Source organism: Anomaloglossus baeobatrachus, chromosome 8 (assembly GCF_048569485.1).
Source record: "Anomaloglossus baeobatrachus isolate aAnoBae1 chromosome 8, aAnoBae1.hap1, whole genome shotgun sequence".
Taxonomy (NCBI): Eukaryota; Metazoa; Chordata; class Amphibia; order Anura; family Aromobatidae; genus Anomaloglossus; species Anomaloglossus baeobatrachus.
Genome location: NC_134360.1, coordinates 27,195,195 through 27,339,373, shown reverse-complemented (window position 1 = coordinate 27,339,373; position 144,179 = coordinate 27,195,195). Strand labels below are relative to the sequence as shown.

The 144,179-nt window shown below is 47.0% G+C and overlaps 1 protein-coding gene across 1 annotated transcript; it reads right to left on the bottom strand.

Moving 5' to 3' along the window:
* Positions 1-41,397: 41,397 nt before the first annotated feature.
* Positions 41,398-107,273, bottom strand: LOC142249105 (monocarboxylate transporter 2-like). The gene is made up of 4 exons (XM_075320698.1): positions 107,057-107,273; positions 61,785-61,928; positions 45,172-46,023; positions 41,398-43,228 (listed from the first exon to the last, which is right to left on the bottom strand). The coding sequence occupies exons 1-4, from the start codon at positions 107,271-107,273 to the stop codon at positions 42,942-42,944; spliced, it is 1,500 nt and encodes a 499-aa protein (XP_075176813.1). The 3' UTR covers positions 41,398-42,941.
* Positions 107,274-144,179: the final 36,906 nt, after the last annotated feature.

The window sequence follows — 144,179 nt, the reverse complement described above, 5'->3', positions numbered from 1 at the left end:
GAGTGGTCAAGAGAGAAATGCCCAAACAAACAAGTGCTCGGTTGACATCCAATGTGTATGACTTTCACACGGAGATTTTTACAAACTTCGCCAACTGTTATGGCAGTGGAGGAATCTGTTCAGACTACCGATTCTTACACTCCACCCGATAACTTCTCTGGTGATCAATGCAGGCAGTCTCTGGCATCGATCTTCAGAGTGGTAGTTCATAAGTAGACTAGCTAGCTCTGATAGCCTGCTTGTTAGTCTCCTTTGATCACATGTTTCAGGGAAGCCAATTACATCTACTCTCCTACTACATATGCTGGCTAGATCCTTCATTCTATGCCAGCTATAGTTTATCTATACTAGTCTGGTGAGGTGTTATGATACAGACTCGCTGGTGGTTCATATACTTGTTACGGAGTGCAGTTGTGGAGTTAACCCTAGTTGCCATCTTCCTGCTCTTGCTTTTTTCCCTTAGTCTCTCACTGTCTATTCCTGTGCATGTGCAGTGTGTCAGAATTTTGCTTTTCCCTTGTCTTTCTTTGTCTTTGTTTCCTTTTCTCTTTTGCCCCTTCCTTCTCTGGGGGAAATCAGATTAAATCTGGTCAGGAGTAAAGCCAGGCACAGGACCAGGCATCCCCACTATTGGGAGTAACCCTAAGGTTAGAGATAGCCTAGGGTCCCCTAGCGTGAAGGACAGCATAGGAACCTCTGTCCTACAGTCACATTGTGACAATGACTATCTTAAAGAGTAGCTGTACTTTCAATAACTTTTCAGAATAAGCTGTCTCGTGGGTGTACATGAGGAATATCACCATTTCTGACCATTACATGACAAGTATCCACATTATTTTTTACCAGTTCTCCTCTATGCAGATGTTCTCTTACTTTACAATTGACTCCAAGATGCTATGATATCTCCAACACAAAGCACACACAGAAGGCTCCTGCTCCTCATTACTTCGTGCACAGACTGGAGGCAGCAGCCGCATGGAGGTCATCATACAGTACTACTGAGCAGTGTAGATGTGAATCCAGCTCTAGGTTTAGTTAAGAGACTTGTTAGAAGGCTCGGAACAATCTTTGAGTGTCCTCCTCTGCTCCTCATTCTAGTCCCTTCGTCACATAGACTGTTAAACTATCTAACCTGACGTCGCACTTTGCCGGCAGTCCATCTTGTCTGATCAAGACAGAGTTGAGATGTTTTCTACTAAGTGAATGACAAGCTCAGAAAGTAAAAACATACAAATCAGGAGAAGAAAGGGGTCAAATCTACACTGCCATGTACAATAAAGAAGGATCCAGGAAAATCAGTATCGTGATTTTATTGTTCTACGCGTTTCGGAGTCTTGTTCCTTCTTCAGGACAAAATAACTGATGTACAAGTTCAGAAAGTAGGGAAGATATATAGTTTGTTGATAAGATATATTTTAAAGTTTGCTTTATTCACCTGTACTATTTGAAAAGTCTGTTCAGAGTCCAGCTCCCATTTACGTTTCCCCAACACCAGCTAGAGGAACATAAGATGTACTTTTTGCCCTTTACACTGCACCTTTATTTCCTATAGATAGAAGGGTATTGCACAAGCTGCCCTTCCGTGCAGCATTCCGCCTCCCTCTTGGTTCTGGGTCCCTAACTAAATGGTGTTGCCTCCAACAGCAAATCAAATCCTAGATACACCCTGCACCACACCCACCAGGCACACCAGTGGACGGCTTGAGTGGAATAGAGTTGCTCGGGTCAGGAAGGGGAGGTGAGGAGTGTAGTCAGTGAGTGTGTGAAGAGGAGAGAGTTGAAGGAGAGTTGGGAAGTAGCCCTCGAGCTGTGAGGAGCTCAGAGGAAGTCGGGAGTGGTGACTCCTGAAGGAACTGTCTAGGTTGCAGACAGTGGTCTGGGCCTAGAGGAGTCGGACACCCGGTCGCAGGGGATTGTGGCGAGGTGCTTGGATCTGTCGAGGACAGCCGGCAGCCTAGCTCTATCACCGGTCCGGGTTCCGAAGGCACAACGGGATACACGGACCCTAGGTCGGGGAGTAGCTTCAGGCAACCCGAAAATTCACCTGAGGAGAACGGAGCCTTTATGATCTGTTCCCACCCACTCCAGAATCGGGGCATTAGCGCAGCAAGGGGGATAGGACTTTCCAATCCAAAACGGTCCAGAAAATCCCAAGCGTGAGCCCTGAGAGCAAGCTCCCATACTTAGCCATAGTAGGGAGCGGGGCCCGGCTAATTCCATGCTACCGGGCCATAAAGTTGAAGTCAAACTAAGTGCCAGGAGGCAGGTTACGGATCACCAAGGCAACACTATAGGGGACGGGACCCGGACGAGCTCTCCTCAGCGGCAGCGGTACCCAGAGACTTGGTTTACCCGGTTGTCAGTGTCTGCTTATGAACCAAGTGAGTACGAGAGTGACCCCTGCACCCCACACCGAGTCCCGAGGCATCCCCCCCTACCCGTGGAGGGTTACAACACCTTGCTGCCCCACTTCATCACCCCGGGTAATCCCAGCGGCATCGGCGATACTCCCCAAATTACCGTACACCACGGGTGGCGTCACGAACTACATACCAACTCCCCTGTAAATATCCCCCTTATATTTGAGTGGCCGCATGACCCCCGGGTCCGGAGACCCTCGAGCCACAGCGAACCCGGATCCGAGCAGCTCGGCTGCTTCCACGGGGGCGGTACAGAAGCACCCGAAATTTTCTCAATAAGACAACAATAGAAAAACAGATCTAAATCATCTAAATAAAAAGTTGCTTACCAGCGGAGGAATCCTCCGTCAGGCACCGTAACTCCTCTCCGGGGAAACACTAAAATATTGTAAATTAGGTACGACGCTACCAGATTCTGCTTATTACTGGCAATTTATTTCACATTTCCGCTTTCGCATGACAATGTGGCATTATAAGACTCATTAAAACGACCCAAACAATTTCAGAAACAAAGAGCTCTAACTAGTGATAGAAAACAACTAGAAGAAGCGCAAAAGATTCCTGCCAAGTAAAGTGGCCGGTATCCAAAGAAGTTACCAACACACGCCATTACTGACGAGAAGAAATCGAAGAGACCTTCAAAGATTACAAACTCAACTCCGAAACGCTTTAATCACCAACTCCACCTTTTGGTCTTGACTTGGTCATTAGCACTTGCATTGGGGAAAATGTATAGGATATACTGCAGATTTTGCAAAGAATGGAGAGGTCTGTTATTTGTTTTTATAGGTACACTTCAACTGGGAAAGACAATCCCCCACCCCTAAAGAAAAAAAAAGTATACACTACAGTTCAAAAGTTTGGTGTCACTTAGATATTTCCTTATTTTTTAAAGAAAAGCACATTTTTTTCAATGAATCTAACAAAATTAAACAGAAATCCCCTCTATATATTGTTAATGTGGTAAATGACTATTCTAGCTGCAAACGTGTGGTGTTTAATGCAATATCTACATAGGTGTATAGAGGCCCACTTCCAACAACCACCACTCCAGTGTCTAATGGTACATTGTGTTAGAAGGCTAATGGGCGTTTAAAAAATCCCTTGAAAACCCTTGTGCAAGTATGTTAACACAGCTGAAAACAGTTTTGCTGATTAGAGAAGCTATAAAACTGACCTTCCTTTGAGCTAGTTGAGAATCTGGAGCATTACAGTTGTTGGTTCCATTAAACGCTCAAAATGGCCAGAAAAAGAGAACTTTCATGTGAAACTCGACAGTCTATTCTTGTTAGAAATGCAGGAGATTGCATGCAATAAATTGTCAAGAAACTAAAGACTTCCTACAACGGTGTGTACGACTCCCTTCAGAGGAGAGCACAAACAGGCTATAACCAGAGTAGAAAGAGAAGAGGGAGCCACACTGCACAACTGAGCAACAAGACAAGTTCATTAGAGTCTCTAGTGTGAGAAATCGATGCCTCACAGGTCCTCAACTGGCAGCTTCATTAAATAGTACCCGCAAAACGCCAGTGTCAACATCTACAGTGAAGAGGCGACTCTGGGATGCTGGCCTTCAGGGCAGAGTCGCAAAGAAAAAGCCATATCTGAGACTGGCTAATAAAAGGAAAAGATTAATATGGGCAAACGAACACAGACATTGGACAAAGGAAGATTGGAAAAAAGTGTTATGGACAGACGAATCGAAGTTTGAGGTGTTTGGATCACACAGAAGAACATTTGTGAGATGCAGAACTACTGAAAAGATGCTGGAAGAGGGCCTGACACCATCTGTCAAGCATGGTGGAGGTAATGTGATGGTCTGGGGTGGCTTTGGTGCTGGTAAAGTGGGAGATTTGTACAAGGTAAAAGGGATTTTGAATAAGGAAGGCTATCTCTCCATCTTGCAGCCCCATGCCATACCCTGCGAACAGCGCTTGATTGGAGCCAATTTCATCCTACAACAGGACAATGACCCAAAGCACACCTCCAAATTATGCATGAACTATTTAGGGAAGAAGCCGGCAGCTGGTATTCTATCTGTAATGGAGTGGCCAAGCCCAGTCACCAGATCTCAACCCTATAGAGCTGTTGTGGGAGCAGCTTAACCGTATGGTACGCAAAAAGTGCCCATCAAGCCAATCCAGCTTGTGGGAGGGGGAAGCATGGGGTGAAATATCTCCAGATTACCTCCGCAAATTAACAGCTACAATGCTAAAGCTCTCCAAAGCTGGAATTGCTGCAAAGGAGAATTCTGTGCCGAAAGCAAAGTGTGAAGGGGAAAATTATTATTTCAAGTAAAAATCATTATTTTGAGGTCCTTCACGGTCCCCTCACCATGCAGATTTTATTAGGTCTGCTTGGAGCGTTTCCCTGAACTAGGGTTCTGTACCCAGTCGGTGTTATGGTTCCAAGAGTACTCCACTGTACTCCTTCGGCAACCACACGCCTCCCGTCAGTACCGTTAAGTCTGTCTCCTTTCACCTCCACTTACTGACTGTCTGACCCTGCCTCCCTGGTTGTCGTCTAGTGGACCGGTTCGGTTCCACCCCTAAGCAGCCACCCATTGGGTCCAACCCTATTCCGTCACCAGTTTCTAGGGGAGGGGGGGACGACAGGGGTTGTTATAATTAATATTCTGGCGTTACCGGCACTGGTCTTCTGGGTCCCAGGGGGTAGGCCCTGCATCTTTGACAGGATGCAGTTCCTTGTAGCTCCTGATGGCTCAGGGGCGCTAGGGTCGTACAGGCACGTGGAGGCCACACACACAATACTGAGCCTCATTTTGACTTGTGTCCACTTTCATTTTGTGTGTCTTCAAAACCAGGCCTCCATTGGTTAAAACATTTGATCTCCATTGATGATTTTTGTGTGATTTTGTTGTCAGCACATTCAACAGTGTACAGAACAAAGCATTCAATGAGAATATTTAATTTGTTCAGATCTAGGATGTGGTATTTGAATGTAATATATTTTTATAATATAATATATATATTTTTATATATATATATATAATATATATATATATATATATATATATATATATATATATATATATATATATATATATATATATATATATATATATATTATACACACACACATATATCCCAGTTAGAATGATAGTTGTTCCTACTACTAATAAAACATACTCCATTATCAAGATAAAAGTCAAGTCTGATTGTTTTTATGGACCAGACCGAATTGTGACATACCGTGAACTGGTGTTGTAAAGCCTCATTAATCAAAGTACAAGTCCCAAGGCATGGAGATGTTCTAATTAATCTTCTTCTGCTCATACCTCGTCAGGAATGGCAGTACAAGTATTCACAAGACCTTCCCCTCCGCACTGCGCAAAAGTCGTGAAGATGTTATGAGGTCAGTAGAAGTCTTAATACTTTAGTAATACCTGAAAGCCGTTGTTTCACAAAGAGCACACAAAGAGAATATGGACATCATAGAGGAGGGTCGTCTGATGGGACCCCCTCTATACGCCAGCACACAGAGATGCCACATGACCAGCCGTTCACCTATACAATCTATGAGAGTGGCCGGTCTCCTAGGCAAGAAACGTGTGTCCCACTCTGGGGAGACCTCTGGAAAGTCTGGGACCAGAAGGTCATGACACCTTAATATGCGCAGGTTTACAACTTGTATTTAAGTGAATCTACTTTCTTATAGTCCTGTAGAGGTTTAAGACTCTTTCCTATCTGGCTGTCATTTGTAGCCTTAATCTCAGGTGCAGCACTTTTGTGACCAGTCATCTTCGCTGTAAAAAGTCACGCATCTTACAATCTGATGCCAGTTATAGATTCTCATTTCTATGCTGCCCACTTTGGAAGAAGCCAGTCTCTGGAAGAAACTGAGGAGTTGTGACTATTGCAGCTGTGGTGCTTAGCTACATTGGAGGATCTTTGAGTGTTTTCCTGTTTGTCTATTTACCTCTGTCTTCCTACCCTTGTGTTGGATTATTGTAGTGACTAGACTAGTGATCTTGCCGGCCTTCTCACTAGCCAGAGTGAGTTCAGGGCAAGCAAGGGCCTAGGCAAGTGATGGTGACGAGGGGGAAGGACCCGTATAACGACATTAGGAAGTGCAGGGTACAGACTCAGGCGAGGTATCCCCTCTCCCCATCACCAGGGCCTTCCTTCTATACCGTGTAGGGTTATTCACAGATGAGTAAAAGTCCTTTTCAGCTGGATGCCAGGCACCATCCCCCGCTAACCCTGGTTCCTATCCAGCTGGATGCCAGGTACTGTCCCTCGCAAACCCTGGTTTCTTTCCATCTGGATGCCAGATACCGTCCCCTGCAAACCCTGGTTCCTTTCCAGCTGGATGTGTCGGTACCGCCCTGGGAGGGGTACGGCCGCTCTCCGCTGCTCGGGCCGAGCCGCTCTAGGTCCGATCTCGGGTTGTCGGTGGCACGAGCGCCGTGCAGCCGGGGGCCGCGTTGTCGTCCTATGGGTAGTGACGCCACCCACGGGTCGTGGTGACAGGATGCACGACCGGTGCGGCTGGAATGAAGGTGGAGGCTCGTCCGGGATCAGTGTTGCGGCCGCAGCCTAGATGTTAGCCCCTCCGTGGGTAGGGGCGGTGTGTCCCGGGGCCCGGTGGGGACTGGGCGACGGTGTTGTTGTCGGGGTGCAGTGCTGCGGTGCAGTGTTGTGCCTGGATGGCACTGGTGTACTCACGATTAATTCACACTCAGAGTCACTGGTAAACCAAAGTTTGGGTATGGTCGGGCCCCACAGCCGACTGCTTGTGTCTCCTGTGAGGTTGATGGTGGCCCCTTTCCCTTGCACCTCTTGTTGTGGTTTTTGGCTCCCCCTGCCTGGACAGTGGTAGCCCACTCCCCGGCATTTAGCTGCCGGAGGAGCCCTCGGTTGCCCGCAGGCGTTGGCCCGTCGGATGTTTGGCCCTTGGCGGTGGCTCTCACCCGGTATTGGTGGGCTTCTGCCTTCTTTCGGGACTTTGGATGAGGATGAACCCGTGAGGTCCAGACTGAAATCAGTTAATTTGCCTAAACTCAGTGGCTTCTAAGCTAGGACGGGGTCTGAGTACCCGGTTTCTGGTGCTTCGGTAAACAGTTGACTCCCCGGTTCAGGGCCGGCAGGCTCCAACCCTGGCCCGGTCCCTACGGTTCCGCCGGTTGCTGTACCGGTACTCCTACAGGAGGCCACCACCGTCTACCTGCCTGACGTTACAGGGATCCCAGGCTCCAACCCGGGTCCCTGACAGCTCTGCTCCTCTACACCTCCTGTCAGCTCTCTGACTAAAACGTAACTGTTTGTGTTTCCTGCCTCAGGACAGTAGTCTCCTCGGTGGGCGTGTCTTTCTGCCTGACTCCACCCACCTAGTGTGCCCTACTGGCCCTGAGGAAGGCATCAGGTCTCCCCTTCGGGTGACTTATGTGTCCTCACAAGGGATGGGGGTGTGTGTGTGTAATGTGGTAGGTGTTATTACCAGTGACTCCTGGGGTCCAGGGCGTCACATTCCCCCTTGGTTTAATGCAGACCGTCCGCGGGCTGCCCGACCAACTATGGTTTATTTTTATTTTTATTTTAACTGAAAAAACTGGAAACATTTACAATTATAATAACATTTGTACAATATATGGTTACTGAAGGTCTTCCCATAAGGGGAGGCATTTTGCTTTAACGTTGCATAACTTTATTAAACGGAACGGGTTCATGTCCTTCCGCCTTTCCCACCCAAACAACCTAGCCTTGATGCTGCCCCTAAGAAATAGGCAGCACCCCTTTTCCCCAGTCCGGAAACAGGAACATGGCCAGATCACCCAGGCGGGAACGGGTACGGTGCGGCGCACCCGGCAGTTGTCAAAAAGCTCCCCGGAGGATGGTCACCAGTCCCGGTGGTGACCTGACCCCAGCCTGCTCTGCTGCGGGTCCTACCTCCAATCTACCTCTCTGGAGGCCAACGGAACGGGAAGGCATGTTAAGGGGGCAGATAGGGCAATATTTACAAGCCCAAAAGTTTTTGGGTGGCCTGCAAGTCCACCGCCTTGTCCATGAGCAGTCACTCACGCAGCAGGGTTGTCAACGGGGGTTTCAAACACAAGTCCCAACCGGATGGGTCCTTTTTATTAGCAACGGCTACCGGTTTTACTCCGCAGCGGGGAACTCTTCTTCAACCTCCACTTCGGGGCTGTACGGTGGAGGAGGGGGCTGTCTGCTGCTCCGGACATCCAGGGCAAACCAACCCCTCTCCCCTCGGTGCCGGGTATAGTGCGCCAGATCGCCGGGCAGGTGGTCACGGTCTGGGTGCCCGAACGGGAGATGGGCATTCACATCCCGTCGGGAAAAGAAAACTTCTCCATCCAATTCGAGGTCGTACAGGAACCCCCAGCCTTTGTCCTTGTTGAACCTCTTGACCTGGCCCTGGTAGGTAGGTCCCCGCACCCAATATCCAGTGCTCCTTAGGTGCTTCTTCCCCTCAAGTACCTCTTCTCTCCTCTTCTCTCTGGCCACTATCTCCTGGCTCAGTTGGCTAGGCTGCCGCTCCCAGTACGGGGCACTCGCACGCCCGGGGTCTAATACGGTGGGGGCCTGGCCCAGCCGGCGCTCCTCGGTGCCAACCACGATCGGCACTCTCCAAGGGGAGCACCGCTGTGTCGCTACCGACTCTTGCTGCCTTGCAGCTGCTTCCCCACGGAACTTCAGCCGAGGCCCGTGATCCTGGAGCGGCTTGCCTTGCGCTCTGGGCCTTCTTGGCCGGGCGGACTGCTGGGGCCTGGGTACTCGAGCGCGTTCACTTCCCGGACATCCGGCATTGCCTCGTGGTCGGGTACTGGCCGGTAACTGGTCCCCTCGGGCAACGGGCACAGCGCGGCCTGGTTCCACAGCAGGTCCGGGCCAACCTTCCCAAACAGCTTCCCATGAACGCCCGGGACGGACTCCGCCACCAGTGTCGGGGGTGGGGATACGGGTGGAGGAGCAGCGACAACCACTGCGGGCAATGGAGGAGGCGGTACGGCGGGCAGCAGCAGACCGAGCCTATCAGCCGCGATAGCAGACCCCTCAAGGGCATAGGGAGGTGGGTCACCTTCCCACCCTGCCAACACAGTCATCCTTTCACGGGCCCGCCCGGCAGCCACTATCTCCCCCATCTCCGCCGCCCAGTGCTCCACCAGGAAGCTTACCTGGTGCTGGAGGCGGCGATGTGGCGCCCTGGACTAGCCAGGTCATCACAGGTAACACATCCCCACCCCCAACAGACAGTTACATTAGCCAAACACAATACCCTTGTTGCCTCCCTCCAGGGTCTGATGTCCACACCAGGTGGGGCGGAGCCAAGCAGTTGGCCCCACCCACCGAGGAGTTCACAGTCCTGGAGGCGGGAAAAGAGACAGATTTGGAGTCACCGTCAATAGTCAAATCCGAGTGTGACAGGAACCCCAGCGGTTTCCTAACAACCAAAGACCCGTTAGAAGGCAACCGTCCGCACAGGGAGGGTATACAGCTACCGCCAAAGGCTAGAGACCCAAGGGCCAGCGCTTGCGGGCAAACGGGCTCCTCCGGCATCCATACACCGGTGAGCGGACTACCGTTTGGGACCCATCGTAGTCAAGAAGACAGTACACAAAAGGTGCAGGGAAAGACAGCCGCCATCACCTGTTCGGGGAGAGACACAGCAGCCAGCTGCGGGACCCGTCTATCCAGCTGTTTGGTATACCGAGGACTTTGTGCATCTCTTGCTGAGTGAGTACACCAGTGCCATCTGCACCGCGCCGCGCAGTCCCTGCAACCCTGCACCTCACCTGCCCTGCCTCCCTGTCACACCACCAGGCCCCGGGACCACCAACCCCTACCCATGGAGGGGGAAAACAACATCCCAGCTGCTCCCTACCATCGCTACCGGGATCCCAGTCACCAGCAGCAGTGGTGCCCATCTTCACCACAACCCGTGGGTGGCATCACGGACTAAATCCCCAAACAAACCACCCCCTTTTCACTCACGGGCAAGGAGCGCCGCTCGAGCCACCGAGCAGCAGCAGCAGTTCCGGACCCGAGCGTTGGCAAGCGCAGCGCCCCGCCGCCCGCGACAGCAACACATCTCCTCTGTCCGGGCCTTCACCCACGCCGTTGTTCCTTGCGCAGGCTCTGGGGTATCGGGACGCTGGACGGGAGTCGCCATGCTGCACTTTCTGGGTCCAGGAACGGATGCAGGGTCCTGGAGTCCCTGCCTTTTTATCTTCTCGGTTACATCAGGCAGCCTTCTCGCCCGCCTCCCCCTTGGTTTTCTCCTAGCACTCCTCCTTCGGGGGCGGGGCTTCACTTTCGCGCCTTCACTCCTCGGGGAAGACGACTCGAGCGGGAAACTTTCGCGCCAAGATGGTGGAACTTCAACTTTTTCGGCAGGGCGCCGCCGCCGCGTTGTCATCCTACGGGTTATGATGCCACCCACGGGTCGTGGTGACGGGATGCACCACCGCTGCGGCTGGAGTGAAGGTGGGGGCTCGTCCGGGATCAGTGTTACAGCCGCAGCCTAGATGTTAGCCCCTCCGTGGGTAGGGGCGGTGTGTCCCGGGGCCCGGTGGGGACTGGGCAACGGTATTGTTGTCGGGGTGCAGAGTGCAGTGCTGCGGTGCAGTGTCATGCCTGGATGGCACTGGTGTACTCACGATTAATTCACACTCAGAGTCACTGGTAAACCAAAGTTCGGGTATGGTCGGGCCCCACAGCCGACTGCTTGTGTCCCCTGTGAGGTTGATGGTGGCCCCTTTCCCTTGCACCTCTTGCTGTGGTTTTCGGCTCCCCCTGCCTGGACAGTGGTAGCCCGCTCCCCGGCGTTTAGCTGCCGGAGGAGCCCTCGGTTGACCCGCAGGCGCTGGCCCGTCGGATGTTTGGCCCTTGGCGGTGGCTCTCACCCGGTATCGGTGGGCTTTTGCCTTCTTTCGGGACTTTGGGTGAGGATGAACCCGTGAGGTCCAGACTGCAGTCAGTTAATTTGCCTAAACTCAGTGGCTTCTAAGCTAGGACGGGGTCTGAGTACCCGGTTTCTGGTGCTCCAGTAAACAGTTGACTCCCCGGTTTAGGGCCGGCGGGCTCCAACCCTGGCCCGGTCCCTACGGTTCCGCCGGTTGCTGTACCGGTACTCCTGCAGGCGGCCACCACCGTCTGCCTGCCTGACGTTACAGGGATCCCAGGCTCCAACCCGGGTCCCTGACAGCTCTGCTCCTCTACACCCCCTGTCAGCTCTCTGACTAAAACGTAACTGTTTGTGTTTCCTGCCTCAGGACAGTAGTCTCCTCGGTGGGTGTGTCTTTCCGCCTGACTCCACCCACCTAGTGTGCCCTACTGGCCCTGAGGAAGGCATCAGGTCTCCCCTTCGGGTGACTTATGTGTCCTCACAAGGGATGGGGGTGTGTGTGTATAATGTGGTAGGTGTTATTACCCGTGACCCCTGGGGTCCAGGGCATCACAGATGCCAGGTACTGTTCCCCCACAAACCCTGGTTCCTTTCCATCTGGATGCCAGGTACTATCCTCCCAAACCCTGGTTCTAGAAGCACACACAACTTTAACCCTTTATATGCAGGGCACTCATGATCTTTTTAAAGATTCTCACGCCCACAAAAGGAACACTTTATTTTTAATGATGAGATTTGGGGTGTTTTTCATGCAGATTCCATTGCGAGAAGAGGACTATTATTTATATCACTTTAATGTAATGCGATTAACAGAGATACTCTTGGCTCTACATCTGTAATCCAGAACGCGTTGACTCAAAGTGAAAGTCATTAAATTCTTTTTCTCATTTTTTGGGGGTTGTTTTTTTTTTTTTCGTTCCTCGTCCCTCTGAATGTGCTGGCAAATCTTTCACTGTTTTGGCTGCTAATCTGAGAAGGAAAGCTGCCAGCGGCGTTTGTAATTGTACACTGGCTGATGTGGATTTGCACATTTTACGCTGCCAAATTTCTGTTGTTGTTTACAGAGAAGAAAAAGTTGTTTCAGAAACAGCAGAGAAATGGATTAGAAGAGCGATCGAGACCTGGAGCACGAGACCGTCAAATACTTCAGCCGATATCTCGGCTCCGTGGCCTGTGTCCGGCCATCGGTGAATGCAGTTATGGTCAACACCTAATACTAATAAATAAATAAAATATATATATATTATATATATTATATATATAATTAATTTATTTATTATACATATATATATTGCGCCCAGAGAAGGGGGTACTCAGTCCCGGGCAATAACAATTGGGAATGTCACTCTGGTGGCCGTCGCCCGTTCCCATGCTCTGGGTCCCTTTTGTTAATGGAGGGTATTTACAGGGGAGATAACAATTTTTGTCATGTGACGCCACCTGCGGGTTGCGGTTAGGGATGGAGAACCGCCGCTGCTTAATGTAAGTACTCCCAGGGATGGTGGTAGTGGCAGCTGTGATGATAGGCCCTCCGCAGATAGGGCTGTGCCTGGGAGATGTAGAGGGGCAATAACGGAGACCACACCAGGTTGTCTTTAACAGTCTCTACTCACTGTGGACCCAGGGGTTGCTGGTTCAGGTCCCCGGAGGACCAGTGCTAATGTTGGGACCCAGGTTGCTCTTTCCCCGGCACTCTTTGTAGATCGAGTCCCCGTAGCGTGGAGCGTTTGGGAACCCAGACTGTCCCTTTTGGGGTACAGTCTCCTTTTCCGTACGACGGGCAGTGCGGATCCTGCGGGGAGGTAATTGTCCGAACCTCGATCCTAGTTTACTGCTGATGGCCCCGGATTATTGGGTTCGGTGAAGTCCGTGAAGGTGTCCTCACCGGGCAGGTATTTGCCAGTCTAAAACTTGCGCTTAACCTAGGGCCCTGTGCCCCGTGCGTGCTCCGGTCCCAGCGGTATCTCCGATACCCGTCCTGGCGACCTCTCTCCTGTGCCCTCGGGGTCATCATTTACACGGACCCAGCTCAGGCACGTCCGCACACCTCTCCTGTGTGTTCCCCTCTTCTCTCCTCACTCCAGACTCACTGACCCCTCCCACCAGGCTGGCTATACCCAGGAACTTGTTCCCATGGCGACCATCCCCTTACGTGGTTAACCCTCTATGCCCAGTGTGGAGAGGAGAACTAGGATTTTAGATGTGTGTTGGTGGAATCGGCACTGGTACTCCAGGTCCCAGGGGGTAGGTCCTGCATCCCCAAGAGGATGCAGTTCCCTGTAGTGCCCTGAGGTTCTCAGGGGCGCTACATATATATTTATTTTTTGTAAATAAACACTGAAATTTTGGAATTTTCATAGTAACCACTAGGGTCAATGAGTTACTCTCCTTTCCTGAAGAGTTTAGTATTCTATCCTCGGTAGGATTACAATGACAGATAACACATCTATACACCGATAGTAACATAAGCTCCACAAAAGGCGATGTCACCGCTCCTCCTCCCTACACAATATTTGCACACGCTCATTAGATGCTTCCAATACAAGAGAACGAGTTAGAGTTCACACGTAGCATTTTTGCAGCTTTATTTTGGGCTGTATAATATATGTGCAGCATTTTATGAGGGGTTTTTTTTTTACCCCATGCATTCTAATGGGTGAAAAATACTGGAAGGATTTATATGCTGCAGATCTGAAAAAAATGCAAGAGAAAAAAAAAAAATACAATCAGCATGTGCATGAAATTTTTGTAATCTTATTCATTTTGCTTTGGTTCCAGGAAAGCGGATGGATTTGTAAAAATCTCCGGCCCACTGTGCTTATTTTTTATACTTCGTAAAATGACCAGTGAAAAATGTTTGCAGATCCGCAGAATGTCAATTTCTTTCGAGTTTTCTATACAGATTTTCCTTATAGACTTGTATTAGATGCAGAAATTTTGCAGATTTTTTAAAAACAAAAACAAAAAAACGCATTGCCGTGGCGGAAAAGCATAAAAAGCCGCATATAAACCACACCAAAGTATAGCAACGTTTTGTCAAAGTCAAATACCAGGAAGTTTGAAAACCAAAGCAGTTTAATTTAAAAGCATGACACACCGAACAGACAAAAGAACAAGACAAAAAAAAAATGTGTAGAATCAAAAATGCATTTAAAAAAAAAAAAAAAAATCTAATATCTAATTTACATGATCAGTGCAGAAATGTTGCAACATCAAAAACACCAAGTGTTGATAGTGGGAAATGTAGCCCAAAATGAATTTTTGCCACAGAATAAAATGTGTGTGAACATAGTTTGTCTTTTTTCTTGTCTTGTGGTATTCACAGACTTTTATGCACCAAAATAGCATATACAGTTCAAATTTTTCTGCAAAGTGCTAAAAATTTAAAAAAAAATCTTTGATTAATATTTGTGATTTTTCAATACAAAAAGTCCAGGTTTGGCAAAGTGTCGCAACAAATACACAATAAAAATGTTGTTGTACGTAAAAATCACTCCAGGAGGGGGATTGGAATATTTTTTAGAAATAGGTTGCAACTTATAAATCAAGCAAAAGCAAAAAAATATATATATTTTTATATATGTATGTATGTATGTATGTCTTGTATATTTTATTGTTATAATGAAAATATAACAATATATCTTTTTTAATATATGTATATATATATATTAGCTGTAGTACCCGGGCGTTGCCCGGCATAGTAACTGTCCCTTTCCCCGTGTCTGTCCCTTTCCTTGTCTCGGTCTGTCTCTTTCCCTGTCTGCCTGTCTCTTTCCCTGTCTGCCTGTCTCTTTCCCTGTCTGTCTGTGTCTGTCTCTTTGACGGTCTCTCTCTCTCACATAGTCTCTTTCCTTGTCTGGCTCTAGCTGTCTCCCCACCAACATCATATTACCTCACACGTAAGCTTCTTAAAACTATGAATTTCTTTTGTTCCTATAGCAACCAATTACAGCTCCTATTAATAACCTGTAGTTCCAGGCTCCATTCACTTTAATGGAGGCAGGTTTTTTGGAGAGTAACTGTAAAACACAGGGTTAAATTTTCCCATCAAAACATAGTCTATGATGTTCCGAGTCACATGGGGTGTCTGTGCAAAATTTTTTGATTATAAATGCGACGATGCGGATTCCTTTAGCGGACACACACACACACACACACACACACACACACACACACACACACACACATATATACAGTACATACACTCAGCTTTATATATTAGACTATATATACACGCACACACACCTTTTTATATTATATTATACACACACAATTATATAAATAAAATATATTGTTTATGATGAAAAATTTATATATATATATTACACATACACAGTGTGTATATGCATTACACATATCGAAATTCATTTTACAATGGTGAACAGAAAAATGAAAAAAATAGGACTAAAAATTTACAAGAGTTACAGAAGAAATTAATGCAAACAAAAAAAAAAAAAAAAAAGCAAAAAACACACGGGGGGGGGGGGGGGAGTAAAAACACTCAAAAGACTAGAGAAAAAAAAATAAAATTAAGAAAAAAAAAAAATACAAAAGCAATAATGAATCAGGTTCCCAGAGGCAGATATATAAAAACTGTCCACAAGGGTGTGTGCAGACACGGTGCTGGCTCGACTGGTGAATTTTTCAAGGCGAAAATATTTCAGAAAAAAACAAAACAAAAGAAAGAACACAAACGGTCATTTTCTTGAGATGTCTTAGCAGGTGTCTATCACTTTTGCCCATGGCACCCAATCAGGGATCAGCTTTCATAATATAAAAGCAGTTTAAGGTGTGAAAGCTGAGCTCTGATTGGTTGCTATGGGCAACACACAGGCTCATTGTTGACAAGTTAGGCCCGATGCCTTCCTCACAGTTATGTGCCACTCCTGTAGTCAGCCGCTGGCAGCTGTCCGCTCACTTCAGGCAGAACTAAGTAATTTGGGCATCATAACGTAATAGCCGGGGGCCCAGAAGACTTTCTCCACCATGAGGGACACGAGCGGCAGCCAATGTGTATTAATTAAATGAACTTGGTGACGGATAGCACTCACGCGGTAGAGGGGGGGATATTTGTACAATTATTGCCATGACAGGTGGTCTTAGATTTCTCATTTTGAAGCCAAGTTGGACCGGGTCACAACTAATCAGTATGTGCCGATGCCTGGAAGCCTTACACAAAGGAACGCGCCGAGGCTGAGCGCAGCTTATTACAGGACGGCGTTACAAGTAGATTGTCAAATAGAGAGCAAAATCCTGCCTGAAATGAAGATTTGTGTGTGTGAAAATCAATGCGGTTCTTCGCTTTGATAAAGGCAATGGCGGTGAATCCCATTTTTCTGGCAGACATCGGTGATTGGCTCTTAATGAACAGGACTGTCGCCAGAGGAGCTCGTTACATCTGAGTGCCTAATTGTGGAAACCTAGAGAATTGATAAAAGCAGGATCAGACTGTTTTGGAGCGCACTTAACGGGGGCACTTACAGTGAATGTTCTCCTCTTGACGCCACGTCGTGAAGGAGTCCAAGATAATGTGCAATTTTACAATACATTGTAAGAACGGTCGGAGATCTGTTTTTCTGATGGAATTTTCCAAGCTTCCTGCATATGTGCCGCCCCGCGAAAGTTGACAGGCTGCTCGGATCCAGATTCGCAGTGGCTCGAGGGGTCTCTGGACCCGTGGCGGGATCGCGCAACCGCCCGAAATAAAAAAGGGGGGGGGGGAAGATATTTACAAAAGGGGGGGTGAAAGGATTGGATAGTGTTTGTGACGTCACCCACGGGTCGTGGTAAGGTGGAATACCACCGCTGCTGCGTTTGGGGACGATCGCCCGGGAGCGTTGTGATGGCAGCTTGGGATGTTAACCCCTCCGTGGGCAGGGAAATGATGTCCTGGGGCGCGGTGTTGGAAGGCTGGGGACCCGTTGGGAGTAAAGGGGCACAATGTACTCACACAGTCCAGAGATGCTGACACCGGGTAAACCAAAATCCTGAATGCCTTGCAACCTTTGGATGAGCATGCTGGGTCTGTGCCCTTTTGGCGTTGCTGGTTGGTCTGAAGCCTTGTCCCTTGGCACTGTGTTTACTCTGTGTGGATCCCTTTTGCCTGAAACTACTAGGGTCCCCGCTCACCTGTGTGGCTAACAAGGTGAGCTTGCTCTCAGGGTTCATGCCTGGGATTTTCTGGACGGATTTGGGAAGTCATATCACCCCCGTTGCGCTAGTACCCCGATTTTGGAGCGAGTGGAGAACGGTTCGTGAAGATTCCGTCCTCGTCGGGTGAATTACTGGGCTGCATAAAGCTCCTTCCCAGCCTAAGGTCCGCGTACTCCGCCGTGCCCTGGCCCCTGCCCGGTTGTAGCACAAGGCCAACCGTCTGCCCTTCATGGCAGTACCGTGCCCCCTTTCATTACCCCCTGCGACCGGGGATCCAGCTCCTTCCAGGCCAGGCCAACGTCTGGCACCTGGGACGGGTACAGGAGCCCAGCTCCGCAGCGTGACCTTGTCCTGTAATGGCTCACTGACACTCTCCGACACTTCTGTCCCTCCTTCTACCATCCCTACATCTGGGCAGCCCTATGGATATATGGTGCAGGAGGGGAGGGGAGAGAATCCGGATCGTGCACCCCGGGTACTGGTCGGACTCGGATCGGAACCTCGAACCGTGCGGATCCGGATTTTTCAGATCCGGTTCCGCTCAACACTAGACAGGACCTGTAACCAAGGAGAAGCGGGTACCATGCAGGAGGGCAGATTGCACGGCACCTTTGTGATCACCTGATAGGCCAGGGCGTCACACATAGACTTACAGGGGTCTTCTACAAATCTTCCTAGCTAGGATATGCTATCACTAGGGTCGGACTGGGCCACCGGGGGATCCCCAGTTAGGCCCTGGGTCCCTAGCGGCCCTCCGTGCTTCACATAGGGCCCCAGGCTGGTAACCGCGAGGTGGGTTAGGGCAGGGGGCCCAAGGCAGCTCCACCAGCGGCAGTGCCAGGGCCCAGGTGGCTCCACAGGCGGCAGTGCTGAGGCCGCGGGCGGCTCCACCGGCGGCAGTGCTGAGGCCACGGGCGGCTCCACCGGCGGCAGTGCTGAGGCCACGGGCGGCTCCACCGGCGGCAGTGCTGAGGCCACGGGCGGCTCCACCGGCGGCAGTGCTGAGGCCACGGGCGGCTCCACCGGCGGCAGTGCTGAGGCCGCGGGGCCACTTTTCTCTATGTCAGCCGGTGCAGCCGACATAGAGAAAAGCACCTTCAGTTGTTCGTGTGCTGCCCCAGCCGTGTCACAGTTAATAGATGCGGCCAACTGCCAACTGTGACATTAGGCAGCGCGCCCTGCACTGCAGTTTCCCGCTGGAGAGGATCATCAATGGAGCCTGCGGCCGGACCAGAGAGCAGCAGTGGGAAGGTCACTTTTTGATTGTGGGGGGGGGGAAATCCACTGTGATTACCACTGATCCGATAGCAGAGGTAAAGGAGAATGCATCGTTGATTCAGCCCTAATTTATAAATTATATTAGGGGAGGAAATAAGTATTTGATCCCTTGCTGATTTTGTAATTTTGCCCATTGAACAGTCTATGATTTTTAACAGTGAGAGATAGAAAAATCACAAATAAAATCCAGAAAAATCGCATTGTATAAATGTATTTGCATTTACGATTTCTGACAAATTTGTGTTTCAAAATTCAAATATTGCTTCTCCAATTCCGAACCCGGACGTTTATCCAAACAGAACCTTTTGACTACATGTGGGGTATCTTCACACTTCGAATAAAGCGGATGACCGACTGACTGGTCCAATTTTTTCATGTTATGTCATGAAAAAAAATAAAAAATTGGGGCAAAAAAAAAAAAAAAAAAAGTTAGACCACAGTCACTGGAGACACTATTGTATCATATCCTGTGTGGATGAAATAACTGGTGGTATGAGGCCTTATAACTATTACTCAAGGTGCAATGTAATCCTAAAGCTGGCCTGCCCTAGACCTATATATTGTAATTAATGATTGTTAATTAGCTCTGGAATTATGAGTAAAATCACCTGGAATCTAATAACAGGCAGGAACTTTCTAGTTGAGTTTTTCCTATGGTACAAGCCTGCCCTCTAGTGGCCAAACTGAGGCACTGCAGGCAGTAATAATGTGCTGCTGAGCAAAGCTTCTGTGGCAGAAAATCATTAGCTCATTATTTTCCAGTAATGAACACACAATTTGCTACATTCTGTCTGCGTGTTTTCACAAACATTAGTAGAAATTAATTAATAGAAAAGCCGACTGCATAATGATAAACAGCCAGAGGTTTTACAAAAGGGTTAAACCCTGGTCTGAGCTGCATTCATTACGCAGAGTAACAGGGCTTCAACAGTCAATGAGAAAATACAATTATATACTAGAAAACTGCTTATAAGAGGTAATTCCATATTGGACATTTATAATTGCCAAAATCCCATTGTCAGCAGAGTACAGACTGCCATTTACAGTAGCCAGTGTTCTGCCTCTGGTGCTGCAGCTTGCTACAGAGGACTGACCAATCAATAAGCCGAGGAACAACACTAGATCCAGCAGATCTCTAGGGTCACCGGAATCCCCTTCAGTAGTGAGAAGTGATGTGCAAACTAAAGTGAAGGAGTTTTATAAATACTGCTTTTTTCCTGAGTAAGACTTTATTATAGTGCAGAGCTGTATTCACAATTCTGCATGGTTCAATGATCTCATGTGAACTTAAGCAATTAGCGTTATTTATAATTAAGCTTACTATTTTACTCCCTATGACAACTAGCAGGAACATAAATACAGCTCTGGAGTATTATACAAGAGGTATCCGAGGATCTTTACAGGATAAGCAATGTATGTACATAATGACTCCACTAGCAGAATAAGGAGTGCAGCTCTGTTGTACAACACAGGATTTAACCAATGATTAATACAGGATAAGTAATGTATGTACACAATGACTCCTCCAGCAGAATAGTGAGTGCAGCTCTGGAGCATAATACAGAAGGTAACTTAGGATCAGTACAGAATAAGTAATGTAATTTATGTACACAGTGACTGCACCAGCAGAATAGTGAGTACAGCTCTGGAGTATAATACAGGATGTAACGTAGGATCAGTACAGGATAAGTAATGTATATACATAGTGACTGCACCAGCAGAATAGTGAGTGCAGCTCTGGAGTATAATACAGGAGGTAACTTAGGATCAGTACAGGATAAGTAATGTAATGTATGTGCATAGTGACTGCACTAGCAGAATAGTGAGCGCAGCTCTGGAGTATAATACAGGATGTAACTCAGGATCAGTACAGGGTCAGTAATGTAATGTATGTACACAGTGACTGCACCAGCAGAATAGTGAGTGCAGCTCTGGAGTATAATATAGGAGGTAACTCCGGATCAGTACAGGATAAGTAATGTAATGTATGAACAGTGACTGCACCAGCAGAATAGGGAGTGCAGCTCTGGAGTATAATATAGGATGTAACTCCGGATCAGTACAGGATACGTAATGTATATACACAGTGACTGCACCAGCAGAATAGTGAGTACAGCTCTGGAGTATAATACAGGATGTAACTCAGGATCAGTACAGGGTCAGTAATGTAATGTATGTACACAGTGACTGCACCAGCAGAATAGTGAGTGCAGCTCTGGAGTATAATACAGGAGGTAACTGACTTCGAATCAGTACAGTATAAATAATTTTAAAAAAGCAAATTTTGAAATGTTAATTCCACACAAACTATGGGATTGTGACCACACGCACTATTCCTCAATGACAGCAATGTTTGTGGTCACATTTACATTGAAGATGAATAGTCTATATACTATATACAGCTTGTTTACCTCTCATTGTGCTTCTTCATAACTGGATGGGAATTAATTTAATCTGACGACAGTAACTTCTATATCTGCCACTTCTTCATTATAAACAGACACTTTACTCATTAACCTTTTGTCTAGGAGAAATGACCAGAACAAAGCAATAAGAGCTGACACCGCCATTAATCGGGGACATTTCTCACTGTCTGACTATAGTCGAGAAGGTTGTGTCCTCAGAGACCTCATCACAGATGATGATTAGTTTTACCTTGACAAAAGGCAACAGAATGCAGATACGTCGTCTACAAAGCACTAATGGCTGATATGAGAAATAATATCAGATCCATTGCAGCTCCTCACCCAGCTTTCCCAGCCATCCGAATGGCAAATCCATCCCACCATGGCAGAAATGGTTATGGTTAGATTGACCACCCACTTCAGAAAAGGTGGGTACAATCATAACGTCAGCCGAGCTTTTCTTCACCGAGGGTAAGTGGGACTAGTGGCAGGATTTAACCATGGCTACACCGCCAGAATCAATATCATGACTATAGTGAGTGCAGAGGTTGTGTTATGGGGACATCTGAAGTGAAGCCTCTAAACTGTAGGTCTGGGTGAGCAGCATGGACCTGTTGAAACCATCAAGTGGAGCGGGTCTTGATAGATGACGACATGTGGCTCAGCAAGTTATACAGGATGGCAGACCAACAAGCGGAACGGGTAGCACAGATGAAGCAGAGCCAGGTGTGTGAATACACAGAAACAGGAGCAGTATAGGCTCTTCAGGCAGGTGTAACCAAAAAGTAAATGCACTGGAATCCTCCAGCAGGACTATGGTTAACAGCAGCAATGTCACAGAGTAGTCAATGCAATCTGGTGTCTTCTAGCAGGACAATGGTTAATCCAGGTAAAGAAGGAAAAGTGGCAGCTCACTCTGGGATTATGCAATGTTTATTCTGTAGATACAGATAACATCATCAAACGGGGAGAGGGGAGTGCTAGTGTGGCAGACGGACAACAGCCATTTCACGCTTTAACGAGTCAGTACTCGTTAAAGCGCTAGTTACAGCGCAAAACGTCTGTAACTCTCCCCATCTGATGTTATCTGTATATACAGAATAAACTTGTATTTTGACCACGCTGCAAGCAGAGCACCACCTGGAGTAGCTATGAAGTCCTGGAACAGCTGATCGCTGATACCTGTGAGTACGGCTCCACTACACAGCCCAGTACTGCAGTGCCCAACTTTCTTGATTTTTATTAGGACAATAGTCAATAGCAACAATGTACTAGAGAAGTCAATGCATCTGGTGTCTTCCAGCAGGACAATGGTGAGTAGCAGCAATATAACAGAAGTCAATACAATCTGGTATCTTCCAGCAGGACAATAGTTAATAGAAGCCATGTAACAGAGAAGTCAATGCATCTGGTGTCTTCCAGCAGGACAATGGTTAATAGCAGCAATATAACAGAAGTTAATACAATCTGGTATCTTCCAGCAGGACAATGGTTAATAGAAGCAATGTAACAGAAGTTAATACAATCTAATATCTTCCAGCAGGACAATGGTTAATAGCAGCAATGTAAAAGAGAAGTCAATGCATCTGCTGTCTTCCAGCAGGACAATGGTTAATAGCAGCAATATAACAGAAGTAAATACAATCTGGTATCTTCCAGCAGGACAATGGTTAATAGAAGCAATGTAACAGAAGTCAATGCAATCTGGTGTCTTGCAGCAAGGCAATTAACTGCAGGAATGCAATGAAATATAGGCAAACGTGAGATGCATTACCTTGAGTGCAGAGGCCATGTTTGAACAGTGGCAAGGGGTTTATAACTTGTTGAGAGGTTGGTTTGGACAACACCTAACTAAACTGACGGAGCTTGTAAAGATCTCCAGTTATAGCATGGAAGCAAAGAAGATGATAGACATAGCTGGAGCTTAGCCACATAAATTCTTGACAAATTTTAGGCAACTGAATAAAAGACCATGGGTAATAGGTCACCAGGTTACCTGAAAATCATGACATGGGCTACTACAAGTGAGATGGCCATAGGAGAAGGGAGCCAGGGCCCTCTAAGCTGGAGGGCCCAATAGATCTTCTTAGCCCATAATAGACCAATACTGTTAAAGACCTGTGATCATTGGGGGCCCCGTTGGAGACTTTACATTGGGACCGACAAGCTTCAAATATTCCACTTCTATTGGGTGGTGGCTGAACATGTTGTTGATCCATCAAATTCTATGGGAAATATGGAAACAGTGGAGCCCTCCTCCCTTAGAAATACTCGAGTAGTATGAAGGATGGTGACCCCTGAAAACTCTGGATTCTGTATCTTCAATCAATTTATATTTGGGGTTTTTTTGTTTGTTTTTTATAAAATTTTACATAAAATAATAAAGAGATTTACCAAGAAAATTATTGGTTGGCGCAATATTGTTTTCTGGTCGCGGTGCAGGCACAAGTCCGCGCTCTCCCAGATTTTATATCCAGACTGTCTGTCAGAGGCAGGGAAGTGTGTGAAATTAATTATAGATGGATGTTTAATTACCTTCATTACCAGTCACTCCTGGCATCCAGGCATGTGAGCGGAATGACTGATGAACGCCGGCTCTTGTCTTCTTGAGTCAATGGCCGACATAACGGAGCTGGTTGTCTGGGGCAGGAACAGAACATGACCCGAGACATTCACAATGTTCTAGAACATAATATTCCATCCTCCTCCACATTAAATTAAATTTCCTCTCTCCAGGGTTTACGCTGCAAACCAGGTCAGCACCAAAATCCTATAAATATCTGCACGAGGATCTTGTATGTTACCAATATAGCCGGGACACTTGAGAAAATGCAGCTCATGTAGCACAATATCCGTGCATATACAGTACAGACCAAAAGTTTGGACACACCTTCTCATTCAAAGAGTTTTCTTTATTTTCAGGACTCTGAAAATTGTAGATTCACATTGAAGGCATCAAAACTATGAATTATCACATGTGGAATGAAATACTTAACAAAAAAGTGTGAAACAACTGAAAATATGTCTTATATTCTAGGTTCTTCAAAGTAGCCACCTTTTGCTTTGATTACAGCTTTGCACACTCTTGGCATTCTCTTGATGAACGTCAAGAGGTAGTCACCGGAAATGGTTTTCTAACAGTCTTGAAGGAGTTCCCAGAGATGCTTAGCACTTGTTGAACCTTTTGCCTTCACTGTGCGGTCCAGCTCACCCCAAACCATCTCGATTGGGTTCAGGTCTGGTGACTGTGGAGGCCAGGTCATCTGGAGTAGCACCACATCACTCTCCTTCTTAGTCAAATAGCCCTTACACAGCCTGGAGGTGTGTTTGGGGTCATTGTCCTGTTGAAAAATAAATGATGGTCCAACTAAACGCAAATCGGATGGAACAGCACGCCGCTGCAAGATGCTGTGGTAGCCATGCTGGTTCTGTATACCTTCAATTTTGAATAAATCCCCAACAGTGTCACCAGCAAAGCCCCCCACACCATCACCCCTCCTCCTCCATGCTTCACGGTGGAACCAGCCATGTAGAGTCCATCCGTTCACCTTTTCTACAAAGACACGGTGGTTGCATCCAAAGATCTCAAATTTCGACTCATCAGACCAAAGCACAGATTTCCACTGGTCTAATGTCCATTCCTTGTGTTCTTTACCCAAACAAGTCTCTTCTGCTTGTTGCCTGTCCTTAGCAGTGGTTTCCTAGCAGCTATTTTACCATGAAGCTTGCTGCACAAAGCCTCCTCTTAAGGCCGGCTTCTCACTTGCAAATTTCTCGCAGTAAAGCAATGCGAGAAAATCTCGTATTGGAATCGGACACATGTTAGTGAATGATTCAGCTCGCATTTGCGATTTTTTTCTCAGTCCAAAATCTGGCTGAGAAAAAAAAAAAAAGGATGTCACGGGACGGCACTCACACCATCCTAGTGACATCCGATTTTCTAAATACATTTCTCGCTTGTTTCCTAAAACACTGGAAACGAGTGATGTGTCCCGATGTCTGTCAATCTCTATTCTCTGTCAGTCGGTCTCTCTCTCTCGGTCTCTATTCTCTCTCTGTCAATCGGTCGGTCACTATCTCTGTCCCTCACTCTCTGTCAATGTCGGTCTATCCCTCTCCCCCCCTCTCTCATACTCACCGATCCCCAGCGCGGCGCTGCGCGGCGTTCACACTGCTCCGGCAGCTTCTCCTCTTTTGAAAAAGCCGGCCGCTCATTATTCAATCTCGTATTCCCCGCTATACCCGCCCACCGGCACCTATGATTGGTTGCAGTCAGACTCGCCCCCACGCTGAGTGACAGCTGTCTCACTGCAATCAATCACAGCAGACGGTGGGCGTGTCTATGCTGTGCAGTAAAAATCCTTTATTTGAAATAATAAACAATAACAAAGACCCTCGTTCACCACTTTATTAAGTACCCATCCTTGTCCGACCTAATCCACGGAGGTCCCGCGTCGCTTCCAGCTCTGCTACATGAAGGTGACAGGAGCTGCAGAAGACACCGCCGCTCCTGTCACCTCCACGCAGCAACTGAGGTGAGAAGCGCGATCAGCTGATGTCAGTCAGGTAACTCGTGGCCACCGCTGGATCCTCCAACAGCAAGTCGCCCGAGTGACAGCAATGAAGTCACAGGTGAGTTGCGGTCATGGGGGGGAGGATCCAGCTGGCCGCGGGTAACCTGAGTGACAGCAGCGCTAATCGCGCCGCTCAATTCAGTAACTCAGGGGATTAGCGGTCACCGGTGAGTCCTTCACGGGTGACCGCTAATCAGGACGCGACACAGACAGAGCCGCGGCATGACAATGAAGTCGGGTGAAGTTCAGCCGAGTTCATTCTGATCGTGCGGCTCTGTCTGTGTCTGCTGTCAGCGGCCATGTAGCAGAGCTGAATGGCAGATGACAGCTGCTGAGAAAAAAAAAAAGGATCACACACGCATTGCAATCATGAGAAAAATCTCAGGATCGCAGTGCAGTTGCATTGCACTCTGACCTAACGTGAAGTATTTTTCAGCCAACTCGGACCGATTTTACTCGCATAGATGTGGTTCCAGCCTAACAGTTGTTCTAGAGATGAGAAGGTGTGTCCAAACTTTTGGTCTGTACTGTATAATCACAGAGACCCAGTGTAGTTTCTACAATAGTTGGATCAGTTGGATTAAGGCTTTTAAAATACTCCCTAAAAACGCCAAGTAGAGTTATTTTAGGCTGATAAAATATCTGGTGCAACCTTTGATCCTTGCCATCAATATAAAATGTGCAGTGAATGTTAAAAAAGTCACACGTTCATTACTTCTGCAGAGTTCACACAAAAAAGCTGATTATCATCATCATTAATTGAAATATATTCGGGCTAAACCACATGCAAATCAACTGACAGATCTGGAGAAAATACCAGCTTCATTTACAGATTTTTATTGCAGATACTTTTACTTAAAACTACAAGTCAAATTTGCTCTGTCCAAGTCTGATTGTGTAAACAAGTCCTTACAGAACCATGTGTAGTGCATACACAGCCCCAGAACCAAGCTCATTTTATCCATGTAGCACCAGACGCATTCTTACTGCAGACAGTAGCAAGCTTATTTAATGTACACTACAATTCAAAAACGTTTGGGGTCTGAGCTCTACCTGGGGAGAGCTGTACCATCCGAGCTGTGTCGTCATCCGCCCCGGAGAAGTGGTCCCGCAGCAGGGGTGGCTAATACTGGCCATACACCACAGGTGGCGTCACGAACAACTACTCCCATCATTCCCATTTCTATCTTTATCGCCACCGCCGGGGGTCACGGAAGCGGGCGAGGCCACCGCGGTGACCCAGGAGTAGAACCGTGGCCCGGTGACGGGTAACCTAAGACCCCATGGGCGCATCATATCATTGAAGGACTAGAACGATGTACTGCAGACACAGTGCTAAGCTTGTTGAATGTATATAGTGCCAGAATCCTGCATATTGCATAGACACAGAACCAATCTTATGATATGTATATGTGTCGCCCTGGGCAAGCCAGGGGACACAGGTCACACACCACCACACCCCACACTCCAGGTAGGCACATCACAGCTAACCACAAATCCTTGTTGCCTTCCTCCAGGAGTTTGATGATGCACACCAGGGGGTGGGCCAGGCGGTTGGCTCCGCCCACCAAGGAGCTCACAACTCTGGAGGCAGGAAGTAACCAGGCAGATAGCTCAGGGAGGAGCTTGAGTAAACAACAGAGTTCAGCTCAGGGAGGAGCAGGAGTGAAGTTGAGTCCAGGAGGAGGAAGTGGAAGGAGTAGTCTAGACAGGGCTACAGTAAACAACTAAGTGAAAGTGAAGGAAGGAAAGTAGTAAAGGAGGAGAAAGCAAGTAAAGTGACAGTGAAGAAAGAAAGCCTGAAGGGTCCAGCTTTGTGAGGGCCAGAACAGCAAGGTCAGCAACGGCGGTGACTGTCTGGAGGGGGACCGTTTGGAAGTTCCTGGAAGGACCCCGTTGGCTGTGTGCCCGGTGGTCTGGAGCAGTGTTCCGAAGGACAGTCAGCACCAGGGCAGGGGCCTCTCGGACCCCGGCAAGGCTAGGAGTCGCCAGATTTGCCAAATCCGTCAGTGACGGGGACGCAGATCCCCCAACAACCAAGTCCCGATTGAAGGCAACAGCCCAACCCGTATTGGAGAGACACCGCCACCGCCACGGCACCAGTTTCTCAGGGCCAGCGCCTGCGGGCAAAGTGTAGAGCTCCTCCGGCCCAGATTGCAGCCGGGGAGCGGGTAACCGGAGGGAATCCACCGCTACCATCAGTCAACACAGGTGCAAGGAAGAGGGACATCACCGTCACCTACCGGGAGTGCAGGTGCAGCCGTCTGTGGGACCGTCCTACCAGCCGTTGGTTTACCGTACAAACTGTGTCCGTGTGTCAGGCTGAGTGAGTACCATAGTGCCGCAAGGCACAGCGCTGCCCCCGCGTCCCTGCGCCCTCCAGGCCCTACACTTCACATCTCATCACCGGGTCCCGGGATCACCAACCCCTACCCACGGAGGGGCAACACAACACCTGGCTGCTCCGCATCACCATCCCCGGGACCCCCACACTGAGCAGCGGTGGTGCAATCACCACAACCGTGGGTGGCGTCACGAACTATAACAATCCCTTCACCCAACAAACACCCCCTTTCACTCACGGGCGAGGAGTGTCGCTCGAGACACCCCGGGATCCGGCCCACCGCTCGAGCCACCACTGAGCAGCTGCCGGACCCGAGCAGAAGGGGTGAGCGCGGTGTGCTGACACCCTCCTCCCCGCCCGCGACAACTTGGCGTCACGAACAGGATCTTACCGCTCTGCCGTCAGGTAGAGGTGCGCCTTGTTACCGCCGGAGGCATCCGGCAGAAAAATTTCAGAAGCCGCCATCTTTGGCGCGAAAAGTTCCCGCTCGAGCGTCTTCTCGAGCAGTAGAGGCACGAAGGCCAAAACCCCGCCCCGAGAGAGGAGGGGCCGAAAAGAGCTAAGGGGGACGCGATGGCGGCTGGACGCATGTAGCTGCGGCTATAAAAGCAGGGACGCCAGGACCTTGCGAAAATACCGTTCCTGGAAGCAAACAGTGAAGACACCATGTGGATGCCGTCCCGCGACACCGTACCCCCCGCGCCTGGAACCGCGGCGTGGGTGGAGATCCGGACCGCGTAGCTCTCCCAACGGCTGCAGGTGAAGATGCAGCTCCTCGTGGAGGAGTGGGAGGCCGACATGGCGGACGTTGTAGCCACCGTGCGGAGACGCGAGGAGGAGGCGGAGAAAGGGAGGGTGAGTGACCCACGTCCCGATGCCCTTGCAGGGCCGGTCATCGCGGCTGTGGGGCCCGGTCCAAGCCCTCTCCCCCCGTTGCCTCCCTCGCCACCCGTCTCGGAGGCCGTGACCCCGCCACTAGGCCCGCTACCACCGCAACCGGTAGCGATACCCAGCCCGTCCGCCCCAGCGGACCGACCTGTAGCCGGAGCCCGTAGCAAACCGGAGGCATTACCTTGGAAGGCCCCGAAGATTGTGCCAGAGACAGTCCCCGAGCAGTTTCCCGAGCCGGAGCCGACGACCCGCTCCGAGCCGAAGGCCCGGCTGCGGAAAGCCCCTGTGCCCATCCCCCACACCTCGGCTGAGGTGGCGCCGGGTTGTTGCTGCAAGGCAGCGCCCAAGGCCATGACACCGCGGGATACGCTACCCACCTTCCTGACAGTGGGTAACGTGCTGGATGTCCCGCGGGGCTCAACACGTGCGCCGGAGCAGGTAGCAGCGCCATACTGGGACAGGGAGCCGACAAAGCTGGGCCTGGAAATCGCGGAGAGGGAGAGAAGGAAAGCCGAGCTGGTGGCCCGAGCCATTCGGGAAAAAGAAAACCTGCGGCAAGCGACCTTCCGTGTCCGGGGCCCGTTCTACGAGGGGCAGGTGAGGCGATTTGATATCCGCCGGGGCTACGGATTCATATACGAACCGGGCCTGGAGGCCGAGGTGTTTGTGGCCCGGCAGGACGTGAATGCCCATCTGCCCGAGGAGCATCCTGGCCGCAATCTTATACCGGGGGACATGGTGCGTTACACCCGGCACTGCGGAGAGAGGGGGTGGTTTGCCCTGGATGTAAAGCTGAAGGGCAGCCCGGAGAGGAAAGTGAGCTCTGCATCCCCTCCCTCGGATGAAGCAGCAAAAGGACCGGAGTAGGGCAGCGGATGCCCGTTGCACCGTCCCCGTTGGGACCATCACTGAAGTTGTTGTTGTTTGAAAAAGTTGTTGAAAAATGATGATAAGTGAAATGATACCGAGTACTTCACCAGATTTGCTTTGTGATTTGTAACCGGCTGGAGCCGGCACCGTTGTCCCCGTTGGGACCGTTTAAAGTTTATATGCATGGGAACTATCCATGGACAAGCCCGTGAACTTGCAGGGCACCACAAACGTTAAGTGGCTTGTAAATATGTTGGGTACCATTACCGTTTCCGCAATGCCGCCTCCGGAGAGGCAGGTTGGAGGGAGGGCCCTGAGCAGAGCAGGCCAGGGCCCAGCCACCAAAGGAACCGGTGGCCACCCTCTGGAGGGGAAGGACAGATCCCGCTCGGGTGACTTGTGCTGGACTGTGGGTCAAGGGGTGCTGCCTGGGTTTTAGGGGCAGCATCAGGGCCAGGTTGCTTGGGTGGGAGAGAGCGGAAACCGTGACCGTATACCGTTGCAACGTTTAAGTAAATGTGCCTCCCGTCTTGGGAAGAGTTTTGATTAAAAATGGTATTTATGTTTTGCTTAACCCTGTTATCCCCTTTTTACAGAAAAATAAAACCGGTGTAGGACGGCAGCCCGCGGACGGTCTGCATTTTGCTAAGGGGGAATGTGTCGCCCTGGGCAAGCCAGGGGACACAGGTCACACACCACCACACCCCACACTCCAGGTAGGCACATCACAGCTAACCACAAATCCTTGTTGCCTTCCTCCAGGAGTTTGATGATGCACACCAGGGGGTGGGCCAGGCGGTTGGCTCCACCCACCAAGGAGCTCACAACTCTGGAGGCAGGAAGTAACCAGGCAGATAGCTCAGGGAGGAGCTTGAGTAAACAACAGAGTTCAGCTCAGGGAGGAGCAGGAGTGAAGTTGAGTCCAGGAGGAGGAAGTGGAAGGAGTAGTCTAGACAGGGCTACAGTAAACAACTAAGTGAAAGTGAAGGAAGGAAAGTAGTAAAGGAGGAGAAAGCAAGTAAAGTGACAGTGAAGAAAGAAAGCCTGAAGGGTCCAGCTTTGTGAGGGCCAGAACAGCAAGGTCAGCAACGGCGGTGACTGTCTGGAGGGGGACCGTTTGGAAGTTCCTGGAAGGACCCCATTGGCTGTGTGCCCGGTGGTCTGGAGCAGTGTTCCGAAGGACAGTCAGCACCAGGGCAGGGGCCTCTCGGACCCCGGCAAGGCTAGGAGTCGCCAGATTTGCCAAATCCGTCAGTGACGGGGACGCAGATCCCCCAACAACCAAGTCCCGATTGAAGGCAACAGCCCAACCCGTATTGGAGAGACACCGCCACCGCCACGGCACCAGTTTCTCAGGGCCAGCGCCTGCGGGCAAAGTGTAGAGCTCCTCCGGCCCAGATTGCAGCCGGGGAGCGGGTAACCGGAGGGAATCCACCGCTACCATCAGTCAACACAGGTGCAAGGAAGAGGGACATCACCGTCACCTACCGGGAGTGCAGGTGCAGCCGTCTGTGGGACCGTCCTACCAGCCGTTGGTTTACCGTACAAACTGTGTCCGTGTGTCAGGCTGAGTGAGTACCATAGTGCCGCAAGGCACAGCGCTGCCCCCGCGTCCCTGCGCCCTCCAGGCCCTACACTTCACATCTCATCACCGGGTCCCGGGATCACCAACCCCTACCCACGGAGGGGCAACACAACACCTGGCTGCTCCGCATCACCAAGCTTATTATATCCATGAAGGACTAGAATGATGTACTGCAGATACATTCAATAAGCTTGGTAGTGTATGTAGTGCCAGAATCATGCATATTGCATAGACACAGAACTAAGCTTATGTTTATAGTACTAGAGGCAATTTGTATTGTATAGACAGAACCAGAGCCAAGCCTATTACCTCTAGGAAGGACTAGAACAATGTGTACTGTAGACACAGTACCAAGCTAATTGTATACATGCAGTACCAGAGCCATGTAAACTGCATAGACACAGAACCAAGCTAATTGTATACATGCAGTACCAGAGCCATGTAAACTGCATAGACACAGAACCAAGCTAATTATATGTATGTAGTACCAGAACCATGCAAATTGCATTAGTATAATATCAGAAACAAGATTATTGTATGTAGTACAAGAGCAATCCACATTGCATAGACACAGAACCAAGATTACGTAGTACCAAAACTGTGCAAATTGTATATACATAGTACCAAAACCAAGCTTATTATATCCATGAAAAACCAATATGATGTGTACAGCATAAATACAGAACCAAGTTTAATATATACGTATGTAGTTCCAGAACCATGTGTACAGTAGGCACACAGTAGTAGAACCAGGGGCATAACGATCGCGGTCGCAGAGGTCGCCACTGCGACCGGGCCCGCAGGGTTATAGGGGCCCGGCAGCCGCTCTGCAGAGCCGGCTGCCGGGCCCCTATGTGTAGTGCCACTATGTAGTGGCCGACTGCGCGACCGTTAGGGGGCCGGCCTGTGAGTCAGCGGGGCCCAGTGTCTGCAGGGGGCAGAGGGGCCCCTGACCTGGAGAGGCCACCAGGCGTTCCTGACCTGCTGCAGAGGAGATGTGCTCCTGCACGGCAGACGGAAACCATCCCTACCAGGACCTGCGATGACGTCACGCCCATGTGACTGTGTGGGAGGAGACACAGGATGCCGGGGAGAAAGCAGCAGAAGATACTTCGAACACATGAGTGGTAATGAGAAAAGAGGGGACATGAGGGGAGGGGCTGCAGGGTGAGTGGGATATGAGGGCTGCAGACTGTGACAGAAGCATGTGAAGGGTGCAGAGTGTTTGAGAGGGGTAAGTTGGGGTACGGGCAGGGTGAGATATGTGGGTCAGGGGGTGTGTGTGATATAGGGGTGCAGGCTGTATAGGGAGCAGGGTGTGTGACATATGGGGGCAGGGGCATAACTACCGCAGTCGCAGGGGTCAGAAAGAGCTGAGAGGTACTTGTTTTTTTATTTTGCTGGCTGCATGACACATATAGGCCCGGGGAAGCTGCCTGCATGATACATGGAGGCCCTGGTGGGGCTGGCTGCATGACACATGGAGGCCCTGGGGGGGCTGGCTGCATGACACATGGAGGCCCTGGGGGGGCTGGCTGCATGACACATGGAGGCCCTGGGGGGGCTGGCTGCATGACACATGGAGGCCCTGGGGGGGCTGGCTGCATGACACATGGAGGCCCTGGGGGGGCTGGCTGCATGACACATGGAGGCCCTGGGGGGGCTGGCTGCATGACACATGGAGACCCTGGGGGGGCTGGCTGCATGACACATGGGGGCCCTGGGGGGGCTGGCTGCATGACACATGGAGGCCCTGGGGGGGGGGCTGGCTGCATGACACCTGGGGGGGGGCTGGCTGCATGACACATGGAGGCCCTGGGGGGGCTGGCTGCATGACACATGGAGGCCCTGGGGGGGGCTGGCTGCATGACACATGGAGGCCCTGGGGGGGGCTGGCTGCATGACACATGGAGGCCCTGGGGGGGGCTGGCTGCATGACACATGGGGGCCCTGGGGGGGCTGGCTGCATGACACATGGAGGCCCTGGGGGGGGGCTGGCTGCATGACACATGGAGGCCCTGGGGGGGGGCTGGCTGCATGACACCTGGGGGGGGGGGGCTGGCTGCATGACACATGGAGGCCCTGGGGAAGCTGGCTGCATGACACATGGAGGCCCTGGGGAAGCTGGCTGCATGACACATGGAGGCCCTGGGGAAGCTGGCTGCATGACACATGGAGACCCTGGGGGGGCTGGCTGCATGACACATGGAGGCCCTGGGGGGGCTGGCTGGCTGCATGACACATGGAGGCCCTGGGGGGGCTGGCTGCATGACACATGGAGGCCCTGGGGGGGCTGGCTGCATGACACATGGAGGACCTGGGGGGGGGCTGGCTGCATGACACATGGAGGACCTGGGGGGGGGCTGGCTGCATGACACCTGGGGGGGGCTGGCTGCATGACACATGGAGGCCCTGGGGGGGCTGGCTGCATGACACATGGAGGCCCTGGGGGGGGGCTTGCTGCATGACACCTGGGGGAGGCTGGCTGCATGACACATGGAGGCCCTGGGGGGGCTGGCTGCATGACACATGGAGGCCCTGGGGGGGCTGGCTGCATGACACATGGAGGCCCTGGGGGGGCTGGCTGCATGACACATGGAGGCCCTGGGGGGGCTGGCTGCATGACACATGGAGGCCCTGGGGGGGCTGGCTGCATGACACATGGAGGCCCTGGGGGGGCTGGCTGCATGACACATGGAGGTCCTGGGGGGGCTGGCTGCATGACACATGGAGGCCCTGGGGGGCTGGCTGCATGACAGATGGAGGCCCTGGGGGGGCTGGCTGCATGACACATGGAGGCCCTGGGGGCTGGCTGCATGACACATGGAGGTCCTGGGGGGGCTGGCTGCATGACACATGGAGGCCCTGGGGGGGCTGGCTGCATGACACATGGAGGCCCTGGGGGGGCTGGCTGCATGACACATGGAGGCCCTGGGGGGGCTGGCTGCATGACACATGGAGGCCCGGGGGGGCTGGCTGCATGACACCTGGGGGGGGGGGGGCTGGCTGCATGACACATGGAGGCCCTGGGGGGCTGGCTGCATGACACATGGAGGCCCTGGGGGGGCCGGCTGCATGACACATGGAGGTCCTGGGGAAGCTGGCTGCATGACACAAGGAGGCCCTGGGGGGGCTGGCTGCATGACACAAGGAGGCCCTGGGGGGGGCTGGCTGCATGACACAAGGAGGCCCTGGGGGGGGCTGGCTGCATGACACAAGGAGGCCCTGGGGGGGGCTGGCTGCATGACACATAGAGGCCCTGGGGGGGGCTGGCTGCATGACGCATAGAGGCCCTGGGGGGGCTGGCTGCATGACGCATAGAGGCCCTGGGGGGGCTGGCTGCATGACACATATAGGCCCGGGGGAAGCTGGCTGCATTACACATGGAGGCCCTGGTGGGGCTGGCTGCATGACACATGGAGGCCCTGGTGGGACTGGCTGCATAATACATGGAGGCCTGGGGGTGCTGGCTGCATGATACATGGAGGTCTATGGGACTGCATAATAAACATGAAGGACACCTTATACATAGACTATAGCAGCGCATTATACATGGAGGTCTATGGGGCTGCATTATAATACATATAGGACTATGGGGGCTACATTATAATATATGGAGGACTATGGAGGCTACCTTACACATGGTCTGTGGGGGTGCATTATAAAGCATGGGGGACTGTGGTGCAGTATAAAATATGGAGAACTATGGGAAATGCATTATAATACATGGAGGACTATGGGGGTGCATTCTAATATATAAAGGGTTATGTGGGACCCTTTATACTATATGGAAGGCTATGTGGGGGCCATTATAGTATTTGGAGAACTATATATGAGGGAGGAAAAAGATACAAGTATGGGATGGGAATGTTTTGTGCTGAGGGAAAAGGGCTCTTTCCCATGCTCTGCTATACATCTCTCAGCACCCAGCTTTCTCATGCTCTGCTATACATCTCTCAGCACCCAGCTTTCCCATGCTCTGCTATACATCTCTCAGCACCCAGCTTTCCCATGCTCTGATATGGGAAAGCTGGGTGCTGAGGGAAAGATGTATGACAGAGCATGGGAAAGCAGGGTGCTGATAGAGGGATTTTAGATTATGGGAAACCTGGGTGCTATGGGTAAGAGCCAAGTGTCAGCATCATTATCCCGTACCCTAAGTGTTGTGTACATGGAGGGGGGCCCTGGTCCAAAGTTTGCACCAGGGCCCATCAAACTCTAGTTACGCCACTGAGTAGAACCAATTTTTACGACAAAGTACAAACAATTTACTACATAAACAGAACAAGAGTAACGTTTAGGCTATATGTCCACCATGAGTATCTTGTGCGCTTTTGATGCTGCAGATTTTCTGCATCTATTCGCTATATATGGTTGCTTGTTGGGTTTTTCATGCATTTGTCTTTTTGATATGCCTTTTTTTTTTTTTTTTTTTTTTTTTTAAAAGTGCTTTATTTTTTAATTTTCTTTTTACTTAGCTTTGATAAAACTTAATAATTATATGTTTTTTTACACGAGTTTTAGCATGTTTAATCTGGTGAAACGCATGGAAAAAAAAATGCAACTTTTTTTTCCTGTGGATTCTTTTCTCATTTAAGTCTATGGGGAAAACTCTGCAAATAAAATGAGAATTTACCACACGAAAAAAAAAAAATTCGACACTGTGAATTTCAAAAGCGTGCACCAGACCAGTTTCCGCTGTTTAAAAAAGGAAATGCACAGTGCGCATAAGATTTACATAAAAATTCATCCACTTTTGCTGGCACTGTCTTTTTGTGGAGCAAAAATATGCAGTCAAAAAGCACCAAATACGCAGAGTGTGAACTTAGCCTTAAAATACAAATCCAACACCAGAGTCTGGTCGCTTCATGCTGAAGACAAAGTGTGCACAAATAAACATCTTACATGTTCAGCAGCAATTTCAAGAGATATCAGATGCACGGATGCTTTCACACACACACACACACACACATTCCCCAGACACCGTCACGTCCGCGCGCACACACACATTCACCAGACGCAGTCACACACACACACACACATTCACCAGACGCAGCCGCTTGCACACACACATTCACCAGACGCAGCCGCTTGCACACACACATTCACCAGATGCAGCCGCTTGCACACACACATTCACCAGACGCAGCCGCTTGCACACACACATTCACCAGACGCAGTCACACCCGCACACACACATTCACCAGACGCAGTCACACCCGCACACACACATTCACCAGACGCAGTCACACCCGCACACACACATTCACCAGACGCAGCCGCTTGCACACACACATTCACCAGACGCAGTCACACCCGCACACACACATTCACCAGACGCAGTCACACCCGCACACACACATTCACCAGACGCAGTCACACCCGCGCACACACATTCACCAGACGCAGTCACACCCGCGCACACACATTCACCAGACGCAGTCACACCCGCGCACACACATTCACCAGACGCAGTCACACACACATTCACCAGACGCAGTCACACCCGCGCACACACATTCACCAGACGCAGTCACACCCGCGCACACACATTCACCAGACGCAGTCACACCCGCGCACACACATTCACCAGACGCAGTCACACCCGCGCACACACATTCACCAGACGCAGTCACACCCGCGCACACACATTCACCAGACGCAGTCACACCCGCGCACACACATTCACCAGACGCAGTCACACCCGCGCACACACATTCACCAGACGCAGTCACACCCGCGCACACACATTCACCAGACGCAGTCACACCCGCGCACACACATTCACCAGACGCAGTCACACCCGCGCACACACATTCACCAGACGCAGTCACACCCGCGCACACACATTCACCAGACGCAGTCACACCCGCGCACACACATTCACCAGACGCAGTCACACCCGCGCACACACATTCACCAGACGCAGTCACACCCGCGCACACACATTCACCAGACGCAGTCACACCCGCGCACACACATTCACCAGACGCAGTCACACCCGCGCACACACATTTACCAGACGCAGTCACACCCGCGCACACACATTTACCAGACGCAGTCACACCCGCGCACACACATTCACCAGACGCAGTCACACCCGCGCACACACATTCACCAGACGCAGTCACACCCGCGCACACACATTCACCAGACGCAGTGAGGGTATGTGCGCACGTTGCTTTTTACCTGCTTTTTTGCTGCTTTTTCTTCTGCGCCGTTTAATGCCAAAATGGATGTGTTCTTCTATTCAAGCAAAGTCTATGGGAATTTGGGTTTCTTGTTCACACTATGTTCAAAATGCTGCCTTTTTGTGGCAGAACTTTGGTCAAAAACTCAGCTTTGCAGTGCAAAACCCAAATGGCAAAACAATTGACATGTTGCTTCTTTGAAAAGTTGAGTTTTTGACCAAAGTTCTGCCACAAAAAGGCAGCATTTTGAACATAGTGTGAACAAGAAACCCAAATTCCCATAGACTTTGCTTGAATAGAAGAACACATCCATTTTGGCATTAAACAGCGCAGAAGAAAAAGCAGCAAAAAAGCAGGTAAAAAGCAACATGCGCACATACCCTCACACACACACATTCACCAGACGCAGTCACACCCGCGCACACACACATTCACCAGACGCAGTCACACCCGCGCACACACACATTCACCAGACGCAGTCACACCCGCGCACACACACATTCACCAGACGCAGTCACACCCGCGCACACACATTCACCAGACGCAGTCACACCCGCACACACACATTCACTCAGACGCAGTCACACCCGCACACACACATTCACTCAGACGCAGTCACACCCGCACACACACATTCACTCAGACGCAGTCACACCCGCACACACACATTCACCAGACGCAGTCACACCCGCACACACACATTCACTCAGACGCAGTCACACCCGCGCACGCACACACTCACCAGACGCAGTCACACCCGCGCGCGCACACACATTCACCAGATTCAGTTGTGTGTGCGTACATGTTAACCAGAAGCAGGCATGTACATGCACACACATTCACCAGACACAGTCACACCTGCGTGCGCGCGCACACACACACACGTGTTCACCAGACGCAGTTGAGTGCGCGTTCACATTAACCAGAAGCATGCGCATACATGCACATACGTTCCCCAGACGCAGTTGCGCCCGCTCACACACGCGTTAACCCACACGTTTCCCAGACGCAGTTGCGTGCACGCACACATGGCTCACCAGATGCAGTCACGCACATGCACACGCTCAAACACACTTTTGCAGACGCAGTCACACGTGCACGTTCACCAGACAGTAGCGCACGCATACACGTTCACCAGTTATATACATTATCACCCCCTAGGCTCACAAAAATTACACTAGGAGCATACATGAAATCATATATTGGCGCATATACAAAAAAATTGTTTCTTACCATTCAGTGGGTGAGGCAGGGAGATTGTAGCATTTTTTGGAGCAGGTGAAATAGTGGCAAGAGCAGAAAACCAACTTTAGGGGCACAGGATCCCTGACGTAGAACTTTCACTCTCTCTCTTCCCCTTCTATTCATCAAACAGCTGAGTTACCAGCATTAAAGGGAACCTGTCACCTCAATGTTTGATGAATTTACAGGAAAATAGGATTTATATCATACTTGACAGGTTTACTAGAGCAGCAGCAAAAGGGAAAAAGTGACCTTGAGTCCTCCCTGTAGCCGCTCACTTCCAGTCATTGGAGATGTACAAACTGTGGTTACAGTCACTGATCACTACTCACTGAGCGCAGCTGTATTCACTCTCCAGCAGGTTAATTGATAGCCTGCTCTGCACACGCTCTGCACACGCTCTGCACACGCTCTGCACACGCTCTGCACACGCTCTGCACACGCTCAGAATGCATTATTGCAAATATACAGATTGTATACAATTACATGCAGTCGTGTAACCGTACATTCACGCTCCAAATACAGCATATGGTCACAATTCGTCAGAGTGCAATTCCATAAAGTGACTGAAGACTTTTTTTTTAAAAGATAAAACCCCTTTAATAACTTTAACAAAAAAAATTTAACGGAATACTACAACAAATCATAAGGAAACATCATAAAGAGATAAAACATTGTATAAAATAAATATCTTCATTTTATAGCACGTCACAATTATTGTCAAATCAGCTGCCATTGGCTATATATTAATGTAGGAGTCAATTTCTCTGGTTAAAGGGGTTGTCCAGCTTTGGAAACTTTTTTTTTTTGGGCTGTTACAGACTTTTTGTTGACCTGCATATTCAACCTTGATGTGATCTATGATCAAAAAACAGCTGAGAAGAGCTCAGAAAAAGATAAATAAAAGAGTTACAAATTCTCCTGTCATACCAAGCTCACTGACAGATTCTCAGTTAACCCATTCTGCACCCAGCAATAGATACTAAAGAAAACTATGTAACATTTTGAATTAAACCCAATTACAAAAATGATTTTAAGCCTGAAATGTTATATTATATATATATATATATATATATATATATATATATATATATATATATATATATATATATATAAGTAAGTCTGGAAAGGTGGACAACCCCTTTAAGTTTAAAGTAATCCATTATCCAAGGAAGGAGAGTCACTAATCAAAATAACCACATTTATCGAGTGTTTTAGACACTTTTTGTGACATACTTAATGATGGGGGTTGGGCAATGGCTTAGCTGGAAAGAGAGCAAGTATTTTTAATAAAATATTTGGACACAAAAAATGCAAATGCCCTATACATGATTGTGAGATTTTCGTTCTACAGTATTAAAAGGTTCACAAAAAATTAACTGCTTGAAGAATAAATATCACCGCAAATATGTGAGAATGGGGCAGATTTATGACACTGTTGCCCATAGCAACCAATCACTGTTCGTTTTTTTTCAACAGCAAAATATGAAATGAAAGCTGTGCCATGATTAGTTGCTACGGGCAACAAGGACAGTTAGTCTTTTACACAGATTCAAAAATCTTTCCCAACTGACCTAATATTTGAAAAACAAATCTAATGAAAGCAAACTGCCCTTGTTACCCACAGCAACCAATGAATGCTGCACTGTGATTGGTTGATTTTGGAGAACAGATATTTTTGAAAAATGTGAATTCCAGACACCGTTCCGTAAGGCTATGTGTCCACGAGAGAATGTTGCTGCGGATTTTTCTGCATCAAAATCCGCGGCTTTCCCGCAAAATCCGCACCTTTTCAAAGGTGCGGATTTGCCGCGGAATTGCCGCGGATTTGATGCGGATTTTGGTGCGGATTTTTTTTTTTTTCCCAATTTTAAAGCCAAAATCCGGATGAAAATCCGCAACAATAATTGACATGTTGCAGATTTTTCCGGATCAAAATCCACACCAAATCCGCCGCGGAAAAATCCGCAGCATGGGCACAGCATTTCCAAAATGCCATAGAAATGGCTGGGAAGTGCCGCTGCTGCAGATTTTCGGGAAATCCGCGGCTTTTCCGCGAGAAATCCGCGTCAAAATCTGCGCATTTTCCGCAGCGTGGACACATAGCCTTAAAGTGCGAATCATATACTGTTTCCCCAGAGAATTAAAGATCCTTGTAGACATAGTGCTTACTGCACGACATGAAAAAGGATGAAAATTGTAACTATATCATGATTTATTCTCAATAACTCCACCGCTACACTTAAAGGGAACCTTATATAAAAAATATAGAGATGGTGACAACGGACACAGGTACACGCGTCACCGCCGATGATGCTGGCCATTGAATAGCCCTGTGGGCGAGCTAGCATGCTAAGAAGGCAGACTAGTGGTGGGAAATATTGCCCTTGCAACTAGTCTCTGCACTCATTAGCATATCATAAAGGTTCTTTAGAAATACTTTTTCTAAAGATCCCTTTATCTATGCTACTAGATACAGGGACAGTTAGGCAGGAATTAGCAATATGCACTCAGAACTGCTCATGGTTCTGGGTGCATATTGGACCTAACAGGTTCCCTTTAATATGGAACTTACTTTCTGCCCCACTGGGGTTTTCGCCTTTCTCTGGAACAACATGTAAACCTTAAAAACCTTAAAAAACTTGAAACTATGAACCAATCTACCATTTATCACCTATTGCTTTGGAATGGAATACCCCTTTAAATATACTCAAAATCCAAGAATTCACTTGTTAAAGATTTCAAGGTCTGGAGACTTAACTCTTTGAATGGTGACAACTTTTGAATAATCCAAGCAGTCTTCTGTCACATGGAGTTTTGCACAAACTTTGCCAACTGTCATGGCAGCGTTGGGCTCTGTTCACATTGCAGATTCTGACACTCTGCCTGATGGTTTCACTGGTGTCTGGGATCAACACAGGCAGACTCAGGCGTCGACCTGCTGTATGCTGATTCATAGGCAGCGTAGCAAGAGTTAATCTCTGCTAGTCTGCTTGATCCTTTAATCATATGCAGTGGGGAGACCTAGCACATCTACTTTCTTCCTATTTATGCTGGTTGAAACATTTTACCCATGCCAGCTATATCTTATCTTGTGTTGGTCTGTGAGCTTTTGTATTCCAGACCTTCTGGTGAAAGTGTTGCTTTTTGCTTAGAGCAGTTGTGGAGTTTACCCCCTGTTGTCTTGTTTCTTCCTTCCTGCTCTTGTTTTCCTCCTAATCGCTTACTGTCTTATACCTCTGAGTGACAGAGTTTTGGTTGCCCCTGTCTGTCTATTTCTGTGGGCTTCATCATATTCCTGTCCTGTCCCTTCCTGGGGGAGGCTGAGAGGGAATAAGGTCAGGACTGGTGAGGAGCGGGACAAGGAAGGAGACTCAGGCCTCTCCACCATTAGGAGTATCCCTGAGGTTAGGGATAGCTAGGGCTCCCTAGCTTGAGGGTCAACGTAGGAGCCCCGCTATCCCGTAGTCATCATGACATCTTCACACACTATGTAAAAGCCTCAAGCACCAATGAGTGATCAATACTGAGTATATTAAATGTGATTGTCCCCATTAATCACCAGTAGAAACGGCAGAGGTCCCCATTTCCCCAAGATTGGCTACAGGGGTTGAGGTCTGGTATTACATGGAATCCACGTGAACGAAATGAATGAGAACGTGCTCACGAGTCCTTCAAAGCACGAGACCCTCCTTGTAGTTGCTCTACACTCTTTGTCATAGAAAGGGGTTATGTGCAAGACATGTATACACCTTTAAATTTACTTTGGCTGAAAAAGTTTAGAAAACCTCATGATCACTATTTCATCTCATACATCTCCTGTTTCGGGATCCCTCATGCATATTTTATACAGTTGGGATTTTTACTTCATGAAGACTTGTATGTCGTCCTTGTAGGGGGTTTATGTGATATTTGTAATGTACAGACGTGTGTTGCTTCCATTTGGGGGTTTTCTCTTTCCCCTTTGTTCCAGGTAAAGTCATTTTTTTCTGGTCCAATTCCCCTCGACACCCCATACTGGGGCACAGTTTATACTATACGGAGCACCAGAAAGAGCATAGTCCCACCAAATAGCTACAATTGTCCTGACGTGCTTCCATCATTAATGACCTGATCCATTCACATCTTCACATTTGGCCGGCGGGAGGTCGTTGCCATTTTTTGCCTTTTCATCACTGCTCACTTGATCGTAATCCTTATTCTTCAAACTGGCACCATCCTTCATTTCTATATCCTTCTGCTCAAGGTTCTCGGACTTTGCTTCTTCTTTCCTGAGCATACGGTAGTTGTAAAAGTTCCCAACGAAAAGGAAGAGACCAGCGAAGACCATAATGGCCCCACATTCAAAAAACATGTATTTGTAGTCTCCGAAGGTATCTACGATAGCACCTGTAAGAAATAAAATGTGCAAATATAAGAACCATATATAGCGTAGAGGTCAGCATATGTCTTACATAGATCGGAGAAGATCACATTGATGGAAGTCTCTGAAGCCTATAGAACATATAAAGACTTTTGGTACTGCACGTTCACGTTTTGTTGAGATGTCTGGCTGATGTGCCGAGAAAGCTCCCATTTACTCGGGATGTCTACAGAATGCCCTATAGTCAGCTCTTGGGCCAGTATAAATTGGTGTGCTATCCAACAAAAGGCTCAAAAATGGTATGAACAAACCCTAAAAAACATTACAGTCCTACTCATTATTATTGGCACTCATGAAGCTTAAGTACATAATGATGATGAAGACAAAGGAACTGTCTGGGGACATCAAAACTGATATTATTAGCAAACACAAGATTTGCAAAGGGTATAAGGCCATCTCCAAAGACCTTGGTATCCCAGTTTCAACAGTACGCAATGTTATTAAGAAGTTTGCCAATTATGGAACCGTCAAGAACCTCCCAGGACGTACGGGGAAAGAGGGAAATTGACAAGAGATGTCTTCAAAGGTTGGTGCAAATAGTGTAAAAACCACCACGTCAAACATCCAATGACCTGTAGCCCAACCTGGAATAGTCTGGGGTCATGGTTTCAACAAGTACAAGGAAGAAACCATTGCTAAAGAAAAGACATTAAAAGAAAAAACTGATCTTGGAAAAAAAGTACCTTGACAAACCACAATCCTTCTGGGAAAATGTTCTGTGGACAGATGAAACAAAGATAGACCTTTTTGGCAATGCAAAGCAACACTTTGTTTACAGACGATGTAATGGAGCATATAAGGAAAAGAACACCCTACCAACAGTTAAGCATGGTGGAGGATCCATAATGCTGTGGAGTTGTTTTGCTGCGCCTGTGTCATGATTTATTGCTGGTTTAACTGTGGCTGAGCCTTTGCTGGAATCCCTCTCTGATACAGGTCATGTTAGGGGTTAATTCTTCCTGCATCATTATAGAGGTCAGGCCACTCTATTTTGGTATTGCATCTCCGGAGGTACGACAGTGATATTTCTGGCTCTGCTGCGTTCTGCTCATGAGTGACCTGTTATCTGCCCTGACCCCTCCTGACCTCTATGTTGACCTGACCTATTGTTGACCTCTGTTCTCATCCCGTCAGTGTCTCTCCCGCTGTTTCCCTTCAGTTCCCTGCTCATCTGTCTCCCTGTCGATTCCCCATCAGCATACCTTAGTTTCCGTTCCTGTCCTCTTCCCTGTCCTCCCCGCTTCTGTGCTCTTGACTTCCCGGCTACCGACTCCTTGCTTCCATCTGGCTATGTCTTGCTATTCCCCTGTGTATTGATGAGACCTCAAGGGATGATCCGGCGTACTGACTATTCTACTGCCCTCTGGTGGGCTTGACTACTATTGCCTCTGTTAGGGAATCCTCTGCTCTAGACAGGTTCTCTACCCTACTGCCCTCTTGTGGTCTACCTGCTAACTACTTTCCCAGGTAGTTTCAGGAGTCTTCTGTGTACTACGTGACAGTCTGGTACCGGAGGACTTGGCTGTATCACGGGAGTCAGGAAATCAGAGAATTATCAAGAGATTTTAGAGTGAAATGTCCTACACAGGGTAAAAAAACTTGATTTGATTAGAAGATCATGGCTCTTCAAGCAACACAATGACGCAAAGCACACATTCAAAAGTACGCAGGAATGGTTGAAAAAGAAAATATGAACTATTATAAAATGGCCAGCAATGAGTCCTCCTGACCTCAATCTCATTGAAAATCTTTGGGGTGAGCCGAAATCTGCCATTTGGAAAAAGAACCCGGCAAACAGTCAAAAACGTGTGTATGTAAAAATCTGAAAAAAATTAAGGAGTGCCAATAATGGTGAGCCGCACTGTATATGATAACACAGGTCAATAAAATGAATATATAAGACAATTACCTCCAATTGGTGGTCCCAGAAGAAGAGGAACACATTCCACAATGGTGACCAGTCCAACAGCACTTGAAAATCGTTTAGCTCCAACGAGATCCATGAGAGTTTCAAAAAGGAGAGCACAAACCATGCCAAACGCTAATCCAAAGAACACGGAGTACACAACGAGACCAACGTATCCGGTAGCGAAAGGGCACATAAGGTGGCAAAAACCATTAAAAGTTATGGCAAAGCTAAAAAAGTATTGGACTCTCGGCCTGATCCATTTAGTGTTGGCAATCATTCCAGTGGCCGGTCTAGCGATCATATCAACGATGGCAAGAATGGACAACAAGAAGGCCGCTGAGTACTCATCAACGCCAAGGTGCTTTCCGTAAGGAGCCAAAAACACTATTGGGGCATAGAAGGCAAGAAACATCAAGACGTTTCCTATGAGGTAGATCAAGAAGCCTCGATGCTTAAACAAAGTCAAGTCTAGGACCTTATTGAATCTCGTCAAACAGCTTTCTTTCTCTGCAAGCTTCTGCTCTCTTGGGGGTTCTTCTAGACTCACGTTTTCTTTCTCTGGGTCCTTGTCTTGGATTGGCTTGTCTTTGTCCTTTTTGGATTTTAACGTCTTAGGGCCAATCGGACGAAAGAGAGCCCCTGCAACGCAGCAGTTAAGCAGTGTGGCCCCCAAAATAAGGAAGCTTCCTCTCCAGCCATACTCATCAAACAGAAACTGGTTCAGAGGAGCGAGTGTAGAAAGTATAACCGGACTTCCGGCCATCGCGAGGCCATTAGCTATGGGGCGTTTTTTCAGAAAATATTTCCCTATCACGATAACTGATGGTTGGAGGTTCATAGAGAAGCCGAACCCTGGAAATAAAAAAAAAAAAAGGACAAAACGGTTAATAGAAAAACAATGATCCGTACAAACACTCTATATTGTTATAATGACTCCAGCCCAGGGCTATATAAAAAGTTTATATATAAATTTCATATATATTATATATATATATATATATATATATATATATATAAAGCTGAGTAGAGGATACCGGGCACTGCTATTCCTTGTATGGCTAATAAAGCTGTGCTTCCATGCTGGTAGAGACCTGGGTGCGTGTCCCAAAGCGAAGGCGATACAGAATCCACAAAGTAGAGATGAATAGGTCGCATTCCAAAAGTCAGAATAAAGGAAGTCTGTTTATTCCACGATCACATCAGGGGTACAGGTAGTGAGGGAGGATGAGGGTGTGCCACGCCGGACGACGGCGGCCGTTTCGCAAGTGAACTTGCTTCTACGGGTCCAGTGCATGCAAAGGTGCTGCGTCCGCCCTTAAATAACAGGTGATACGGGTGCAGCGTCATTGCGTGAATAATGTGCAATTTAAAAACACATACCAGCTGTAAATGTATCGGGTAAACATAGAGACTTATTGTACATTAATATCAAAAATAGATTATATACAGTCATTACATACATGGGTATAATCAGAGTAGAAAAATGATCAAATACAATGCTTATTATAGTCTATCAAAAGACATCACAAAAAGGAAAAGCCTATATTGTATCTAGAAAGGGACCTGCCTTATAAGAACACTGACAAGTCATTTTTGTCATTCAGGCCAAGGGGACCGAGGGCATTCAAGTCCATAATTAGTCTCGATTCTTTTCTAAGTAAAGAACGATGTGTATCACCTCCTGTGGGACAGGGATTAATTTTCATTACACCCGCAAATTTCAAAAGACGTGGATTTCCACCATGACAGTCTTGCATGTGGGTAATTAAACGTGGTGAACCTATCCCAGAGGCTATGGACTTAAAATGTTCCCTAAATCTGACATATAGAGGCCGAATTGTTTTGCCTATATAATATCTTTGACAAGGGCAAAAGATAACATATACAAGATAGTTAGACTTGCAGGTAATAAGATCTTTTATTTTAAATAGCTCAGTACCGATTTTTAAAATATCTCCTGTGCAATGATATTCGCAGAAGGGGCAGCCGCCGCACCTGTAATTTCCTTTAGTTTTATTGCGGTCTAACCACGTACCTAATTTGGGAGTAGTAATGCGGTTATCAACAAGGATGTCTCCTATATTCTTGCATCTCCTATATGAAATCAAGGGGCCCTCGTTTGCCATCTCACTAAGATCTTTATCTTTATTAATTAAATGCCAATGCTTTTTGATGCTCGATTTTATTGCATCATACATAGAATTAAATTTGAAATTAAAAACGCATCTATTTGAATCTTCAGTTTTTATTTCTTTTGAGATGGCATGAATGTTTTTGTTCTTATTCTCACCTTTATTTTTATATTCTTTATTTTTATTTTTATTTTATCTAATTTTTGGTTACAGAATTTTTGTATTTTACACATACCTTCGGTAACCAAAAATTAGATTTTTTGGATGTCACATTTAGTGCTTCTGACGGTGGTGTCGATAGACAGATATATAGGAAACCTACTGCAGTGAACACACTGCTTCACTTTAGTAGTGCGCACCCCTCCCATACAAAGAAAGCCCTTCCTTATGGTCAATTCTTGCGCCTTAAAAGAGTACATAATAATCCTGAGACCTTTCTGCATCAAGCATTAGATCTGAAAAAACGTTTATTAGAACGTGGATATCCTATATCTGTTATCAATTCGGCCCTCGAAAAATCTCTAAATTATGATCTTAAAAATAAAAATAAAGAATATAAAAATAAAGGTGAGAATAAGAACAAAAACATTCATGCCATCTCAAAAGAAATAAAAACTGAAGATTCAAATAGATGTTTTTTTAATTTCAAATTTAATTCTATGTATGATGCAATAAAATCGAGCATCAAAAAGCATTGGCATTTAATTAATAAAGATAAAGATCTTAGTGAGATGGCAAACGAGGGCCCCTTGATTTCATATAGGAGATGCAAGAATATAGGAGACATCCTTGTTGATAACCGCATTACTACTCCCAAATTAGGTACGTGGTTAGACCGCAATAAAACTAAAGGAAATTACAGGTGCGGCGGCTGCCCCTTCTGCGAATATCATTGCACAGGAGATATTTTAAAAATCGGTACTGAGCTATTTAAAATAAAAGATCTTATTACCTGTAAGTCTAACTATCTTGTATATGTTATCTTTTGCCCTTGTCAAAGATATTATATAGGCAAAACAATTCGGCCTCTATATGTCAGATTTAGGGAGCATTTCAAGTCCATAGCCTCTGGGATAGGTTCACCACGTTTAATTACCCATATGCAAGACTGTCATGGTGGAAATCCACGTCTTTTGAAATTTGCGGGTGTAATGAAAATTAATCCCTGTCCCACAGGAGGTGATACACATCGTTCTTTACTTAGAAAAGAATCGAGACTAATTATGGACTTGAATGCCCTCGGTCCCCTTGGCCTGAATGACAAAAATGACTTGTCAGTGTTCTTATAAGGCAGGTCCCTTTCTAGATACAATATAGGCTTTTCCTTTTTGTGATGTCTTTTGATAGACTATAATAAGCATTGTATTTGATCATTTTTCTACTCTGATTATACCCATGTATGTAATGACTGTATATAATCTATTTTTGATATTAATGTACAATAAGTCTCTATGTTTACCCGATACATTTACAGCTGGTATGTGTTTTTAAATTGCACATTATTCACGCAATGACGCTGCACCCGCATCACCTGTTATTTAAGGGCGGACGCAGCACCTTTGCATGCACTGGACCCGTAGAAGCAAGTTCACTTGCGAAACGCCCGCCGTCGTCCGGCGTGGCACACCCTCATCCTCCCTCACTACCTGTACCCCTGATGTGATCGTGGAATAAACAGACTTCCTTTATTCTGACTTTTGGAGTGCGACCTATTCATCTCTACTTTGTGGAATATATATATATATATATATATATATATATATATATATATATATATAATATATATATATATATATATATATATATATACACACACACGCACACATATACACATATGTACCGCCCTGCGGCCTCGACTGCGAGCCACCACCCGTGCTCGCGTTCTACGTGTGGTGGCTCGAGCCTCTCACGGTCCCGGGGGTCACGTCGCTCTGCAAGGGGGTTGGCGTTACAAACGGGGGAATGCGGGCATTTGGTTTTGGGATGATTGTTTGTGACGCCACCCACGGGTTGTGGTGATGGTGGGCACCACTGCTGCGGTAAAGGTACGGGGACTCCCGGGAGTGGTGTAGTGGCGCAGCTAGGTGTTGACCCCTCCGTGGGTAGGGGATGTTGGTCCCGGTGGTGCGAGGGCCAGGGAGCAGGGCGCAGTGTTGCAGTGCAGCGCGGTGCGGTGCCTGATGGCACTGGTGTACTCATGATTAAACCACACAGAGTCACTGGTAAACCAAACGAAGGTGTGCCTGAGCACTGGTAGTCCGCTCCCCGGCGTGTAGATGTCGGAGGAGCTCCTTTGCCCGCAGGCGCTGGCCCTTGGATCTCTGGCCTTTGGCGGTGGCTACTATCCGGACGGGTTGGGCTGTTGCCTTCAAACGGGACTTTGGTGGGAATGAACCCCTGAGGTCCAGACCGCAATCAGTTAATTCGACTATGGTGGTGGCATATAGCCTAGTTCGGGATCTGAGTATCCTGCCTGGTGCTCCAGTATCCTGTTAGCTCCCCGGTTCGGTTCCGGCGGGCCACTACCCTGTCCCGGTCCATTACGGTTCCGCTGGTTGTGTACCCGGTCTCCTGCAGGCGGTCACTGCCGTATGCCTGCCTGACTGTTTTGGACTCACTCTCCACTCCACTGTCCTGCACTGACTCGACTCAACTCAACTGTTTGTGTTTTCCTGCCTCAGGCCAGCAGACTCCTCGGTGGGTGTGTCTTTCTGCCTGACTCCGCCCACCTGGTGTGCCTGTCTAACACTGAGGGAGGCAATCAGGTCTTTGTGGTTGACTGATGGTACCTTTCTAGTGTGAGGGTGTATAGTTTTTGTTTTAAAGGATGGTAACATTTATTTATTTTTTAATATAGATTATGAAATAAAGGAAAAACCATGCCAAAAACAGAGGAGATGAAAAACATTCATTTAAGACAAATATGACAATTAAAGAGTAGGTCATTTTATAATGATTCATTTTTATGTGTAATTGACATATTTGTCTTAAATTAATATTTTGAATTTTCTTTGTTTTTTTGCAGTGTTTTTTACTTTATTTCTTAATCTATATTAAAAAATATAAATACAGAAAGGTCTTGGAATTTTCACACTGGCCACTGAGGCTAATTTAGAATCATACTTTTTGCAGAAAACTTTTCAGTAGTCTCACTATCATCATCACAGTCAGGATTACAATGACTGGTAACACCTCAATACACAGCTGATAACAGAAGAACCATTAATCACAATAGGTGATGTCACAGCTCACCTCCTCCCTCCACAATCACCTTCACCTACTTTCACAGGGAGTGAGGGGATAACAGGGGACTGGGGCTCGTAGACTGGCACTCAGGTTATGTGACCGTAGCTGTCCCTACTCCCAGAGCTGTGTCTAATGATGATGATGATGACTGGACCCATCGTCCTTGCCCTGCTTCTGGCCAGCCCTGATCTAATACCCCCTCTCCCTTACTCCAGGGGGAATGGGACAGGAGTGGTTGAACCCAAAGAAATGGACAAACAGGGAAAACGAAAACTCTATCACTCAGTACGCTAACACAGGGAAAATATAAAGAGCAGGGAGGAAGTAACCAGACGACAGGAGGAATTCTACCGCACTCCAAGCAACATGCAGTAAATCATTATTTACAGAAACACAACAGCACACGGACCGATTTAGCAAAAGCTATAGTAGGCATGAGAAGACAGATTCCTCCATCTTAAAAAGGCGGGGAGAAGCTGTGATAGATCTCCTGCAACATGTGAGGTAACGTGCAGGCTAGCGGAAGTTAAGTCCTGCTAGTCCAATCATTAATGACCACACAGCTGGTTGACGCCAGAGACTGCCTGTACAATCATAAAATTTTGCACAGCCACCTCATGTGACTAAGGGAACATCATAGACTATGTTTGGAAGGGAAAATTTAACCCCACAATTTACACTTATTCGCCAAAAAACCTGCTTACATTAAAGTCAATGGAGCCAATCAGAGCTCCTATTACAGTTTATTAATAGGAGCTGTGATTGGTTGCTATAGGCAATGAAGGATATTATTAGTATAAGAAGCTTATGTGTGAGGTAATATGATATCGGTGGAGAGACAGATAGAGACAGACAGGGAAAGAGACAGACAGACAGACAGAGACACACAGAAACACAGAGAGACAAAGAGAGACAGGGAGAAAGACAGAGACACAGACAGAGAGAGAAAAACGGAGAGATAGTCAGAGACAGACAGAGAGCCAGTGAGATAGAGACACACAAAAACAGCAGATAGAGAGACAGACGGAGAGATAGAGACAGATAGACAGAAAAAGAGAGAGAGAGATAGAGAAAGAGACAGACAGGGAAAGAGACAAAGAGATGAGACAGACAGAGAGAGAAACAGACAGCGAAGGAGACAGCTAGAGAGGGAGGACGGGAGAGAGGAACAGAGACACTTAGGCTGCTTTCACACATCCGGTTTTAGCAGAGTCGGCCAATCTGGCTCTAAAACCTGTGCAACGGTTGCGGCGACAAAACCACATCCTTTGCATAAGTTTTTGACATGCGGCCTGTCCGTTTTTTGCCGCTTGTGGCACGCTACTGAGCATGCGCAGTGAAAAAAACCGCATGCAGCGTCCATAGGCATGCATTGCAAATCGTGCTGCATCGGCCAGATGCGGCGCAATGCATTTTTTTTTTTGCCGGACAAAAAAAACGTGCCAGGCAACGTTCCATCCGGCCGCCGCATCGGCTAAATCTGCTGCATGCGGCAAAAAACGGACGGAACGCAAGCCCATGCGGCACAATACGGCGCTAATGTAAGTCTATGCAAAAAAACGCAACCGGCGGCAAAAAAACCCGGTTGCGGTTTTTCTGCAGAGCGCCGTATTGTGCCGCACTTCAAAAACCGGATGTGTGAAAGCAGCCTAAGTTACTATCCCAGGCAACGCTGGGTACTACAGCTTTGATTAATAAACCTGGAGTTCAAAACAGCTGCTTTAAGTTCATGAACAAAGCAGTTAAAACAGCTCTTTCAGATGGAGATTGTGAGAAAAGGAAGATATAAGGTAATAGGAGTACAAAGGTTCTTAATTTTGGAAATCTTGGTCAGTAATTAAAACAAAAAAACAGTTTAGTTACTTTTTAAACATATAAAATGACTTTTCAAATACTTTTAGCACCTCCTATAATAATATTATTAAAAAAATCTGACATTATGAAAAATAGGAATTCAAATATTTTGGGCGACACTGAAAGAATTTATGAAATGTGTGATGCAAATTTAGGTGGAATGCCAACCACTAGGTGGAATGCCAACTATCCATTTAGGTAATAATCAATTATAGCTCCTTATTATCTCTTCATTAAATTTCCACTGACACAAATCTAATTTATTATCATCTTATTTTACCAGCATTAATTAGGATGCGGTCGCTCCAGACTCCGCATCCCTCTCGCTGACTTGTCATTAAAATGAGTTCTAGACACTAACAAAATCTTTGCAGTAAATTAGAATCCACAATGCTTTCCTCCTATTAGACGTGGCCCTTTGGGACTAAAATCATTGAACGTTTATATAGCAAAAGAGGACCCGATAATGGAAAATGTGCAAAAATATTCACATTCTAATGCTTAAAGGGGTTGTCTGGGACTTTAACAGTGATGACCACGACATCAATGTCTTATCGGTGGGGTGTGAAACCTGGAGCCCCCACCGATCAGCTGTTCCTGAAGCCGCTGGAACTACTCAGTTGTGGAGCTGCACAGCACAGCTCCGTCAACAGAATAGTGACTGCACATCCACCCCCTACTGATTTGAATAGGTGATAGATATGTAGTATCCATCCATGGCTACTATACACTCGATTGAGCTGTGCAGCTCCGCAACTGAGTAGTTCCATCCGGTAGTGGCACAAAGAACAGCTGATCGGATGTGGTGCAAGGTGTTGCACTCCCACCAATCAGATTAGATATAGGTCATCAACGCTAAAGTCCCGGACAACCCCTGTAACGTGTTTCCTTGACATATAAATTATTGAAGAACTCTTCTAAGTCAATTCTAACTTTAAAAAAAATCTATCAGTAAGATCAATGCCTGTCCCTAAAAACCACAAATTTATACCTTCTACACTGACAAGCAAAAGGGTAACAATGTTTTGCGCTTTTGACTTTCAAGCTCCATATCTCTCCATCCTCTACTGCTTTGAGCGTGAGACGAACTTCATTTTATAGACAATCATCTTGGCTATCTCATACATAAATGTGACTTGCAGCTATTTAGCATATGATTAGTTATGCAGTTTCTTGTCAGGTCACTGCATTGTTACTGTTTTGCTCCTGCAAAGCTAAATTTTATTTTTACTATTATGTCATTATTTTGTAAATCCTCTTTTGGCTTTCAGCACTGCCTGAATATTTCTGGGCTTTCGATCAGATTCAAGTATGTCTCGACTGAAATATGATGCCAGGTTTCTTCTACGCATTCCCAGTGTTGGTGTATACTGGTCAGGTCTCTTCTCCACGTTCCCAGTGTTGGTGTATACCAGTCAGGTCTCTTCTCCACGTTCCCAGTGTTGGTGTATACTGGTCAGGTCTCTTCTCCACATTCCCAGTGTTGGTGTATACCGGTCAGGTCTCTTCTCCACGTTCCCAGTGTTGGTGTATACTGGTCAGGTCTCTTCTCCATATCCCCAGTGTTGGTGTATACTGGTCAGGTCTCTTCTCCACGTTCCCAGTGTTGGTGTATACTGGTCAGGTCTCTTCTCCATGTTCCCAGTGTAGGTGTATACCGGTCTGGTCTCTTCTCCATGTTCCCAGTGTAGGTGTATACTGGTCTGGTATCTTCCCCACGTTCCCAGTGTTGGTGTATACTGGTCAGGTCTCTTCTCCACATTCCCAGTGTTGGTGTATACTGGTCAGGTCTCTTCCCCACGTTCCCAGTGTTGGTGTATACTGGTCAGGTCTCTTCTCCACGTTCCCAGTGTTGGTGTATACTGGTCAGGTCTCTTCTCCACGTTCCCAGTGTTGGTGTATACTGGTCAGGTCTCTTCTCCATGTTCCCAGTGTTGGTGTATACTGGTCAGGTCTCTTCTCCATATCCCCAGTGTTGGTGTATACCGGTCTGGTCTCTTCTCCATGTTCCCAGTGTAGGTGTATACTGGTCTGGTATCTTCCCCACGTTCCCAGTGTTGGTGTATACTGGTCAGGTCTCTTCTCCACGTTCCCAGTGTTGGTGTATACTGGTCAGGTCTCTTCTCCACGTTCCCAGTGTTGGTGTATACTGGTCAGGTCTCTTCTCCACGTTCCCAGTGTTGGTGTATACCGGTCAGGTCTCTTCTCCATGTTCCCAGTGTTGGTGTATACTGGTCAGGTCTCTTCTCCACGTTCCCAGTGTTGGTGTATACTGGTCAGGTCTCTTCTACAAATTGCCAGTGTTGGTGTATACTGGTCAGGTCTCTTCTCCATATCCCCAGTGTTGGTGTATACTGGTCAGGTCTCTTCTCCATGTTCCCAGTGTTGGTGTATACTGGTCAGGTCTCTTCTCCACGTTCCCAGTGTTGGTGTATACTGGTCAGGTCTCTTCTCCACGTTCCCAGTGTTGGTGTATACTGGTCAGGTCTCTTCTCCATGTTCCCAGTGTTGGTGTATACTGGTCAGGTCTCTTCTCCATATCCCCAGTGTTGGTGTATACTGGTCAGGTCTCTTCTCCATGTTCCCAGTGTTGGTGTATACTGGTCAGGTCTCTTCTCCACGTTCCCAGTGTTGGTGTATACTGGTCAGGTCTCTTCTCCACGTTCCCAGTGTTGGTGTATACCGGTCAGGTCCCTTCTCCATGTTCCCAGTGTTGGTGTATACTGGTCAGGTCTCTTCTCCATGTTCTCAGTGTTGGTGTATACTGGTCAGGTCTCTTCTCCACGTTCCCAGTGTTGGTGTATACTGATCAGGTCTCTTCTCCACGTTCCCAGTGTTGGTGTATACTGGTCAGGTCTCTTCTCCACGTTCCCAGTGTTGGTGTATACTGGTCAGGTCTCTTCTCCACGTTCCCAGTGTTGGTGTATACTGGTCAGGTCTCTTCTCCACGTTCCCAGTGTTGGTGTATACTGGTCAGGTCTCTTCTCCACGTTCCCAGTGTTGGTGTATACTGGTCAGGTCTCTTCTCCACGTTCCCAGTGTTGGTGTATACTGATCAGGTCTCTTCTCCACGTTCCCAGTGTTGGTGTATACTGGTCAGGTCTCTTCTACACGTTCCCAGTGTTGGTGTATACTGGTCAGCTCACTTAGGTATGTATACATCTTTTTCTTCACCTCTCCCCACAAGTGTTGGATTGGCTTGAGGTCTGGGGACTGTGGGGACAATCCAGCTCCTCTACTTCATTGTCACTGACCCATTTCTTCTCCAATCTCACCGTATTCTTCGGGTCATTGTCCTCCTGGAACACTATGTCGTCCTTTTCATACTCAGTACTCTAGTGTATGAAGTAACTCGTCTTGTAGGATCCTCACATATAGCTCAGCATTGAGACCACCATCCATCCTGGTCAAGTATCCAACGCCTTTGACTGTGAAACACCTCCATATCATCAGACTTCCTCCACCAAACTTGACAATTCCTTCCATTTCTCGATCCTTTAGCTCCTTTTTCCCTTGTTTCTTCCAGAACCATTTTCCCCATCAGACCAGTCATCGCTCCAAATCCCCCGTTTCCAATCTTCCACTTTTTGTACTGTTGTGCAAACTCGAGCCAACGCTTCTTATGACAATATTGAAGTTGAAGCTTCTTCACCATTTTTCGGGCCACCATTCCAGACTTGTGTAACGTGCGTCGCTCGGTGCTTGCATGGACGTCTGTGATCTCACTATTAAGGAGCATATGAGCCGCCTCCACTGCCGGGTGTCACCAGAACTTATAGACCTTGTGATGAGTGACTTGCGGACCCCAATATTTTGCCTGGCTGTCACCTTTGGCTTTGAATGGATGGACGGACTTCATTTCTTATTCTCCCAACACTCATGGCCTCACATGATGCCGTTTAGCAACTTTCTTGGCCGAGTGACACTATCGAGGAGCTGTATGATTCTCTATTCTTGGGAAATCTTTAGGCTATGTTCGCACGTTGCGTCGGTGTACCTGCAGTTTATTCTGCACGTTTTCCTTCCCTTGGTTTTTGACCAAATGGCTTTATTGCTGTGGAGTGATTGTCTGAATCCGTGGTGGATAATGACAGAGTGTGCTGCTGGCACTATTTTTCTATGGGAAAGCCGGTGGAAGGATCTTTTAGTACTTCCTCCATTAGGATGATTGCTCAAACTAGTGGAGCGCATGGTGCGTTCCACGGCTGAATTTCAGCAGCGCCCGTGAGTGAAGCCCGTTTACGTCACTTCCTGTGACGTGGGTGCTCACCAGCGTCACTTCCGGGGATTCCTTACGAGCGCTCCGTACCTGGACCCTCCCCGTCTACGTCATCTTCTATGACGAGCATAGGAATGCCTCACTTCCGGTTTTCCGGAGCTGTGGGTGGCGTCTGGCGCCATTTTTAAACACAGGCGCCGCCAGCACAGTATGAGATGCCGGATTACAAGTCCTACACGTGGCAAACTGCAGCCAGATTTCCTACCCTAATAGGGAGCCCCTGATGAACCCTGATGTGACTTGCGATCGGGGGGAAACGCGTTGGGCAGTGTTTCGGTGGTGTCAATTGGACCCTGATGTATTTACATCCGTCATAGGACTTCTATGATTAAGCTAAGTACTATGCTTATATCTTATGATCACTGTTATGGTTATGTGGACCTCAGTAACTGGCTCATAATCCATTGCATGTATCACCTTTTGTGAAGTTCATATTGCCCTCTATGAGAGTGTCTACAATAGCCTATTTTGCCTTCTGTGAAGTGTGTACCCTATATTGATTTAACTATACGTACTGCTGTCTCCCAAAAATTTCTTTGAGGGAGCTTTTGGTACGTTATTAATAGGGCATTAGGAGATCCTAATTATGACAATTTTGGCATTTGCCTTTGTCTGGTCATGTGAAATTGTGACTATCTCCTTTTTCTGGAATTAAGGGCGCTCCTTTGAATAGCTTATTGAGCCTGGGAGATTTTTCCAAGGGTTCTTTATATTGTAGGCACATGTGACTTACTACCTTTGTGATAGGCATATTTAGAGGTACATGAGTGGTGTATATAGGCACTACAGTGATAATTGGTGTGCCATTTTCTGAAGCTTGACAAATATTGTTGCTATGGTCCACTTGTAAACACTTTATACTATTGAATAAGACTGTTCTATTGATACGATTGTATGAGATTTCCCTTGAGTATTGTCTGTAAAGTGCAACCGTCCCTCACTTCCCCCTTCCCAGACTAGCTGCACAATAAGATCAGCGAAGGGAAAGCAGGGTGAGTCTTCGTTGAGTGGGGGCGCCACAGCGCTTAGGTTTAGGGTGCCAACCTCCGCGGTAAGGCAGGGCCTCTATAGGGTTCGTTTGGCCAATTCCTGGTTGCACTTTCAAAATCTTGTTTGATATTCATACATTATATGACTGTTTCAAACTTATTTAGACTGGATATGTATATACAATCTGACTTTTTCAATAGGCAGCATTAATTGCTATGTATTAGGGACGTGTAATTTCTCTTTCCTGGTGCTAGCCAGGGTGACCTCCTGATTTAAAGGGGTCCTCTACTTCTCTGGCGGTTATTGGAATTTTATGTCCCGTCTATGTGTGTATTGTTTTTGTTTGGGGTTTGTTTTAATAAGTAATTAATAAAATTTAAATTTTTAAGGGGTTTTTGGTCCTTTGGTCTATACAAATGGCTTTTGACCATTTTTTAGCGCTAAAAACGCATGCGTTTTTACCGCGTTTTTAGTGCGTTTTTAGCGCTTTTTACCTGCGTTTTCACCTGCGTTTCTGCAGATGCGTTTTTGAGATCAAGACACTGAGAAATAAAGTTGAATTAGTCAAAAAGAATGAAAAAAGAGAAAAAAAGTCTAAAATTAACTTTTAATAAAATTAAATGGGAAATTATCAATTTTAATGTAATAATAGCGGTTATGCACATTTTAACAGAAAAATAGCTAAAGTTTATTATTTTTTAGCATTTAAATTTTCGGTTATTGTGTGTGTGTAAAGGAACATTAGAACCCATTAATTTTATGCCAGAAAAGCATGCGTTTTTGGAGCCAAAAACGCAGTTGAAAAGCAGGTAAAAAGCATGAAAAACGCAGGAATTGTGATTTTGGTTGCTTTTTGACATTTCTCATTGACTCCAATGTTAAGGAAACGCTGCAGAAATGGCAAAAACAACTGACATGCTGCTTCTTTTTCAGCATGGTTTTTGACCACAAATATGCAAATTAAACGCTGCTGAACAAAAAGCAAAGTGCAGACAGGATTTCTGCTTTTACCATAGACTTTGCTGGAAATCAAAAACGCATGCCTTTTTGCCCAAAAACGCTGCTGCCAAAAACGCTGCAGAAACGCGGTAAAAAACGCAACGTGCGAACATAGCCTTATGGCTGCTTCTTGATTTGAACCACTGACCTTTCACTTGGGAATCAACCTAATAACACACTGAGCTATTAGGGAATGAGAGAACAGGTTGTAATTTGAAGTATACAAGAAGAAAAAGATTTTTCCACCACCAGGAGCAAAACAGTAACAATGCAGTGACATGACAAGGATGTACATAACTAATCATATGCTACATAAGTGCACGTCAAATGCATTTAAAAGATAGCCAAGATGATTGTCTATAAAATGAAGGTCATCTCACGCTCAAAGTTGTAGAGGATGGTGAGATATGAAGCCTGAAAGTTTAGAACATTGTTACCCTTTTGCTCATCAGTGTATGGTCCACTGTCTGTGTGACAAGGCAAGGAAATCTGACATGAGCTATCAATCAAGCTAAAGTGGCTGATGCTGTTGAAAGAAACAAACCCTGGAGGTAGAGGCTCAGAATATGCTCTGTCTTTTTATTATTTTAAACGCTTCCAGGGTATGAAAAAGAGTCCAGCAAAATGGTGTTTGGATTCTGGTAAATCCTAAAAATGTTTAACTTCCCAGCATCTAAAAATTTCAGGAAGTTTGTAAAAAATTGAGTTGGTTCATCTCTAATTACTATACTTAAAAAAAAAAAAAAAAAAAAATATATATCCTGAAATCTTACAGTTTTCACGCCTAAAGATAAGCTGATACTTCCTGTCCTGTAGAGATCACTTCTCACGCGGTCAGCTCAATAATATCACAGGCAGGAATACAATGAAAGGTAACACCTATATTTAACTATTACAGGTTCCCACCATGGATAAAAAGGGATAGCCACAGATCACCTCCTCCCTGCATAATGACCTCTGCGCAGGTGTCAGAGCAGGCCCATTTCCCATTATAGTCAGTCATCTCCAGAATACAAGTTCCCATACTGGTTCATAACCACAATCAGTGTAGAGGATGCAATCGCACCTTGGTCCTGGAGCCTAGGGGGGGGGGGGGGGACAAAATCCCCTTTGGCCTATAGAAATAGACTAATGTTATAAAAAAATATGCAATAATTGGGGTCCATTGAGCTTTTGCATTGGGGCCTGTTGGAGCTTTTAAATGGAGGTTCATGAGCTTCAAGTTACGCCACCCTTCCTCTTGTCTATGTAGTAAATGGAAAGCATATTGTCACGGGTCTGTCACGGGTGACAGACTGTCCTGTGGTATCTGGCAATACAAAGTTGCAGCATTTGGCTGCACAAACTGCTCCCTGACCTTTTATTATTCCTGCTTGATGTATATGGTATCTTATGTATTTCCTCTGCTTGGGGTTCATCCCTTTCCCTTTAGGACCCTGCAGAGTTCCTCACCCTTTCAGCTGTTTCCATCAGCACTTCCATTTGTATCCTTAAATTCCCTCATTACCTTCTGGTCTGTGCTGGTGATAGCTATAGCTACCTACAGATTATGAGTGCAAGCAGTCGGCTTGCAGTCATCTGGAGTAACTTAGTTGCATTTTGCAGTCCGCCTCTCTGGATCTTCTTGGAGATAAGTTGTTTTTTTTATTTTCCCTTGTTTGTTATCCCGTGTCTTCTTTAGAGCTTAGTGGGGTTGACAAAGAGCTCAATCCATCCACTTCGTTCCCAGGGCCTATTTCAGGGTCAGCCAGGGCCAGGTATCCTGCTCGGCGCATAGATGTGTGACAGGAGAACCAGGGATTGGTACAGAACACCGACCCCACAGGGTTCAAGCTGCCCGACCAGAGACTGAGAGACTACAAGAAGGGGACCCCCAGATGCTCCAAGCCTTGGGGACCCACCAACCAGAGACAGGTGCAGGGGAAAGAAGCCACAAGGTCACCAAACTGGCACTGGGACTAAGGGAACCAGTGGTGAGGACTAGCCTCCCTCCGGGTACCAGTCATCACAATGCTGTAAGTAAAGAGAACCAGTTAGGCCGGCTTCACACATCCGGCTTTTCGCCGGTTTGGCGGATCCGGCGCTCTCCCGTACAGACAATACAGTATAGTGACAGCGCTGTAACTTCCGGGTCACATGCGCCGGTCACATGACAGCATGTGACCGGCGCTTGTTGCGCTGTCACTGTACTGTAGTCACTGTATGGGAGAGCGCCGGATCCGGCAAACCGGCGAAAAGCCGGATGTGTGAAACCGGCCTTACACTGCAATCCCTTGTGTGGCCTACCTTATTTCCACGCCTAACTTCATCACTTACCCCCTGGAGCCCAGGCCCTACTTGCGGAGGGCCCAACATCCAGGCTGCCACTAACACCAGCCACAGCGGTGAGAAACTGTGCAGAGGCGGTTCCATCACCATAACCGCAACCCGTAAGTCACGTCACGATACAAACTTTATAAGTATTGCCCCTTCAAGCGACTCCCAGGGTAACAAAACTGGGCAATAGCCACTCAGTGAACTGTCCCCGTAAATATATGGCCCGGAACCGAGTACTCCATAGCCCTGGGGCAAGACAGATGCAAAACCTATCTAGGGTGGTGAAGGAAGCCAGGGCTTGGTCAGGGGTCACCATCTCCCTTCCCTTTCGCTGGGTACTTCCACAAACCTATCATGACACATACCCCCATAAAAAATGTCTATAAAGTATAGCTAGTGCCCCATCATTTTAGTGACCGGTAGGGGTCTCAGAAATCAGTCTTACAAAGATGACAGCTAAATCTATGAATTGATACATTTAGTAAATTGCCTTCATTTCTCGTTAATATTGTAACATTACATTTACAAGACAAACAGCCCCGGCCGTGGAGCTCTAATGTTAATGGCCCCCATTAACCTCGTGAACGGAGTAAATGTAATATTCTTTTTTTAAAGACTCATTTTGTCATATGTTAATGTTACATATCATTTCATCTAATGACTTTATAACCCCGGGCTGTTCTTCCTTATCATACTTCACAAATCAAACATTGATCCCCGTGTCAAAAGCCCAAAGACTAATCCATAAGATAAAAAATAGATGATGTAAAGTAAATCAGGGTCTTATGCCTTATTACCTGCTATGACGCCGACACAGATATACATTTGTATAAGACTGGTGCTAAAAGTGGCTAAAATCATTCCAACTCCACTGAGGAGACCACCAAAGATAACCACCGGTCTGCTGCCGTATCGGTTCACCAGGATACTGCTGACCGGGCCTAAAAAATGAAAAATAGACATTATAACAATGTAACAAAAGACAAAACATGACACTATAAACAGCAACATAACAGCATAAACACAAAATGTATAATGTATCACATAGTGGCTTAAAGGAATTGTCCATTTTTGTTTAAATCTTTTCCAAGGTTTCAGGAGTAATTTTTAAGGTTAGGGTTCAGGAAAACCCAATAAAAAAAAACAACTTATGGATTCTTTTTATTACCACCATGAAACTGTCATGCGGTGTTCAGCTTTGCACTCGTTGGGTGTCATGGCGGCGGCGGACTCTATTGTTGGTAGTTATGTCACAGGAGTGACCGGGGTAAGTGGGGCAGGGAGCTTTAAACTGGCATTCAGACTAGGGACCCTGCGCTGTTCCTTATCTCAGAGGTAGGCTTGATGGTAGCTAGGTTTGGGCCACCAGCATGACCCTAATTCCTCTCCACTATCATGTAGTGTTCAGCATTGCACTCACTGGGTGTCATGGTGGTGTTGGACTCTATTGTTGGTAGTTATGTCACAGGAGTGACTGGGGTAACTGGAGCAGGGACCTCCAAACTGGCCCTCCTTCTAGGGACCCTGCGCTGTTCCTTATCTCAGAAGTAAGCTTGATGGTAGCCAGGTCTGGGCCACCAGCTTGACCCTAACTCCTGAACATGATTAAGACTATGTATCGAAACGCGTAGTTCAATGGGGTATTTGACCAACTTTACTACACTGCTGACCGCTATATTTTAATGGAATTTTCTAAATATACTTCTGGTTTTTATCTTGCAACCTGAGGACTGCGCTGGACGTTTTTCTTTCATTTTTCTGAATATATGGCAGCCAAGCTTTCCGTGCGCTGGGTCCAAACAGGGAGCGGTGAACAGCAGGATCAGTGAGCTGAATTTCTCTTTCTTTTTCTGATATGGAGAGATTGTTTTAGTCCATATAAGAATTTTTTTTTTACTTGGAATTAATAAATTTGAAGTTTTTTTTAAAGACATGGTGCTGGATATGTTTTCCTCCCCTCCTCCTTTCCAATGATTGTAATAGTTGGGTGTGCCTCAGTTAGGACTGCCGCATCATGTAATGCTTTATTTCACCAGTGGGGTGCTACAAGGAAACTGCATGGTGTTTGGCTTTAAAGTTGCTGACTGTCATGGAGGTATCTGACACTGTTCACACTGCAGAATGACACTCCACACTATGCCTCATTTGGTGTTTCTTAGTTGCACAGAAAGGTTCCAGCGTCGACCAGCTGTGTTCTCATTAGTGATCAGACTTGCAGGAGTTAAATCTCTTCTAGCCTGCTGGTTACGTCTTAAATCACATGTTGTCGGAGACCTATCACAGTTACTCCCCATCTTTTTAAGATGGTGGAGCAAGTCTTCCTATGCCGACTATATCATTTGCTAAATTGGTCTGTGTACTGTAGTGTACTGTAGTGTTCTAATTGCTGGTGATTTATTGCGTGCTGCTTGATGTGCTGTGGAAATTCTCTCACCATCAGGTTGTTTCCTCCCTGCTCTTAATTTCCTCTTTATCACGTATTGTCTTATATCTCCCTATTGTTCTAGCTGTGTGATATAGGTCTTGGTTTCCCAATTTGACTAGATCTGTAGGTTCAAACACTCCTAACCTGGCCCTCCCCTGGGGTGAGTAAGAGGGGGTATTCGATTAGAGCTGGCCAGTAGCAGGGCAAGGAAGGCGGCCCAGACATCATCACCATCAGACATAACTCTAGGATCAGAAACAGCTAGGGTGCCCCTAGTCTGAGGGCCAGTTTAGGAGCCCCGGTCCCCAGCTATCCCATCACATCCCGTGATACATCATCATCTTAAGACGCAAGGGCACAATGAAAGCGAAGAGTGGGAGTACTGGGCTTGCCAGAAGCATAGCAAGGAAGGCGGCCCAGACATCTTCACCCCCAGAGGTATCACTGGGATTAGGGACAGCTAGGGCCAGTCTAGCAGCCCCTGTCACCTGTGATCATAGGATTAGCTAGAAAAATAGACTGTCCAGAGTCTTTTCCATCCTCTTCTACAGCAAAACCTTCCAATGTAGACTATTATAAAGCTGTAAATTAGAAACTGATGATATTTTCTCACCCTTCTGTTTCTTAAATTATAAGAAAAGTCTAAGAGAATTTTCAGAATGAAGCACCCCCCCCCCCCTCCGAAATCAAGTCACAGGGTTTGCAAATAGTCCCTACATGCTCCGGTGATAGAAGAGGAGCATCATTACCCACAGAACAAATGACTTCTCCAGCCGGCGTTCAGCAATTTGTACTGGGAATGCCAGATTACAGCGGGCAAAAAAAAATGCCCAGTCAGGGGGCTCCGACAAATAGAGAGCAATTTAAAGACATAGAGATACACAAAGCATTTTCTTGCCAAGGTGAAAGCGATAGAAGTAATGGAACGAAATGATTCCGGAGAGCGGAGAAAAGACAAAGCAAGACGGAGAAGATCATTCTTCATGCATTTTACTGGAGATTGTAGCTCATCCGGCTGCATATATCTGGCCTGTGCTAAACCCGGCGCAGCCATTACGGTTACCAAACAACGCAATCATACATTCTCCATAACACGATGGAAAAAAATGAGCCGCGCGCTGCCCAATAAACCAGAAATCCTGCTCACTCACCTAGAATAGAAGAATAAAACGCCGGCTTCTCGCCATAAAATGGACAATGCAGTTTTCCTTACTTAACAAGAAGAAGAATAAACTTTTGAACTTGACTCCCTTAACCCCTTCCCGCCTCCACCAATTTTCGTTTTTGCACCCTTCTTCCAAGAGCCGTAACCTTTTTTCCCGCGGACCTAGCTGCACGAGGGCTCGTTTTTACAAGGACGAGTTATAGTTTTTCAATGATACAATTCATTTTACAAGATATTAAAATAAAAAAGAGATGATAAAAATTTCAAGTGCGGTGAAATGGTTACATAAGAAAACCCCATAATTCTGCCATTGTCTTTTTTTGGGGAGCTTCTACTTACAGCGTTCATGTGCGGTAAAAATGCTTTGATAAAATGATTCTTGAGGTCTGTGCAATTATGGTGATACCAAACCTGTAACGTTTATGTTATACTTTAATGGCTTGAAAAAAATTGGAACCGGTGGCTCAGTGGTTAGCACTGCAGTCTTGTTGTGGCTCAGTGGATAACACTGGAGTCTTGTGGTGGCTCAGTGGATAGCACTGCAGTCTTGTGGTGGCTCAGTCGTTAGCACTGCAGTCTTGTGGTCACTCAGCGGTTAGCACTGCAGAATATTGGTGGCTCAGCGGTTAGCACTGCAGTCTTGTGGTGGCTCAGTGGTTAGCAATGCAGTCTTGAGGTGGCTCAGTGGTTAGCACTGCAGTCTTGTGGTGGCTCAGTGGTTAGCACTGCAGTCTTGTGGTGGCTCAGTGGATAGCACTGCAGTCTTGTGGTGGCTCAGTGGATAGCACTGCAGTCTTGTGGTGGCTCAGTGGATAGCACTGCAGTCTTGTGGTGGCTCAGTGGATAGCACTGCAGTCTTTTGGTGGCTCAGTGGTTAGCACTGCAGTCTTGTGGTGGCTCAGTGGTTAGCACTGCAGTCTTGTGGTGGCTCAGTGGTTAGCACTGCAGTCTTGTGGTGGCTCAGTGGATAGCACTGCAGTCTTGTGGTGGCTCAGTCGTTAGTGTCGCGGGTGGAGGAGGGGACGCCGCGCTCTCCCACTGCTCGGGTCCGGCTGCCGCTGCTGCCGCGGCCTGCTGCTGCTCGGTGGCTCGAGCGATGGGCCGGATCCCGGGGACTCTAGCGGCGCTCCTCGCCCGTGAGTGAAAGGGGTTTGGTTGTGGGGATTGTTTATTGTCCGTGACGCCACCCACGGTTGTGGTGATTAGGTGAACACCACCGCTGCTCTGTCTGGGGATCCCGGGAGTGATGGTATGGAGCAGCCAGTTGTTGATTTGCCCCTCCGTGGGTAGGGAGATTGGTGGTCCCGGGGCCCAGTGATGGGGGTTGGGATGGTGGACAGGCGGGTTATGGGGCCTGTGGAGGTGCAGGGGCAGCGCAGTGCCGCACGGCACGGAGGTACTCACTCAGCCAGTAAACACGACACAGTTCTCGGTAAACAAACGGCTGGTTGGATGGGTCCCTCGGACGGTTGCGGTGCTTATGTTCCCTGCAGTTGACGGTGACGGTCTCTTCCCTGCACCTATGTGTAGTCTGTTGGTAGCGATGGATTCCCACCGGTAACCCGCTCCCCAGCCTGGATATGGGCCGGAGGAGCCCCACTCTTGCCCGCAGGCGCTGGCCCTGGGAAACTGGTGCCTTGGCGGTGGCGGTGTCTCCCCTTAACGGTCGGACTGTTGCCTTCAATCGGGACTTGGTTGTTGGGAGACCCAGTGGTCCCCTTCACTGACGGATTTGGCAAATTATGGCGACTCCTAGCCTTGCCGGGATCCGAAAGGCCCCTGCCCTGGTGCTGACTGTTCTTTGTATACCGCTCTGGTACCGCCGGGTCACCACCTGTCCACGGTCCTTTCGGCAACCTCCGAGCAATCTCTCCGGCAGACGGTCACCGCCGTCTGCCAACCTTGCTGTCTCAGTCCGGGGCACACACCCGGACTAACTTCAGGCTTCTTGCTGTCACTTTCTACTTTTCCTCCTTCCACTTCACTGTTTACTCCTTCACTTCCCTAGCTTATCTGCCTGGTTTTCCCGCCTCCAGGGCTGTGAACTCCTCGGTGGGTGGAGCCAACCGCCTGGCCCACCCCCTGGTGTGGACACCAGCCCCTGGAGGAAGGCAACAAGGATTTTAGTTTTGACCTTGTGTGTACCTGCAGGGAATGTGGGGTGCATGTGGTGTTGTGACCTGTGACCCCTGGCTTGCCCAGGGCGTCACATTAGCACTGCAGTCTTGTGGTGGCTCAGTCGTTAGCACTGCAGAATATTGGTGGCTCAGCGGTTACCACTGCAGTCTTGTGGTGGCTCAGTGGTTAGCACTACAGTCTTGTGGTGGCTCAGTGGTTAGCACTGCAGTCTTGTGGTGGCTCAGTGGTTAGCACTGCAGTCTTGTGGTGGCTCAGTGGATAGCACTGCAGTCTTGTGGTGGCTCAGTGGTTAGCACTACACTCTTGTGGTGGCTCAGTGGTTAGCACTGCAGTCTTGTGGTGGCTCAGTGGATAGCACTGCAGTCTTGTGGTGGCTCAGTGGTTAGCACTACAGTCTTGTGGTGGCTCAGTGGTTAGAACTGCAGTCTTGTGGTGGCTCAGTGGATAGCACTGCAGTCTTGTGGTGGCTCAGTGGATAGCACTGCAGTCTTGTGGTGGCTCAGTGGATAGCACTGCAGTCTTGTGGTCGCTCAGCACTGCAGAATATTGGTGGCTAAGCGGTTAGCACTGCAGTCTTGTGGTGGCTCAGTGGTTAGCAGTGCAGTCTTATGGTGGCTCAGTGGTTAGCACTGCAGTCTTGCAGCGCTGGGGTCCTGGGTTCGAATGCCACCAAGGACACCCTCTGCAGGGAGTTTATATGTTGTCCCCGTGTTTGCGTGGGTTTCCTCCGGGGTCTCCGGTTTCCTCCCACACGCCAAAGACATACAGGTAGGGAATTTAGATTGTGAGCCCCAATGGGGACAGTGTTCCTGATGTATGTAAAGCGCTGCGGAATATGTTAGCGCTATATAAAAATAAAGATTTATTTTTTTATATAAAAAAGTTGGGTTTGTCTCTCTATTTTCGAAGACTTATTTTTCTATCAGTGGAGCTGCTGTCTTCATAGACATCAGTTTGAAAAACAGCATTTCCAGCTTTTTGGTTATTTTTATTTATTTATTTTTAATTTTTTTTTTGCTATGTTATGACCGATCGGACCTTTCTGAAAACTTTTTTGAGATACCAAATAGGTTTATTATTTTATTGTTCGTTATTTTTGTAATACAGTAGATTAAAACTTTTGTGGTGATTTTTATTAATATTTTTTTAAGCTCTTTATTTTTGTATTATGGGTGTGATTCAAACATTTGTTTTTATATATTTTATAAGTGTTTTTTTTCTCTAATTTTATTTTTAATTTCTTTTTTTGTAACATGGGGAGTGATTCAAACTTTTGTGAGGTTTTAAAATATTTTATTTTTTCTCTAATTTTATATTTTTTAAGCCCTTTATTTTTCTATTAGGGGTGTGAGTAAAACGTGTGTTTTTTTAAAAGTGTTTTTTTTCTGTTATTTTTAAGTTATTTATTTTTGTAACACTGGGTGTGATTTAAACTTTTGTGAGGTTTTAAAACATTTTATTTTTTCACTAATTTTATTTTTTTAAGCCCTTTATTTTTCTATTAGGGATGTGATTCAAACGTTTGTTTTTTTTATATTTTTAAAAGTATTTTTTTCTCTAGTGTTATTTTTAAGTTCTTTATTTTTGTAATACGGGGTGTGATTCAAACTTTTGTTGTTTTTTTAAATATTTTATTTTTTCTCTAATTTTTGTAACAGGTATGATTCAAACTTTTGTGGAGTTTTTTTAAAAAACTATTTAAAAAAATGTTCTCTAATTTTTTTTAACTCTTTATTTTTCTATTAGGGGTGTGATTAAAACGTTTGTGTGTCTTTAATGTTTTTAAAAATTGTTTTTTTTCTCCTAACTTTATTTTTAAGTTCTTTATTTTTGTAAGTGTGTGAATCAAACTTTTGTGGGGGTTAAAATATTTTTTTTTTTTTAATTTTCCTCTAATTCGTATTAGGGGGTGCGAGTTTTAAAAAAAAAAAAAAAATTATTTTATTTTTTAAGCTAATTATTTTTGTATTGGGTGTGTGATTCAAACATTTGTTTTTTTAAAAAAAAATATTTAACAAAAAAAAACCTAAATTTTTTTGATCTCTTTATTTTTCTATTAGGGGTGTGATTCAAACATTTGTGTTTCTTTAATATTTTTTAAAATGTTTTTGTTTCTCTAATTTTATTTTTTTAAAGTTCTTTATTTTATTTTTTATTCTGCTCAGGGCAGATCAAAGAGCGCAGACAGGACCTCGATGCCGGCTAGTTTGGATGACGTAGGATGCGACATGCACCCAGGCTTCAGAAGAAGGAGGACAAAGATGGCTAAAAGAGGAGGCGACGATCCTGGAGAAAGGAGTCACCCATCCGACCAGTCTGCACCGCACCACCCCTTAGGTGAGTATTATAAAGTGATTTTTACATTCTACACAGCGGCCTGGGCTCTTATATACAGCATGTTAGAATGCTGTATATAAGAGCCCACTGGTGGTGGTCGCAGCTTATAGTCGCCAAATCAGGTGACAGGTCCTCTTTAAGCAGCAGGACACTTATCATTACAGACCTGGAAACTTGTGCAGAGAAGTCTGACACTCCCGTGCTATGATTGACAGCTTGCTATAAATGTACACTGTCTATAGAGAACCTAATGTGGGTGGGATCAGCTTTCTGGACTCTGCTACATAACTAAGCCTAAACCTAATAATTCAGATTGTGTCAGAACAGTTGTAGCCAGTAATCTAAGTGATACATCATTAGATTCAGAATCTCTTTGCCTACATGACGCTGCTCTCAAATGAAGTAGCAAAAATCTGATGACTGATTCCCTTTAATTGATATGAGCATGGCACTAATGGGTGGAAATAGAGTGGCCAGTTGTATAATATATCTTTTTAATAGCAGCTAGTAATGCAAAGAAACAAAAGGATCAGAGGTCACAAAGCCACATGTTAAGTCAAGAAAACTACTTTGTAGCCAGATCCTGCCACACACTTAGTAAACAATTACTCAGTATTTTGTGGAAAGTGTATTAATCATAAAAGGAGTCACTATATCTACAGTACAGACCAAAGGTTTGGACACACCTTCTTATTCAAAGAGTTTTCTTTATTTTCATGACTCTGAAAATTGTAGATTCACATTGAAGGCATCAAAACTATGAATTAACACATGTGGAATGAAATACTTAACAAAAAAGTGTGAAATAACTGAAAATATGTCTTTATGTGGTTTGCTGGTGACACTGTTGGGTGTTTATTCAATATTGAAGGCATACAGAACCAGCATGGCTACCACAGCATCTTGCAGCGGCGTGCTATTCCATCCGGTTTGCGTTTAGTTGGACCATCATTTATTTTTCAACAGGACAATGACCCCAAACGCACCTCCAGGCTGTGTAAGGGCTATTTGACTAAGAAGGAGAGTGATGGGGGGCTACGCCAGATGACCTGGTCTCCACAGTCACCAGACCTGAACCCAATCGAGATGGTTTGGGGTGAGCTGGACCGCAGAGTGAAGGCAAAAGGGCCAACAAGTGCTAATCATCTCTGGGAACGCCTTCAAGACTGTTGGAAAACCATTTCCGGTGACTACCCCTTGAAGCTCATCAAGAGAATGCCAAGAGTGTGCAAAGCAGTAATCAAAGCAAAAGGTGGCTACTTTGAAGAACCTAGAATATAAGACATATTTTCAGTTGTTTCACACTTTTTGTTAAGTATTTAACTCCACATATTTTAATTCATAGTTTTGATGCCTTCAATGTGAATCTACAATTTTCAGAGTCATGAAAATAAAGAAAACTCTTTGAATGAGAAGGTGTGTCCAAACTTTTGGTCAGTACTGTATGTATCTCACCAATCACTTTCATCTTACATCTCTATACACCGGTCTCTCTCATTTGCTCTGGTTTCTAACAAATCTTACTGTAACCCATTGAATACAAGAGAATAAGGGCGGCTTTGCACGTTGCGACATTGCACTTGCGATGTCGATGGGGTCAAATCGAAAGTGACGCACATCCGGCGTCGCAGTCGATATCGCAACGTGTAAAACCTTTTTGATACGATGAACGAGCGCAAAAGCGTCGTTATCGTATCATCGCTGCAGCCTCCGACATTTCCATAATGCCGATGGTGCGACAAGTACGATGTTGTTCCTCGCTCCTGCGGCAGCACACATCGCTGTGTGTGAAGCCGCAGGAGCGAGGCACATCACCTTACCTGCCTCCCGGCTGCAATGAGAAGGACGGAGGTGGGTGGGATGTTTACATCCTGCTCATCTCCGCCCCTCCGCTTCAATTGGCCGCCTGCCGTGTGACGTCACTGTGACGCCGCACGACCCGCCCCCCTAAGGAAGGAGGTGGGTCGCCGGCCAGAGGGACGTCGCACGGCAGGTATTGTGAGGGCCAGGGAGGACTGGTAGGCCCAGGAGGTGGATCCACTGGACCGAGCACCCCACCTGGAGGGCAGGGTACACGGTAGCTGGAGCACTAACGTGGCAGGAACGGGTGCAGGTATCAGGAAGCAAAGACAGGACCAGGTCACTAAGGTTACAGCGTACTTTAAGGCAGTAATAGGAAACAGGAACAAAGACCTGAGCACTTAGCTCACAAGACGACATAGAAACACAAGCGATGATCAGACCCCGCCCACATGGAGAGGCCAGTCTTATATACTCAGCACAGCCTCAGGTCATTTCCTGTTGCAGCAGTGCTGGGGCTATAAGACCAGGTGAGTGGGCGCGGCCCGGTCATATACAGAACATTAGTCAGAATCAGACTCCTGAGACCAGGAACAGGACTCTGAGGAGCAAGAGCGGGAGCGGCAGCCATGACCGGTGGACACGTGGACTGGATCAGTGGGTAAGGAGTGGTGCTGGGACACGGGGAGCGTGACAGTACCCCCCCCCCTTGAAGCCCCCCTCTCCTCGGCCGAGACATAAAGGCGCACCGAAGAGAGGCAGCAACATACTTCCGGGACAACCAGGACCGGGCCACAGGACCGCAATCCACCCAATCGACCAGGAAGGACTGCTTACCCCGGACCGTTTTCAGGGCCACTATGTCCCGTATCGGGGAACCCATGTCAGCGGCAAGGGAGGCAACGGAAAGGGAAGGACAGTCAGAAGCAGGACTGGAATCTTGGACGACCGGATCGGGCGTCTCGGACCGGGTATCGGTCATAGTCTCATCCTCGGTAGCCGCTGTACTCAAAGTCTCAACTCTAGAAGGCGGTGAAATCAAAGTCTCATCTCCAGAAGATGGTAGAATCAAGGTCTCGGATGCCTGGGGCGGTGGAACGTCACTGGATAGCGTAGTCTCTTCTTCAGGATCCTGCAGCTTGACTGAGTCAAGTGCCAGGGGCTGAGGAACAGGCTGCAAGCAGGTTTCGTGGCACAAGGGACTCCAGCGGGTAATCGCGCCAGAGCGCCAACTAATAACAGGGTCATGGAGTTTCAGCCAGGGCAGACCCAACAGGAGCTCAGGAGCCATCCTCGGGATCACAAAGAAGGCGATGGTCTCTGTATGCGAAGTGCCAACCTGGAGGTTCACGGGCTCGGTGGTAAACCGGACAGGTTCGTAGAGCGGTTTGCCGTCCACTGAGGCGAACCAGAGAGGCTTCTTCAGCGGGGTAACAGGGACCTGGTATTTGTCTACCGTGGCCTGGTGGATAAAGTTGCCTCTGCCCCAGAATCGATGTGGGCCTCTGCTGAAAACCGGGTCCCCTCTGTCGTCACCCGGACAGTCTTTTTAACTGGGACTGAAGGGATTCCGGTGGCAAGGGTGGCAGTCCCCACCATCCCTTGGACCTGGGGTCTACTTGGTCTCTCAGGGCAAGTTCATATCATATGAGAACCGTCTCCGCAGTAGAAGCACAGGCCTCGGGCGAGCCGTTCTGCACGGCGTTGCTTGGCTTGGCTTAGATGGTCTACTTGCATGGGTTCTGGTGACGATTTGCGGAAAGGCAGGGACGAGGGTGCGGTAGGTTTCTGTGGGGGCAAGACGTGGCAAGGTGGTTGCTTTTCCCGGACTATCTCTTTGGCACGCTCCTGAAAACGGAGGTCAATCCGAGTGGCCAGGGAAATCAAAGCGTCCAAGGTGCGGGGAACGTCCCGGCCGGCGAGTTAGTCTTTGATGCGTCCAGAGAGTCCCTCCCAAAAGGCCGCCGTAAAGGCCTCATTGTTCCAGCCCAGCTCCGAAGCGAACGTGCGGAACTGTATGGCATACTGGCCAACTGTTTGGGTCCCTTGGCGTAGCCGGAGGAGCGTAGAGGTCACTGCGGTAGTTCGTCCGGGTTCGTCGAAGATGCCCCTGAAGGCTTGCAGGAACTCCTGGATGTCGGTGATTATCGGGTCCTCGTTCTCCCACAGGGGTTAATCCAGACCAGGGCTTCACCTTCCAGGTGTGACATAAGGAACGCCACTTTAGCCTGGTCTGAGGTGAACAAGTGCGGGAGCAACTGGAAGTGCAAGGAGCACTGGTTCAGGAAGCCTCGGCAGGACTTGGGATCCCCTGCGTAGCGAGGCGGAGCAGCAAGGCGAAGTTGCGAGGCTGTAGAGGAACCTGGTTCAGACCTGGAGACTGGTTGCTGCGTGGACGAGGCGGCGGTCTGCAGCGTATATAACCGGTGGTCCACGGACGCCAGGAATTTCAGCATCCGGTTCAGGGTTTCACGCTGTTGTGCCAGCTCCTGGCGCAGCTCAGCCAGCTCTGATGTTTGCGCTCCAGCGGGATCCATGGCCTGATCATTCTGTGAGGGCCCGGGAGGACTGGTAGGCCCAGGAGGTGGATCCACTGGACCGAGCACCCCACCTGGAGGGCAGGGTACACGGTAGCTGGAGCACTAACGTGGCAGGAACGGGTGCAGGTATCAGGAAGCAAAGACAGGACCAGGTCACTAAGGTCACAGCGTACTTTAAGGCAGTAATAGGAAACAGGAACAAAGACCTGAGCACCTCGCTCACAAGACAACGCATAGAAACACAAGCGATGATCAGGCCCCGCCCACATGGAGAGGCCAGTCTTATATACTCAGCACAGCCTCAGGTCATTTCCTGTTGCAGCAGTGCTGGGGCTATAAGACCAGGTGAGTGGGAGCGGCCCGGTCCTATACAGAACATTAGTCAGAATCAGACTCCTGAGACCAGGAACAGGACTCTGGGGAGCAAGAGCGGGAGCGGCAGCCATGACCGGTGGACACGTGGACTGGATCAGTGGGTAAGGAGTGGTGCTGGGACACGGGGAGCGTGACAGGTATGTGCATGTGAAGCTGCCGTAGCGATAATAATCGCTACGGCAGCTTTTACTAGATATCGCACGTGCGACGGGGGCGGGACTATCGCTGCAGCATCGGTAACACATTGTTACCGATGTCGCAACGTGCAAAGCCCGCCTAAGAGCCGAGGTGCACAGGCCTGTGCTTTTCAGCTCCATTCCCGGTTTATATCTGGCTGACACCAGAGTTAATAGCAGATGATTGGGGCGGCTACCGGATGTTGGAATCCCAAACGATTTGATATCGATGACTTATCCTAAGGATAGAACATGAATATCATTAGTATGAACAACTACTTTAAATGGGTTGCATAAGCTTACATGGAATATATGGCGTAATAATAATAATAATAATAAGGCCAGTCTACCTTAAGACAACTTGATACATAATGTAATAAACAATGCAAATCACTTTATGTAAAAATTATGTTTCCACCGAAAAATCAATCGGAATTGCCAAACTTTTAGGTATCTACCTTTTGTACAACTTGCTGCTTTCTGCCTGTTGCAAAATGTAATCTATCCTCAGCAACAGGAACAGCAAGACACATTACAAGAAATGGTGGCAGGTCGCTAAGACGTAGGGGCAGGTTTTTATCTCTTCACTCATGCTCTTCTTTCTATCAAACTGTATACATTCATAACACGGAGGTGGGCTTTAGTTTCAGACCATTGGACAATGGCAAGAGCAATGGATGCTAGGAAGTCAATGTGTCACAAGGAGGTTTTTACAAACATCGCCAATTGTCATGGCGGCATCAGGATCTGTGAAGACTATAGAGTGTGGCACTCTGCCTGTTAACGTCTCTGATGTTGTCACGCTCCCCGGGTCCTCTGCCCTGCTTCCCGGCTCCCCTGCCTCGCTCCCCGGCTCACCTGCCACGCTCCCCGGCTCCTCTGTTAGGCGTCCCCCGCTCCACAGCCTCCAGCCCCCATCACCTGCGGTCCCCAGGCGGCCCGGTCCCCGCTCCCGGAGCCCGTCGGCAGCTCTGCTCCAGGCCGGCTCCCCTGCTTCCTATTCACCGCTCCCTGCCCTGGCTTCTGGCACCCGGGCCTCGCGCATGCGCATTAGGGCGCGCGCGCGGTCATTGACCCTCTCTTAAAGGGCCAGCGTCCACTGACAGGATATTGAACACACAGGTACAGGGTATAAAGGGGTTTAGTGTCCAAGTGGGCGGGGCCTGTTCTTCGTGTTTTCCTAAGCTAGGAGTCAGGTCTCCTTGCGTCTGCTGGTATACTTACCTATCTCTCTTCTAGAGCCGCTCCTGCCTCGCCATCCGGTCCTGACGATTCTCGAACCCCGAACGCTGACTGTCTGCCATCCCGTCAGTCCGTACCATCTCTGATCCCTGTGGTGACCCGTCCTCTCACTCCATCGGTTCCGGAATCTGCCTGACAACATCTCGGCCTCCGAACCTGAGCTCCGTCACCCGGACTACCATCAGTGACTCCGTGGTCCCAGGGACTTCTCCACTCCACTCTTTTGAACGGACTGTCCTGCTACCTGTAGTGCTCCGGCTACCGGACCCCTTGCCTTCAGTAAGGTGTTCGGCCCAGTGGATCCACCTCCTGGGTCTGCCCGTCCACCTGGCCCTAACAGATGTCTGTGATCAGTGACCCATAGGTAGGCTAGCAAGAGTTAATCTCTGCTAGGCTGCTTGTTAGTCTTCTTTGATCACATGCTGTGGGGGAGTCAGTCATATTTGCTCCCCTCCTATATATGCTGGCTGGACTATTCCATTAATGCCAGCTATAGCTTGTCTATACTGGTCTGGTGAGGTGTTCCAGTCATTTACTGGTTAAGTGCAGCAATGTATCCACTAATCGGACAAACTGAATAATAATAATAATATCAAATAATCAATTATTTACTATTCTAGCAAAGTAAAGCTTGCAATCTTTCAATATTGCAACTATGATGATCCAGACTTACTGGTGGTTGTAGTACTTCAATGCTGTGAGCAGTTGTAGTGTTAACCCTTCTCCTTTTGTTGCTGCCTTACTTCTCTTCTTTTTCTCCTTAATTTCTTACTGTTTGTCCTGTGAGTTTGCAATGTGTGAGTGTTACGTCCCCACCAGAGTACGCTCCAGCGACTTCTGCCTTGATTACCAGGCGACGCCGTGTTCCTGCCGTGGATGGTGCTGGTGATGGGAGAAGAGTAGATGGCAGTGGCGCTGGTGGACGCAGGCTCCACTCATCCACTGGGCTGGGTTTCCTTGGGATCTGCAGTACTACTGGCTGACTGTAGGTGGTGTGTGTCTTCCAGCTGAAGTTACCATCATTCAGCTGAAACCAATGTGAATACACCACAACCTTCTTATTTCCCTTCCTATTTGTTGACCACTGCCAGAGATAGTTCTGTATTCCTGGTTCTTGTCCCGTCATGTTCTGTATAGTGATTCTGGTGTTCTGACTTCTGCTTGTTTCCTGACTACCCTCCTGCCTGCTGTTTATGTACCTCGCTGCACGATCCGGATTTGACCTCTGCTACATTTTCAGATTATGTCCTAGTGTGCCGTCCCCGTGCTCAGCAACCTGCCGCTGCTCAGGTCCGGGGTCTTTGGACCCGGCGGTCTCTGCAGACACTCCAAAAGAAAGGGGTTTTTTTTAGATTTGGGGATGTATATGTACGGGCTGAGCCGTAGTAAGTAGGTAACGCCACCCACGGTGTGTGGTGAAGTTGGACACCACCGCTGCAGTTACAGGGCACCCGGGGGAGATGTTATGCAGCAAGTTGTTAACCCCTCCGTGGGCAGGGATGGTGGCCCTGGGACCCGTTGGGTTGTTGGTGCAGGGGGATGGGCGACCGCAGGGTGCTGGTGTACTCACTATGAAAGAACACACGAGTCTCTGGTAAACCAAGGTGATTGTGGTCGGTGCCCGCCGCCGGCTGTGTTTGGTCCCCCACCCAGCTGGTGGTCTGTATCTTTCTCCTGCACCTTTTTAGTATGGTGGACTGCCTGTGCTTGCAACTCCAGGATTCTGCTCCCGGCTGGATGTGGCCTAAGGAGCCTTTGCCCGCAGACACTGGCCCGTGGGATCTCTGAGCCTTGGCGGTGGCCTGTTTATCCCCCTCGGTGGGCTGTTGTCTTCTATTAGGGACTTTGGGTGGGACAGGACCTCTAGTCCTGGCCTCAATCGGTTAATTAGCTGATTCCAGTCGCTTCTGGTCCCAGCTTCAGGGTCCGAGTACCCACACTTGTGCTCCGGTTTCCAATTCGGCTCCCTGGGTCAGTACCGACGGGCTACAACCCGGTCCACCTCGGTTCCACCAAGCCGTCTTCCCGGCTCCTGCAGACGGAGACCACCATCTGCCTCCTAGCCCAAGGCACCAGGGCTCCTACCCTGGCACCTGTCAGTTAGCTTCAGGCCTGACACACAGGCCTGCTTCCACTTAACTTCACCTCCACTAACAGACTGCTCTGAACTGTGTGTGTCCGAAGACTGAACTTTTCCCGCCCCGGGATGTCTAGACTCCTTAGTGGGCGTCTTGCAACCACCTGGTTCCGCCCCCTGGCGTGTCTGTCCAGCCCTGAGGGGGGTGACTAGGATTTAAATGGTTGGCTGCTGTTACCTATGAGGGACTGGTGTAGTGTAGGGGCCTATTTGTGACTACCTGGCCCGGCCAAGGTGTCACACTTGCCTGCCGATTCTGTCCCTGTTTTGTATTTCCCGGTTCGACCCTGCCTGATGACTACTCTGTCGGACTGCAGCCTTCCACAGGTAGTGAACACCTTGGACCCTGTGTAATTCCAAATCCCTGTATAGGGGTTAAAGGGTTTCGGGGTTCTAAGGGTCTTGCTTAGTGAGTGGCTTCCCTCTAGCCAGTCCATTACAGCCCGTCTCAGTCTGTGGATCCAGGCAGGTGTTAGTGAGTTTTGTTTTTTCTATGTCTGTCTTTATCTGTGTTGCCATCACACTCCTGCCCCTTCCCTCCCTGAGGAAGAGTGGGAAACAGGTTAGTTCTTGTCACAAGAATAGTAAGGCATGGGACTCTGGCATCTCCACCATTAGGGGTAATCTGGCTGTTAGGGATAGGCTAGGGTAACCTAGCGTGAGAGACAGTATAGGAGCCCCCTATGCTATAGTACCTATAGTGCTGGCATAACGCATGAGGTTTGGGACAGTTCTTCCACATATTAGTCAGCTTTGTGCACCTAATGCAGTTTTAACTTGATGTGGGAGATGAGGGCAGCAAGATCAAAGTTTTCTGCCGGATCGTGTAAAATAACAGTTATGGTATAAAGAGTTTTTTGTAATTTTTTGATATGTCAGAGTCCCACATCAGAGACTCTCTTCTATCCAGTAAACAGGAATTCCTTGACCTTCATACATGTGTGCCCATATTGCCCTCTCATCTTCCTGTTGCCCCGTCTCAGCAGGCTCGTCGCTAGACCTTGATCAATTGATTCTCAAAGTTGTGCCATGTGGATGCCTCAAAGTGTAAGTAAACTTGTGTATCATTTGTTTCACAATGTTTTACACAATTTCATTCTGAGCAGAAAGATGGAGGTCGGCATCCTGAGACCTCCACGGATCACTGAAAAGACCTCTGAGCAGATTGATGGAGGTCCAGATCCTGAGACCCCCACGGATTATTGAAAAGACCTCTGAGCAGATCGATGGAGGTCCAGATCCTGAGACCCCCACGGATCATTGAAAAGACCTCTGAGCAGATCGATGGAGGTCCGGATCCTGAGACCCCCACGGATCATTGAAAAGACCTCTGAGCAGATCGATGGAGGTCCAGATCCTGAGACCCCCGCGGATCATTGAAAAGACCTCTGAGCAGATTGATGGAGGTCCAGATCCTGAGACCCCCACAGATCATTGAAAAGACTTCTGAGCAGATCGATGGAGGTCCGGATCCTGAGACCCTTATGGATCACTGAAAAGACCCCTTAGAAGTCAGAACTCATGAAACATGAGCAGAGTACGGATTCAGTAGACAATCATCGGCTTTGCTGTGTGTTCTCCTACGTGTGTGCCGGTCTCCTGACGTCTTCTAATTGATCGTAAGTATCTCAGGACCCAGACCCCCATTGATCTGGTTAGGATTAAAGGGCCTAAAACATATTTAAAAAATTCTACAAAAGTTTTCTTACTCTTTAAGTTACATAATACTGGTAGTAGTTAATGTTCACCAATGCAATGACACCGAATTAATGGCCCCTTGATGTGTTGATAAGGGGTCACACGTAACGTATGACATAAGATAACGAGTATTAAAAGGCTATACTAAAGGAGAGAATCTAAAAATACAACATCCTCCTCATTGTATAGATATTCAGGGCTGGAAATCTAAATCGACAAGATAGTTGTAACGAGTGTGTTTGATCTCTGTTTTCTTTTAATTGGCCTAAATGTGGGGAAAGTTCACGAGATGAAGAATTTAAATATTTTACAGAAGTTAAACAATTACTTTCAAAGTCAAGGTAAAATGTCAAGGTGAAAGCAGGACGACCTTTATTGCTATGTCTCTAAGGTTCAGAGTTCAGGATTGTGGTTGAAGGGAAACTCTTAGGCTGCCAACTGTGATGCTAGTCACTACTTACGGGTAGTATGGACAAAAGAGTAGTCAATAAAGCCTGGGTCTGGTAACGGGAGGACACGTATGAGCACAAGGAGTAAGCAAAGGTGTAGGTAGTCAGGTCAATATCCGAGGGTCAGAAATCCAGGGGAGAATGTAATAAGTGCTGGGAGAAAACAGAGACGTGGTCAGGAAACAGTCCGAGGTCAGAAGGCAGGAGGTCATGACAGGAACAGGGAGCAGTCAGAGAAGAGTCAAACAACAATCCGGGGTCAGAAAACCAAGATCAGAACACTAATAGAGACACAAGCCAACAGCACAACTGCAGAACCAGAGAATACAACTGGCAAGGTTCTGGGTGAGCATGCTCCGTAAAGAAGCCTGGAGTATATTTGCAACATTGAACGATTGCAAGATTTATTTTGCCAGAATAGTAAATACAGTCCCTTGCGAAAGTATTCGGCCCCCTTGATTTTTTTTCAACTTTTTCCCATAATTCAAGCTTCAAACATAAAGATAAAAATTTTAATGTTCTGGTGAAGAATCAACAAGTGGACACAATTGGGAAGTTGAACAAAATTTATTGCTTATTTTAAACTTTTTTTACAAAATAGAAAACTGAAAATTGGGAGTGCAATATTATTCATCCCCTTTAAGTTAATACTTTGTAGCGCTCCCTTTTGCTGCGATTACAGCTGCAGTCTCTTGGGGTAGGTGTCTATCAGTTTTGCACATCGAGAGACTGAAATTCTCACCCATTCTTCCTTTGTAAGCAGCTGGAGCTGAGTGAGGTTGGGTGGAGGCGTTTGTGAACAGCAGTTTTCAGTTCTTTCCACAGATTCTCGATTGGATTCAGGTCTGGACTGTGACTTGGCCATTCTGACACTTGGATATGTTTATTTGTGAATCATTCCATTTTAGATTTTGCTTTATGGTTTGGATCATTGTCTTGTCTCAGGTCTTTTGCAGACTCCAACAGTTTTTCTTCAAGAATAATCCTGTATTTGGCTCCATCCATCTTCCCATCAATTTTAACCATCTTCCCTGTCCCTGCTGATGAAAAGCAGACCCAAACCATGAGGCTGCCACCACCATGTTTGATAGTGGGGATGGTGTGTTCAGGGTAATGAGCTGTGTTGCTTTTATGCGAAACATATCGTTTGGCATTGTGCCCAAATAGTTTGATTTTGATTTCATCTGAGCAGAGCACCTTCTTCCACATGTTTGGTGTCTCTCAGGTGGCTTGTGGCAAACTTTGAATTACACTTTTTATGGATATCTTTGAGAAATGGCTTTCTCCTTGCCACTCTTCCATAATGGCCAGATCTGTGCAGTGTACGACTGATTGTTGTCCTATGGACAGACTCTCCCACCTCAGCTGTAGATCTCTGCAGATCATCCAGAGGGATCATGGGCCTCTTGGCTGCGTCTCTGATCAGTCTTCTCCTTGTTTGAGATGAATGTTTGGATAGACAGCTTGGTAGATTTGCAGTGGGATGATACTCCTTCCATTGCTTCTTGGGATGTTTAAAGTTTTGGAAATATTTTTGTAACCAAATCCGGCTTTAAACGTCTCCACAACAGTATCACGGACCTGTCTGTTGTGTTCCTTGGTGTTCATGATGCTATCTGCGCTTTAAACAGAACACTGAGACTATCACAGAGCAGGTGCATTTATACGGAGACATGACTACACAGGTGGATTATATTTATCATCATCAGTCATTTAGGACAACATTGGATCATTCAGAGATCCTCAATGAACTTCTGGAGTGAGTTCGCTGCACTGAAAGTAAAGGGGATGAATAATATTGGACGCCCCAATTTTCAGTTTTTTATTTTTTAAAAAAGTTTAAAATAAGCAATACATTTTGCCCAACTTCACAATTGTGTCCCACTTGATTCTTCACCATAAAATTTAAATTTTTATCTTTTTGTTTGAAGCCTGAAACGTGGGAAAAGGTTGAAAAATCAAGGAGCCGAATACTTTTGCAAGGCACTGTAATTGATTCTTTGATATTAGTATTCAATTTGTCTGAATAGTGTATTCATTGCTGCACTTAACCAGTAAATTACTGGAACTCATCCGAAACAAGGTAACAGTTCTTTGGTGCTCAACTGCTCATACTTGTCTACTGTGTCCAGGAACTGTCCTAATCCTCCTGTTCTGTAACTTGTCTTCCATCTTTTTCATTGGGCGGATTCTTTTCTTTTACATTATAGCAGTACTATCGGTGCAGAAACTTCCTTTCATTCACTACACAGGATGCACTATCCTTACCCTGAACTTAAAGCCACTTCTGTTAAGCCTGTATGTAGTTTGACTTTGAGAGACAGAAGAGCAGGAGCAAAGACCTGTCCTCCCTTTCGGTGGAGACATTTAGACATGCCACAACTCCCTATAGAGAGATTAATCCTTCCGTCCTGTAGAGGGACAAAAACCATTGTACAATCCCTATAGAGAGACAAAGACATCTCCTCACACACTGTAGAAGGACTAGGACCCGTCATCAATTCCTGTAGAGAAACAAAGACCCACCCCACTTCCTGTAGAAGGACAAAGATCCGTCCTCACTTCCGGCAGAGGGACAGAGACCTCTCCTCACTTCATGTAGAGGTACAAAGACAAAGACCCATCCTCACTTCTTGTAGAGGGACAAAGACCCATCCTCACTTCCTGTAGAGGGACAAAGACCTGTCATCACTTCCTGTAGAGGGACAAAGACCCATCCTCACTTCCTGTAGAGGGACAAAGACCCATCCTCACTTCCTGTAGAGGGACAAAGACCTGTCATCCCTTCCTGTAGAGGGACAAAGACCTGTCCTCACTTCCTGTAGAGGGACAAAGATCCACACTCCTTGTAGATAGATAAACAACTATCCTCATTTTTGGTGGAAGAAGAAAGACATAACACCACTTCCTGTAGAGAGAGAAAGACACGCTCTCAGTTCTTCTAGAGACAAAGTCCTGCTCTGGCATCCTGTAAAGGGAAAAATACCCTCCCACACTCCCTACAGAGAGACAAAGACCGTCCTCACTTCCTATAGAGAGACAAAGAGCTGCCTCCACTTCATGTAGAAAGACCTGTTCCTACTGTAGAAAGACCCACCCCCGCTTCCTGTAGAGCGACAAGTCCCGCCACCACTTCCTGTAGAGCGACAAGTATCGCCCCCAATTCCTGTAGAGCAACAAGTCCCACCCCCACTTCCTGTAGAGCGACAAGTCCCGCCCCCACTTCCTGTAGAGCGACAAGTCCCGCCCCCACTTCCTGTAGAGCAACAAGTCCCGCCCCCACTTCCTGTAGAGCAACACGTCCCGCCCCCACTTCCTGTAGAGCAACAAGTCCCGCCCCCACTCCCTGTAGAGCAACAAGTCCCGCCCCCACTTCCTGTAGAACGACACGTCCCACTCCCACTTCCTGTAGAGCGACAAGTCCCACCCCCACTTCCTGTAGAGTGACAAGTCCCACCACCACTTCCTATAGACCGACAAGTCCCGCCACCACTTCCTATAGAGCGACAAGTCCCGCCACCACTTCCTGTAGAGTGACAAGTATCGCCCCCACTTCCTGTAGAGCGACAAGTATCGCCCCCACTTCCTGTAGAGCAACAAGTATCGCCCCCACTTCCTGTAGAGCGACAAGTCCCGCCCCCACTTCCTGTAGAGCGACAAGTATCGCCCCCACTTCCTGTAGAGCGACAAGTATCGCCCCCACTTCCTGTAGAGCGACAAGTATCACCCCCACTTCCTGTAGGGAATCAAAAATTAACCCCCACCAATGGTAGAAAAAAAACCTCAACTCCCTCTAATAAAACTCATCTCTGCTGCTATAAACTGATTAACAAATAGAACATTTTCCAGCCGAATCTTAATTACAAAATTTCAAAAACTTTTTTTTCAGAATATAAAAAATTGGCACTCATAATAAATCCAAGCATTTCAGACAAAAAAAAAGTCCTTAATCATGATTACACCCAACAACAGGCAGTAGACAGCAAGTTACCTCGTGAAAGACACTTTGGAGGAATTTGTTAGGTGCAAGGAAACAATCTTTAAAGTGACTCTGTCACCAGGTTTTTGCCATGTAATCTGGCAGCTGCATGAAGTAGGGGCTGAGAGTCTGATTCCAGAGATGTGTCACTTACTAGTCTGTCTTTTGCTATTTAAAAAAAAAAAAATCTGTGTTTTATCAGCAGGAGATTATCATTGCACGGACAGAAAAGGGTTCCTGTGAAAAAATAATATTTTTGCAACCCAAGAACTTATAAAAATGCAAAATTGCACCTTCTATGGAGGTACAAATGGGCCCTCTTACCTCTTGGGCCCCTATGTCTCAGTTTGCGCTAATAATATGTGCGCCCCTGCCCATTTAGGGGCATTTTTATTTTCATACCGCTATATTAATTAGATGTAAACTGAATAGCGGCTCAGCTCCATAATACACAGACTTCACATCGTGTTACCGTCCAATAATGATTTTGCATATTTTTTAATCTACGGTTGGTCTTCACGGTTTCAGGGTCACATGCGCGGCTCATAAACATCCCACATTTGTTTTCTCTTTTTGGCCTTTGATGCCCGGTCTCACACTACGTAATAGCTTTATTTGACAGTGCAAAGGTCAGATAATTCATTTGGTGTTGAATTGGCTTTAATGATCAGATTAATTCTACGGGAGCGTTAACCTTTTACCTCTCGTCAACGATCTGTTTGCTTCTCCCCCTTGGCGGTGCCCGCTCGCTCGTGTGTCATTCCCGCCGGCTGGAGAGCGCATCCATTAGGGCTTTATTGTAATTGTACTTATCCTGTTTACTGAGCTGCATAATTATCATCAGCTCATAACGGGAGCCCGTTATAATCAGCGGTCACAAGCAGGACACGCCGGTCGCCCCCTAAAAGACTCCTTTTTTGCAGTTAATAACCGCGACATGCTGTTTAGACATCGTGCGCCATTTCATTACTGTACCCTTTTTTTTTAGCATATGGCCACCCAGACTCTTGCCCGCATAATTACTCATCGGAAAAACATGTCACGTATCATTGACTGCGCTCGTTACCGATTTCACACTGTATAAATCCTTTTTAATTGCTGCCGTGATGGAACCGGATTTAAACATAATACATCATATTGCAAATATTGTTCCATCCATAGGTCCCAGTATAAGATTTTTCTTTTAAAGGGGACCAGCCATAAAGAAATTTGCAATATTAACTAAAGGCAGTGCCATAGTGGCGCTAAGATGCTGAATCCAGGGATATCAGTTGTAGAAAGATCGGATGCTCGGTTAATGAGATATCTTGAATCAAATTTTCAGAAATCCACTGCACTTTGATTGACAGGTCCAACAGGGGCGGGCCTTTCTGGGTCGGATCCTCGGGTGTATATTCCTTCTTGGCTTTCCCCCTTCTCTTTATTTGAATATTGCGCTGCCATTGCTGTTGTTGGCGGCGCATGCGCATTGCCACAGTACTTCTGTCTTCATTAAAATGGCACCAGAGTCCGCGCATGCGCATTGCCACAGTACTTCTGTCTTCATTAAAATGGCACCAGTCAGCGCATGCGCATTGCCACAGAACTTCTGTCTTCATTAAAATGGCACCAGAGTCCGCGCATGCGCATTGCCACAGTACTTCTGTCTTCATTAAAATGGCACCAGAGTCCGCGCATGCGCGTACCACAATCTCCGGCGCCATTTTATTGAAGACACTGCAGTGAGGACTGTGAGAGGCATTGGTGCATGCACCAATTTATTATTTATTTTACATCTGCGCATGCGCCCCTGCTGCTTATAGTCTTCACCCCAGTGTCTTCAATAAAATGGTGCCAGAGATCGCGGTACGCGTCTTCACGGACTCTGGTGCCATTTTAATGAAGGCAGAAGTACTGAGGCAATGCGCATGCGCCGCCAACAACAGCAATGGTGGCGCAATATTCAAATAAAGAAAAGGGGGCAAGCCAAGAAAGAATATACACTGAGATCATGGTACGCGCATGTGCAAACTCCGGCGCAATTTTAATGAAGAGAGAAGTACTGTGACATTGCGCACGCACCATCAACAACAGCAATGAAAGAAAAGGTGGCAAGCAAGGAGGACACTAGAGGAGGAATAAACTATTGCGCTTGCTCCAGACTGTGAATTATCGGCGCATGTACAGCCAGGAGGGCACCGGAGGGGGAATAAATGCCAAGGACCTGACCCACAAAGGCTCGACCCATTGCACCCATCAACCAAAGTGCAGTGATTTCTGCAACTTTGATTGAAGATATTTCATCAACCAATGTACATGTGGCAAGAATTCACAAGTCTGGCGCAATCACAATATTCTCTTTTTTTTTATGCACAACAGCTTATGTTATATGAATGTACAATACATCAGAGATACTTTAGCATACAAAAGAAAGAGCGCTGCACATGCATTAGGGAAATAATGCGCATGCGCGATATTTCACAGTGTAATTGGAAACCATTTTGGCTGCCTTCAGTCACCACCAGTTGTATTTTTCAGTCTATATGGTATGGTCTCTAGACAAAGATCTTTGGATGGTGGTATGTCGAGGTATGATATGCCTTTCCTTTGGGTTTTTAAAGGGACCAAGCGGCAGGATTTTCAATTACAAAGTAAAGGCAGTGTCATGCTGGTGCTAGGATGGTGAAATCAAATTATACCTTCAGTTTAGAGATTGGATCTTTGATTGCATAAAAAACATTATCAAAGGTTCAGAAATGAGTGCATTGTTGGCAGCGCATGCGTAGTATTATGTTACAAGTTTTTCTCCAACTCTTCAATAAAATGAAGCCGGAATCAACGCATGCGCACACTGCGATGTCCGGTACCATTTTACTGCGTACACTATGGAGATGCCTGAACAGTGGTGGTGCATGCCCTAATAAAAAAAATATATATCAATCTGCGCATGCGCTGCCACCACTCATATTAGTCCTTACAGTGTCTTCAGTATACGCTGATTCCGGCTCCATTTTATTGAAGGGTTGGACAAAAACTTGAACATAATACTGCGCATGCGCTGGCCATAGTGTTAGATGGTAGAAACGTAAACAGAGGGGAGGCACGCAGCAGGGGAGGAAGCATTACTGAAGACCGAACCCACAAAGTCACACCCGATGCACACGCCACTCATTTCTGGACCTTTGATAACGATTTTTTTGCTGAAATCAAAGATCCAATCCCTAAACTGAAGGCTGAAGGTGTGATTTGGTTCACCATCCTAGCGCCAGTATGGCACTGCCTTTACTTTATATGCGAAAATCCTGCTGTCTGATTCCCTTTAAGGAGGTTGGTTTTAGGATTAGAGACACATGACTGGTTTCTTCCATAAACGGCGCCACTCCTGTCCACAGGTCATGTCTGGTATTGCAACCTTACCCTCAACCTATTGGTGATGCTTCCTTCAGAAGAAAGCAGCCATGTTTTTCTAACCCTGTACAACCCCTTTAAACCACTATGATAAATTGAATAGGAAAAATGGCGACATTTGCACCAATTTTGATGACATTGGAATTAAAATTAGGGGCATTACAATCTACGGGCAATCACACCACTTTCTTTTGCATCACTTTTAATAATTCTTGTCCTTTACAGGAGCTGAATCTCATCTCTGGCGCTCCTACGTAGGGCCGTAATAAAAAGATCACATATAACCTGGAAATAGTGCCGTAATGTAGCAATAACCTCTCATCCACATGTAGTAAAATTATCAAGGGCAACATTTTTTTTGTTTAATTGACGTGCAAAATGAAGTCTCATGACTCAACGCATCGTTACGAGAGCAATTGTCCTGCTGGTCAAAACACATGCACTAGTCCCAGTCTTAAAGGGCCGGTACCACAATATAAAAATTGGTCTACTTATTTCCTGACACAGAGTCACCCTTGTGCAGTGCTGGGGCGGGATACAAAAACACCTCTCCTCATCTCACAATCCATCCAACAAATGAATCCTCCACAATACAAATATTCCAGTCATGTACTAGCCCTTTAATGAAAAGTCTTTTTTTTATTTCTTTTTTATTCAACAGCTGTAATTATTTTTATTTTATAATATATTTTTTCCTTGATATGGCTGCAAGAAGCTTTCTTTTCTTTTTTTTTTTGCTGCGATTTTCTGGAACATATAAATTGCATTGTAATTTACTGTATATAAATCTGTTTTCATGATGCAAATTTAGAATTTAAGCAATTACTGTTCACGTTTTACACCCAATAATCTAAGAAATAAATTCTTCAGGTTATTTTAGTACTTTTTAACTTAATATATACAGTTGAAACACTTAGTTTTTACCTCTGCTCTCTATAAAGACACATCTGCAGGTTTTTCCCTCCACTCCCTATACAGACACATCTGCAGGTTTTTCCCTCCATTCTCTATAAAGACACATCTGCAGGTTTTTACCTCCGCTCTCTATAAAGACACATCTGCAGGTTTTTCTCTCCGCTATCTATACAAACACATCTGCAGGTTTTTCCCTCCGCTCTCTATAAAGACACATCTGCAGGTTTTTACCTCCGCTCTCTATAAAGACACATCTGCAGGTTTTTCCCTCCGCTATCTATACAAACATCTGCAGGTTTTTCCCTCCGCTCTCTATAAAGACACATCTGCAGGTTTTTCCCCTCCATTCTCTATAAAGACACAGCTGCAGGTTTTTCCCTCCATTCGCTATAAAGACACATCTGCAGGTTTTTCCCTCCACTCCCTATACAGACACATCTGCAGGTTTTTCCCTCCATTCTCTATAAAGACACATCTGCAGGTTTTTCCCTCCGCTATCTATACAAACACATCTGCAGGTTTTTCCCTCTGCTCTCTATAAAGACACATCTGCAGATTTTTCCCTCCATTCTCTATAAAGACACATTTGCAGGCTTTTCCCTCCGTTCTCTATAAAGACACATCTGCAGGTTTCCCCCTTCGCTCTCTATACAGACACATCTGCAGGTTTTTCCCTCCGTTCTCTATAAAGACACATCTGCAGGTTTTTCCCTTTGCTCTCTATACAGACACATCTGCAGGTTTTTCCCTCCGTTCTGTATAAAGACACATCTGCAGGTTTTTCCCTTTGCTCTCTATAAAGACACATCTGCAGGTTCTTCTCACTATCTGAAATGAAATTAGAATAAACTGTTCCCGTTTTCAGTCAATTAGGAACCAAAATTATTTCTATTTGCAAAATGCCGGCATAATGAGAGAGAGAATGTTTTCAGGCATTTTTATTACTTTCTGCACATTGAAGTTTCCTCCAGGTCATTAGTATTTGGTGATATTGCCCTTACACTTTCTGACTTGGGGGAAACGTCTTGGATCTCCTTCCACAAGCTTCTCACAATAGTTGATGGAATTTGAGCCGATTCCTCCTGACATATCTGGTGTAGCTGAGCCACGTTTGTAGGTCGTCTCGCTCGCTCCGGCCTTTTCAGATGTGCCTATAAATTTTCAATAGGATTGAGATCAGGGCTTTGTGATGGCCACTCCAAAACATTGACTTTGTTATCCTTAAGCCATTTTGTAACCAGTTTGGCAGTAGCTTCAGGTCATTGTCCATTTGGAAGACCCATTTCTGCCCAAGCTTTACGTTCCTGGCTGATGTCTTGAGATGTTACTTCACTATTGCTACATAATCTTCTTTCCTCTTGATGCCATCGCTTTTGTGAAGTGCACCCGTCCCTCCTGCAGCAAAACAGCCCCACAACATGATGCTGCCACCCCCGTGTGTCACAGTTGGGATGATGTTCTTAGGCTTCAAAGCTTCTCCATTTTTCCTCCAAATGTAACAATAGTCATTACTTTTTTTAGTTTTGTCAGACCACAGGACATGTCATCAAAAATTAAGTTCTTTGTTCCTGTGTGCATTTGCAAACATTAATCTGTCTATTTGCTATTTCTTTTGGGGTAATGGCTTCTTCCTGGCAGAGTGGCCTTTCAGCCTGTGTTTATACAGTACTCGCTTCACTGTGGATAATGACACAATCTTACCAGCTTCCGCCAGCATCTTCACAAGGTCTTTTGCTTTTGTTCTTGGATTGATATGCTGTTAGGGCCAGATGGACGGGTAGACCCTGGAGGTGGATCCACTGGGCCGAACTCCCGGATGAGGGAAAGGAGTCCGGTAGCCGGAGCACTGTAGGTAGCAGGACAGTCCGTGCACTGAGAGCAAATGGAGAAGTCCCTGGGACCACGAGGTCACGGATGGTGGTCCGGGTGACGGAGCTCAGGTTCGGAAGCCGTGATGGTGTCAGGCAGGGTCCGGAACCGTTGGAGCGAGATGACGGGTCACCGCAGGGATCCGAGATGGTACGGACTGTCAGGATGGCAGATGGGCAGCGTTCGGGGTTCGAGGTACCGCAGGACCGGATGGCGATGCAGGGTCGGCTCTAGAAGACAGAGAGGTAAGTATCTCATAGAACACAAGGAGACCTGACTCCTAGCTTGGGAAAACACGAAGAACAGGCCCCGCTCCCTTGGACATTAACCCCCTATATACCCTGTACCTGAGTGCATCATTTCCTGTTAATTGACACTGGCCCTTTAAGAAAGGTTCAGTGACCGCGCGCGCGCCCTAATGCGCATGCGCGCAGCCCGGGTGCCAGAAGCCAGGGCAGGAAGCTGAAGGGAGGACGCAGGGGAGCCGGCCAGGAACTGGGAAGCCGTCGGGCACCGGGAGCGGAGACCAGGGGGCCTGGGAAGTGCGGGCACCGGAGGCTGGAGAGCGGGGAGCGTGGCAGGTGAGCCGGGGAGCGGAGCTGAGGACCCGGGGATCGGAGCAGGGGACCCGGGGAGCGTGATAGTACCCCCCCCCCCCACGCCCCCCTCCCCGCAACCGGGACAGGAAGGCACGGATCAGAGGAGTGCCCACGTTCTCCCTGGGCTCCCAGGATCTATCTTCAGGACCATACCCTTCCCAGTCCACCAGGAAAAACTGTCGACCACGTACGGTCTTCATGGCCACGATATCTCTTACCGCATAGATGTCGTCCTCAGCAATAGGAGGAGGGGCCGGACTGGCGGCAGCGGAGAAGGGACCAAGGACAACCGGCTTGAGCAGAGAGACGTGAAAGGAGTTGGGTATTCTCATCGTGGCCGGGAGCTGCAGTTTGTAGGAGACCTCATTGATCTTGCCGAGGACTTTAAATGGTCCGATGTAGCGAGGTCCCAGCTTGTAGGATGGTATCTTCAGTCGGATGTATTTGGAAGCAAGCCAGACGAGATCTCCCGGAGAGAAACACGGAGGATCCAGACGTCTCTTGTCCGCCTGTCTCTTCATCCGCAGGGAGGCACGTGCAAGGGAGGCCTTAACTGAGTCCCAAATGGATGTAAAGTCACGGAGTACTGCATCAGCAGCAGGGATGTCCGAGGAAGAGGATACAGGCAATGGGACAGACGGCTGAAGTCCGTAGACGACATGGAAGGGAGAACTGGAGGAGGACTCACTGACGTGGTGATTATGGGAGAATTCAGCCCAAGGAAGAAGCGTGGACCAATCGTCATGATGGGCGTTCACGTAGTGACGCAAGAAAGAGGTCAATATCTGATTGATCTGTTCCACTTGGCCATTCGACTGAGGATGGTAGGCTGAGGAGAAGTCCAGAGTCACTCCCAGATGTTTGCAGAGAGCCCTCCAGAAGCGGGAGGTGAACTGGGTTCCTCTGTCGGACACTATGTGTGATGGAAAGCCATGCAAGCGGAAGATGTGCTGTATATAGGCGTCAGCGAGTTCCTGGGCAGAGGGCAGTCCAGCCATAGGAACGAAATGGGCCATTTTAGAGAACCGATCCACCACGACCCATATGACTGTGTGTCCGGAGGATAATGGCAAGTCCGTAATAAAGTCCATCGCTATGTGTTGCCAGGGAACTGAGGGTATGGGCAGAGGCAGAAGACGGCCGTATGGCAGGTGTTTGGGTGTCTTGTTCCTGGCACAGGAGGAGCAGGCAGAGACAAAAGAGGCGACGTCCGTGCGCAGGGATGGCCACCAGTAATGACGTACAATAGCGCTCCATGTTTTCTTCTGACCTGCATGACCGGCTGTTTTCGAGGCATGGCCCCAGTGTAACACTTTTTGCCTGTCAGCCTCAGAGACATAAGTCTTCCCAGGTGGAATCTGGGCCAGGGTGACAGGAGCCACCGGAATAATCTTACTTGGACAGATGATGGGTTGAGATGTCTCTTCCTCCTGTTCCAGGGGCACGAAAGACCTAGACAAGGCATCAGCGCGTACATTCTTGTTCGCGGGTCGGAAATGAAGCTGGAAGTCGAACCGGGCAAAGAACAAGGACCACCTGGCTTGCCGTGGGTTCAGTCGCTGAGCAGTCCGCAGGTATTCCAGGTTTTTGTGGTCCGTGTAAACAATGACAGGGTACACTGCTCCTTCCAGAAGATAGCGCCATTCCTCCAGAGCCAGTTTGACCGCTAATAGCTCTCGGTCACCGATGGTGTAATTGCGTTCAGGCGCGGAGAAGCTCTTGGAGAAGAAACCGCACGTCACCATCTTCCCGGAGGAGGACTTCTGCATGAGCACTGCTCCGGCTCCCGAGGAGGAGGCATCCACCTCCAAGGTGAACTGGCGGTTTAACTCTGGACGGTGGAGTACAGGAGAGGAGGCAAAGGCTCGCTTTAGAGCGCCAAACGCGGCGTCGGCCGCAGGTGACCAGTCCTTTGGATTAGCCCCCTTCTTGGTCAAGGCGGAGAGAGGAGCAGTCAGAGCCGAGAAGTGAGGAATGAACTGGCGGTAATAGTTAGCGAATCCCAGAAAACGTTGGATTGCCTTCAGTCCAGAAGGAGGAGGCCAGTTGAGAATGGAGGAGACCTTCTTATGATCCATCTGCAGTCCGGTATCGGTGATGAGGTACCCCAGGAAGGGGAGAGAAGACTGTTCGAAGACACACTTCTCGTACTTGGCGTACAGACGATTCTCTCTCAGTCGTTGTAGAACCAGTTGCACGTTCTCTCGGTGGGTCTGGAGGTCCGGAGAGAAGACAAGGATGTCATCCAGATATACCACCACACAGACGTAGAGAAGGTCCCGAAACACATCGTTCACTAATTCTTGGAAGACTGCTGGTGCGTTGCACAGGCCGAAGGGCATCACGCAGTATTCATAGTGCCCATCGCGAGTGTTGAACGCGGTCTTCCATTCATCCCCTGAACGGATACGGACCAGGTTGTAGGCACCCCGAAGATCCAACTTGGTGAACACACGAGCTCCTCTGAGCCGGTCAAACAATTCGGGGATGAGCGGCAGGGGGTACTTGTTTTTCACGGTGATTAGGTTCAATCCCCGGTAGTCTATACATGGGCGTAGGTCGCCCTCTTTCTTCTTTACGAAGAAGAAGCCTGCTCCAGCAGGAGAGGAGGATCTCCGGATGAATCCCTTAGCCAGGCTCTCTGTGATGTACGTAGACATAGCCCTTGTTTCGGCTGGAGATAGTGGATATATCCGTCCTCGAGGTGGTGTAGTTCCCGGGAGCAGGTCAATGGCACAATCGTAAGGACGATGTGGTGGGAGTACTTCGGACTCCTTCTTATCAAAGACGTCCACGAAGGACCAATAGGCTGAGGGCAGTCCCGGTAGGGACTCGGGAACCGGAGGTCGCCGGATGGGTTGTATGGTCTTCAGACATCTCTCATGGCAAGAAGACCCCCATCGAGTGATATCGCCAGTGCCCCAGCTGACTGAAGGCTCGTGTGTCCGCAACCAGGGAAGTCCCAGCAGGATTTGATGTGACATGTGTGGGAGGACGTAGAGAGCGATGTTCTCGGTGTGCAGAGCACCGATACGCAGTTCAAGCGGCTTGGTGATCCAGGAGATGGTGTCAGAGAGGGGTCTCCCATCCACAGAGGCAATCACTAGGGGCTTGTCGAGTGGAGTAACAGGCACCTGGTACTTGTCCACCGTGGCCTGCTGGATGAAATTGCCTGCTGCCCCAGAATCGAGGTACGCCTCAGCCGTAAACCGCGTCTCTCCCGTTGTCACTTGCACAGTCCATGTAACTGGGTCTGAGAGAGTTCCAGCACCTAGGGTGGCCTCTCCTACCAACCCTAGGCTTTGGAGTTTCCCGGCCTCTCTGGACAGGCGCGTAGCAGGTGTGTGCCCTCTCCGCAGTAAAAGCAGAGACCCTTGGCGAGCCGCTCTGCTCGACATTGTTCCGACTGTCGCACACGGTCGATCTGCATGGGCTCATGGACGGAGACACCAGAGGCCGTTGACTGGAGTACGGTGGGCTTCGGTGGAGGAGAGGAATGCCTTACCGGACGTCTCTCACGGGACAGTTCTTTGGACCGCTCCTGAAAGCGTATGTCCACTCGAGTCGCTAGGGTAATCAGGGCGTCCAGAGTGGACGGTACATCACGTCCAGCCAGCTCATCTTTGATTCGACCCGATAGTCCTTCCCAGAAGGCGGCGGTTAGGGCCTCGTTATTCCACCCGAGTTCTGAAGCCAAGGTGCGGAAACGGATGGCGTATTGACCCACCGTCAGTGTTCCCTGACGTAACCGGAGAAGTGAAGACGCAGACGCGGAGGCGCGTCTGGGTTCGTCAAAAGTGCTGCGAAAGGCCTGCAGGAACTCCTGGAGGTTCTTGGTCATAGGTTCCTCCTTCTCCCACAAGGGGTTCATCCACGCCAGTGCCTCGCCCTCTAGGTGAGACATGATGAAGGCGACCTTGGCTTGGTCGGAGGCAAACAGATGTGGCAGCTGCGTGAAATGGAGGGAGCATTGGTTTATAAACCCCCTGCAGGTCTTGGGATCTCCGACGTACCGGGGTGGTGAGGCCAAACGCAGTCTGGAAGCATCCGAAGAGGCGGCCACGGGAGCGGGGGTCGTGGCTTGACTAGTGGAGGCTCGGGATGTCGAAGACGTGACTGCCGCTTGTAGCGTGGTCAGGCGGGTGTCCACGGAAGTCATAAAGTTCAGCATGCGGGTCTGGACTTCACGCTGGCGTTGGAGTTCCTCATGCAAGGCCGCTAGTGCTTCGGCGGGATGCATGGCCTGTTCTTACTGTTAGGGCCAGATGGACGGGTAGACCCTGGAGGTGGATCCACTAGGCCGAACTCCCGGATGAGGGAAAGGAGTCCGGTAGCCGGAGCACTGTAGGTAGAAGGACAGTCCGTGCACTGAGAGAAAATGGAGAAGTCCCTGGGACCACGAGGTCACGGATGGTGGTCCGGGTGACGGAGCTCAGGTTCGGAAGCCGTGATGGTGTCAGGCAGGGTCCGGAACCGTTGGAGCGAGATGACGGGTCACCGCAGGGATCCGAGATGGTACGGACTGTCAGGATGGCAGATGGGCAGCGTTCGGGGTTCGAGGTACCGCAGGACCGGATGGCGATGCAGGGTCGGCTCTAGAAGACAGAGAGGTAAGTATCTCATAGAACACAAGGAGACCTGACTCCTAGCTTGGGAAAACACGAAGAACAGGCCCCGCTCCCTTGGACATTAACCCCCTATATACCCTGTACCTGAGTGCATCATTTCCTGTTAATTGACACTGGCCCTTTAAGAAAGGTTCAGTGACCGCGCGCGCGCCCTAATGCGCATGCGCGCAGCCCGGGTGCCAGAAGCCAGGGCAGGAAGCTGAAGGGAGGACGCAGGGGAGCCGGCCAGGAACTGGGAAGCCGTCGGGCGCCGGGAGCGGAGACCAGGGGGCCTGGGAAGTGCGGGCACCGGAGGCTGGAGAGCGGGGAGCGTGGCAGGTGAGCCGGGGAGCGGAGCTGAGGACCCGGGGATCGGAGCAGGGGACCCGGGGAGCGTGACATATGCACATGTCTGACCAAAGCACGTTCATCTCTGGTACACAGAACCCGTTTCCTTCCTGAGTGGTATGATGCCTGGACATTTCCATCTTGTTTGTACTTGTGTATAATTGTTTGTACAGATGAACGAGGCATCTTCAGGTATCTGGAAATTGCACCCAAGGATGAAACGGACTTGTGCAAGTCCACAATTCTCCTCCTGAGATCTTGGCTGAGTTATTTTGACTGTTTAAGGTGTGCATTTAAATACATCCACAGGCATGTCTCTAATTAACTCAGATGTTGCCGATAAACCTATCAGAAGCTTCCAAAGACATGACATCATCATATGGGCTGTTCCATATTGTTTAAAGGCATAGTACTCTTAGTGTATGTAAACTTTTGACTTTGCCGAAAGTAATAAAAATGGATTATTATGGCATTTGGCAAGTATAAACTTGACTTCTGGGGGCACAGAACTTACAAAGTATCCTGTTTCTATCACATTGTGGGCAAAGGATGGTACAAGGCTTATAGAATTTATAAATATATTCACACAGCATTGCCTGAAGACACCTGAAAATGCATTTAAAGAGGAACTACCCACCAGGTCAAAAGTGGCCAGTTTTTGCTCATATTTTATTCCTGTTCTTCCCTAAATATATTTTTTTTGGGGGGGGGGTTGTATTGTTAAAATCCCTCATACATTTTCAGAGATTTAGGCTTTTTTATTTATTACTAATTTTTACGGTCTTTACAACAGGGCTGTTCTCACAGGATAATAAATCAGAGCAGACTAAAGACACGCCCCTGAGGATCTTTTAGCCACGCCTCCTTTATAAAAACCATTAAGAATACTACTAAATAAAAAGGCCCACATCTCTGGAACCATATGGTGGATTTAAAAAAAAAAACCAAAAAAACCTAAAGTAAGAGCGAGACCTGGCTTCTTTTGATCTCATTAATGCAAAAAAGTACTTGTTTGCTTTCTCTTTGCACCAGATGCGGGGTGTCAGGGACATACCCACAACAAGGCATCTTACTGCGTGAAGTGATTTAGATACTAGGAGCAGATAGTGAACTGAACCTGAAGAGGAAGAACGCCTGGATACAGCTTTGGCCATTTTCATGATTGATCAGCACTCATTATAGGCCGAAATCTGTTTGTATAAAAGGACCCTGGCTGTTTTTCTTACAGGTTGCCACATTCCATGGCCGGGTGATGTGTATACTCCGACATATTGGATTATTTGTGTTACTTAATCACGCTGCGGATATTCAGAAGACATGATAATTAATACCGTACTTTAAACCTTCAATCTAAATAATAAGTGAGGAAATTCAAGCTGCGTCTCTTGATCTATTAATAAAGTCGCCAGTTAGAAAAATAAAGCTAGCACATCAACAATGTGGTCTGTGCTACCTCACGTTTGAGAACAACTGCTTCCAAAATGCAGAAAATATCATTCCTATTACCTATATGTCCCTCATCCTGATATATATGTCCCTATGCTGATATATAGGTCCCTCATCTTGATATATATGTCCCTCATCTTGATATATATGTCCCTCATCTTGATATATATGTCCCTCCTCTTGATATACATTTCTCCATCTTGATATATATGTCCATATCCTGATATATAGGTTCCTCATCTTGATATATGTCTCCATCCTGATATATATGTCCCCATCCTGACATATACATGTCCCTCATCCTGATATATACTGTGTGTCCCTCATCCTGATATATATGTCCGTCATCCTGGTATATCATCCTGAAATATATGTCCCCATACTGATATATATGTCCCCATACTGATATATATGTCCCTTATCCTGATATATACTGTATGTCCCTCAGCCTGATATATGTGTCCCTCATCCTAATATATATGTCCGTCATCATGGTATATATGTCAGTCATCCTGGTATATATGTCCGTCATCCTGGTATATATGTTCCCATCCTGATATATACGGTATGTCCCTTATCCTGATATATATGTTTGTCATCCTGGTATATATCCGTCATCCTGGTATATATGTCCCCATCCTGATATATATATGCCCCTCATCCTATAATCAGGATGAGGGACATATATATCAGGATGAGGGGCATACATATGTTCCTCTTCCAAGTATATATGTCCCTCATCCTGATATATATGTCCCTCATCCTGATATATATGTCCCCATCCTGATATATATGTCCCTCATCCTGATATATATGTCCCCATCCTGATATATATGTCCTTCATCCTGATATATATGTCCCTCATCCTGATATATATGTCCCCATCCTGATATATATGTCCCCATCCTGATATATATCATATACATATATATCGGGATGGGAACATAGACATATATATCAGGATGGGGAGATATATATCAGGATGGGGAGACATATATCAGGATGGGGAGATATATATCAGGATGGGGAGATATATATCAGGATGGGGACATATATATCAGGATGGGGACATGCATATCAGGATGGAGACATTGATTGATATATATGTAATCAATCAATGTCTCCATCCTGATATCAATCAATGTCTCCATCCTGATATGCATGTCCCCATCCTGATATATATGTCCCCATACTGATATATATGTCTCCATCCTGATATATATCTCCCCATCCTGATATATATCTCCCCATCCTGATATATAGGTCTATGTTCCCATCCCGATATATATGTATATGATATATATCAGGATGAGGGACATATATATCAGGATGGGGACATATATATCAAGATGAGGGACATATATATCAGGATGAGGGACATATATATCAGGATGAGGGACATATATATCAGGATGAGGGACATATATATCAGGATGAGGGACATGTATATCAGGATGAGGGACATATATATCAGGATGGGGACATATATATCAGGATGAGGGACATATATATCAGGATGGGGACATATATATCAGGATGGTGACATATATATCAGGATGGTGGTATATATATCAGGATGGGGACATATATATCAGGATGGTGACATATATATCAGGATGGTGGTATATATATCAGGATGGTGACATATATACCAGGATGAGGGACATATATATCAGGATGAGGGACATATATATCAGGATGAGGGACATATATATCAGGATGAGGGACATATATATCAGGATGAGGGACATCTATACCATGATGGGGGACATACAATACATATCAGGATAGGGCCCAGGATAGGTGGGGGGGGGGTGTCAACAGATATGTCTTTATAAAAGATTTAAAGAGATACAAGGGCCCATACATCTGGCCAACATGTAGGGGGGTGGGAATGGGGGGTCCAAATTCAAAACTTGCACCGGAGCCCATCAGACTCTAGTTATGCCACTGACTTGGACTCATCAACTTTGCTACTTTTTAATTGGACTCTCAGAATGCCCATATTGATATCAGGATTATATAGCCATTCTGATGGATTTGCAGGGTAAGTACACTAGCATCATCAGGTTTCACAGATCTGTATAATAATAAGGTGACAGTCTACTTTAATACCAATAATTTGCATAGTTCAGTTTTAGTTCACTGTATGAAAGAAGTTTTATCCAAGTCTGGAGATTTTTTTTGCTTAATATGTTGCTGTGCGGTAATTCCTCTAAGTGGATTAACCTCCTCTTTATCCACAATTACTCCCAGCTGCGCTCCTGCGCACAACTGCAGCTGCTGATTAACATTCTACAAGCTGCAGAGACTCTGCTTCTGCTGGAACGTTTCCATCAGCAGTAATTGTGAGCTCTGTTCGAAACGGGGAATTTATATAACGTTAATTATTAGTAATGACAACTTAATTATCGCTGCAAACTAACTGCGAATGCAAAACTTTATCCAGTCACCAGCTGAGAGCCTTATCTTTCTTTAACAGTATACTCACTAGCATATAAAAAAAAAAAAAAAAGTACAATTTTCATCCACTTGTCATCCATGTTCTGACCGTGTGCAATCCGTTTTTTTTTCTCATGGATGGCTGGGGCAGACAGGCAGGCAGGTACGGACAGATATGGTGGGCACGGCAGGGACAGATAGGTATGCGAAGGCATATATAGGTGACTGACACAGGGATAACGAGACAGAAGTTTAGGAACTGACAGCAGACTGGAGACTGACTAACTAAGCATGTTGCGCAGGCACCTCCCTTAATGGGAGGGTGCCTTAAATACGTAGTGCCTCTCACATTATGGCTGAGAGTAATTTCCTGGGAATATCGCGCGTACCCTTTAAGAGAAAGGTCAGTGCATGCACACGTGCCCTAAGTACACTCCTGGGAGACCTGCATGCACAGGCTCCAGGAAAAGGAGGAAGAAGGAGCACACATGAACTGCTGCAGGGCAGCGGGGGAGGAAGCAACCAAGCCAGGGCTGTGAGAAAGTCAGCGTCCCTGCTGGTTCCTACAGTGCATTTTGTGGACCACATGTGGCCCTTTGGGTGTTCCAGTGAAGCCCGTGTACCAGAACAGTCGAAGGGCTGGATTCAATGGCTGTCACAAGCCAGTTTCTACTCATGGCAGAGTCAGGATCTTGTGGAGACTACAGATTATGGGACTCTGTCTGCTAACTTCTCTGATGTCTGCGATCAGCTCAGACAGACTCGGGTTTCGACCCACAGACTTGTAGTTCATAGGCAGGCTAGCAAGAGTTTATCTTTGCTGGTCTGCTTGTTAGTCTCCTTTGATCACATGTTGTGGGAGAGCCAGTCACATTTGCACCCCTTCTATATATGCTGGCTGGACACTTCCTTCACTAATGCCAGCTGTAGCTTCTCTATACTGGTCTGGAGAGATGTTGTGATCCAGACTTACTGGTGGTTGTAGTGCTTTGTTGCCATGAATGGTTGTGGTGTTAACCCTTGTTGTCCTTTTGATGCTGCCTTCTTTCTCTTACTTTTCTCCTTAGGGGTACTTTGCACACTACGACATCGCAGCTGCGATGTCGGTGGGGTCAAATAAAAAGTGACGCACATCCGGCGTCGCTATCGATGTCGTAGTGTGTAAATTCCTTTACATATGATTAACGAGCGCAAAAGCGTCGTTATCATATGATCGGGGTAGGGTCCGACATTTCCATAATTTCACTGCAGCGACAGGTACGATGTTGTTCCTCGTTCCTGCGGCAGCACACATCGCTGTGTGTGAAGCCGCAGGAGCGAGGAACATCACCTTACCTGCGTCCCGGCTGCAATGCGGAAGAAAGGAGGTGGGTGGGATGTTTACGTCCCACTCATCTCCGCCCCTCCGCTCCTATTGGCCGCCCGCCATGTGACGCCGCACGACCCGCCCCCTTAGTAAGGAGGCGGGTCGCCGGCCAGAGCGACGTCGCAGTGCAGGTAAGTGCATGTGAAGCTGCCGTAGCGATAATGTTCGCTACGGCAGCAATCACAAGATATCGCTGCTGCGACGGGGGCGGGGACCTGCGCACTCGGCATCGCAGCATCGGCTTGCGATGTCGCAGCGTGCAAAGTACCCCTTAGTCTTTAACCGTTTGTTCATGTGAGTTTGCAGGGTGTCTGATTTTTGTTTTTTCCTAGACTTGAGCGAGTACCTATTTGTACTCATTATACTCATAACGAGTACTGTCTAATACTCGCGTATGCATACGGAATAGTGTGTGCAATGCAAGTTAATGGGGAAAAACTCGCAAAATAACGAGTAACCCGAATGCCGCACTATTCGTGCGAGTAGCAAATAGTGCAGCATTCGGGTTACTCGTTATTTTGCGAGTTTTTCCCCATTAACTTGCATTGCACACACTATTCAGAATGCATAGGTTCTGCAGCACACAGCCGCTCCTTGCCCGGCGTCTCACTTTCCCTGGTATCTGCATCCTCAGGCTACAGATACTGGTGAACACAATGATGGAGCAGGGATTCCCTCTTCCATCACTGAGCCTCTGTGTTGCACAACATACAAAATTACGTCATTACAGTCTCGTCAGCTGTGCCACAGTAGATAGCGGGGGACGGGGTGAGGTGAGTAGCTGTTATTTTGGTGGTGACATTATTCTGCATCAGGATAAAATACTATGTAACTGGGCTGTGTGAGGGCATCATACTGCATTTGGGAATGGGGGCTCAGTGGTGACATACTGCATGGAGGACATTATATTGTGTGGGGTCATCCAGTATTGGAGTCTTTGTGGGGACATCATACTGCATGTGGGGCTGTGTGGGAACCTCATATTGTGTGAAGGGGTTTGTTGGGACATTAGACTGGGAGAGGGGCTTTTTGGAACATCATAGCTTGCGGAGAGCTGTGTGGGAACATCATTCTAAATGGGGGACTGTTTGTGGATATAAACCTATGTAAGGTGTGGTGACATCATAAAGTGTAGGGGGGCTTTGTGGGGGCATAATGTGTAGGGGGCTTTGTGAGGACATACCTGTAGGGGGCTGTGTGGAGACATCATACTGTGTAGGGGGGCTTTGTTCGGACATACTGAATAGGGAGGTTTGTGGAGACATACTATGTAGGGGGCTTTGTTGGGACATACTGAATAGGGAGGTTTGTGGAGAAATACTATGTAGGGGGCTTTGTTGGGACATACTGAATAGGGAGGTTTGTGGAGACATACTGTGTAGGGGGCTTTGTGAGGACATATGTGTAGGGGGCTCTGTGGGGACATCATACTGTGTAGGAGGGCTTTGTAGGGACATATTGTGTAGGAGGCTATAACACTCACTGGTGTTGGGGTGAGCAGTAGTCGGAGTGGACCTACTGGACCACAGGGGTAACTCAGGCTTACACCGACATGGGAGGGGTTTAACTAAGCGACCACTGGGTGGACACCAGATGCTACTCTCAGGGCAGTGTCCGGGTCTGTGGCTGCTGACCCCCAGGTTAGGGAACCCAGGGGACGGACACAGGTGCAGGCAGATGCAGTTGGGATGGCTGAGGCAGACGAGACAGCTGGGGCAGACAGGTATAGTGGACACGACAGGGTCCTACTGGTATGGGAAGGCGGACACAGGTATAGGTAACTGGATAGGAGCACGGGTCCTGAAAAATAGCTAGCAGACAGGCAAAATGACTAACTAAAAGTGTTGCATAGGCACCTTCCCTAAAGGGAGGAAGCCTAAAGTACCTAGTGCCTCTTAGGCCCCCTTCACACGTCTGTGATACACGAGCGTGTTTGGTCCGTTTCCGTATATACCGGAGACACGGCCAAACGTGCACCAATGTTATTTAATGTTTGAGGACACATGTGCGTTTTTCATTAAGGTCCGTGGGTCCGTGTGCGTGCTACGTTTGTGTCTCCGTTTTGCATGGATGCATGTCCGTTTTCAGCACGCAACACGCAGCACGGACCCAATGAAAGTCAATGGGTCTGTGCGCACGTCCGAGTGACACGGACGCATCTCTGTTTGCTCCCTGTACGTTTTTTGCTTTTTTCATGTGATGTCGGTCTTTTTTCTTTTTCTGTTTCGTTCTCTCCCTCAGTTCGTCGGTCGGTCTGTCTCTATGTCTGTCGGTCGGTCTCTCTGTCTTATCTGTCCCTCTCGCTGTCTGTCGGTCAGTTACCCCCCCTCTCTCATACTCACCGTTCCCCGATCTCCAGCGCGGCGCTGCACGGCTGTTCTCTAAACTCCGGCGGCTTTTCCTCTTTTGAAAAAGGCGGCCGCTCATTAAACAATCTCGTATTCCCTGATGATTGGTTGCAGTGAGACACGCCCACACACTGAGTGACAGCTGTCTAACTGCAACCAATCACAGCAGCCGGTGGGCGTGTCACTATGGAGCAGAGAAATAAATAAATAAATAAATAATTTAAAAAAACGGCGTGCGGTCCCCCCCAATTTTAATACCAGCCAGATAAAGCCATACGGCTGAAGGCTGGCATTCTCAGGATGGGGAGCCCCACGTTATGGGGAGCCCCCCAGCCTAACAATATCAGTCAGTAGCCGGCCAGAATTGCCGCATACATTAGATGCGACAGTTCTGGAACTGTACCCGGCTATTCCCGATTTCCCCTGGTGCGTTGGCAAATCAGGGTAATAAGGAGTTCTTGGCAGCCCATAGCTGCCAATAAGTCCTAGATTAATCATGTCAAGCGTCTCCCCGAGATACCTTCCATGATTAATCTGTAAATTACAGTAAATAAATACACACCCGAAAAAATAATTTATTAGAAATAAAAAACACTAACAAATTCCCTGGTTCAACAATTTAATCAGCCCCAAAAAGCCCTCCATGTCCGGCGTAATCCAGGATGCTGCAGCGTCGCTTCCAGCTCTGCTGCATGGAGGTGACCGGAGCTGCAGAAGACACCGCCGCTCCTGTCAGCTCCACGCAGCTAATGAAGGGAATAGCGCGATCAGCTGAGCTGTCACTGAGGTTACCTGGATCCAGCGGTGGCCGCGAGTAACCTCAGTGACAGCTCAGCTGATCGCACTACTCACCTCATTTGCTGCGTGGAGCTGACAGGAGCGGCGGTGTCTTCTGCAGCTCCGGTCACCTCCATGCAGCAGAGCTGGAAGCGACTCTGCAGCATCCTGGATTAAGCCGGACATGGGGGGCTTTTTGGGGCTTATTAAATTGTTGAACCAGGGAATTTGTTAGTGTTTTTTATTTCTAATAAATGATTTTTTCGGGTGTGTGTGTGTTTATTTACTGTCACCTTCCATGACTAATCTGTAAGTATCTCGGGGAGACGCCTGACATGATTAATCTAGGATTTAGTGGCAGCTATGGGCTGCCAATAACTCCTTATTACCCCGATTTGCCAACGCACCAGGGCAAATCGGGAAGAGCCGGGTACAGTCCCAGAACTGTCGCATCTAATGTATGCGGCAATTCTGGGCGGCTGCTGGCTGATATTGTTAGGCTGGGGGGCTCCCCATAATGTGGGGCTCCCCATCCTGAGAATACCAGCCTTCAGCCGTATGGCTTTATGTGGCTGGTATTAAAATTGGGGGGGACCGTACGCCTTTTTTTTAATTATTTATTTATTTCTCTGCTCCATAGTGACACGCCCACCGGCTGCTGTGATTGGTTGCAGTTAGACAGCTGTCACTCAGCGTGTGGGCGTGTCTCACTGCAACCAATCATATTTGCCGGTGGGTGGGGAAAGCAGGGAATAGGAGATTGTTTAATGAGCGGCAGCTTTTTCAAAAGAGGAAAAGCCGCCGGAGTTTAGAGAACAGCCGTGCAGCGCCGGTGATCGGGGAACGGTGAGTATGAGACAGGGGTACTCCATTCAGTCACTCTGGTGATAAGCGGTCACCGGTGAGTCCGTCACGGGTGACCGCTAATCAGGACGCGGCACAGACAGAGCCGCGGTATGACAATGAAGTTCATTCTCAGCGCGCGACTCTGTCTGCTGTCAGCCGGCATGTATCAACGACATTTTACATCACACACAGACATTTCACACGGACAACACACACACACACGTCAGTTAAGTTTCACACGCACACATGGCCATTCCACACGGACACACGGCTAGCATACGCAGTTCACACAGATGCCACACGGACCATAAAAACGGACACAAAAACGGAAAACGGACCCGAAAAACGGACGTAACACACGTGCGTCTTTTTTCATGGATGTATGAAGGGGCCTTAGCCATAGGCAGGAAATGACACACTGACCCTTTAAGAGGAGGGCAGGCAGGCACGCTGTAAGCGCAATCCCGAGGGACCTGTGCAGCATGAACGGCCCTGGGAGGGGGCAGCAGAGGAGCACATGGACAACCGTGGGTAAGCAAGGGAGGGCGCAGACCGGCAGCGGCAGTGAGTGAGTTGGTGTCCCTACTGGGGAGAGGCAGGGCACTGCAGCGACACCGATGCTACAGGGGTTTTATGGAAACATACTGTGTAGGGGGGGGCTTTGTGGGGACACATTATGTAGGGGGGGCTTTGTGGGGACATATTGTGTAGGGGGGCTTTGTGGGGACATACTGTGTAGGGGGCTTTGTGGGGACATACTGTGTAGAGGGCAGATTACCTTTAAGAGCCTCTAGGTAAAGAGGTGTGGGCTACTATTTCTACAATACATACCATCGTTAAGATTTGGTTTTGACATTTATCAGTGTCTTTCTTTAGCACTAAACTCGACTTGAATGTTTCACAATGTCATGCCCTTAAGGTACAATACAAGTGACAAATCTGCCAGAAGAAAAGTCTTTAAAAATAATGAAGACACAACATCCAAGGTGTTGTAATAGTGGCGTCTCCCATGATGCATTGATGGCCGAAGGGCCAACAGATTGAGAACTGGCCTCTCTGTAATGCAGGGTACTAGGGTTCACACACACTAGAATTTTTACTAAATCACATCATACTTTTCAACAGCCAATCACATAGCAGCTGCCATTTTCAAAATATTTTAAAAAGAAATATTCCTATTGTTTGCTGTGGGCATCACCTTTCCTTTGCTCTGGTTTCGATACATTTTCTCCTATGTTTTAACATCAGACTGATCACAATGGCATTTGCATAGTTGCCAACATCCTCATTTTTAGCTGGACTTGCCTACAAAACGGTTGGGGTAAATGCTAATTGCCTTGATATTAACCTTTTGTGCATTCCAAAAATGGGGCTCAAATACTAGCGCATACCTTCAATCAAATATGGATATTTTGTAGTGATTGCAAGCCCATGGTACTGTATATAGTACCAATATGATCACAAACTGGTAAAAAGACCTCAAAAGACCCCCCCCCCCTTTAAAACAGACCACCCAGTTTATCCAAACAAGATATGAACATATATTATGCATATTGGCTATCTTTAAGAAGCTGTGATGCTACTCACTACTTACGAATAGTGTAGACGGAAGGGTAGTAAGACAAGCCGGGGTAAGGAAAAAGGAGGACATGACAGGACACAGGGAGTAAGAAGAAATGCAGTCAAGTCACAAGCCAAGGGGCAGAATTCCAGGAGAATATATATTAGTTCCAGTGAGCAGACAGTGTATGTGGTCAGGTAACGGTCCGAGGTCAGAAGCCAGGAGAAAACGACAAGAATAGGGAACGGGCAGAGAGGAGTCAAACAACGGTTTGGGGTTCAAAAAACCTAGATCAGAACACGAGCACAAATACAAGCCAAGAGCACAACTGCAGAACCAGAGAGTATGACTGGCAAGGTTCTGGGAGAGAATGCTCAGTAATGAAACTGAGCAATTACCAGGAAGGTGGAACATCTGAGTAATCAGCACCTCCCAGAACCTTCATGGAATCCTGTGCTGTCAACCTGCCAGCAAGTGTTCAAAGAAACACAACAGAGCATCTCCAAATGCAAGATGCTCTGCACAAATGAAACATGTCACGACCGGCTCTGTAGTTCAGGAAGGCGCGGCAGAGCATCACCTGTGTGCAAGATGCTCTGCACAGAGTAATAATGTCACTACCGGCTCTGTAGTTCAGGAAGGCACGGCAGAGCATTACCTGTATGCAAGATGCTCTGCACAGAGTAATAATGTCACTACCGTCTCCGTAATTCAGGAAGGCACAGCAGAGCATCACAGGTGTGCAAGATGCTCTGCACAGAGTAATAATGTCACTACCGGCTCCGTAATTCAGGAAGGCGCGGCAGAGCATCACCTGTGTGCAAGATGCTCTGCACAGAGTAATAATATCACTACCGGCTCTGTAGTTCAGGAAGGCACGGCAGAGCATTACCTGTATGCAAGATGCTCTGCACAGAGTAATAATGTCACTACCGTCTCCGTAATTCAGGAAGGCACAGCAGAGCATCTCAGGTGTGCAAGATTCTCTGCACAGAGGAATCATGACAGAAGCAATGCAACCTTGGTTGCTCACCTCAGTATATACACACGAACGCTATAATTTACGATTTTGGCCACTGATGTGACCGTCACTCACCTCCCGCGTACATGACCGCCAGCAGTAACGAGGATATCCAGGCGATTTCACTATAAGAGGCTCCAAAAAACTCCTGGATCTCTTTGTAGAAAACAGTGATTGCTTTGGAAAAGGCGTAGGAGAATCCCATAGATATAAAAGCCCCCAAGACCACAATCCATCCCCAGCCGCCATCAGGAGGGGTGTACCCCAGGTCTGTTCCCGGTGCTGGAGCCATTATGAAATCAGAATGCTGATCTTATAGATCTGAAAGAGAAAGAAGAATGCTAAGTTTTATGGTAGCAGCAAAGTGGATTTCTGGATTCTCAAAACACAGAAAGAACCTCAAATCCATTTCCCAGTCAGCGTAGGGTTAAATAACTATAAACACACAGTTTGCCAAAGGCAACAAGAGAACAATAGATCACCAAACTAAAGACTAATTATAAAATATAATTTAAAGTAAAAACCAAAGATCTATATGGGTAGTATATTTGATATAGCCTCAAGTCCCTGATGAAGCCATTCATGGCGAAACATGTTGGTGAGGCTAGTAGCTGAATCTTCTAAATAAGCAGATGCAGGATGGGATTAAAAGAAATATGACAGTGGATGGGAAGTGAAATAAGCAATTAAGGTCTGTGGCCATATACAAGTTGAATTCCAGCCTAATGAGACACTGAAAAATACTTATCAGCCACTTCACAACCGACTGTAATTCCTGGTATAGGGAAGAGGATGCATGGATTAGAGTCCAGCTGGTCACCAGAAGACGCAATCCAAAAAAAATCCAACAACCCAAAACTATAAAAACTTCCTAGGCTTTATTTCACATTTTAAAATTCCATGGATTACACTCCATTAAAAAGGAAACGGATGATGCGTTTTGGATCCATCAAGGATCTAATGGATCTGAAACGCGTCATCTGTTTCCCTTTTAAGGGAGTGTAAACCATGGAATTTTAAAATGTGAAATAAAGCCTAGGAAGTGTTTATCCTTTGGGATTGCTGGATTTTTCTTGGATTTTTTCCAGTAAGACACTCTTTACCATAGATTAGATTAGAATTTATAACCATTTAATCTATGGTAGAGAGTGTCTCATTGTATGGTTGCAGACCATAACTGTCTATACCACTTCCCATCGCCCCTCATATTTATTTTAATCCTATCCTGCATCTGGTTATTTATAAGTTTCAGCTACTAGCCTTCCCAACAAGTTTCGCCATGACTGGCTTCATCAGGGGATTAAGGCAATATCAAATATACCACCTTGCAAGTTGTGTGTTTTTTAAGCATATAGGTCTTCGGTTTTTAAGTTATATTTTATAATTAGTCTTTAGTTATTGTACCTCTTGTTGCCTTTCGCAAATTGGGTTTATATTTCTGAATTCTCATATACATGCTGCTGATTTTGTTCCCTGAACCATCAAAAGTTTTTTCTTTTCTAATCTGCAGCATGTCAATTCTAACATTTTTAACAATTTAACATTTGCTCGTTGGTCTAGTGGTAGGCTTCTCATTTGGGATGCAAGAGGTCATGGGTTTGAATCCCAGAGAAAGCCCCTGGACTCTGTGTGGCTGCATCCAATTGTATGGTCCATGATGTCTGCTACATTTCCTCGTTAGTCTAGTGGTAGGCTTCTCATCTGGGATGCAAGAGGTCATGGGTTCGAATCCCGGTGAAAGCCCCTGGACGCTGTCTGGCTGCATCTAATTGTATAGCTCACCATATCAATTCTATAGTTTTTTACCAATGCAAATGACTGAAGAGGAAAAAAAAACACATAAAAAGTGCAAATTTTATGCATTTTTCCTGCTATCACTGTTTTTTTGCAGCAGGAAATTTGCTGCAAATACTTAATCTGTGCATATATCCAAAGATGGGAAAATAACTTTGGGGTAAGCCAGTGGATAATGGAGCAGGTTCAGTTTCTTGTGCACTGAGGTTAAACGTAAATGCGCCCTGATTGTTTCATACGTGAATCAGGGAAGTTGGAATCTCCCTCCGCTCCACAAGACAACCTGGGTTCATGCTGAATTTACCATATTAGATGCTGATCGCTCGTCACATGTTCCTCATAAATCCCCTAAATCAAATATAATAAGTCAGGACTCCGGGGACGCTGGCGGTTTCCAATCCACAAAGGAGCCATTTATACACCGATTAGGTTCTGCCAGATGTAATTAAACCGAGACCTGAATGCAAAGTAGTGTGACGGTCCGATATCGAGTGCTAGGCAAAAGAGATCCGAAAACATTCACAATGGGCCTCAAATCTTGTAACAATGGAGAGATTCATTGTGTCGGTGCCTGAAAGGGTTTCCCATATTGGGGTCCATCTAACATGGGGTGATCCAAGTCGGGTACAGCAGAAGAACAGAGGAACCATGTGTATTTGGGATCATTGTCTGGCGGAAATGTCCTCCCTCGTTTCATCTTCATCATCCTGGTAGATGGCAGCAGATGTTTATCAGGAATGTCCCTATACATTGTCCATTCATCCTTCCTTCAATGATATGAAGTTTGCCAGTGCCGTCTGCTGAAAAACAGCCCAACACCATGATGTTCCCACCTCAACACCTCACTGTTGGTGGTTTTGAGGTGATGTCTTTTGGCCTCCAAACATGGTGTGTATTATGCCATCCAAAGAGTTCAGTTTTGGTCTCATCTGACCAGACTGTATTCTGCAGTATTTCACAGGCTTCTCTAAATGTTGTTGAGCAAACTTTAAACGCTCTAGAACCTGCTTTTTGTTCAGCAGTGGAGTCCTGCGTGGTGAGCGTGCATACAGGAGCGTGCATACAGGAGTGTGCATACAGAAGCGTGCATACAGGAGCGTGCATACCGGAGCGTGCATACAGGAGCGCGCATACAGGAGCGCGCATACAGGAGCGTACATACAGGAGTGTACATACAGGAGCGTGAATACAGGAGTGTACATACAGGAGCGTGCATACAGGAGCGTGCATACAGGAGCGCGCATACAGGAGCGTACATACAGGAGTGTACATACAGGAGCGTGAATACAGGAGTGTACATACAGGAGCGTGCATACAGGAGTGTGCATACAGAAGCGTGCATACAGGAGCGTGCATACCGGAGCGTGCATACAGGAGCGCGCATACAGGAGCGTACATACAGGAGTGTACATACAGGCCATGGAGGTGAGTGCATTACTTTATTATTTTTGTGAAATAATTGTACCTGCTGATTCCAGGTTTTTCTGTAGCTCTCAACAAGGCTCTTCTACACCTCTTCTGATAGGGTGGCTACGGAAAGTATTCAGACTCTTTTACATTTTACACTCTTTGTTTCATTACAGCCATTTGCTAAATTCCAAAAAGTTAATTTTTTTCTCATTAATGTACACTCTGCACCCCATCCCCCATCTGGACAGAAAACCCCCCAGAAATGTACAAAGTTTGCAAATTTATTAAACAAGAAAAACTGAAATGAGCTCATTGATTGGATGTAATGGCCGTGACCTCAGAGAGGGTGAGAAACGTGTGGAGACCAATTTTCAGAAGGGGAACACTTTTTCATCATGTTTTACACATGTATGGCATATATATACACACACACATTATTATATATATATATATATATATATATATATATATATATGTCACGCTCCCCGGGTCCCCTGCCTTGCTTCCCGGCTCCCCTGCCTCGCTCCCCGGCTCACCTGCCACGCTCCCCGGCTCACCTGCCACGCTCCCCGGCTCACCTGCCTCGCTCCCCGGCTCACCTGCCTCGCTCCCCGGCTCCTCTATCAGGCGTCCCCCGCTCCACAGCCTCCAGCCCCCATCACCTGCGCTCCCCAGGCGGCTCGGTCCCCGCTCCCGGCGCCCGTCGGCAGCTCTGCTCCAGGCCGGCTCCCCTGCCTCCTGTTCACCGCTCCCTGCCCTGGCTTCTGGCACCCGGGCCTCGCGCATGCGCATTAGGGCGCGCGCGCGGTCATTGACCCTTTCTTAAAGGGCCAGTGTCCTCCAACAGGATATTGAAGGATCAGGTATTGGGTATATAGGGGGATCCTTTCCATGTGGGCGGGGCCTGTTCTTCGTGTTTCCTAAGCTAGGAGTCAGGTCTCCTTGTGTCTGTGATATACTCACCTATCTCTCTTGTAGAGCCGATCCTGCCTCGCCAACCGGTCCTGACGATACCCGAACCCCGAACGGTGACGGCCTGCCATCCCGTCATCCCGTCAGCTACTGCCATCTCCGATCCCTGTGGTGACCCATCTTCTCGCTCCATTGGTTCCGGACTCTGCCTGACGACATCTCGGCCTCCGAACCTGAGCTCCGTCACCCGGACTACCATCAGAGACCCCGTGGTCCCAGGGACTTCTTTACTCCACTCCTCTAAACGGACTGTCCTGCTAGTGCTCCGGCTACCGGGCACCTTGCCCTCAGTGAGGTGTTCAGCCCAGTGGATCCACCTCCTGGGTCTGCCCGTCCACCTGGCCCTAACAGTAAGAACAGGCCATGGATCCCGCCGAAGCACTAGCGGCCTTGCAGCAGGAACTCACACGCCAGCGCGAGACCCAGACCCGCATGCTGAACTTCATGTCTTCTGTGGATACCCGCCTGAACACGCTACAAGCGACGGCCACATCCTTGGCATCTCAGGTTTCCACGGTACAATCCACGGCCACAGCTCCCGTGGCAGCCTCCTCGGATGCTTCCAGACTTCGTTAGGCTTCACCACCCCGGTACGCCGGCGATCCCAAGACCTGCAGGGGATTCCTAAACCAGTGCTCCCTTCATTTCAAGCTGCTTCCGCACTTGTTTGCCTCCGACCAAGCCAAGGTGGCGTTTGTGATGTCACATCTAGAGGGTGAGGCACTGGCCTGGATGAACCCCTTGTGGGAAAAGGAGGACCCTGTGAGTACCAACATCCAGGACTTCCTGCAGGCATTCAGAAACACCTTTGACGAACCTGGACGTGCCGCTGCATCCGCCTCATCACTCCTCAGGCTACATCAGGGCACTACGACGGTAGGGCAGTATGCCATCCGCTTCCGCACTTTGGCCTCAGAATTGGGGTGGAACAATGAAGCCCTCACCGCCGCCTTCTGGGAAGGACTCTCCAGCCGTATTAAGGACGAGCTGGCAGGCCGCGATGTTCCTTCCACCCTGGATGCCCTGATCGCACTAGCCACCCGCGTGGACCTCAGATTCCAGGAACGATCCAAAGAGGTGTCCCGTGAGAGACGTCCGATACGGCATTCCTCTCCTCCACAGAAGCCCGCCGTACTTCAGTCAACGTCGTCTGGTGTCTCTGTCCACGAGCCCATGCAGATCGACCGTTTGCGGCAGTCCGAACAACGCCGAGCAGAACGGCTCGCCAAGGGCCTCTGCTTCTACTGCGGAGAGGGCACACACCTGCTATGCTCCTGTCCAGAGAGGCCGGGAAACTCCAAAGCCTAGGGTTGGTAGGAGAGGCCACCCTAGGTGCTGGGACTCTCTCAGACCCGGTTACGTGGACTGTTCAAGTGACAACGGGAGAGACGCGGTTCACGGCCGAGGCGTACCTCGATTCCGGGGCAGCAGGCAATTTCATCCAGCAGGCCACGGTGGACAAGTACCAGGTGCCTGTTACTCCACTCGACAAACCCCTCGTGATTGCCTCTGTAGATGGGAGACCCCTCTCTGACACCATCTCGTGGATCACCAAGCCGGTGGAACTACGTATCGGTGCCCTGCACACCGAGAACATCGCTCTCTACGTCCTCCCACACATGTCCCATCAAATCCTGCTGGGACTCCCCTGGTTGCGGACACACGAACCGTCAGTCAGCTGGGGTACTGGTGAAATCACCCGATGGGGCTCCTCTTGCCACGAGAACTGTCTGAAGACTATACAGCCCATCCGACGACCTCCGGTTCCGGAGTCCCTACCGGGACTGCCCTCGGCCTATTGGTCCTTCGCGGACGTCTTTGATAAAAAGGAATCAGAGGTACTTCCGCCACATCGTCCTTATGACTGTGCCATCGACCTACTCCCGGGAACTACACCACCTCGAGGACGGATATATCCGCTGTCTCCTGCTGAAACTAGGGCCATGTCTGCCTACATCACGGAGAACCTAGCAAGGGGATTCATTCGGAGGTCCTCCTCTCCTGCTGGAGCAGGCTTCTTCTTCGTTAAGAAGAAAGAGGGCGATCTACGCCCATGCATTGACTACCGGGGATTGAACCAAATCACCGTGAAAAATAAATACCCCCTGCCGCTCATCCCCGAATTGTTTGATCGGCTTAGAGGAGCTCGTGTGTTTACCAAGTTGGATCTTCGGGGTGCCTACAACCTGGTCCGCATCCGCTCTGGGGACGAATGGAAGACCGCATTCAATACTCGCGATGGGCACTATGAATACTGTGTGATGCCCTTCGGCCTCTGTAACGCACTAGCAGTGTTTCAGGAATTGGTGAACGACGTGTTCCGGGACCTTCTCTACGTCTGTGTGGTGGTGTATCTTGACGGTATCCTGGTCTTCTCTCCGGACCTCCAGACCCACAGAGAGAACGTGCAGCTGGTACTACGAAGACTGAGGGAGAATCGTCTGTACGCCAAGTACGAGAAGTGTGTCTTCGAGCAGTCTTCTCTTCCCTTCCTGGGTTACGTAATCTCCGATACCGGTCTGCAGATGGACCCGGAGAAGGTCTCTTCCATTCTCAACTGGCCCCCTCCTTCTGGACTGAAGGCAATCCAACGCTTTCTGGGATTCGCAAACTATTACCGTCAGTTCATCCCTCACTTCTCTGCTCTGACGGCACCTCTCTCCGCCTTGACCAAGAAGGGGGCTAATCCAAAGGACTGGTCACCTGCGGCCGACGCCGCGTTTGGCTCCCTGAAACAGGCATTTGCTTCTTCCCCTGTGCTCCACCGTCCTGAGTTAAACCGACAGTTTACCTTGGAGGTGGATGCCTCCTCCTCGGGAGCCGGAGCAGTGCTCATGCAGAAGTCCTCCTCCGGGAAGATGGTTACTTGCGGTTTCTTCTCCAAGAGCTTCTCAGCGCCTGAACGCAACTACACCATCGGTGACCGAGAGCTATTGGCAGTCAAACTGGCTCTGGAGGAATGGCGCTACCTTCTGGAGGGAGCAGTTTACCCCGTGATCATTTACACGGACCACAAGAACCTGGAATACCTGCGGTCCGCTCAGCGACTGAACCCACGGCAGGCCAGGTGGTCCTTGTTCTTTGCCAGGTTCGATTTTCAGCTCCATTTTCGACCCGCGGACAAGAATGTAAGAGCAGATGCCTTGTCCAGGTCATTCATGCCCATGGAGCAGGAGGAGGAGACATCCCAGCCCATCATCTGTCCTAGTAAGATCATTCCGGTAGCTCCTGTCACCCTGGCCCAGATACCACCTGGGAAGACCTATGTCTCTGAGACTGACAGGCAAAAAGTGTTGCACTGGGGCCATGCCTCGAAAATAGCCGGTCATGCTGGTCAGAAGAGAACATGGAGTACGATTGTACGTCACTACTGGTGGCCATCCCTTCGCACGGACGTCGCTTCTTTTGTCTCAGCCTGCTCCTCTTGTGCCAGGAACAAGACGCCCAAACATCTGCCATATGGCCGTCTTCTGCCTCTGCCTATACCCTCCATTCCATGGCAACACATTGCAATGGACTTTATTACGGACTTGCCCCTGTCCTCCGGACACACAGTCATATGGGTCGTGGTGGATCGGTTCTCCAAAATGGCTCATTTCGTCCCTATGGCTGGACTGCCCTCTGCCCAGGAACTCGCTGACGCTTACATACAGCACATCTTCCGGTTGCATGGCTTTCCATCACACATTGTGTCCGACAGAGGAACTCAGTTTACCTCCCGCTTCTGGAGGGCTCTCTGCAAACATCTGGGAGTGACTCTGGACTTTTCTTCAGCCTACCATCCTCAGTCGAATGGCCAAGTGGAACGAGTCAATCAGATCTTGACCTCCTTCTTACGTCACTACGTCAACGCCCATCACGACGTCTGGTCCACGCTTCTTCCTTGGGCTGAATTCTCCCATAACCACCACGTCAGTGACTCCTCCTCCAGCTCTCCCTTCCATGTCGTTTACGGTCTTCAGCCTTCCGTCCCATTACCTGTATCCTCTTCCTCGGATGTCCCTGCTGCTGATGCTGTAGTCCGTGACTTTTCTACAATTTGGGACTCTGTCAAGACGTCCCTTGGACGTGCTTCCCTGCGGATGAAGAGACACGCAGACAAGAGGCGTCTGGATCCCCCGTGTTTCTCTCCAGGAGATCTGGTCTGGCTTGCTTCCAAGTACGTCCGATTGAAGCTGCCATCATACAAGCTGGGTCCTCGCTACATCGGGCCATTTAAGGTCATCAGCAAAATTAATGAGGTCTCCTACAAGCTGCAGCTCCCGGCCACGATGAGGATACCCAACTCCTTCCACGTCTCCCTGCTCAAGCCGGTTGTCCTTGGTCCCTTCTCCGCTGCTGCCAGTTCTGCTCCTCCTCCTATTGCTGATGATGACATCTATGCGGTAAGGGATATCGCGGCCATGAAAACCGTACGGGGCCGACAGTTCTTCCTGGTGGACTGGGCAGGGTATGGTCCTGAGGATAGGTCCTGGGAACCCCGGGAGAATGTGGGTACTCCTCTGATACGTGCCTTCCTGTCCCGGTTGCGGGGAGGGGGGCGTACTGTCACGCTCCCCGGGTCCCCTGCCTTGCTTCCCGGGTCCCCTGCCTTGCTTCCCGGCTCCCCTGCCTCGCTCCCCGGCTCACCTGCCACGCTCCCCGGCTCACCTGCCTCGCTCCCCGACTCCTCTATCAGGCGTCCCCCGCTCCACAGCCTCCAGCCCCCATCACCTGCGCTCCCCAGGCGGCTCGGTCCCCGCTCCCGGCGCCCGTCGGCAGCTCTGCTCCAGGCCGGCTCCCCTGCCTCCTGTTCACCGCTCCCTGCCCTGGCTTCTGGCACCCGGGCCTCGCGCATGTGCATTAGGGCGCGCGCGCGGTCATTGACCCTTTCTTAAAGGGCCAGTGTCCTCCAACAGGATATTGAAGGATCAGGTACTGGGTATATAGGGGGATCCTTTCCAAGTGGGCGGGGCCTGTTCTTCGTGTTTCCTAAGCTAGGAGTCAGGTCTCCTTGTGTCTGTGATATACTCACCTATCTCTCTCGTAGAGCCGATCCTGCCTCGCCAACCGGTCCTGACGATACCCGAACCCCGAACGGTGACGGCCTGCCATCCCGTCAGCTCCTGCCATCTCCGATCCCTGTGGTGACCAGTCTTCTCGCTCCATTGGTTCCGGACTCTGCCTGACGACATCTCGGCCTCCGAACCTGAGCTCCGTCACCCGGACTACCATCAGAGACCCCGTGGTCCCAGGGACTTCTTTACTCCACTCCTCTAAACGGACTGTCCTGCTAGTGCTCCGGCTACCGGGCACCTTGCCCTCAGTGAGGTGTTCAGCCCAGTGGATCCACCTCCTGGGTCTGCCCGTCCACCTGGCCCTAACAATATATATATATTGTATATGTATTATTATAATATATATACATACATACATACATATATATATATGTATATGTATTATTATAATATATATACATACATACATATATATATATATATACATATACATATATATATGTGTGTGTGTGTATATGTATAATATATGCACACACATATACTCACACACATTATATATATATATATATATATATATATATATTATAAATATATATATATATACATACATACATACATACATACATACATACATACATATACACATCTGGCCAAAAATTAGGAGGCCACTTCCAAATTGTCAGATTTTCTGATTTTTCTCTTTATATTTTTGAGTAAAATGTAAATTGCTCTTCTATTCTATAAACTACTGACCACGTCTCCGAATTTCCAAGCAATAAATTTATTTTCTGTAAATGAGAAATGGTCACAATAACAAAACAATGCATTGCTTTCACACCTCAAATAATGCAAAGAAAACAAGTTCATAATCATTTACAAACAACAATACTAATAATGTTTTATTTCAGGAGGAGTTCAGAAATCAATATTTTGGGGAATAACCATGATGTTTAATCCCAGCTTTCATGCGTCTTGGCTGCTTTCCACCAGTCTGTCACACTGCTTTTGGGTGACCTTATAACACTCCTGGTGCAAAAATGTAAGCAGTTCTTCTTTGTTTGATGGCTTGTCAATATCCATCTTCCTCTTGATTACATTTCAGAGGTTTTCAATGGGGTTCAGGTCTGGAGATTGGGCTGGCCATGACAGGGTTTTGATGTGGTGGTCCTTCATCCACACATTGGTTGACCTAGCTGTGTTGCATGGTGCATTGTCCTGCTGGAAAAAAACAGTCCTCAGAGTTGGGGAACATTGCCTGAGCAGAAGGAAACAACTGTTTTTCCAGGATAACCTTGTATGTGGCTTGATTCATACGTCCATCGCAAAGTTTAATCTGCCCAATTCCAGCCTTGCAGAAGCATCCCCAGATCATCACTGATCCTCCAAATTTCACAGTGGCTGCAAGACACTGTGGCTTGTACGCCTCTCCAGGTCTCCGTCTAACCATTAGATGACCAGGTGTTGGGCAAAGCGGAAAATTAGACTCAGAGATTACTGTACTCTAGAAATTGGGCAGATTAAACTTTGCGAAGGACGTATGAATCAAGCCGCATACAAGATTATCCTGGAAAAACAGTTGCTTCCTTCTGCTCAGGCAATGTTCCCCAACTCTGAGGACTGGTTTATCCAGCAGGACAATGCGCCATGCCACACATCTAGGTCAATCAATGTGTGAATGAAGGACCACCACATCAAAACCCTGTCATGGCCAGCCCAATCTCCAGACCTGAACCCCTTTGAAAACCTCTGGAATGTAATCAAGAGGAAGATGGATAGTCACAAGCCAACAACAAAATAAATAACTGCTTACATTTTTGCACCAGGAGTGGCATAAGATCACCCAAAAGCAGTGTGAAGACTGGAGGAAAGCAGCCAAGACGCATGAAAGCTGGGATTAACAATCATGGTTATTCTACAAAATATTGATTTCTGAATCTTCCTGAGATAAAACATTATTAGTATTGTTGTTTCTAAATGATTATGAACTTTTTTTCTTTGCATTATTTGAGGTGATGAAAGCAATGCATTGTTTTGTTATTGTGATCATTTCTCATTTTCAGAAAATAAATACAAAATTTATTGCTTGGAAATTTGGAGACGTGGTCAGTAGAATAATTTACATTTTACTCAAAAATATAAAGAGAAGAATCAGAAAAACTGACAATTTTGCAGTGGTCTTTTAATTTTTGCCGGAGATATAGATATATATATATATATATATATATATATATATATATATATATATATATATATATATATATATATATATATATATATATATATATATATATATACATATATATATATATATACACACACACACACACACACAGTACAGATGCAAAGTTTGGACACACCTTCTCATTCAAGGAGTTTTCTTTATTTTCATGACTCTGACAATTGTAGATTCACATTGAAGGCATCAAAACTATGAATTACCACATGTGGAATGAAATACTTAAAGTGTGAAACAACTGAAAATATGTCTTATATTCTAGGTTCTTCAAAGTATCCCCCTTTTGCTTTGATTACTGCTTTGCACACTCTTGGCATTCTCTTGATGGGCTTCAAGAGGTAGTCACCGGAAATGGTTTTCCAACAGTCTTGAAGGAGTTCCCAGAGATGTTTAGCACTTGTTGGCCCTTTTGCCTTCACTCTGTGGTCCAGCTCACCCCAAACCATCTCGATTGGGTTCAGGTCTGGTGACTGTAGAGGTCAGGTCATCTGGCGTAGCACCCCATCACTCTCCTAGCCCTTACACAGCCTGGAGGTGTGTTTGGGGTCATTGTCCTGTTGAAAAATAAATGATGGTCCAACTAAACGCAAACCGGATGGAGTAGCACGCCGCTGCTAGATGCTGTGGTAGCCATGCTGGTTCTGTATGCCTTCAATTTTGAATAAATCCCCAACAGTGTCACCAGCAAAGCCCCCCCACGCCGTCACACCTCCTCCTCCATGCTTTCTTAGCAGCTATTTTACCATGAAGGCCTGCTGCCCAAAGTCTCCTTTTAAGGCTGGAAACACATCTATGCGAGTAAAATCGGTCCGAGTTGGCTGAAAAAAACTCAGCTGATTTTAGTTCACGTTAGGTGCGAGTGCAACGCAAGTGCGATGCCTTTTCTGAATAAATTAATGATTTTACTAGCGTGTGTAATGCGTGTGTAATGCATATTTTTTACTATGTCATCTGCCATTCAGCTCTGCTACATGGCCGCTGACAGCAGACACAGACAGCCATGTAGCAGAGCTGAATGGCAGATGACAGCAGACACAGACAGAGCCGCACGATAAAAAAAGAATGAACTCGGGTGAACTTCACCCGACTTCATTGTCATGCTGCGGCTCTGTCTGTGCCGTGTCCTGATTAGCGGTCACCTGTGAGGGACTCACCAGTGACCGCTAATCCACTGAGTGACTGAAGTTAGCAGCCCTCTCTCATACTCACCGATCCCCGGCGCTGCACGGCGTTCACACTGCTCCGGCAGCTTTTCCTCTTTTGAATATGCCGGCCACTTATTAAACAATCTCATATTCCCTGCTTTCCCCGCCCACCGGCGCCTATGATTGGTTGCAGTGAGACACGCCCCCACGCTGAGTGACAGGTGTCTCACTGCACCCAATCACAGCAGCCGGTGGGCGTGTCTATACTGTGCAGTGAAATAAATAATTAAATAATTAAAAAAACCGGCGTGCGGTCCCCCCCAATTTTAATATCAGCCAGATAAAGCCATACGGCTGAAGGCTGGTATTCTCATGATGTGGAGCCCCACGTTATGGGGAGCCCCCCACCCTAACAATATCAGCCAGCAGCCGCCCAGAATTGCCGCATACATTATATGCGACAGTTCTGGAACTGTACCCGGCTCTTCCCGATTTGCCCTGGTGCGTTGGCAAATCGGGGTAATAAGGAATTAATGGCAGCCCATAGCTGCCACTAGATCCTAGATTAATCATGTCAGGCGTCTCCCTGAGATACCTTCCATGAGTAATCTGTAAGTTACAGTAAATAAACACCCACCTGAAAAAATCATTTATTAGAAATAAAAAACACAAACAAATTCCCTGGTTCACCAATTTAATAAGACCCAAAAAGCCCTCCATGTCCGGCGTAATCCACGGACCTCCAGCGTCGCATCCAGCTCTGCTGCATGAAGGTGACCGGAAAAGCAGCAGACACCGCCGCTCCTGTCAGCTCCACGCAGCTAATGAAGGGAATAGCGCGATCAGCTGAGCTGTCACTGAGGTTACCTGCTGTCACTGGATCCAGCGGTGGCCGCGGGTAACCTCAGTGACAGCTCAGCTGATCGCGCTACTCACCTCATTTGCTGCATGGAGCTGACAGGAGTGGCGGTGTCTTCTGCAGCTCCGATCACCTCCATGCAGCAGAGCTGGATGCGACGCTGGAACATCCTGGATTACGCCGGACATGGAGGGCTTTTTGGGGCTTATTAAATTGGTGATGATGAGGGAATTTGTTAGTGTTTTTTATTTCTAATAAATGATTTTTTCGGGTGTGTGTGTTTATTTACTGTAATTTACAGATTACTCATGGAAGTTATCTCGGGGAGACGCCTGACATGATTAATCTAGGATTTAGTGGCAGCTATGGGCTGCCAATAACTCCTTATTACCCCAATTTGCCAACGCACCAGGGCAAATCGGGAAGAGCCGGGTACAGTTCCAGAACTGTCGCATCTAATGTATGCGGCAATTCTGGGCGGCTGCTGACTGATATTGTTAGGCTGGGGGGCTCCCCATAACGTGGGGCTCCCCATCCTGAGAATACCAGCCTTCAGCCGTATGGCTTTATCTGGCTGATATTAAAATAGGGAGGGACCGCACGCCGTTTTTTTTTAATTATTTAATTATTTATTTCACTGCACAGTATAGACACGCCCACCGGCTGCTGTAATTGGGTGCAGTGAGACACCTGTCACTCAGCGTGGGGGCGTGTCTCACTGCAACCAATCATAGGCACCTGTGGGCGGGGAAAGCAGGGAATACGAGATTGTTTAATGAGCGGCCGGCTTTTTCAAAATAGTAAAAGCCACCGGAGCAGTGTGAATGCCGTGCAGCGCCGCGCCGGGGATCGGGGAACGGTGAGTATGAGAGAGGGGGGGAAAATGACCGATAGACTGTGAGAGAGGGACAGAGATAGTGACGGACCGACAGAGAGAGAATAGAGAGCGAGAGGGAGAGACCGACTGACAGAATAGTGATTGACAGACATTGTGAGAGATCACTAGTTTCCAGTGTTTTAGGAAACATGCGAGAAATGTATTTAGAAAATCGGATGTCACTAGGATGGTGTCATCCTGTGACATCCGATTATTTACACGCTCCCATAGACTTGGATTGGAGAGACTCGCAATAGAAACTCGCAAAAAAGCAGCATGCGGCGATTTTTTTCTCAGTCCGATTTGGACTGAGAAAAAAAAAATAAAAAATATCGCAAATGCGAGCTGAATCATTCACTAACATGTGTCCCATTCCAATGCGAGATTTTCTCGCATTGCTCTACTGCGAGAAACTCGCAAGTGAGAAGCAGCCCTAACAGTTGTTCTAGAGATGTGTCTGCTGCTAGAACTCTGTGTGGCATTGACCTGGTCTCTAATCTGAGCTGCTGTTAACCTGAGATTTCTGAAGCTGGTGACTCGGATAAACTTATCCTCCACAGCAGAGGTGACTCTTGGTCTTCCTTTCCTGGGGCAGTCCTCATGTGAGCCAGTTTCTTTGTAGTGTTTGATGGTTGTTGCCACTGCACTTGGGGACACTTTCAAAGTTTTCCCAATTTTTCGGACTGACCGACCTTCATTTCTTAAAGTAATGATGGCCACTCGTTTTTCTTTACTTAGCTGCTTTTTTCTTGCCATAATACAAATTCTAACAGTCTATTCAGTAGGACTATCAGCTGTGTATCCACCAGACGTCTGCCCAACACAACTGATGGTCCCAACCCCATTTATAAGGCAAGAAATCCCACTTATTAAACCTGACAGGGCACACCTGTGAAGTGAAGACCATTTCCGGTGACTACCTCTTGAAGCTCATCAAGAGAATGCCAAGAGTGTGCAAAGCAGTAATCAAAGCAAAAGGTGGCTACTTTGACAAACCTAGAATATAAGACATATTTTCAGTTGTTTCACACTTTTTTGCTAAGTATTTCATTCCACATGTGATAATTCATAGTTTTGATGCCTTCAATGTGAAGCTACAATTTTCAGAGTCATGAAAATACTGTAAAGAAAACTCTGAATGAGAAGATGTGTCCAAACTTTTGGTCTGTAGTGTGTGTGTGTGTGTGTGTGTGTGTGTGTGTGTGTGTGTGTGTGTGTGTGTGTGTGTGTGTGTCTGGAAGACTTGGAAGAGATATATATATATATCTTCCAAGTCTGAGCTCACATGTAATCATTCATTGCATCGGATCTGTTGGCAAAAAAGTTCTGCAAACAGAACTCTCTTGTCCATCATAAAATTTGATTTTTGCAGCATCCAGTTTTTAACATTGGAGTCTATGGAAAACGGATCCATTACCTGATTGCTAATTAGTCATCCATTTTTCTTGCATTTGTAAAGGATCTGTTTTTTTCTTACTGGATCACTTTCAAATGGAAGATAAATTGTGATCAGATAACGGATCCATTCTCCATAGACTTCAATGTAAGGCTAAGTTCACACATCAGTTTTTTTCAGTCAGGCAGAATCCGGCTCAAAAACCTATGCAACGGATGCGGCGAAAAAAACGGATGCGTTGCATAAGTTTTTCCATGCGGCCCGTCCAGTTTTTGCTGGATCCGGTTTGATACTGAGCATGCGCAGGTCAAAAAACCGCATCCGGATGCAGTTTTTTGCCGCAGGACGCCGCATCCGGCATCCATAGGCTTGTATTGTAAATGGCGCCGCATTGCGCCGGCACGAAGCGTTTTTTTCGCCGCAGCAAAAAACGCAGCATACAACGTTTCATCCAGCCGCCGCACCGGCTAAATATGCCGTGTGCGGCAAAAACCGGACGCAACGCAAGGCAATCTGGCACAATCCGGCGATAATGCAAGTCTATGGGGGAAAAACTGGATGCGGCGACAGCTGTCACCGCATCCGGTTTTTCAGAAAAGCGCCAGATTGTGCTGCACAGCAAAAACCTGGTGTGTGTGAACATACCCTTAAAAAACCCCGTATCCTGCAGAAATCAATTTTTTTCAAAATGGACAAAAAAGTTCTGTTTGCAGAACTTGGAATTCTGCTGGATCCGTTCTAAGAGATGATTACTAGATGTGTGAACTGAGCCTAAAATGACAGACTGGCCCTAAACCGGACCGTACAGAGTCATGCAGCAGCTGCATAATGTAATATTGAGAAACTGATAACACACACCACAAGGAATGAATGAATGTAATCTTATCATCACGTCTCAAGGAGGAAAACTCCCTCTTGTCACATAATTCTCCACGATTCTTCATTTAAATTGGTGCCTCTAACAAAGAACTAAACAAAAGTATCACATGCAATATAAATACAAAACTGATACATTGTATTTAATAAACATGGACACAAGAATCCAGATGCAGCAGAGCAGAACCTGTCCTTTTATCTTCCCACACTGACCCACTTGTGAGTTTTTGGAGTTATTATGATACATTTTACATGGGACTGCAGGTTTGTATACAACCCATTTGTGTTTTTTTTTTTTTTTAGTTATGGTGGTACATTTTACATGGGACTGCAGGTTTACATACAAACAAATTTGTGTTTTGTTTTTTTTTTAGTTATGAGGATACATTTTACATGGAACTGCAGGTGTGCATACAACCCATTTTTCAATTTTTTTTGAGTTATGATACATTTTACATGGGACTGCAGGTTTTCATACAACCCATTTGTGATTTTTTTTTGTTATGATGGTACATGTTACACAGGACTGCAGGTTTATATACAACCCATTTGTGATTCTTTTTAGCTATGAGGGTACATTTTACATGGGGCTGCAGGTTTGCACACAACCCATTTTTGATTTTTTTTTTAGTTATGATAGTATATTTTACATGGGACTGCAAGTTTGCATACAACCCATTTGTGATTTTTATGAGATATGATGGTACATTTTACATGGGACTGCAAGTTTGCATACAACCCATTTTTCATTTTTTTTAGTTATGATGATACATTTTACATGGGACTGCAGGTATGCATACAACCCATTTGTGATTTTGTTTTTGTTATGATGGTACATTTTACACGGGACTGCACGTTTATATACAACCCATTTGTGATTCATTTTAGTTATGAGGGTACATTTTACATAGGGCTGCAGGTTTATATACAACCCATTTGTGATTTTTTTTAAGTTATGAGGGTATATTTTACATGGGGCTGGCTGCAGGTTTGCATACAACCCATTTTTGAATTTTTTTAGTTATAATAGTATATTTTACATGGGACTGTAGGTTTGCATACAAAACCCATTTGTGATTTTTATGAGATAGGATGGTACATTTTACATGGGACTGCAGATTTGTATACAACCCATTTTTCATTTTTTTTTGTTATGATGATACATTTTACATGGGATTGCAGGTTTGCATACAACTCATTTTTCTAGTTATGATGAAACATTTTACATGGAACTGGAGGTTTACATACAACCCATTTTTCGAGTTATGAGGATACATTTTACATGGGACTGCAGGTTTGCATACAACCCATTTTTGAATTTTTTTTTAGTTATGATGATAGTATATTTTACATGGGACTGTAGGTTTGCATACAACCCATTTGTGATTTTTATGAGATAGGATGGTACATTTTACATGGGATTGCAGGTTTGCATACAACCCATTTTTCACTCTTTGTTTATGATGTTACATTTTACATGGGACTGCAGGTTTACATACAACCCTTTTTATTATAATGATACATTATACATGGGACTGTGGGATTGCATACCACCCATTTGTGATTTTTTTGAGTTATGATAAATTTTACATGGGACTGCAGGTTTGCATACAACCCTATGTTTTATCCCACATGGAAACCTCAGCTTGTAGCAACTTATAGACACAAGTAGGTATTCTTCTGGCAGTGCACATGTGATGAGCCCAGTGCCACCACCATGCTGCGAGCCCCCAGAGCAGGAAGTGAGAGCAGTGATGACTCTTTTCTTCTCTGCTCCACGTGGGCAGAAGTTCCTCCAGAGCAAAGTTCCCCATCCCCTGCAGTCACTTACCTGCGTGACGTGGATCTCTGCTGCTGATAAATAAGATCTGGTGGTGAAAAGTCTCTTAATCTAGGGCTTATCTGTATACAGGCAGGATGCAGGGAGGAGCATGGCCAGCACAGACCTGACCCCCCTGTTCCTTCCTCAGGCACCTAAATAGAGGAGGGGGCAGGCTGTAAAAGGGCTTTTTAGGGCTATGTGATTGGTGCAGACATCAGCAGAGCTGCATAATTAAAAGAGGAGGACATAGGAATCACTGGTGACCAGGAGGCGTCTGTGTACAAAGGACGCACGCTGCTGCAGAACCTCTTGGATAATACATGTATGATTTTCTATTATTATCATCCTATAAAATAGTATTGTATTGGCTCTTTCCCTCAGCACCCAGCTTTCCCATACTCCGATATACCGATATAATATCCAAAATTATAATGCATCTCATAGTTCTCCATATATTACAATGAACCCCCATAGTCCTCCATATATTATAATACACTCCTCATAGTCCTCCATATATTATAATACACTCCCCATAGTCCTCCATATATTATAATACACTCCCCATAGTCCTCCATATATTATAATACACTCCCCATAGTCCTCCATATATTATAATACACTCCCCATAGTCCTCCATATATTATAATACACTCCCCATAGTCCTCCATATATTATAATACACTCCCCATAGTCCTCCATATATTACAATGAACCCCCATAGTCCTCCATATATTGTAATACACTCCCCATAGTCCTCCATATATTATAATACACTCCCCATAGTCCTCCATATATTATAATACACTCCCCATAGTCCTCCATATATTATAATACACTCCCCATAGTTCTCCATATATTACAATGAACCCCCATAGTCCTCCATATATTATAATACACTCCCCATAGTCCTCCATATATTATAATACACTCCCCATAGTCCTCCATATATTATAATACACTCCCCATAGTCCTCCATATATTATAATACACTCCCCATAGTCCTCCATATATTATAATACACTCCCCATAGTCCTCCATATATTATAATACACTCCCCATAGTCCTCCATATATTATAATACACTCCCCATAGTCCTCCATATATTATAATACACTCCCCATAGTCCTCCATATATTACAATGAACCCCCATAGTCCTCCATATACACTCCCCATACTCCTCCATATATTATAATACACTCCCCATAGTCCTCCATATATTATAATACACTCCCCATAGTCCTCCATATATTACAATGAACCCCCATAGTCCTCCATATACACTCCCCATACTCCTCCATATATTATAATACACTCCCCATAGTCCTCCATATATTATAATACACTCCCCATACTCCTCCATATATTATAATACACTCCCCATAGTCCTCCATATATTATAATACACTCCCCATACTCCTCCATATATTATAATACACTCCCCATAGTCCTCCATATATTATAATACACTCCCCATAGTCCTCCATATATTATAATACACTCCCCATAGTCCTCCATATATTATAATACACTCCCCATAGTCCTTCATATATTATAATACACTCCCCATAGTCCTCCATATATTATAATACACTCCCCATAGTCCTCCATATATTATAATACACTCCCCATAGTCCTCCATATATTATAATACACTCCCCATAGTCCTCCATATATTATAATACACTCCCATAGTCCTCCATATATTATAATACACTCCCCATAGTCCTCCATATATTATAATACACTCCCCATAGTCCTCCATATATTATAATACACTCCCCATAGTCCTTCATATATTATAATACACTCCCCATAGTCCTCCATATATTATAATACACTCCCCATAGTCCTCCATATATTATAATACACTCCCCATACTCCTCCATATATTATAATACACTCCCATAGTCCTCCATATATTATAATACACTCCCCATAGTCCTCCATATATTATAATACACTCCCCATAGTCCTCCATATATTATAATACACTCCCCATACTCCTCCAGATATTATAATACACTCCCATAGTCCTCCATATATTATAATACACTCCCATAGTCCTCCATATATTATAATACACTCCCCATAGTCCTCCATATATTATAATACACTCCCCATAGTCCTCCATATATTATAATACACTCCCCATACTCCTCCATATATTATAATACACTCCCCATAGTCCTCCATATATTATAATACACTCCCCATAGTCCTCCATATATTATAATACACTCCCCATACTCCTCCATATATTATAATACACTCCCCATAGTCCTCCATATATTATAATACACTCCCATAGTCCTCCATATATTATAATACACTCCCCATAGTCCTTCATATATTATAATACACTCCCCATAGTCCTCCATATATTATAATACACTCCCCATAGTCCTCCATATATTATAATACACTCCCCATACTCCTCCATATATTATAATACACTCCCCATAGTCCTCCATATATTATAATACACTCCCCATAGTCCTCCATATATTATAATACACTCCCCATAGTCCTCCATATATTATAATACACTCCCCATAGTCCTCCATATATTATAATACACTCCCCATAGTCCTCCATATATTATAATACACTCCCCATACTCCTCCATATATTATAATACACTCCCCATAGTCCTCCATATATTATAATACACTCCCCATAGTCCTTCATATGTTATAATACACTCCCCATAGTCCTCCATATATTATAATACACTCCCCATAGTCCTTCATATGTTATAATACACTCCCCATAGTCCTCCATATATTATAATACACTCCCCATAGTCCTCCATATATTATAATACACTCTCCATAGTCCTCCATATATTGTAATGCACCCCCCCAAGTTATCCATATATTATAATACATTCTCCATAGTCCTTCATATCATATAATACACTCCCCATAGTTCTCCACATATAATACACTCCCCATAGTCCTTCATATATTATAATGCATCCCCCATAGTCCTGCATATAGTTTAATGGACTCCCCATACTCCTCCATATATTATAATACACTCCCCATAGTCCTCCATATATTATAATGCATCCCCCATAGTCCTGCATATAGTTTAATGGACTCCCATAGTTCTCCATGTATTATAATACATCCTCCATAGTCCTTCATATTATATAATACACCCCCCAGAGTCATCGATATATAATACACTCCCCTTAGTCCTCCATGTATTATAAGGCACCCCCCATATTCTTCCATGTATTATAATGCAGCCCCCATAGTTCTTCATTTCATCTAATGCAGCCCCCATAGTCCTCCATATATTATAATTAATATACTCCTCATAGTCATCCATATAGTATAATGCACCTCATAGACCATATATGCCCCCATAGTCCTCCATATAGTGTCATGCAGTCCCCAAATAAAATTATGCAGCCCCCATGTAGTAGCATAACAACCCCCATATCGTTTAATGCAGCCCCATAATCCTCTGGCCACTGTGATTAATACATGCTCACTTCTCCTCGTTCCCCCACTGCTCCGGTCTCCGCAGCACGTCCACTGTTCTGCCGCTCTGCACATCTCAGCACAGCGCGCAGTAGTGATGTCATCGCGCTCCGTGCTGAGCTGTCAGAGCACAGACGCAGCGGGAGAATGATGAGAGGCCGCACGCCATTCACTCTGTCATCATTGCTTTCAATTGTATCGGTATCACACAACCTAACAACCAGAAAAGTCGGACGTGTGTCATGCGGATGCATTGGCGGACACAGACAGAAAAGGGCCCCTGTACAAGGATAATATATGGCTCCTCATAATGCACAATCTCACCTGCTTTGCTCTGCCTCATTGAAGAACATGGGTCCGCGTGCTCTTCCTTTTTTTCTTGCATTGCACTTGTCACATTTATACGTAAGTGTGAGCGAGGCCTAAGGCAGATTCCAGCCGGAATACACCTGAAAAAGAACCAGAAGAAAAGAACACAATGCACAGCAATGAAAAAATGACAGACGCACAGGTTCAGTCTTTTCTCACCTCTTTTAACCACTTCAGGGATCGGAACGTGTGAAACCTGTTGAAAGGAGACGCTCACGGAGAAGCCGCCCGCTATAGTGTAAATTACAGAAAAGAGAAAATCAGTAGAGGTACAGCCACCGCAAAAACAACATTGCACCCGCCAGTGACAAAGGTGCAGGAAAAACTAGCGGCTGTTTTCTGACGCGCCTTTGTCTAGGAAAACCTTGTGGAGTCCACAAGTGTCTTAAAGAAGCAGAAACCCTTAGCTTAGCTTAGCAAGAGACCTCCAGTCATTGCTGTGATGCTAGACACTACGAGCAGTATGAATAGAAGGGTAGTCAGACAAGCCGGGATCATAACCCAGGAGGTAACATATAAGGTTCAGGGAGCAGACAGAGACGTGGTCAGGAAGCGGTCCGAGATCAGAAGCCGGGAGGTAACGTATAAGGTTCAGGAATTAGACAGAGACGTGGTCAGGAAGTGGTCCGAGATCAGAAGCCGGGAGGTAACGTATAAGGTTCAGGAATTAGACAGAGACGTGGTCAGGAAGCGGTCCGAGATCAGAAGCCGGGAGGTAACGTATAAGGTTCAGGAATTAGACAGAGACGTGGTCAGGAAGTGGTCCGAGATCAGAAGCCGGGAGGTAACGTATAAGGTTCAGGAATTAGACAGAGACGTGGTCAGGAAGCGGTCCGAGATCAGAAGCCGGGAGGTAACGTATAAGGTTCAGGAATTAGACAGAGACGTGGTCAGGAAGTGGTCCGAGATCAGAAACCAGGAGGTAATGTATAAGGTTTAGGGAGCAGACAGAGATGAAGTCTGGAAGAGGTCCGAGGTCAGATGCCAGGAGGTAACGTATAAGGTTCAGAGAACAGACAGCGATGTGGTCTGGAAGAGGTCCGAGGTCAGAAGCCAGGAGGTAACGTATAAGGTTTAAGGAACAGACAGCGATGTGGTCTGGAAGAGGTCTGAGGTCAGAAGCTGGAAAGTAATGTATAAAGTTCAGGGAGCAGATAGAGACGTGGTCCGGAAGAGATACAAGGTCAGAAGCCAGGAGGTAATGTATAAGGTTCAGGGAACAGACAGCGATGAGGTCAAGAAGAGGTCCAAGGTCAGGAGCTAGGAGGTAACGTATAAAGTTCAGGGAGCAGACAGAGACGAGGTCCGAGATTAGAAGCCGGGAGGTAACGTATAAGCTTCAGAGAGCAGACAGAGATGTGGTCAGGAAGAGGTCTGATGTCAGAAGGGCACAGGGTTTTTCTAGTTGACCCAAAGCAATAATTTATAATACATTTTTGTGGCTACCCAGGGACCCAGATAATTGCGGGTATTTAAAAAAAAATGGGGTCTTCAATCATTAGTGGATTTTCTGGAGTCATTTTCAGTTACTCACAGGGGAAATGAATGGCGGTGTGTGGCTGCAGGTGTCCTAGATAGTGTGAGTGCCCCCCACCAGTAATGTGTTCCACAGCGGAAGGCAAATGGGTAGAATTGTGAAGGCCCACAGAAGAAATGAATGGTGCATTGTGCTGCAGGTGTCCTAGATAGTCTGAGTGGGCCCCCAACGTTGTTCCAGGGCCCTGGCACTTGCCCGGGTGCTCCAGGTGCTGATGCCGGCCCTGCCCTTATCCACTGGGAACTAGGTGCCTCTTATTAATGAGAATTCCTCTCTGATCCCCAGAACTATATCTCATCTTTTATGTTGCACCTTACATTATACAGATACGATGAGATGAAGAATAACAGGATAAACCGGCTCAAATACCTATCCTGTCAAATGCAGACGTAGGTAACATCAAAGTCACCCGTGCTCTGATTTTATAGCCATGCCCAACACAGTAAAATATATATATATATACTGTATATCCACATAAGAATCCATGTAAAATCTGTTTCATGTAACTAAAAGCTCATCTATGTGTCACTTCCAAGATTTCGGCTCATTGTCAAAGAAAAGAACCTCTATAAACCTTTTTATTACACCCCCTATTAGAATTCTGGAATCCAAAATATGTTCTGTTTTAGTTCAATTATTTTCAAGATCACTGCATTCTGTTAGTGAATGCAAACATTTTTTTTATTTGCCCCAGAAATATGGAAGAAAATACAGTACAGTGTTTCCACCAAAAATAAGACAGGGTCTTATATTATTTTTTTTGCTCTGAGCTTATTTTCAGAGGATGTGTTATATTTTCCCATCATTTATTCTTGAACAAAAATATCAATATTTATTGAAATCTAATCATCATCACATTCTGGATCAACATTTTGTGTTCCTCCTATTACTGTCAGATGCACATTTTCTTACCTGATCTGCTCTTCTTATGGTCCGGTCCTATAGTGGTGGGTACAGACCATATTTACAAAGGGTTAAATTATCTGCTTACATTAATTATTCTCTATGTACTGCTAAGATTACCCCTAAAAGAAAGCTGACACCCCCTAAAAGAGTCGCACTTCCCAGACCCCAAACAATTAGATTTGACAAGAGAATGGGCTCTCACATACAGATCTGTGTCATTGTCAGGTCCCCCTGTGTTCTACAGCGGTTGGCTCCCCCTGGTGACTGGAAGCAGTATTACTCGCGCGGAGTGATGCTGTTACCTGATCTGTGTGTGAGAGCGGCAGTGCAATGCAGCTGGACAGGCGAGGGACCTGACAGCGACGCAGATCTCTGTGTGAGAGCCCATCCACCATCGCAACTTGCCAACTGTAATTCTTTGGGGCCTGGTGAGTGCAATTTTTTTTGGGGGGGGGGAGTGTCTGCTTTCTTTTGGGGGTATCTGCTTTCTTTTGGGGGTGTCTGCTTTCTTTTGGGGATGTCTGCTTTCTTTTGGTAGTGTCTGCTTTCTTTTGGAGGTCTCTGCTTTCTTTTGGGGATGTCTGCTTTCTTTTGGAGGTGTCTGCTTTCTTTTGGGGATGTCTGCTTTCTTTTGGAGGTGTCTGCTTTCTTTTGGAGGTGTCTTCTTTCTTTTAGTGGTGTTTGCTTTCTTTTGGAGGTCTCTGCTTTCTTTTGGGGATGTCTGCTTTCTTTTGGAGGTGTCTGCTTTCTTTTGGAGGTGTCTGCTTTCTTTTGGGGATGTCTGCTTTCTTTTGGAGGTGTCTGCTTTCTTTTGGGGATGTCTGCTTTCTTTTGGAGGTGTCTGCTTTCTTTTGGGGGTGTCTTCTTTCTTTTAGTGGTGTTTGCTTTCTGTTGGAGGTGTCTGCTTTATTTTGGGGATGTCTGCTTTCTTTTGGAGGTGTCTGCTTTCTTTTGGGGATGTCTGCTTTCTTTTGGGGATGTCTGCTTTCTTTTGGAGGTGTCTGCTTTCTTTTGGGGGTGTTTTCTTTCTTTTAGTGGTGTTTGCTTTCTTTTGGAGGTGTCTGCTTTCTTTTGGGGATGTCTGCTATCTTTTGGAGGTGTCTGCTTTCTTTTAGAGGTCTCTGCTTTCTTTTGGAGGCATCTGCTTTCTTTTGGGGGTGTCTGCTTTCTTTTGTGGATGTCTGCTTTCTTTTGGAGGCGTCTGCTTTCTTTTGGAGGCATCTGCTTTCTTTTGGGGATGTCTGCTTTCTTTTGGGGGTGTCTGCTTTCTTTTGGGGGTGTCTGCTTTCTTTTGGGGGTGTCCGCTTTCTTTTGGGGGTGTCCGCTTTCTTTGGGGGTGTCTGCTGTCCTTTGGGGGTGTCTGCTTTCTTTTGGAGGTGTCTGCTTTCTTTTGAGGGTGTCTGCTTTCTTTTGGAGGTGTCTGCTTTCTTTTGGGGGTGTCTGCTTTCTTTTTGAGTGTCTTCTTTCCTTTGGAGGGGTATGCTTTCTTATGGAGTATTTGCTTTATTTTGGGGACATCTGCTTTTTTTGGGCATGTCTGCTTTCCTTTGGGGGTGTCTGCTTTCTTTTGGAAGTGTCTGATTTCCTTTGGGGGTTTCTGCTTTCTTTGGGGGTGTTTGCTTTCCTTTGGGGGTGTCTGCTTTCTTTTGGAAGTGTCTGATTTCCTTTGGGGGTTTCTGCTTTCTTTGGGGGTGTTTGCTTTCCTTTGGGGGTGTCTGCTTTCTTTTGGAAGTGTCTGATTTCCTTTGGGGGCTTCTGCTTTCTTTGGTGGTGTCTGCTTTCTTTTGGGGGTGTCTGCATTCCTTTGAAGGTGTCTGCTTTCTTTTGGAGATTTCTCCTTTCTTAGATGAAGAGTCCTGCTGTATTCATTAACTTTTTTAGCTGCTTGGACACTTCTCTATGGAGCCACAACTAGGGCTTATTTTTGGAGTACGGCTAATATTTTAAACATACTCCTAAAAGCCCCAAAAATCCTAGTAGGGCTTATTTTTGGGGAAACAGGATAAGAATATATCATACTCGTCACAATCTAAGGGTTTGTTCCCATTGTATCTAGTGTCGGTCGTTCTCTAGGAGATCAGACCAGCAGCACCATTGTCACTCCTGGTCTCTTCTTTGCTACAATGTATCAGAGCAGGTAAAATATATCAGTCTGCCATCACAGGATTGTCCTGGCTGAATATTATGAATATTATGAATGATTAGTATTGTAGCAAAATATAAACTATGAGAACAATTTTTGTATGTTGGTTTATTTCTGCCAAAAAAAAAAAAAATCAATGGTTGAGAAGTAGGAAATCCGGTAGAATATTGCAATAAAGGGCAGTAGGATGGGACAGGTGTGAACACTTCTAGAATTAACACAGCACAGCGCTGACCTGACATGGTTCATCTGTGAGCAAAAACCTTCTAGAATTTACAAGTCTGACCTGATTTCAGCCGGTTAACAATATAACACTGTAAAAAAAATGTTGCATAATTGAAGCACAAGACTGAAGGGGATAAACTGGAAGATTTTGGGGCATCTATTTTTGCAACGAAGTTTTTATTGCAACTAAAATTAAACAAAAAATTGAGGAAACTTTGTAAATAGCAAATAACAATTTCAAAGTGCATCGTGCATGTTGTAGATCCATGTAACTACATTTTCTTTGGACCCGTGCCCACGATCCGGATTAATAGCGTTTTGGATGCAGCGTGTTTTTGCCGCATCCAAAATGCTGCGCTGAACAGTACAAGCACAGTGGATGGGATTTATAGAAATCTGCTGCCCGCTGTGCTTCCTTTTAATGCTGCGTAAACTGTATTTCTATCCGCAGCATGTCAATTTCTTCTGCAGAGACGCTGAGTCCAGAACACAACATCACCCTGATCATGGCCAATGTACCCTTAGGGCTCGTGTACACCACTGATTTTCTTGTACAATTGTGAGGCTATGTGCGCACGTTGCGTTTTTACCCGCGTTTCTGCAGCGTTTTTAGCGGCAGCGTTTTTGCACTAAAACGCATGCGTTTTTGTTTTCCATCAAAGTCTATGGGAAAAGATGAAATCCTGTCTGCACTTTGCTTTTTTTTTCTGCAGCGTTTTATTTGCATATTTTGGGTCAAAAACCATGCTGAAAAAGAAGCAGCATGTCAGTTGTTTTTGCCATTTCTGCAGCGTTTCCTTAACATTGGAGTCAATGAGAAATGGCAAAATGCAACCAAAATCAACTTTCCTGCGTCTTACATGCTTTTTACCTGCTTTTCCACTGCGTTTTTGGCTTCAAAAACGCATGCTTTTCTGGCATAAAATTAATGGGTTCTAATGTTCCTTTACACACACACAATAACCGAAATTTAAATGTAAAAAAATAATAAACTTTACCTATTTTTCTGTTAAAATGTGCATAACCGCTATTATTTCATTAAAATTGATAATTTTCCATATAGTTTTATTAAAAGTTAATTTTATCCTTTTTTTCTCTTTTTTCATTCTTTTTGACTATTCCAACTTTATTTCTCAGTGTCTTGATCTACAAAACGCATCTGCAGAGACGCAGGTGAAAACGCAGGTAAAAAGCGCTGAAAACGCACTAAAAACGCGGTAAATACGCATGCATTTTTATCGCTAAAAAATGGTCAAAAGCCATTTGGTCAAAAACCAAGGGAAGGAAAACGTGCAGAATAAACTGCAGGTACTCCGACGCAACGTGCGCACATAGCCTTAGGCTACTTTCACACTTGCGTTGGACGGCTTCCGTTGCTATCCGCAGCCTTGAGGAATTACGGTAACTGTTGCAGGAAACCATTTATTCCTCATAGACTTCTATTAGCTATGGATAGCAACGGATGGTCTTGCATTGCATCCGCCCCGCGGCGCATCAGTTGTTTTGTCGCTGACCGTCAGTGAGCGTCGGGCGGATGGAACGCTGCATGTAGCGTTTTTCTGCGCTTGGCGGAGTGTCAAAAAAACGCAACCTGCAGGATTCTGTCGGCGTCCGTTGTTTTTATAATGGACGCCTATGGTGGTGGATTCCGTTAGAATCCGTCATTTGACGGATTCCGTTAACGCAATCGTCTTTACACAACTGCGCATGCCCAGATGTGTAAAGTCAAGAAAAAAAACTATAACGGATTGCGTTATTTTGTACGATCCATTGCATCCGTTGTGCCACTATATGCAACGCATCCGTCACACAACGCAATGCAACGGATGCCGTTCAACATACGTGTGAAACCGGCCTTATCTGTGGTTTTCACGGATAGCACTCGTACCTGTGATATTCTATGGGGCTGTGCACATATCGGATTTTCCCAGACCAAGCGGTCAATGGAAAAATTCAGAGACCTGTCCGATTTTGATCCGAGAGGCAATGGACCAGAATGGAGACGGTGGAGAAACATTTTTTTCCTCTCTCCGCGTCCCAGAAACACTGATGCCACTCTAATCAAAGTCTGATCAGAATAATCAGGTTTTTTGCATTTTAAATATTTTATTGGATTTTTAAAAGACAGAGATAGAAAAACATAATTAAGCTGGTTTCAGACGTCCGTGTTTAATCAAGTACCAGTAACACGCATGGTTATGGTCACACGTGTGTTATATGTGTTTGCATACGTGTGACAGGTACTGGAGAAAACACGGGTCTGTGAAATAAAAAGATTTTCCATATTTACCTGCTGTCTTTGGCTCTGCTGCCTCCCGCTCATGACCTCCGCTCATTATATTCATTGATTATTCACCGCACTGAGGACCTGGAAGCCGGAGCAGCGCTGGGTACAGTATCGCCGAGGACAGCATCGCGTGGACAGGTGAGTATTCTGCAAGCACAGTGACATCCAGAAGGTCATCGGAGTTCCCAATGAACTCTGATGATCCCCACGACACTCGTGCTACAGCTTCACAGGAGTCATTAGACTTCATTGGGATCTGTGATGAGTCCCTGATGCTGTCCCCGTGATGATCCGGCTTCCAGGTTCTCACTGCACACACACACACATACACATGTATACACGTATACACTGAGCACATATACACACATATGTAAACACACATAGCAGACACACATGGATGCACCGAGCACATACACACACATAGCACACATGCATGTATACACTGAACACACACACACACACACACACATGCGCTCTGCTGTATACTCACTCAGCTCTGCTGTATACTCACCCAGCGATGCGGTTCCCGGCACTGAAGTCCCCAGCGCTGCTCCGGCTTCCAGCTCCTCAGTGCACTGAATATTCAGTGGGTATATTGAGCGGGGATCAGGAGCAGGAGGCAGCAGAGTCTGCTGTATACTCTGCTGTATACTCACTCAGCTCTGCTGTATACTCACCCAGCGATGCGGTCCCCGGCACTGATGTCCTCGCGCTGCTCCGGCTTCCAGCTCCTCAGTGCACTGAATATTCAGTGGGTATATTGAGCGGGGATCAGGAGCAGGAGGCAGCAGAGCCTGCTGTATGCTCTGCTGTATACTCACCCAGCTCTGCTGTATACTCACCCAGCGATGTGGTCCCCGGCACTGAAGTCCCCGCGATGCTTCGGCTTCCAGCTCCACGGTGCACTGAATATTCAGTGAGTATAATGAGTGGTGGTCAGGAGCGGGAGGCAGCATCGCTGGAGAGAGGTAAATATAGAAAATCTTTTTATTAAAAAGACCCGTGTTTTCTCCGGTACGTGTCACACTGATGTCACACGGATCACATTAGTGTGCGATCCGTGTGACACCCATGCTGCTGGAGAAAAACGGACATGTCTCCGTGTGTGCGTGCGGGGTCATGAGAGGTCATATGGTCCTTGTGAAAACACGGTAAGTGCATGGGGGCTGCCTGCATGCAGCGGTGGATACCGAGCTTCACGCCATCCTGTGCCTCAAGTTCACTCCACTAATATGCAACTGAGGAAGATCCGTTGTGGACCGAAAACGTTTTTTCATGCACATTAAATAAACTTGCATCACTTTCAAGTTCGGGAGTGCCTTGTTTAATTACATTGTACGGCTTTGGAACCTGAAGAGCACCCCTATCTCTCTTGATATCCCTACAAGGAAGTGCCATTTCTTCTTTCTATATCTCTCCCAGTCTCTGTCTGTGTCGCTGTCTGTCTCTTTCCAGGTCTGTCTCTTTCCCGGTCTGTCTCTTTCCCGGTCTTTCTCTTTCCAGGTCTGTCTCTTTCCAGGTCTGTCTCTTTCCCGGTCTGTCTCTTTCCCGGTCTGTCTCTTTCCCGGTCTGTCTCTTTCCCGGTCTGTCTCTTTCCAGGTCTGTCTCTTTCCAGGTCTGTCTCTTTCCAGGTCTGTCTCTTTTCAGGTCTGTCTCTTTCCCTGTCTGTCTCTTTTCAGGTCTGTCTCTTTTCAGGTCTGTCTCTTTTCAGGTCTGTCTCTTTCCAGGTCTGTCTCTTTCCAGGTCTGTCTCTTTCCCGGTCTGTCTCTTTCCCGGTCTTTCTCTTTCCAGGTCTGTCTCTTTCCAGGTCTGTCTCTTTCCAGGTCTGTCTCTTTCCCGGTCTGTCTCTTTCCCGGTCTGTCTCTTTCCCGGTCTGTCTCTTTCCCGGTCTGTCTCTTTCCCTGTCTGTCTCTTTCCCTGTCTGTCTCTTTCCCTGTCTGTCTCTTTCCAGGTCTGTCTCTTTCCAGGTCTGTCTCTTTCCCTGTCTGTCTCTTTCCAGGTCTGTCTCTTTTCAGGTCTGTCTCTTTTCAGGTCTGTCTCTTTTCAGGTCTGTCTCTTTCCAGGTCTGTCTCTTTCCAGGTCTGTCTCTTTCCCGGGCTGTCTCTTTCCCGGGCTGTCTCTTTCCAGGGCTGTCTCTTTCCAGGGCTGTCTCTTTCCAGGGCTGTCTCTTTTCAGGTCTGTCTCTTTCCCGGGCTGTCTCTTTTCAGGTCTGTCTCTTTTCAGGTCTGTCTCTTTTCAGGTCTGTCTCTTTTCAGGTCTGTCTCTTTTCAGGTCTGTCTCTTTTCAGGTCTTTCTCTTTCCAGGTCTTTCTCTTTCCAGGGCTGTCTCTTTCCAGGGCTGTCTCTTTCCAGGGCTGTCTCTTTCCAGGGCTGTCTCTTTCCAGGGCTGTCTCTTTCTGTCTCACCACCGGCATCTTATTACCTCACACACAAGCTTCCTATACTAAAAGTTTATTTTGTTCATATAGCAACCACTGACAGTTGCTATTAATAGCCTGTAGCTCCCACCTATTCAGTTTAATGGAGGCAGAATTTTTGAGACTAACTGTAAAGCTCAGGGTTAATTTTTCCCGTCAAAACATAGTCTATGACATTCCCTGAGTCACATGGGGCGTCTATGCAAAATTTCATGATTGTAAATGCGACGGTGCAAATTCCTTTAGCGGACATACACACATACATACAGACACATACACACACATACAGACACATACACACATACAAACATACATACATACACATACACACACACATACAGACACATACACACATACATACATACATACGCACATATATACATACACATACACACACATACAGACACATACAGACACATACAGACACACATACATACACACATACATACACACATACAGACACATACACACATACATACAGACACATACACACATACAGACACATACACACATACAAACATACATACATACACATACACACACACATACAGACACATACACACATACATACATACACACATATATACATACACATACACACACATACAGACACATCCAGACACATCCAGACACATACAGACACATACACACATACATACACACATACATACACACATACAGACACATACACACATACATACAGACACATACACACATACAGACACATACACACATACAAACATACATACATACACATACACACACACATACAGACACATACACACATACATACATACATACACACATATATACATACACATACACACACATACAGACACATACAGACACATACACACATACAGATACACATACATACACTGAGCTTTATACTGTATATTAGATATTTCTTGTGGATTTACTATTTATGTGTCTGTATTAGTATATATGTTCGCTATCCCTGCTCATTTTTCGTTGGTGCCATTTATTGGTTCCCCATGTTTTAATATTTGCATTTTTGCTATTGATAAATAATTGATATTGATAAATAAAAGATATATGACTATTTATATATAATAAAGATTTAGCATTTTTTTCTGTATATGGCTCACAGTATACAATCTTTTGTGTAGGATTTATGCTTTTTTGTACTGGGTCTTCTTTGATTTTCCATATTTTTACATCTCAGCACAATATTGATATATATATATATTTACAGATATTAATGCTGCAATTGTTTATAGATGTTCTGTTTATAAATTGGTAAAAGGCTGACTGATAGGATTGTAAGAATGATCTTCCTTTGTATCTGCAGACATGATCTGATAAATGATGGGAGATCTGCAAACATTAAATCTGTCACGCTCCCCGACTCCCCTGCCACGCTCAACGACCCCCTGCCACGCTCCCCGGCTCCCCTGCCACGCTCCCCGACCCCCTGCCACGCTCCCCGGCTCCCCTGCCACGCTTCCCGGCTCCCCTGCCACGCTTCCCGGCTCCCGTGTCCCGCTCCCCGCTCCTCAGCCTCCATGCTCCCTCACCTGCGTCCTCCAGGCAACCCAGTCACCGCTCCCGGCGCCCGTCTGCGATGCTGAGCCAGCCCGGCACTCCTGCCTCCTGTGCACCACTTCCTGCTCTGGCTTCTGGCACCCGGGCCTCGCGCATGCGCATTAGGGCGCACGCGCGGTCATTGACCCTCTCTTAAAGGGCCAGCGTCCTCCAACAGGATATTGAAGATCCAGGTACAGGGTATATAGAGGGATCCTTTCCAAGTGGGCGGGGCCTGTTCTTCATGTTTGCTAAGCTAGGAGTCAGGTATCCCTGTGCTTTGTCCCGTACTTACCTATCTCTCTTGTAGAGTGGCTCCTGTCTCACCAACCGGTCCTGACGGTTCCAGAACCCCGAATGGTGACTGTCCGCCATCTCGTCAGTCCCTACCTTCTCCGATCCCTGGATCCGTGTGGTGACCGACCTCCTCGCCCAGCTGGTTTCGGACTCTGCCTTACATCATCTCGGCCTCCGAACCTGAGCTCCGTCACCTGGACTACCTTCAGAGACTCCGTGGTCCCAGGGGCTTCTTCACTCCACTCCTCTGAACGGACTGTCCTGCTACCCGTAGTGCTCCGGCTACCGGGCACCTTGCCCTCGGTGGGGTGCTCAGTCCAGTGGATCCACCTCCTGGGCCTACCCGTCATCCTGGTCCTAACAAAATCACACCATTCTACTACCGCGGGGTCTTGTAGAAAGGCAATCCAGTGTTTGTTGGTTCTTTGCCATTATGGGGAGAACCTGGGCTTTTCTAGGGCAGATGTTGATAACTAGTAAGTTTTGGAAAGTGTTCCAAGGAGCATGGAAAGTAAAATAGACCCTGCACCCTAATATTTTTACATTTTTATGCAGTACCAGTTGTAGCCATTAAGTGGCAGTGTGGAGCTCTTTATTACTTGGCAGGAGTCTTGTACAACGCAGGATTGTATTATATCGGGCTCTGTTCACACCTGCAGGTGCTGCCAAACTCTCGGCTATGTGCCCACGGGAGCTCGTACCTGCGGATGTATCCGCAGGTTCGACCGCAGGTTTACCGCAGCGGATAGTACAGCGGAATAGCTCCGGTAAACCTGCGGACTTTCATGTGATTTACCTGCGGATGTCCCAGCCTCTATCTCCATAGTGGAGGGCCGGTATTTCCGCAGGAATACTTGACATGCAGTTACGTGCGGGTGTGGGGCATCCGCAGCACATTCCACAGCATGGACACAGACACTCCCCATGTCCCATAGGATAACATGGGGAGTGTCTGTACTTCCTGAAACCTGCGGATTTATCTGGAAAATCCAGATAAATCCGCAGGTTTTCTGCGGCAAAATCCGCAGAAGCAAGCTCCAGTGGGCAGGTTTTAAACAACAGCAGCACCCAGTGGCTAGCACTGCAGTCTAGTGGTGGCTCAGTGGTTAGCACTGCAGTCTTGTGGTGGCTCAGTGTTTACCAATGCAGTTGTGTGGTGGCTCAGAAGTTAGCACTGCAGTCTTGTGGTGGCTCAGTAGTTACCACTTTATTTTGTGGTGGCTCAGTGGTTAGCACTGCAGTCTTGTGGTGGCTCAGCGGATAGCACTGCAGTCTTGTGGTGGCTCAGTGGTTAGCACTGCAGTCTTGTGGTGGCTCAGTGCATACCACTTTAGTTTGTGGTGTCTCAGTGGTTAGCACTGCAGTCTTGTGGTGGCTCAGCGGAATATCACTGTAGTATTGTGGTGGCGGCGTGGTTAGCACTGCAATCTTGTGGTGGCTCAACGGTTAGAACTGCAGTCTTGTGGTGGCTCAATAGTTAGCACTGCAGTCTTGTGATGGCTCAGTGGATAGCACTGTAGTCTTGTGGTGGCTCAGTGGTTAGCATTGAAGTCTTGTCGTGGCTCAGTGGTTAGCACTGCAATCTTGTGGCTCAGTGGTTAGCACTGCTGTCTTGTGGTGGCTCAGTGGTTTGCACTGCAGTTTTGTAGCGCCTAGGTCCTGGGTTCAAATCCCACCAAGGACAACATTGGCAAGGAGTTTGTACTGTATGTTCTCCTGGTGTTTGCATGGGTTTCCTCCCAAAGACATAGTGATAGGGACCTTAGATTGTGAGCCCCAATGGGGACAGTGATGACCACATCTGTACGCTCTGGAATTAATCGCGCTATATAAGCGAGAAAAATACATAAATGCACCATCATTTCATGGGATTGTGTCTTAGCCCCATTGTAATACTGCCACCTAATGGCCATAATTGTTAAATCTTTTCCATTTATCTCAAATACTCAAAACATATTGTTCCATTAAGATCATGGATCCAACATAGTATTTTTTCCCCACTTTCTATAAAGCAAGTATATTATCAGGTCCTTGCCCAGGATCTCCGGCTCATCTCCAGGACCCCTTTTCTTCAGTACATACAGGACCTTCCCCCTTTAAGTGATCATTTATCATCAGAACTTTAAAGGAACCGTCGGCCCCTTCTCGTCTGGAGGAGACTCACAAGGTGACCGAGACCTTCATTATCAGTCCATCACTGGTGGACCTTGTTGTCTTCCATTCAGTAGATGCAGCAGATATGGCGGCTGCAGGACAAGGACTTCTGTTTACATACACTGCTGTCTCCGATTTCCAGACAATCCAGTTTATATCACTCCATCAATGGTTGCAAAGCAAATCAGGAATGTCCGACATTTTTAAAGTTACACTATATTCCTATAGTGATGGTATACAGTCATGGCCGAAAGTGTTGACACCCTTGAAATTGGTCAAGAAAATGAAAAACACAAAAAAACTGGGAAAAAAAAGCAAATTGGACATAAATTCACTCAAAACCCTCCAAAATGGAGCAGACAAAATTGTTGGCGCCTTTCCAAAATTGTGGGTAAACAACTCTGCTTCAAGCATGTGATGCTCGTTCAAACTCACCTGCGGCAAGTAACAGGTGTGGGCAATATGAAAATCATACCTGAAACCAGAAAAAAAGGGGAGAAGTTGACTCAATCTTTGCACTGTGTGTGTGTGTCACACTAAGCTTGGAGAACAGAAAGAAGAGAAGAAAACTGTCTGAGGACTTCAGAAGCAAAATTGTTGAAGAATATCAACAATCTCAAAGTTACAAGTCCATCTCCAGAGATCTTGATGTTTCTTTGTCAACAGTGTGCAACATAATCAAGAAGTTTACAAGTTCAACTCATGGCACTGTAGCTAATCTCCCTAGATGAGGACGGCAGAGAAAAATTGATGAAAGGTTGCAATGCAGGATAGTCCAGATGGTGGATAAGTCCCAATCAAAATCCAAAGAAATTCAAGCTGTCCTGCAGGATCAGGGGCATCGGTGTCAGCACGAGCTATCCATCTACACCTGAATGAAACGCTATGGAGAAGACCCAGGAGGACTCCACTGCTAGACCACAGACCTAGAAAAGTGAGTCTGCAATATGCCAAAATGTACGTAACAAAAATCCTTCTGATAAAGCGACTTGTGGACAGATGAGTCCAAGATAGAGCTTTTTGGGAAAGCATATCAGTCTAGTGTTTACTGAAAACTGAATAAGGCCCACAAAGTAAACAACACAGCACCTACAGTCAAGTATGGTGGAGGTCAGAGATGTTTTGGCTGCCTCTGGCACTGGGGGCCTTGACTGTGTGCAAGGCATCATGAAATCTGAAGATTACCAAAGGATTTTGGGTGGCAATGTAGAGCTCATTGTCAGAAAGCTTGGAGTGTGTCTTAGGTCAATGGTCTTCCAGCAGGACAACGGCCACAAACACTTCAAGAAGCCCCAGAAAAGGATGGAAACAAAGCGCTGGAGAGTCCTGAAGTGGCAGGGAGGGGAGAGTCGAGTCGAGTCCTGAAGTGGCAGGGAGGGGAGAGTCGAGTCGAGTCCTGAAGTGGCAGGGAGGGGAGAGTCGAGTCGAGTCCTGAAGTGGCAG

Bases quoted from the DNA above. Each gene is read 5' to 3' on its own strand.
- LOC142249105 (XM_075320698.1), bottom strand. From the start codon at position 107,273: ATGGCTCCAGCACCGGGAACAGACCTGGGGTACACCCCTCCTGATGGC. The intron at 61,929-107,056 runs GTGAGTGACGGT...TTCATTTTTTAG, and splicing joins GGCGGTCATGTACGCGGGAG to GCCCGGTCAGCAGTATCCTG. The intron at 46,024-61,784 runs GTAATAAGGCAT...TTTTATTTCCAG, and splicing joins CTGTGTCGGCGTCATAGCAG to GGTTCGGCTTCTCTATGAAC.